At 41.4% G+C, this 127,397-nt stretch overlaps 3 protein-coding genes across 5 annotated transcripts; all 3 read right to left on the bottom strand.

The window, feature by feature from the left end:
* Nucleotides 1-38,203: 38,203 nt before the first annotated feature.
* Nucleotides 38,204-70,507, bottom strand: LOC311493229 (dual specificity testis-specific protein kinase 1). Of its 2 annotated transcripts, XM_084551789.1 has the most exons (10): nucleotides 69,425-70,507; nucleotides 68,376-68,449; nucleotides 55,984-56,177; nucleotides 55,144-55,265; nucleotides 51,318-51,366; nucleotides 48,396-48,545; nucleotides 41,322-41,495; nucleotides 40,908-40,991; nucleotides 40,689-40,775; nucleotides 38,204-39,577 (listed from the first exon to the last, which is right to left on the bottom strand). In XM_084551789.1, exons 2-10 carry the CDS (start codon nucleotides 68,404-68,406, stop codon nucleotides 39,473-39,475), a joined length of 996 nt encoding a protein of 331 aa, XP_084407915.1. In that variant the 5' UTR covers nucleotides 68,407-68,449; nucleotides 69,425-70,507; the 3' UTR covers nucleotides 38,204-39,472. The 2 variants fall into 2 exon arrangements, with proteins under 2 accessions (XP_084407915.1, XP_084407916.1); XM_084551790.1 differs by lacking the exon at nucleotides 68,376-68,449.
* A 424-nt stretch (nucleotides 70,508-70,931) lies between these two features.
* On the bottom strand, nucleotides 70,932-75,733 carry b3galt8 (beta-1,3-galactosyltransferase 8). The gene has a single exon (XM_084551561.1). It carries the CDS (start codon nucleotides 75,482-75,484, stop codon nucleotides 74,534-74,536), a length of 951 nt encoding a protein of 316 aa, XP_084407687.1. The 5' UTR covers nucleotides 75,485-75,733; the 3' UTR covers nucleotides 70,932-74,533.
* A 684-nt stretch (nucleotides 75,734-76,417) lies between these two features.
* On the bottom strand, nucleotides 76,418-120,101 carry tncb (tenascin Cb). Of its 2 annotated transcripts, XM_084551559.1 has the most exons (23): nucleotides 119,889-120,101; nucleotides 108,633-109,206; nucleotides 107,066-108,286; nucleotides 105,165-105,428; nucleotides 104,963-105,078; nucleotides 104,335-104,488; nucleotides 98,973-99,242; nucleotides 97,388-97,573; nucleotides 95,704-95,793; nucleotides 94,704-94,967; nucleotides 90,061-90,336; nucleotides 86,245-86,517; nucleotides 85,084-85,206; nucleotides 83,831-83,974; nucleotides 82,727-82,846; nucleotides 81,983-82,126; nucleotides 81,639-81,769; nucleotides 81,396-81,528; nucleotides 80,339-80,490; nucleotides 79,984-80,080; nucleotides 79,633-79,794; nucleotides 78,850-79,013; nucleotides 76,418-77,953 (listed from the first exon to the last, which is right to left on the bottom strand). In XM_084551559.1, exons 2-23 carry the CDS (start codon nucleotides 109,117-109,119, stop codon nucleotides 77,843-77,845), a joined length of 5,082 nt encoding a protein of 1,693 aa, XP_084407685.1. In that variant the 5' UTR covers nucleotides 109,120-109,206; nucleotides 119,889-120,101; the 3' UTR covers nucleotides 76,418-77,842. The 2 variants fall into 2 exon arrangements, with proteins under 2 accessions (XP_084407685.1, XP_084407684.1); XM_084551558.1 differs by lacking the exon at nucleotides 86,245-86,517.
* Nucleotides 120,102-127,397: the final 7,296 nt, after the last annotated feature.

Genomic DNA, 127,397 nt, shown 5'->3' with positions numbered 1-127,397 from the left:
TTATCGGCTCAACCTGTATTTATTGAAGAGTAATTCTATTTTTTTAAAGCGAGCGACCACCCCAGTGTATTGTAGAGCCACAAATATTCACACTAACGTCAAATAGATAACTGCAGCATAAATACTTTTAACCAACGCTAGGTGATTGGGGGGGGGGGCTATTTTAAAACTGCTGGTGTTAGTGCTTAATAAGTGTTGCGTCAGATATGATGAGTGACATTTAAATTGCTTCAGCTCGTGCTTTTGCTGAGGTGGCCATGTGCCCCCCCCCCCCCCCCCCCCCACCCCCCCACCCCTGCAGATATGCAGCTTCACACCTAACATCCTCAGAAATATGACTGAGCGAAGAAAAAGTAAATGCTTTGTTTGCTACTTGCTTCTCCAGTGTTACTTAGACAGAAGTTTGTGAAACGATTTCTCTATAGTATAGTAACACACATCCATATATGCTTCCTATGTATCCAGGCTTCCCTGAGCATGTTAACGTGTTTTGTGTTGCGACCACGGATGACTGCGTCCTTTCACTGTTATTTGTACATTTACGCCATGTCGTGTGTTGTTGCTGCTGCTTCCTGATCAGTGCAGGTCAAGTGAGCTGGAAGAAGCGTGGAGTGTTTTCAGTAGCTCTTAGCTTGCAGCGCACAGATGAGGATTCAGATGCTGACATTTTTCATCTTAATGTGTCCATGAGGTCATACGTGCTCCGTAAGGAGAGCCACGGCAGAAAGTGGGACATGGAGGCACCTGACATGTGTCCTCATTGCTAGTTAGACATGTAAAACATTAAATATCAGTGAGGTAACTTTTTTAGAGTGTAACTGCTTTTTAACCAGGGCAATAATCACTGCTACCACAGGGAGTGTGTCAAAAGAGAGGTTACGCTGTTTTATCTGAACAGGTCTATGGATGGAGCCATTTAAGTGCATGAAAAACAAATGAGCTATGTTTGCTCTTCCTCATTAGTTATCGTTTGCATTATCTGCTTCTAGTCATGAGAACTGGCTGATTGTTCTTGTTTTTACATGATTTCTGAACAGAAGTGCACTGCATTCATTCATATAAGAAAAATATATTGGCTCATAATGATGACTAACTATGTGATCATTACCAGGTTGTGAGAGAAGGTTAAGATGTCATCAGTATCTCACTACCACTACCTCAGTTAGTCAGCTTTTATCTCGTCTTTGGTTTGCAAAATGTGACATTAAACTAGTCTTCACATGTATGAATAACCAGAAGTAAACTTTAATGTTTAACAATCTAGAAATATATAAACTAATTTACTGTTAGTGCTGTTTTGTCTTATTTGACTTTATTTGCAACTGACAGACATTTTTTACACTAAAACTTACTTCCTGTTTTTAGGACACCTACTTGCACCTAACCCTTTGGATGTATGTAGTATCTTTATCTTTGTTCTTCTGCTTCTTCTTACAGTTTAAAAACCTCTAAAAAGTAGCATTTTTAAGATAAAAGACTATACTAATGGTACAAAGGGAACTAATAAAGAAAATGAAGTTGTCCATGACACTTTTTTTTTGTTTTTTACATGGCACTGTATCTTGTAAGTATGGATCTCTCACGGGATCTCATAATTAGGAAGCAATGAGTCATAATTAAGAGTTGTCACAGATGAGATAAGGTCTCACAGATATTTTTTTCTATGCTGGATGCATTCCTCTTCTCCATTTACTGTGACTGTTGTGTGTGCTTATGTTGTCACCTGTGCTTGATCATACACATTGCTGTATAGTTATGCCACAAAGTAGCATAGGTCAGTAGGTCAGAGATAATTTGATGTAACCACTGTAACAAGGCCTTGCTATTGTAATGCTCCCACTAGTTTACCAATCACTAACAGGTCCCAAAATGAGCATACGTTAAATTCTCAAAACGTTTCCGGGTCCTTGAATTACCTCAACTGCAGGGAGAGCCAGGATTTTATTTGTAACAGATTTTTACAACAAACACTATCTTTGGTCCCATTTTCTCAACTGCTTGCAGTTTAATTTTAAAGCTTTGCTGTTTGTCATTAATGTAATCTCAAACCTGCTGTTAATCATATTATACATTTTCATTTCCCGTCCTGTTTTTGGAAGGCTTTTAATTTGCAACATCTGCAGAAAGTGATAAGTTGAACTGGTAACAACTTGACATTGCTAAAAAAATGGTACTGGAGTGAGTTAATAATGAGGAAATGTATGCTGTGCTGGTAGTTATCTTGCCTTTCTGTCAGAAAGACTTTATGATGTCAGGTGGGGTAGTAAAAAGAGCAACAAACTGTTTGAGTGAACACAAACAAGACCTCCACCTAGGAGAATGGGATTTGAGTCCTGCGTGAAACCAAGAGTCACTTTTCTTGTTTAGAAAGAGATCATGGTTTGGATTAGAAGTGATCCTTTCACAGCGTTAACCACTCAAAAAAAGCCCTGAAGGCGAACAACTCCCATGTGCCTATGCTGAATTTACCGTGTGATCTGGAACAGGTACTTCCATTCTTCCACAATTTTTCACCCAACATGTAACTGTCTATGCTGCCCATACCCCCTACTATAAGTTTCGATTATTTGAATGTTGAAGTGTTTTATATTAGCTGGGTGCAATCTGTTTAGTTCATTAACAGTTTAGTTCATTGACAGCATTGATGCCGACCTCAAAGTTAACGTAACATCTGTTCAGACAGAACTTTTAGAAGTTCCTTTTCCTTTTGGTCGTGCTTTCTCTGCTGAGTGCTGTTGGATTTATCATGTGAGCTTGTCACTGTCTTTTGTGCTCTGTGATCTCTTTGCTTGAAGGTAAGACCTGACCTTAATGAGTGTTGTACATTTTTTGACTTTCTTTAAACACCATATACTTTCCAAATATTTATTCTGTAGCAATATACTGTGTGAGAAACGTTCTGTATGGTTTGTATGTACACTATAGAGACCTGTCCAAGATATTGTATTAGTCTGTAATACATTTGGATTGTAATGAGTATTGCTTGACAGTGCTGATGGACAGACACTGCAGAGAGCAGTGTGCTCACCGATTGGCTCCTTTGTATTCTGCTGCAGTGTAGTGTAGCGCTACTCATGCAAGGCTCTTCTGCTTTCTCCTCTGCTGTGTGTTGAGGCCAAACCACAGAGCCTAATCGCACGCCTGCACAATTCTTGTAGATGCATCTTAAGACAGTATATTCAATCTTGTTGCTGTGTCGGGTTTAATTGCAAGTGGAGTCATGCTCAAAACTGGCTCGAGCTTGATGGATTTCTAATGAGTTTTCTGATCACAACGAAAACAAAGACCTTCCTTACTGTACTGGAGATCCATTATCTACCGTCAAGCACAGCAGATTCTCCCTGAGGTTGTCTGATGAGTTACTTACCTGTCAAGCAGGAACACAAAGCATCACTAGCAACATGATGGAAGAGCTCACACAGTGGAAAACTACTTGTAAGCTGTGTAATTAGTAGCTGTGTTTTACATTGGAAAAATCTGATTTTTTATTTTTTATTTTTTTGGACAGGTCTATTCCGCGTTTGCACTCAGTTCAATACAGGTTGTAGTCAGCTCAGATACCATCTTAAGAAAAAAAGACCAGAAAGAGAGAATCACTCCAGGAACAAATCCCTTTTACACTTTCTGTTTAGTTTGTAAACCTGATAAAGTTTGGGCACTTAGGCACTTTAATCTCAAGTTTTGCTTTAAAAGCAGATAAACCATTTCAGTTGAAGTATTGGTAGTTTCTCTCCTCTACCAGCTACGAACAAATGACGACACTGCTTAAAAACAGTGAATGAAATAGCAGCCCAGCATGTATCAAATAGTGGACACTTCACACTGCTTGCACAGTATTAAAGACATTTTGAAACCATTCTCTCATCCATTGACCTTAAAATGTGGCACAGCATTAAACAGCAATCAAACCTGGTTTTAATGACAGTAGTGTGAACTATGAACTACAGTGTACCAATTACAAGTGTAAAAATTACTTTAGGCCTGCTTAAGTGCTCCGAACTAACTACTTTGTGAATTGGAATTCTGATTTACTGCTGGTCCTTTAAAGCATTCAATGCAGTCTTAACAGCCAGCCTGCTACGCTTAACATGAAGGATAGGTAATGTTATGGAAAACTAAAAGAGCAATCTTAGACTTTGTAAAATGAGAGTGGTAGCTTACATCTTTGGAGCTCTGTTTCTATTTCAATGCTTTCATGTTTAGCCTCGGTTCAGCATCAGCATAGCATCAGTTCAGTGGTTCTTCAAGTTGTGAATATAAATCTGGAGGCAGAGCACTATAAGTCATCTTGGGGATTCTCCTAAAGATGAAAAAATCTTCTATCAGATACCTCAGACAAGAGGTGTTATGAAGCAAAAGGAAATATGTTCTTTGTGATCATTAACTCGAAACGAAATCCAAGGTATATATTCCTATCATCACCTCAAATTAGATATATTGATATTTCAATATAATGATATTTCTCCTTTATCAGATGTAATGTGATGAACTACGCTGCAAGCTAACTCTGGGTAGATGGTCTAAGATGGTAAAAGCTGCACTGATCAATGTTTTTTTTGCAACCCAACAAACTTAAGACCGATACTCTTCCTCTTTTTAACTCTGCTTTGGTCTTCACCAACTCTTGAGGTCTATATTAAACTGGTTAATGTGTAAATTAATACGCCATACTAGCTGGTTGTCACATTTGTCGTAACATATCCGAAACGCCAAAACTAAAAGCTGAGGGGCGGCTGCAGTGTCATGTGATCATTCTCTGTGGGTTTGTTGTTTAGATTTAGTGCAGTTTTAAGGTAAAAAATAAAATAAAAAAAATAAGCACTGCTGTTCGTATGAGCACTGGAGGAAGCAGGAGATCTCAACCTTAGCTAACGTTTGTTTAAAGGAGTCAAGTGGAGAGTCATGCTCTGACAGCTTTGGCAATCTCTTTTTTTTTTTGCGCGAGGGCAACTTTGAGACAAAACACAAATGCTGGCACAAAAAGATAACTCAAATGTCAACAGGCTCTTTAATGAGCTGAGTGATGGATTAATATTAATGCAAAAACTTTCCGGTGGAGCTGGTCGAGCAAACGCCACACACACAGTTTGAATTGTGCTGGTTCATTGCTATTTCCATTTCCTGAGAACATAATTACACGAATCAAGAGACTGATCTTTGACTCCCCTCTCCCGTTATTTTCCAAATGAAACAGTGTGTCCCATTGTGACCAGAAGACAGTTCAAATTATTAATAAGCATTGTTGTGCCCTCCCTGCTGATTCCTCTTCTTTTCTTTTTTCTCTTTTTTTTTTTTGTTGAAGATTGCCAGGGCTCAGTTGGGAGCGTGATTGAGCTTGATGAGGGTGATGGATTGATGCTGCTTTGATTGCCCTGACACCCTCCAGTTGGGCCGTGATTGTATTTTGGGAAGGGTGGAAAATAATGTGTTTGTGTAATGTCTGTTTCACTTTGCATCATCTTCTAGGTCATCTAACTGAGCATTACATTTTTGAAATAGATTTTATAGGCGGTAGAGACTATAGGGGTGATAGATGTTAAAGTAAGGCTCGAAAACAGATTCATCACGTGTCTTGATAGAGAAAAATGTGTGTATTATGAAAGGTATAATGGCAAATAACATTACTGTATATCTGGTGATTTTGATACTAGTAAAAGTTAAAACTAGGTCTGGGTAGCTTCCCTAAGCTTTTGGGTTCTTCCTTAGAATAGGCATTATAGATGGAGCTTTAATCCAAGGTGGCAAATTGTTGTATCTGAACTAATAGCAAAGAAATGTTGTTGCATTGCACAATGTTCGTAATAACCTGTGAGAAAAAAAACATTGTTTATAAAGCATTTTTTTTCCCAGTAAACCATAGTTCTACACAAAATGCTTCATCGTCTGGTCTTTGATTGAGTCATGTCATTAATACAATGGGGAAAAAATAGGGCTCCACTCTGGGTGGATTTAAAGTTAAAAAGCACTGATTCCACTTCTGCTATAAAAGTATGAGCTTGTGATGGTGCAGTGCACTTAGGGGGAAAGTTTCCAATAAATCATCCAACTTATTAATCTTTGCTTTGTGTGCAAAGCGCATATAATTTCCCCCTGACCATTCATGCAAGGATTATTTTAAATAATACTTCTCTGGTCCCAGCGGAGAATGCAGATCATTGCAGCAATATAATTGAAGAATGTATTTAAGTGTTACTTATGATTATGCAAATTTGGCCATTTCGTCCACATTTGAGTGCCGAAAAAAAGTATGAAAATCCCAAACCTTTCATGATATTTTTGTTCATTCCAATTAAGAGAGGCACCTTAAGCCCATATTCATTAAGTGACTGTCACTTGAATGTATTTTAATAAGCAGCTAAAGTAACTTTAGTGTTAAAAACATATAAGGGTTCAGTATCCAGGCCGACAATAACAATAGAGTTGCTTTGTAGGTGCTCTAAACACAATTTCAGAGTATGTCATTTCCTGGAACATGATTTTTAAAATGCTGATTACTCATATACTCTGGGTTGTATATTATCTAATTATGAAAATTATACAATTTTCCGTCCATTGAATGTCCCTGCTTCCTATTGTGTATCTCCTTCACTGCAGCGCTGCCAGCTTTGGCTCTTGTATAAATGTGGATGGGCAGAGCTCAGGGCATTACAAATAACAGGTAAATATACGGAAACAAATAACGGAAGTCCGGCCCTTTGGTCCCATTGAAATGTCAGAGTTATTGGATGAACTGGCAGGGAATTATGTCAGACTTTATGGTTCACATGGGATGGATCCTAAATGCCAAACTATGATGATCCTCTAACCCAGGGGTGTCCAAGCTTTTTTCATTGAGGGCCACATACAGAAAAATATACAAAAGGCTGGGCCACTCACTAGAGGTGAGGTACATCATGTCATATGCTTAAAGAAAAAAACAGCCTACATCACAACTTTCCAATAATGGGTTTTCATTTATTTTATTACACAAAGGGTTGGCAGCTCATTCTCAAAATAGCAGCCTCAGATTACTTCTTAGTCAGGATGATGATCCCCTTTCACAGTCTTGTATAAAGGGGGGAAAATAAGGGGACAAGGGGATGGGTATTTTTAAGCTAGTTATGCAAGTATTGGGGTTGTTGTCTTTTTAACTCACCTATAATGGGAACAGCGTTGCTCTTAGTGGGAACAGTGATGCTGCGCTTTGGACTGAAGAATGGCAGGAAGGTCAGGACCAAGTCATCATGGCTGTCGGTCAAATTATTGTCAACTCCCCGCAAAAACATTAACAGCTGTGCAGTGTCTGTGGCATCTGTGCTCTCATCACATGCTATCGAGTAAAAATCAAGAGCACAAGCTTTATGTGACACCTGATGTTGTAAGTCTTACATTCACCACACAACTGTGGACATGCTCACATTGTTGAATTCCTGATTCTTTTCCGGGCACGTTATTCCTGCGACTTTAGCGAGACGCTGTTTTATGAAGTCACCATCTGAGAAAGGTTTCCCGTGTCGCGCTGTAAGTTCAGCTACCTCGTAGCTGGCTATTGTGGCATTTTCTTGTGTTTTGGTAGCGCAGAAAAAATACGGTTGTTGAGCTAGCAGGCTAGCTGCCATTCGCTTGACTTTCTCCTCTTGCTCAGCACCAGTGTAGGACGTGTAGTAGGTCTGATGTTTGGTTTCATAGTGTCGTCGTACATTATACTCTTTCATCATTGCAACAGCTTCATTGCAAATCAAACAGACACACTTGCTCTAACTTCTCACATTTTCACATTTTCACATTTTCTCTTGATTGTTTTCATTTCTGACAATGGTCTGATACGTTTTGGATGGATTCCAGCAATATCTAGTCCAGACACTAATGGTCCCAGAGGTCAAAGTTCATTCAGCTACTAGAAGAGCAGGAGTGATTTGAGGACGCTGCATCTTTTAAAGGCCAAAATGTCGTCATGTAGTAGGTGTTTGGCTTCATCTGTGTAATAGAACACCTTATGACACCTGATTGAAAATACTCCTTGTCAAGATGCAAATCCATTATTTTGAAAAATCTTAAAAAGTCTATGCCTTTCAACTGTATGCTGCATATCCAGATTTTGGACACAGTTTTCTCACAGTTCTCAAGAATCAGTGACAGACAGACATGGCATAAGGCAGACGTTTTAGCACTACATAATACACACATGCCCTGGAGTGCAAATATGAAGCTCCAGCGTGAGTAACAAATGTAATTATTAGCTCAGCAGATGGACATCGCATATGTGCAGACGCTGCAGATGTGCATTGTAAGCTGGAGCTGCAAAGCTGTCCAGATGGACGGGTCAGTAGATCACACTGAAACTCAGGTACTGAGGTACAGGCAATCAGATGCACTTGACCAAGCAATTCCCTTGTGGCTCAATAAAGCCTACGTAAGTCTAAGTCTAAGTAGAAGCGTATTATGAATTCAGTGCATATATCTTTGCAGCACACATCACACAGACATACAGGGACACTGTGGCCCACACATGCCGGCAGGCTTACAGTAGCCGGCAACTGATAAATATCAAAAGTGAGGATGGAGATAACAGACAGTGGAAGAACAGAGTAAATGCTTCACACTCCTGGGGACAAACTACAGGCAAAGGGGGACTGAGGGGTGAGCAAGGGCCATAGACAGAGAGAGTTTGTTTATAGTCCCAAAGTTTCACTCCTTCATATGTGCAGACACACAAAATGTTGATGTTTTTATAAATTTCCATACTGCAGAAAACTCAAAATCTGAAAAAAAAAAATGGTTGATTTGATGGTCGTATGCTCAACACACACTGTTAAAGGATAAAATGATATCTAGTTCAGGAGTTATTGTTTTGGGTTGGTGTAGCAAGCAAACTAATAAGAAATCGACACGCTTGTGTGTTAAATGAAAGAAATTGTTGGTGCTCGCTTTATTTCTGGTTTATTGCTCTTGATCATGAAAGCTGACAGTTTCTTGGAAGCTACATATTTCTGGAGTCCTCAGCGTCTGCGTGGGTGCCAGGGTGATGTGCCTCCTGAAAACTCATCCACTGGAATATACATAAAGGTGATTTCACACCTAGGTTGTCAAAACCTGGAGCGTTTATCCTCAGGTTGGTTCATTTGGGCTGGTGTGAACATTGCCATTACACTCCTTTCCAGGACAAAAGAGAGGGTGGTGATTGCAATCGCTCCCCGGTGTGGATTCATTTGCAGTGTGAACACAAGTTCACCTGATGCGTCTTTGAAAAAGTATGCACACGACAGAGGTGCAGTGCGCCTTCTCATCATATGTGCGTACAGATGTTGTTTTCTACTCATAGCCTAGATGCATAATATAATCAAACTGAACATGTTGTTCATATACAGAACACTAGTACATGAACCTCCAGCCCCCCCAAATGAATGAATGAATAGTACGTGAACCACTGTCAGAACTTTGCCCCGATTGCTTTGTCTCAAATGCCCTGTGAACAGGAACCAAACCAAGGTTAAATGCAGTTGTAACATTATATTAATTGCAGGAAATACAATTGCGACTGCACCCTAAAAAACACCTCAGGCTCACCTGTGGAAAAATTTGAACTATCTGAGAGCGCCAGCTGGCAATTCTCTCTTGCCGTTTCTTGCCAACAGCAAGCCGTCTGAACCATCTGGATGCCGAATTTACTGGTAAGTACACAAACTTGATTTCCTCTTTTTCAGAGTTAGCTTTTAAAACTCACATTTAACCTACTGAAAATACTACAGTGGTTCAGAACCACTTATTCAATAGTTTGAATAATTTATCAGTCAAGATGTGCCTCTGTAAACGTTGTCTTCTGTTCATTGCAGATGAGAGTCCCGTAGGCAAACACCTTTTTTTATAGCCTGAAATAACAAAAAACTTTTGAACAAGCATGACAGGCATAAGTATTTAATATGAAAAGAAACATTTTTTTTATTTGGCTCATGTCCCGTTAACTAACATGGGTAGTGGTAGGTAGATCGATACTGCAGCCAGCTACCAGGGAACAGTTGATTGATTTATGCAGCGTAGTCTATCGTCTAGCTGATGTTGCCTCTTGAACTCCTCATTATGTCCCAGCAGGTACAATTTTCATTAACCTTTTTAATGTCATATCTTCCACAAGGCGTCCTAGACGTTGACCAGTAGCAGTCCAAAGCTAAAACGCTAAACGATCCATAGACGAGTCCACTCCTTTCAAAGGATAACTTGATATTGAATAAAACTAAAGGCTAACCTCCTTCCTCTGGATTGGTAAAGCTGACACCCTGCCACAGATTGGTGTCAAGTGCTGTTGTAAAACACCACAGATTTTACAACAGCTCCCCACCCCATCTCTCCTGGAAGCTGGTCACAGAGCAGATTTTATGGATTCTATAAAGTCCCCTACAATAACACAAGCATTAAATCTTGCTGCTGTTTGCCCTACAGTGCTCCGCTAATAGGATTCCCACCATCTGGTTGAGGCAGTGGTGCATCAATAGTTCTCATGAATGCAGTCTTCAGAATAGCTTCACTGTGTTTGTGAAAGTGTTGGTTGTTTACAATAGACTTTGATGCAAGACTGAACATAGATCCTCATGTTGTAATGAGCAATAAGTTGTGTATCAGAAGCCACTACCGTGCCATGAAATCCTACAGTGCAGTATTTGAAAATGAGTCCAAAGCGATCAGTAATCAGCCTGCAAACTTGAGGTTTTCTGCTATAAATCTGGATTTGGAAGGAGAAATAAAAATCAATGTAATGAAAGATTTCCATCATGAATCGTGTCTAGAGGCCAGGCATTGTTTTGACTGAAGGACAAACAAATACTGTCAATATCACATTGGACGTATTTGGCGTAAAAATGTTTGTGCTTTAAGGACCCGGGACAGGTTGTTCTTGTTTCGTTGAAGCAAGCATGGGTTTCACAAGAATTTTAAATATAAAGTTTTCAACATTATTCAAACCCCGTTTTTACCTCGCATCTCTTTCAGATTCAAGGATAATGCACAGCACCCATATAAAATAACAATAAGATTAGTTATATCAGACGGACTGCTGATTGTTTCACTCTCAGTCACATACTATGCATTCCTCTTTACTTTCAGCTTGAGCAGCTTTAATAAATGAAGGGCTCAACAGTTTTAGAAATAGGCTTATTTCTTTCCAAGAGTGAAATGAGAAGCTTGATCCCACCATTACCATTATCCATGTGACCAGTACTTCTGGCCAACACTGCCACGTATGGTTGAGAGGTGATCTGTAAATGATTGTTTATGCACAACTTTATAAAATTAAGCCAATGGAACTGACATCATGCCATACTTTCCTAAAGGCACTGACACACCAAGCTGATTGTTGGCTGATGTTGGTCAGTTCAGCATCGGTGGGCCTAGGCTTTGTGCTGATTCCTGCACCGTTGGAACTAGTGTATGTGAAGAGAAAGTGCAGAGGTGAACATCCAGATACACCACAGCATGATCATCTGGAAGGAGTAAATTGTAGAACAGCTGATTAGCATGATTCAGGAGAAGTCAACTCTGTATGACGCGATTAGGGTTGCCAACTCCCTGAAAAATAAATAAGGAACACCTCATTGGCAGGGCTGGCCGACCCGACTGCCTTCACCCTTCCTGGCGTGGTGAATTTTGTGTGTGAAACGATTTTCTAATTATTTGACTCGAACCTCAACTGAATTAGATGCATATTTTTGAGTGATATGAACACATGTAAAACAATTATTCAACAACTTATTTTTTAAAATAAAATAACTATCTTTCTCAAACAGAAACCTGTCGTGCTAAACTTAAAACTGTACAAATCAATATAAAACAATAGAAAGCAGAACATTCCTCTTGTAAGTGCAATAAGAAAAGGGCAAACATTTTATGTATATCTGAACACAACAAGCTTGAATAATTATTCAATTATGACTCAGTTATCTTGTTATTTGGGAAATTTATAGTATGACATTCTAGTCTGGGAGCTTGACCAACTTGGGAAATTTGGTCTGCAGTCTCTCCATTGGGACGTGATTATGCTCAGGCAAAGATCTGCTGAGCCAATCAAATTGTTTGTTTATGTGGTGACAGTGTAAGAGCAACTCTTCTGTGTGCCATGGAGTAGTATTTGTTTACAACAAAATGGCTCTGATTAGTCGTTCAACCAATCAGAGCCATGACCTCAGCAGAATGTGACATCATGAGGTCATGACCTCAGCAGAATGTGACATCATGAGGTTTCCCTCAACAGGCTGCCTATCACAGGACTAACATTAAGAGATCAAAATCCATTCACACACGCACACATACTGTCAATTTTAGAATCTGCAATGAACCTGATGTGCATGTTTTTGGACAGTGGGAGGGTTCCGGAGCACCCAGAGAAAACCCAGGCAGGCACAAGAACCTGCCTATTATTATAGCATAACAATACTATAAGGGCCACTAATGGCCTTCCACTGGATTGGCTGAGGGCTACACCGTTAGCATTAGCTTGGTGGCTTGAGGAGGCTGAGACCTCCACCTGCAGCCACAGTGGGCTGATCATCTGGCTGTTGGGTTTGACAGTTCCAGAGTCAGCAGAGGAGGTTGGACCTTCCAGCCCAACCTCCAAACTATTAGTGAGTGTTAGAAATGACTCCTATTTAAAAACTCCTACTGGTAACGTGATGATGTCATCATGACATCATCAAGAACAAGTGGCCGGTGACCACGCCCCCTTACTGGCGTCGCCAGATGTCACTAGTATGTTTGCATTAGTCAGTGGATAAACTCAAATATATTTGATCCGTTACACTACATTTTTGATTTTAGAGGTTCATTTTAAACCAGCCAAAGTTATCTGAACTGGACACAGCATTATGAGGTCATGACCTCAGCGGAATGCGTGACACTATGGGATCATGAGATCCAAGTTTTTTAGGAGTTTCTAGAGGTAGTGAAACGTGCTTGATGCCCTTGATTTTAAAGTTAAACAATATATATACATATGTACACACAGCTGGATAGTAGCGGTTAGAGACTCGGGCTACCATAAGGGAGGTCAGTGACTAGTCGACATGATGCTTAAAGCATCATGACACAGCAGTGAAGTCAACAAACCGATTTGTCGACTAGTCTGTACAACCCCTATAGTACATGCCAGCTGGCCCCTGGCCGCTGGCTGCAGCCTTTGCAGCTTTTTTTTGTCCAGACACAGGTGACATGTGGTAGCATCACAGTCAGCCTTTGTTGCCGGTAGTTTACAGTTTGGTGTATTTGTACCTTTTGTTGCACACACCGCAATCAAAAGAGGAGTGAGAAATAAGAGGTGATGATCATCTTTCATTTGACCTTTAAAGCTTTTTCACATTAAAACCGTTTTTGAAATGTAACTAGTCATTTCTATTCCTGCAGAAACTCTGAGCATAATTTCAGCTGTTTAAATAATTCAATGTTCCAGTCTCAATCTGAGCTGGCCTCCAGCCAGGTCTGACCGTAACAAAAAGAAGTGGAGTTACAAAAGCTGGCAGTGTGATTAACCTTTACCTTGTTTGTTGTCCTCACCCAGTGTGTCTGCTTTTTGGCCCCAGCCCTGTCAGCCGTCCATCTCTCTGTAGCTCTCTGTCAGGTCTCTGCACTCTCTTCATCCCTTTTTCCTCAACACGCACTCAGACTCGCACACTCCTCCTGACACTCCACCCTTTGTTCGAAGGTTAATTGGGATGAACCCTGAGTATAGATCATGGCTTTAAGATCAATCAGAAATGTGTGTGATCTTGTTTTTATTAAGTTGTGGGGGCCAGATACTTGTGGAATACTGTAGTCCTTGTGAGGCCATTTTTTCTCGGACCCACAACTTTTACAGGGTTAGAACCTGTTAAGGTGTAGGGTAAGGTTTAGTATTATGCCATGGTTAAAGTTAGGATTAGGCACTTAGTTGAGAAGATTAGGGTTTGAGGGTAGGGAATGCATTATGTCAATGAAGAGTCCTTTCAAAGATAGAAACATGTGTTATAGTGTGTGCGTGTGTGTGTGTTAAAGAGAGTGAGGAAATGAACAGTGCTCCAGCGTGGTTTTGTGCGCACTGACTCCGCAGCACCATCAGCACTTCGCTCCTCTCAGTCAGTAACATCTGTGCCCGTTGTCAGCATCACCATGGTGCTCATTTTCAGCATCAGCGTCATCATCGGCATCATGGCTCCCCTGTCAGCGCAACCCAAATTTATCGCTGACCTCAGTCCGACCTCCCAAGCTGCATCAGGAACCATCAGCACACCCTTGCTCCCACTGACAGCAAAAGTGTATCTTTAATATAAACTCATGATGAGATGAGATCAATTGTTAAAATCCAATTTAATTAATTTAAATGCTTTGCTTTTGCCGTTAAGTAAATGTAAAAAGGTTGTTTTCGGGCAACATCCTTGGTAACCACCTGCACTGCATAAAAGAAGTGGGTGTAGCCACCCTTTTTTCATTTCACTGGAGCCAGAAGTGACGATCTTTGGATGACGGAGAGAGAAAGGAGGGGAACATCTGACTGGGCTGTCCAAGGACACTCTGCATGCCCATATGGTAACCATTTGTCTATCTCAAGGTAGCCATGCCTGTAAATATCGTCTATTGGACTCTAAATTCATGTAATGCATGTATAATGTAAAAACTTCAAACTGTGAAATGTAGGGTCATTTCTCATAGACCAACCAGGGTAGTTAGAAAGAATGCAGGTTAAGTACACGTCAGCACTGGCTTCAAGAAAATAGAAGAAAATAATCCCTTTTGCTGCTGAGAAATGCATGTGGCAGTATTACAATGTTTTAGCTATGTGAGGAAAGTTCCAACACTAAGCTATCTTTTTTAAAAATATAATAAAAAAGGGAAAATTACATAAAGCAACGAAATGTTTAAAGAGTTAAATAAACTTCAGCGTATTGTTTGTCTCTCATTGAATAAAACGATTCCAGTCCTTTTGCACTGTTAAACACATCGTTTAGGGATAATATTATGACCACTGACAGGTGAAGTGAATAATATGGACCATACAATACAATGTTCTGCTGGGAAACGTTTGGACCTGGCATTCATGTTTACTTGGACATGTAGCACCCACCTAGACCAGACCAGGCACCCCCAACCCATAGCAATGACACTCCTTGATGGCAGCAGCCGTCCCCAGCAGGATGCAGCCTGCTGGGAAACGCTTTAGGAACAACTCAAAAAACATGAAGAACAGCACAAGGTGTTGACCTGGCCTCCAAATTCACTAGATCCCAAACTGATCAAGTATCTGTGGGATGATCCACAGAGGCCCCTCCCCTCAACCCACAGGAGGCACAAGGGACTTATTAGGAAGGTAGTCATAATGTTATGCCTGATCAGTCTATATTGACTTCTTAGATCTTAGATCTTTCAATCAGCATTCTTGGACAACAGAACATTTAAGAGCTGGAATCCATGCAGAAGCATCCACTCACTACTGACATTGTAATAGAACTGTTTATAGTTCAATAGTAATGCAATTAACTGACTTTTAGGCCCAGCCTAACAGCAGCAACAATCCCTGGAGTCAACAGGCAGCCATCAGTAGGATCCACAGGTGAACACGTCTTTTGTCTATGCTACGTACGGTAAATGAATCTGATGAGCCATGTTGACCTGATTGGCCTCAATTATGTACCTCGCTGTAATCTTCTGTCATCATTTTCCTTCTATTGTTTTTTTGGAGACTCACAGTGTGTGTTCATCCATCTTGATTAGACTGGACAGGATTGGGTACGGTGATAAATAATCAGGCACACAAGCATCTGCAGTTATTTGTAGAGTAAAGGATGAATATTGCATGTCTTTATGGTATTATAAAGGCTGTATTTTTATGAGGCGGCACTAAGGGTGCCATAAAACCACTATAAATGTGAGTGTGCATTATGATGCTTCCATAGCCTCTATATCACGAATGTCCTACTTTGGAAGAGATTTGCTGCTCTGAATGATTCTCCTCTTTGAAGTCATATGGGCCTGCCTCTTAAAATATGCTGGTACTTCAACTTTCTGGACAGGCAGATAATGATGTGCCTCTGTGTGAGTTCTTCAGGCTTTCAGAGTAAGAGTCCCAGTATTTTCCTGGAAAGGAACTGATATGTAGCTATAAGAGAGATACATTCTGGGAAAGGATTCAAGACGGATTATGTAATGTGGTGCCTATTTTCAAAATATTTCATTAGAAATTATTTTTTAATAAACTCAGATAAATGAGACCAGAGTTTCAATAACAAGAACAAAAGGGACCTATGTAGCTTTAGTTGAGACATCAACCATAAGCAAGGTCTCAATTTGAATTCAGCCGTGGTTTTGTTTGTGTAGATAAACATGGAGTTTATCTACACATGGAGCTTACAATTAATTTTTTTTCCATTAATCTTATTAAATTGTTCCCGATAGCCTTTTCTTTTCATTGTATGGCTTGTCTGTCTCTCAGCTTCGGTGATTGCTGTAATGTGACTTTGCATTAGAGCTTTTATCCAATCATATTTCAGCCGTCACGTGTTGCAGATGGCTGAAGCTTGAAATACATTGTAATGGTGCTGTTCCTTTAACCAATCACATTTCAAGCTACCTAAACAGCACCTCCAACCTCAGTGGGCCCAGCAGGTAATATATGACACATTTGGCTGATTGCATGTTTGTGTACTCTGCTTTTTGTGGCTCCAGCAGAGGAGAGCCCTAAACAGGACTAACATACAAACTCAGTGTTCATTTGTATGTTTAGGCCATACCCTAGATGCAAGTGATTAATCATATGACTTCATTCAACAGCACACAAGAGGCTCTGTCACCAAGAGTCATCTTGGTTAAGCCTGCACTAAGCCTGCTTCGACCAATGACACCACCAGCAACCATGTGGACACAGACCTTCCAACAGTCACCTTAGGTGAGAACAATTCATATTCATTTGTTTTTCAAATTGTCGAGATGTTCCACATTGTTGTTGTTTTTAATTCTGAGCATGAACATTGTCTCAGTTTAGTACATGGGAAAATAAACTGATTGAAACACATCAGTGTCTCAGTAAAAGTCTGCCTCCTGTTGTTTTCAAGGCGTCTTAAAAATTTACTCAACTTATAAAATGTAACAATCAGTTTTATGCACTGGGAATTTTTCTAGTAAAACCACACATAGTTAAAAATTACTATTTAAAACTATTAGCAGGTGGAAAGATGATGCATGCTTCAGCTCCTTTGCACTGTCAGCTCTCCACCTGCATCAGTAGCACTCTACTATGCGTCACTCTGCCCTGGGGACCACAGAAGGAAGACAGACAGAGAGATGGTGGAAAGTGAGAATCTGAAATTGTGCACCTGCTGGTCTGTTATGCCTTTGCTGACTATATGGTTATTGTGGTTTGCTGTTCTTGTGAAAGATGAAATGTTTTATACCTCATCTTCCTTTCCCTGACGCAACTTGTCCTTCCTGTAAGCTGGTCACTTATAGTAGAACATTTTTATTTCATTTGCAGCTTGTCAATTTTGTGTGGGAAGTGATCCAAGCCTTGCCTATAGCACATGAGGTCAAGACAATATTATGAAGAAAAAGCCCACGATTCTCCCTTGAGCGAGCAGCTGGTGACTGTATAAGGGAAAAAAGGAAGGGACCTCAGACTCAGCGAGACTCAGGGTGGGCAGCTATCTGCCTTGACCGGTTGGTCCACCCTGAGGTGAAGAGAGAGCAAAAGAGAGAAAACTTATGCATATGAAGAACTACTAACAAACACATAAGAACCATGGAGGAAGGTACAGGGCGAAAGGATGGATGAGAACTAAGAGCTGTTGATGATTAAAAATATGCAGTAGTAATATTACGAGGTCTATAATAATTAGGCAGGTGTTTAAAACAGCACTAAAGAAGTTTTCCTCTTCCGTCCCCCTACTGGTTGGAAGTGTAATTGTCCATTACTTCCGTCGTAAATAAGTTAGCCTACTGCATCCTACTGTCGCAGGCACGTTATTTGTTTATGCAGAACCGGCTTTGGAAACAATCAACGATTTGAAGGATGTCCAGAGACAAGGTAGAGTATGTTGCATGATTTTACGAAAGTATGATGTATTGCAACATTAGAATGAAGTAAAACAAAATAATGACATTGCTTGCTATTTTTATTTCTGTGTGAAACTGTAAATTTGAAACGGCAGATTAGCAATAGCCAGATAGGTTTACATAAGGATGAAAAATAAAGAAACGTATTGCCTAACAGTTTAGCATGTAATAGCCATTTGCATTGTCTGTGAAAATCTTGTGAATGTTGTTGAAAAAAGTTTCAGAGACCGTTGTGAACTAAGAATCAACAACTTTGGGAACGATCAAACATTTGGGGTTATTTTGGCAGTTATTGTCTTAGCTTGCAGTGATAGTTACAGCGATATTTAGCTTAGCGATAGTTACATACAATAGCGAACACCTTAGCTAACATGAGCCATAGCGATAGTTACATATATATTAGCACAATAGCTAACGCCTTAGCTGAGCCGATAAAATAATTGACAATGTATTGAACACCGATGCACACTGTTTGAAAAAAAGATTACCGGTATTACTTACAAGTCCAGCAGCAGCAAAGCCAAGTCACCATCCGTCTTGCATTTTGTTGCCTCCTTCAGCTCCTTCAGCTCTCGCCAACGAGTATGAGCCGCGGTCCGATATTCACTCTCGTTTTAGCTCTTTCTTTATCATGCTCTCGTTTTCTTTTCTTCGCCTCATCGGACAGTAGGCTACACTCCTCCTTTTCTTTGCAGGCTCTGTCATGAAGCTGGTATCTTCCACACACCTGCTGAGTGTTCTCTCACTGATCTGATTCACTCTCTCACTGATTTGAGCCTCAACCTACCGGCTTTTGTAGCCGCGTTGCCGTAAAGCAGGTCAAATTTGTAGTCTTTTTAGAACTACAAAAACGCTACCCGACGAAGCAAAGTTACATAGTGCGGTTACAGCCAATAGAGGGCCGCAAAGCGAATACAGAATTGGCTTTCACCCGGTTTTGAGGTGATAAATCACTGAAACTATTTTTGAAACATTATTTTAAGGTACTAAAAACTCTTTAGTGTTGCTTTAAGTAAATTTGGTTACAGCATTACATTTACAGTAAGAACAGGTTCAAATGCTGTGTAGTCCATTGCCCCACGGTTATTAAGAGGTCTAACAAGAGGAATTTTACACATAAAGTTTTTATGCCATGTCAGAACGAGATTGATTGATTGAATGGATTTATTTACGTCTTGAGAGAAGCTGACCGTGTTGAATAATAAATTAAATGCCGTGCTGTGGCTGTCATCGTCAACTCTACGTAAGTGTTAAAGCTGGAGTACAGGATTTTAATGGATTAGGGTTAACCCTAACCTAACCCTGTTCATTCTTTGTTGCACTTTCAATTAGAAAGATGCATCACCTGTGAATATATTTTTTAGACATTTAGTACTAAATAACAATGCAAGCTGGAAAGTACAAAAGTATCTTCTAACCACTGACTGTAGCAACAAAATGGACAAACTCTCTGTGACGCCACCCATTCGTGAAGAGCGGTTTTGAAGCTCAGTGCGGTATCTCTGGCCACCGCCATTTTGGCAGTGCATGACTCTGCAAAAATTAGGAGACAGCTAACAGCCTGTGTGGGCCTTCACACCTGTACAGTTGTCATGACTGATACAATTAACCCTAGAGATCAAAACTGGACAGCAAAGATGTTTATTTCTGCCCTAAAGTTGGGCATTTCAACAGGAGCATGAGAACTGACTTGTCACTGGAGCCAGCTTCAGGTTATTTATCAGCACCAAGAGTCCGTACTTGGTTCTAATGTCTCCTTTTATTCAAACTTCAATCACATTGCAAATCAAAGGAAGCTACATTTTTAATAATACATTAAGATGTTTTATATGTTTTTAACACAGACAACAAAATTCAGAAATTTGAAGCCCATACACAATTTAAATCTGGGTACTATAACAAATTCATAAGTATGCAAGTTCCTAATATCCTCAACTATATGTAGCACAGGTTTACAGCGTGTGCACAAAAATAAAGCCCTCCTTAGGAGGTATAATTGAAGTAACCTCTCCAGCTTCTCTTCCAGCTGAGTCCAGTCGCTAATTGGCACTCTTGATTGCACCGCTCATTTGCCTAATCAGGGTGCTTTTAATTTTGGCAGGGCAGGCGGGATGAGGGTGAAGCATGGGAGGAGGTTGGTGTGGGTGACAGGAAGGCTTCCTGGGGCCCTGCTGATTCAAGTTAACAGCAGAGGATCAGGCGGGGAGCTTTCTCACGCCCAAAGTACTGACAATGCCCGTGAAGAGGACTGAAAGCTTTTCATGCCCTCAGAGGCAAGCTGGCCCTTGATCTGAGCCGCAGCATCTTACAAAACAATAATAAACAAAAGTTTCATTCCAACCAAACAACACATCATGCTGAAAATGTGGTAAGAGTCAGTTTTAGGTTTGATTCAGTGTGTCCCTGAACGTTACAAATGCAAGACACAGGAGGAGGACAGAACAGGAACTTTAAACTAACTAAAACACAGCAATAATGCACTGCAGTCATGAGCAGGGAATTCCAAAAGGCACCTGCTTATATATCCACTGGAAGGGCGGGAAAAGTAGGCACGCCCCTTGGGTTGGCTACGTACATGCTAAATTTCAGTGGGCCATCGTGTGTACGCGATTGGAGGAGGGTTATGCTCATAGAGTCCAGTAGAGGGCGAAGCTTGTGTGAGATATAACAGGAATCTTAAACTAACTAAAACATAGCAATAATGCACTGCAGTCATGAGCAGGGAATTCCAAAAACAATAAATAAACTCTAGCAGACACATCCAGAGAACATGAGCAGGGAACAGCAATCAGACACGGGCACCCAAGGAAGAACGCAGACGAACTGACAAGTGACAAAAGGAGAGACAGGACTTTACATATGCATGCAGAACTAGTTAGGAAACAAGACACAGGAGAAACTAATCAAGGGGGAGCACGTAGTCATAAGACACAGGACAAGTTATAAGTATCAGAAGGATGGAGAAAAGGATGGGAAGTAAAATGAACTTAAATGCAAAGACTATACCGATTACAAAATAAAACAGGAAATCGAACTGAATAACAGAATTTTATAAGGTGTAGCAAGGAGGTACGACCCAAACGCAGGACACGCACAAAAAAACAAGGCCTGGACGAAATAATCATTTTTAGTTTAATGAAGACTCATGATTTAAGGTAACAAAAAGAGCTGCAGAGTAATCCAATAGACCAAAAGCAAGACAAAACTCAGAAAAAAGGTACCACAAGGAGCTGAACTGAAAGACCAGGAAACAAAAGGTAACTCCAGGGTAAGAGAACAAATGAATGAACACAACAAGCAGGAAACTCAACAGACTACTTGACAAAGGTCAAAGGGAATGGCGGGACTATATATACACACTGAGACGACTGAGGAAGGAGCACACATGGAGAAACCAATCACATAATCACCAAGAAGGGAAAACACAGGAAGTAAAGCAAGACACAAAACTTCAAGGGAGACTCTTTTGGAACAGAAACAGTAAATGCGAAGAAATCCAAACAGGATTATAGAAAATGTTTAAAATTCAATACCATGATACAAAAGGTACCAAACTCAACACCATGATAGACTAAGACTCAATACCACGACACTGAGCTCCTCTGACTAGTGCTGGAAAAGACGATGTGGAACTCGTTCTTAGGTCTGTGGCTCAGATGCTAGAGTGAGCTGTCTACTAATTGCAGGGTCGGCAGGTTCATCCTCTGATCTTGTATGTCGTGTGTGTGTTGCCCAACAGTCACATTTTGACTTTTTTTTTTTTTTTTTATTTACAGTATTATCATGCGATAATAGCAGAACTTGCACTTGATCCAGTCCTCTCGCCACAAGTGTGAGCACATCTGTCACAGAAACGACTCACTGGTATCTGAGTTTGGCAGTAGTTTGTTCTGCTATGTAACAGGCGCCAGGGGTGGGTTTTTTGACAGGTGGAGGGTTGTTTCTTGCAGCGAGCTGACCTGGCAGACCTCAGCTCCACACGCTGGTACCACAGGTGGTTTACACAGTAGCTTCGGTTTCCTTTATTTACAGGCTTACAGTGGAGGCACTCAGACAAGTCTCAGACAGACAGGCTATATAATGATATTTTCAGAATGCATTGGGCAAATCGGAAATGTTTTTGACTGGCATCTTTGGCGTATTGTAAGTGACCTTAGAGCTCCTTTTCAGCCCGTTTTTGATTGCATTTTGGCAAATTTGCACCATGCTGAGTTAGCTTTTAGTAGTCTAACTTGGCAATATTACTGGTGTACTTTGATACTGAAGAAAACTTCTAAGTTGAACCTTTTTTTCTATATATAGCTGGCAAGTCATGCTGAACGCAGAAGCAAGTGTACCGGGTCTCTGTGTTCAGACTGGGCTGGGTTGTATCTCTGAGGTGAAGTACCATTTTTAATGCAAATTACTTTGCGCTCTGCGTGCTGACGAATAAAATGACCTCTAACTGCGACAGTGGTGCAGGCTTTGAGACGGTCGTGACTGCTGGGAAGTAAGCAACAGGAGGGTAAGGACACTTCACAGCTCCCTCATCAGCCACACATGCATTTTTTTTTTTTTTTGATCGCCGTCTGAGTTCACTGTCTGCCTCGCACGTACTTGACATAGATAGAGTTCTTGTGTTTATGAAATGTCTCATTTTGAGAATTACCAGGAAGCAGTCAAAGCAAGAAAATTCATCTGTAAAGGCCTCGTGTGTCTGTCTTATTACTGGAGACTCTGATATTCTGGTAAGTAATTCATTTTCAAACTCTGTCTTCTTTCTTTGAGTTAAGTGAGGTTATGACACAGAAACAGTGATCAAAGTTTTCATTTGTAGCATTCACAGTCATACGGAGTTGTGAGCTCATTGCTCACTTCATGTATAAATATTTTTATATCAACAAATAGAACCACAGTTATATGTGACTGGAGTTTCTTAACCTACAGAGATTTATACAGTCCTCCCTAGCTTTATGTAGTATTTAGTGTCTTTCAACCCTTTTTTTGAGAGTGAAAAATGCACCAAAAACACTGTACACCTCCTTCCCATTTCCAAACAGTAGGCATATGGATTTAGCAACTAGCTGGAGAACATAGAGGAGGATTTGGCAGGTAAAGACGCAGATATTTCACTTGGAGTTGGTAAAGAGCAAAAATAGAGCTTAATGGAGAGTGAAGACTTAAATTTGTTATGCGGTCTGAAACATGATTGCAAATGAATAACGTTCCTCCATCACTGCTGGATGTGTAAATTAACTGATCGGTGCTGTGGATAAAACAGACATTTCCAAAGAGACACTGTAAAGTGAGCCGGCCTTATTTGAAGGCCTCAGAAACTTAACACATTTCTGGATGGAAGATTTAAGTATGCAGCACAATAATGTAAAAATTAACAAAAAAACACACCACACGCACACACAAAAAAATGCAACTGCAGAGCTCATTTAAGTAGTTCAATATTTATAAGGCCAATTAGGACTTGACATTCAGTGTACAACCGATAAGAGGATAGGTTCATTTGACAGTATCTGGACCCTCACCCCTAACCTTCTACAAATAAACGTTAATTAGTTTAGTTCAAGATAAGATAGGACTTTATTTATCCCCGTTTGGAAATGAGTTATTATTAAAAGCAGTCCAGGAAAGTGAAACTGTGTGCGTGAGTATAAATAAATATTTAAAATCTGCCTCCTGTCTTGTATGCTGGCCTTGTGCCATGTTTTAGCCTTACTGATAACTTATGTGTCAAAACCTGACATTTATTTGTTAGAAACTCTTTTCAGCGTCTGATTGACTGAGGCCAGAAAAATATTGGATTTCTAAAATAAAATTGTTGTGTGGGTGAGCCCCAAAGTCATCCTGCTCCCTTTGCTGCATGTTATCCCTTCTCATACGTCTTGTCTGTATACACTGATAACTATCCCATGAGGGCCACCAAAAGGGAGAAAAAGGAAAGAAATAAAATTGTATGTGTAGCGTCACTAAATGTGAGGGATCACAGACGATTCTTGCAAGATGTATGAATTCTTCCAGCTTTCATTTGGGTTTCCTTGAACAGTATCGGGTGGTAAAACCTTTACAGAGTTGCCAGCCTCTTCTAAACATCCATCCTTTGCACTGATGTACGCAGAACAGGATGAAAAACATTTAAATAAGTGACAAAATGAATTCAAATTCACTCAGGGAGAGAGAGCACTTGTAAAGACACTTACTTATTTATCTGCTTGTTGGCCTCCAGCGCCCTATTCTTCTGCAACAAAAGAAGAGGCCGTTTGCTCGGCCGAGGACACAATTAATATTTCAAGAGGGTTACATAACATAATTTTATGAGAAGAGCATCTGACCTTTTAGTCACACTGACAATCAATCCACCATGGAGACTCCACTGCTCAGTGTGAGGTGCATACAGTAATTATAAGGAACAGGTCAGGCTAAATCAGTGGGGTTGTATTCTGAAATGTTTTGTATCATGCTGTATGTTAAATTCCATTCAGCTGTTGTTGCTCAGTATGGAGCACTAGTCAGATGTTAAATTTCAGACCAAGAAGATGGAGGTTTTCCAGGAGACAGGATTATGAGAGCTGGTTTGCCAGTGTGGAATTTGGCCTGGGGAACTTCTTCTTTTAGCAACTGGCAGTTTAGAAAACTGCCCACTCATCAGTCCTCATCATCATTAGCACCCTCAGGTACATTTACACTGAACACCACGTTAACAATGGTTCATGTTAAGTATTCCTTATTGCTTGTGCATCGCAAGTTGCTCTAAAGACTATTGTAAATGAACAATGGACTAAGTGGACGGCATTTATCTTCAAACCATGAATGTCCTGTTGCTCTTGTGAACACATACAGGTAAGCTTTATGAGACAGGATGGTTTAGCTTTTTGCATTTTGACACAGTCCATGGAGCAGTCCACAAAACTAGATTCTTGACATTTTCAGTATGTCAGTTCTCAACATTGTCGGTAGAAATAATAGAGAATGTGTTCAAAATTGAACAAAAGAGATAGAGTCAGGTTCTGATTTTTCCCATTGTCTTCCCATTTTCACCATTGGTGCACGGCAGCAGACATTAATGATTTTGACGGTCTCTGTGAGCTGATCGTGTTAGAGCAGTTTAAAAACTCTATCCCTCAACGTATTGCAACTTACGTGAGTGAGCAGAAGCCCTCCAGCGCCCTTTAAGCAGCTGAGTTAGCTGATGACTGTGTGTTGACACATAGGTTTCCACAGATGCGTTCGGGTGGAGACTGGAAAAGTGGGGATGAAAGCTATAATAATTCCTGTGGTGGTACAAAATTTTCAATGCCAGGATCCTCACATAAGCCTGTATTTACAAGGCGACCTGAGGGTGCCAAGGTATGCAGTTATTGCTGTGGGGAGGCGCATTGGAAGGACCAGTGTCCATCCATCCAAGCATTAATTGTCACTGAATGCTTCAGTTTTGCTGTGCTCTATGGCTTCAGGAAAAAGACCAGCATGTGTGGAACCAAGTGTATTTTGATGCTTTTGTGACCTTGGTTGGACAAATGTGTCCCGATTAGGTTGTTGCATGACACAGGTGCTAAACATTCATTTATTGCAGAGTCGATACTGCCTTTTTCGCCCAAAACCAAAACAGATTTTGTGTTAATGCAGGGTATGGAGCTCGGTTTGATTCCTGTGCCACTCCACAATATTGTATTAGATTGTGAGCTGGGACGGGGTACTGTTCCTGTTGGGGTGCGATCTGGCTGGTAGGGCTGCGTGGGCCTCTGTTTCCAAGCCACTTGGAGGTAAAGGGAGTGCGAGTGGGCAGGGAGTACCTGAGGTTTTTCCAGCCTGTGCCGTGACCAGGGCACAGAGCCACATTATGTCTGATTCTGACCCTTTTGAGTTGGAAAAAGGTCAAGCTATGATGCTTGCTGATCATACGGTTTCGTTGCCTGATCTGCCTCCATCTGTTAACAGGAATGAGTGGGTGGAAAGCCAAAAGGCCAACTCAACCCTGTCTGGTTTGTGGGATGCAGTTTTGCGTTTGGACAAGATTAGGGATGTTGCACATGGCTACTTTGTTCAGGAGGACCTGCTTGTATGTACGTACAATGGCAACTTTGTGGGGGAAGCAGGTTTTCAGGTGGTGGTGCCGAGTACATTCCGTGTTGCGGTGTTGCAGACAGCGCATGACAGTTGTGGACACTTGGGGATAAAGAAAACGTATGACCATGTAATGCGTTATTTCTTTTGGCCTCAGTTAAAGCGTGACGTCAGTGGTTTTAATGTTGTGGCTGATTGGATTTATCGATCAGTCACAACATTAACATATGTCATGAGTATATGTGTGGGTATAGTGACTGTTCATACTGCATATACAAATATATATATACTATTATTGTAAAATAATTACGTATCCGATACAATAGTCATATCTTGTTGGTTAGATGCTAAACTGACTTTTGTGTATGTATCTGTACTATATGTATACAATGTAATATAATGACAATAAAGTTGAATCTAATCTAAGATAACCCTTTAATTTATCCCGCAGTGGGATAGACAAACTAAGCAAATCTGATTATAGTTTTTAAGCATTTAAATGTTTTTTAAAATTTAATTCATATTTTTACATAAACTTTTATTTTTTATTTCATTTAATATTTATTTTCCACAAGAATATGAATATAGTTCTTATCTTTTCAGGTAGCTGCCTGCGTGGAGGCTATCGTGCCTGCATAGTCACACATTTGTGCACATCCTTATGTGTTTGTGTGCGTCAGTGTGTGTGTATGGGGGGAATTAAACGGGTCACGGAGGACAAGATGCATGTGCACACTCTCATGTGTTTACTGGAAGTGTGTTTGTGAGTCACGTGTGTGATTAGCACAACCCAGCCGGGCAAATGCACGTGCATGGGCACTCAGACGTATTCTACGCTCCCCGGCCAGGAAGAACTAAAAAAAAAAACAGCTGTTTATCCAATATACTAAATATGTAGTATATGTAATAACTGTTGTTTTATTTGATTTCCTATTTTACGTAGATTTATTTTGTTGGTATATCATCATTTGTGACCCTTTTCAACTGCCAGTAATCCATGTGTGTGTGTGTGTGTAAGTGCACCCAGGAGACTGATCTACTTTCATGTCCTCTTCCTGACATTCCTTTGAGCCGGCCTGACACATTTTCTCAAAGCTGTAGTAATTAATGTTTTTTTCTTCTCTTCCGACTACCACTACCAAGATTAGATTTGTCCTCCATTAATTACAGTAAAACATTTTGACTACATATAATAAAAGCTAAATAGACAGCGTCATGCTTGGAACCTACAATAAAGGTGTCAGAGGGCTATTTTATGATCAACTGAGATTGAAGAGATGAGTTTTGGCACCGTAAAAGCGAACATTTCTTTGTTGGGGCATTAAAGACCAGTCCGTCCCAAACACCATTATAACTGGTATGCACGAGAGAGGAGATTTTGATGATGCGGGAAATTTTTCACTGTAATGTAGGGCAAGGTAGGTATTACTCCATCACAGGAAACCTCGAAGGCTGCAACCAACCAACACTTTCATTAGCAACACATCTGGCGAGTATTTTATTAACCAAAAGATTGCTCAGTGTGTAAAGTATTGAAATATATTGAAAATAACCTTCATAATTGTAGATACCTTACTTGAAATATATATACGTATATGTAATCTGTGTCTGGGGAGCTACCTCACTGTTCCCCATGCTGTCATTGACTGTCTGTGGATCAGAGCCATGATTTATGTTATTGCTGCAGTTTTCTTGGGCTGTCCAGTTAAAACAGCGACATGTTCAAACCCAAGGTAAATCTGTACTGCATCACATAATGCCCATGAAGAAAAATTCCACCTGATAGTCAGCCTTCCCTTTGCTAATACCTAAATGCTTGCATAAACAACCATCAAACTGAATGGACAACCTAAACAAGAACAAGAGTTCAAGAACACTTTCCATTGATCACACCACCTGTCCATCCACCTGCCCCTGCAGCCACTTTAAACTCCTTCTCACTTGCACTTCATCACTGTTTATTCACATTTCCTACGCTGGAGTCCTCGTGCTGGCATCGAGCCAGCTTTGGCTAGCGGTCAGTGGATAACAAACGGCTCTGTCAGCGAGGCCCAACAACAATCTGCTGCCGCTCTGCCAGCCCTGATCTATCTTCAATCGTCCGCTGTTGGCGCACCAGTAAATCAGCAAGCACACTACAATTACAGAAAACCACCGTAACATACAACCCTGTTAACACCAACTGAAAGTGAAAGGATAGCTTTCCCAGAATACTGATGAAGCTCTTGTGGTGGGGGAAGTTTAAGGGGCGTGGGAGTCATTGACACGGTATGACCTCGAGGACTGGACAGATTCCCTCTTTGCCCTCCCTCCATCATGGTATTGTGTGCTTTATAGATATCTCCTTCCAACTATCCATTAACGGCACACCTTCGCAGTCAGGCACGTTTGCTCTGCCTTCTAGCACTCTCAGCACTTTAAGGGTCAGTCATTTGGAGACAAATGAATAGTGTTGGCTCTCACTGGGCCCCTGAGCCATTAGTTGAATGGTTGGTGTGCTCAGGGGCTCCATACCAATGATTCTCTGTTGGCTAGCTCCTGGAAAAACTTAGTTTAAGGCCCTCATGCTGTTCATGGACTCATGACTGACCTGAAAACTACTGATACCAGGCGTGTATACTGAGAAGTGAATGAACTAAATTTATGTTTATGTGGAGGCGATTGCGTAAGTCTGTTATTTTGACACAGAAGGGAATACCTTGAATTGGCTCTGATGTTTTCCACCCTGGTGAACTCCATTGTTGATTAAAATGCATCCTGTTTACCTTTTTAAAAAAGTTGCCAAGTGCAAAGCTCTCAAGGTAGAGCATTACTCTTAACATTTTCCAGTCTCACCTCTATTCTCTGGGACCTTTATTCCATTCCACTTGCCTGTCCTTGGTAAAGCCTCATTCTTTGTAACTCCATGCAGACTCTCACAGGGCTTTTTCATGTCATCAGCTGGACACAGCTTCTTCAAAATTCTAAATGAACAGCTGGGTTCGTAGCGTCTGTGCTCTCACCACATGCAAACTTGCTTGCCCTGACACTTGCTGGAACACACGGTTCCAGTGGCAATCCTAGGTTCTGAAGCAATTGCTTGGCTTCCCTGTTCCTGCCGATGCACCCCCGCAGATTACTGTTTGGAAACAGTGCTGATGTTGAATTCTTGTGTTTTATGTGGGTGCTATATCACAGCAGCTTCTGTATCAGTTGTCCATCACCGTTCTTCTTTCTTTTTCTTGTTTTCTTCCTTCTCTCTTTTGTTTTGTACCTCCCTTTTCCAGTACTGGGGAAGGGAGATGGAAAGAGAGACACAGCAAATAAAATGCTAAATTGTAGTAGCACATGGATGTACGGATAGCAGGAGAGAAGAAATTAGAGGAAAAGTGCTCAGTGCATTATGTCCCCAAGCCACCTAGACCCATAGCAGCATAACGAGCCAGCCCTAACTATAAGCTTAATAAAGGAAAGTTCTGAGCAAACCTTTAAAGGTAGATAGGGAACCCAAACCCTGAACCCAAACAGAAGCTTTTTCTACAGGAGAGGTGCCTGGTACCTGAAGGCTCTACCTCCCATTCTGCTTTTTCAAACTCCAGAAACCATAAGTAAGCCTGCACATTGGGAGTGAAGCAATCTGTCAGTTTGATATGGTTCTTTGAGCTCGCTGAGACCTTGCAAGCATATTCCATTTTCTTTTTAAAAAAATTCATGCTGGACCACTTATAAACAAGCAATAGTTTGCAGCTGGCCTGCAGGCCATAGTTTGGTCATGGAGGATTTATGACAGGACACAGTATTTAAAGCCAATGGTGGTATTTTTTGGAGAAATTCCAGTCAGGTCTGGACACTTTGTGACCACCTTCCTCTGTGCTTGGCACCACTTTAGATGGAGTTTTTCCCCACAGTGCACTGGCTTCTCGTCTAGCGGGGTCTAGTATTTCTCAAAAAGGCTCACACTGCTGGCTGGTAAGCAGCCTCAGCCTGACACAAATGTCCTTCCAACGATCCCTCCTTCAAAATCAATTTGTTTCTTTATTCTACAATATTAGGTCACCTTTGTTGGTCTCCTCTCTGCAGACCAGAGAGTCTCCTCCTGCCCTACTTTAGTCACACACACTCACACACACAATCACAATTCATGGCTCTAGACTTTGACCTGAAAATGAAAACCTTCTGGTACAAAACCAACTCTGCTCGCTTCCAAATCTCTCTGGGCTGTTTAGCAGCCAGGAAAAGAAACATGAAATTGTCCTGTCCATGCTTTGCTGAAGAACATTAGGAGCATTCATGGGCACACAAGTCGACATCACAAGACGTCCTAATCAGCCTCACGCATCAATAACCCCCACATAACCCACTTTATTACCTCAAACTATTGATCTAAAGAGCCACCTTCATGCACTACTTCACCGACACTCCATCTGATTGAATGATGCGAGCCATTCATTGGGATTCTGCAGGGAACGGATCTGATGCGGTGCCAAATTCTGCTGTATCCCTGTGGCCAGTTTTTTCCATGCCTGGAGTGTGACATTTCCAGGCTGTTCATCGATCAAAGGCTCTGTGTGTTGGCTGGAATGTTCAAAGAGTCAGACATACGCTGGTAGAGGTGCAAGGACAATGGAAACAGGTAAGCGGAGGTATTTATTTTTGTCATCAGAGAGTAAAGACTGCAAACTGTGTTAATGTTGGATTTTATCCACTGATGGGAAAGCTGGAAGCTTCCTTTCAGGTGTCGCCAACAGCGATCAACCAAAGCTATGAACTGTGATCAGAGAAAGTTAATTTTGTGGATGTGTCATTACATTACAAATGAACTTTTAAAGGAGCAGAAGTTACTACAGAGTTATTCAGCAGAACTGCATGAAAAAGAAAATATATGCGAAATTACATTAAGTAAGATACTACTTTGAGCAAAGGTGTGTCCGCAGCATCTGCGTATCTGTTATTAACATACTGTAGGAAGTTGATTTTCAACAACTTAACTGAAGTATAAAAATTTTGCTTCTGGTGTGTGTGATTTTTTTTTTCCTTTCCAAGAAAATGTATGCATGTACAGAGTGTTTGAGCACCTTTCATCTCACTGTGCTGGTTTTCATGCAACTTTGCTGGTTTGTTTTCAGTCTTGCTGCTCTCATCTCAAACTAACAGACTAACCCTAATGGGAATTGACTCACCTCAACTTAAAATGCATGAAAGTTTTAAACCGAAGCCACTACACATACTTGCACAGACAGAGAGAAAAAGAGATATTATAGAATTACAACACAGTGTAAATACCCCAGCCATGGTAAATGGTACTGTAAGGAGAAATTGGATTACAGTTGATGACTGGCCAGCAGTGTGTAAACCAAATCTTGTTTCCAGGTCATTTCAGTACATGTTAAATCATTCCCTGATTTCCTGCCTTAACCTAATTTCTGCCAGTAAACTGGTTTCTTGTGCATCATTGACTCTTCACAGAACTTCTCCACAACCTTAATAGCAGAAAAGTCTTTCCCAGAGTTCAGTAGTTAATCAAGAGTGTGGGTCTTTGACTTTTTTTACAATTTGATTTTTTTTTTTTACATTCTTGCCACATGCAAACTACCTGCAGCGTGTAAGCTGAAGGTCAGTCGTACCTCTCCTCATCATCTGCTCCTCCACCAGACTCCCATTATCACCTCCATTCTGCACACAACATTAAACTGGAAGACGTTCTGTCTGGTCTGCAGTGATTACCGCACAGATAATATCCCAGAGCAGGAGGACTCATAAAAAACTTTAACAGTGCCTTTTATATGGCAATCTAACTTCAGTTCCAGGTTCATTCACACACACACACACACACACACACTCTTTCAGACCTTTGCATTGTGAGCACACCCTTTTGAATCACTCCTCTGCCTTTATGGCAATTTACATGTGAGACAAAAGACAGATTAATCTTTATTGTCTCGCCCACAAGTCCAGAAACTCATTATCTCACCAGGTGTGGGCTCATAACATTAGAATTCAAGTGTCAGGGAGGTGGCGCATCTTTATTTACACACGACACGCGAATATGCTTTGGAAACTTAACCCACCTTAAAACGCCCAGTGAAGAGCAGACTCTCTCATGTAGGTAATAAACTAGGACAGACATGATGGCAGGTACACTGAGCATTACTTATGTACTGCTCAGTGAAAGTAGAGCGAGAGAAGCACACACACAGTAAACATGGACAACCATTCCCCCTGGGAGAGACTGGTTGTCAATATAAGCAAACAAGTGAGAAGGTGGCTGTAAGCCAGTGATGTGAAGGTAATCACTGATGCATCAAATATAAACATATACAGTGGACCTAGGAAAGTAAAAGCAATTCATTTTTTTATGTTGTAGCAGATTCAGAGTAATATTAAGATGTTACCTTGCAGTTGCTTTTGCTGTAATGTTTGCACAAGTGCAGGGTTGAACCAGCTTTGTACAAACTCTCATACAGATCCTCAGATATGGGATAGATTTGGGAACAGGATCCAGTAGATTGCCACTAACAGAATGTGGTGTAACCGTACGTTTAATGACACACGATTTAAGTGACATCTGTTTGTTGGCGGAAGGTATCAATTATTTCTAAAGTCAAAAGAGTCAGTCCAAGTGAAGGCTCAAATCACTGCTGTTAAAGTCTAAAATCATCACATTGTTTGACTCCAGTCCAAATCATGTGACTTGAGTCCACACACCTATGGTTTTAACCATGACTGTTGAGCTTAACCAAATACTATTCCAGGAGACACTCGTATTCAGAATGTAAACATGAATTACCCCCCCAGGTTGAAGATAGGGCGGCCGACTAGAGAGACACAGGAGGAGAAGAGAGCAGCAGGAGGAATAAGATAAGCATACATCTCTGATTCATAGATACATATATAGATCTGACTAAAGCATACATGTAGAATCTAATCATTCAATTTCAATTCAATTCAACTTATAGCATCAATAACAATACAAATCGTCTCAAGACGCTTTACAAAACCCGGCCTGAAACCCCCTGAGCAAGCCTGAAGGCAACGGTGGTAAGGAAAAACTCCCTTTTAACAGGAAGAAACCTCGAGCAGAACCCAGCTCATATGGAGGGACCCATCTGCCTAAGGCTGGCTGGGTAGAGACAGAAAAGAGAGAAGAAGAGAACAGCAGGAGAAACGAGATAAACTTACATCTGTCATAGATACAGATCTGACTAAAGCGTACATGTGGAATCTTATACAAACTGATGATGTTACATGACAGTTTGAAAATGTAAGAGGAATCATAGGCAGGTTGGAGAATTGTTCATTCGATCAATCTTGTTATAAGCAAGAGTACAAGATATAGCTGATGTATGTTACATGAGAGACTGATAATGAGTAAACAACAGTACAGGTCCATAAAACTGTTTGTGACGACAGTAGTTCTATTACATGTAAGTTAGCTGATATCATGAGAATTATGTAAAGAGTAGATAACTAGGCTATGAAGACTGGGCTAAGAGATAGGGTGAGGAGCTCAGAGTAGAGCCGCTGCTCCTTGACATTAAAAGAGGCCAGTTGAGACGGTCCGGGCATCTGGTGAGGAATTAGCATCTGGTGAAGATGCCTGCAGAATTAACTTGAGGGATAATACACTAATACACCTGGCCAAAATAAAAAAAAGTCACCACCTGGATTTGACTAAGCAAATAGGTACAAGCCCCCTGTTGGATAATTACTGCATGGGTGATTATCTTTCAGCTGGCAACAAGTTATTTAACCCCAACTGATGAAATGAGTAGCTTCTCATTTCTTAAACAGCCATGTCTAAAGACACATCCCGTGGTCGTGGAAGAGATGTTAGTCTGTTTAAGAAGGGTCAAATCATTGGCATGCATCAAGCAGAGAAAACATCTAAGGAGATTGTAGAAACTACTAAAACTGGGGAACCATTGTCTTTGAGGAAGAAATGTGGTTGGAGAAAAATCCTGATTGATCATGTTGAGCGATCACTTAAAGGTTTGGTGAAATCAAAGCAAAGAAAAACAACAGTAGAACTCAGGGCTATGTTTAATAGTGAAAGGAAGACCATTTCCACACGTATGGCATGTGCTTGAGAAGGCTTTGTGCAGTGGTCAGACTCTCCCATCAACATACACATTAGTGCAGATTTAATGTTCTTTTTTGATTTTTTTTAGTTTTTATGAGCTTTATGTTTTGTTTTCTTCTCTCCTTTCTACTTTCTGGCCACAGAAACTGCCACTCTATCAACATGTAGGCAAACATATGTCCAGTATATTATTACACTAATTGAGAGACGTGTTTGATTGGTAAAGACATGTCAGGTTTAGTGGGACACTGCTGTTTTAGGGCCAGAGGAGCATCTGTTTTATGGCTCAGAACAAATAGCCCTACTAGATACTCTTGGAAGCTTCTAAACTGTCTCTCTGCATGAATATCCTCTTCATCAACATGTCATATGTGCCAGGTAGAATGAGGCTGTTTCTTCACTGGCATCTTGACCGTGTCTTTATTGGTTCACACACTGACCATGCAGCTATGTCACTTTAACAATGACAGCTGTTAAAGTGAGATAGCCGTTGTAAATCATTATTATGAGCTTAATGCAGCTCCGGACTCTGAAGTCCATCTTAGCCTGATCATTTACAGCGTATGTTTTCAGAGAAATAATACTGTCACTGACGTTCGTGCCACTTCTGCCTCCGTCCACGTCAGTGCATGCCGTGTAATGGAAAGCATTGGTTGAGGAAACACTTCCACTCAGTGGACACTCTGAGCAATGTCTGATAATAGCACACATATATTTACTAGGTTTAGAGTAGTACAGGAGCTGACTCTGAACTAAAGCATCTATACATTATTTTACCCCAAATAACATTTGCCATTAAGCCCACACAATACATAAAAATGCAAATACTAAACTCTGCTTTTTCACAGAATGCCACAAAACGTAAAAAACAATTTCCTTTTGTCAAGACTGATGGTTAAAGAAGCAGCTTTGAGACCATGAGGTCACTGGTCCTCCATCACCTCTATGTCCATGGCTGAGGTGCTTTGAGTAAGCAGTCAAAAACAGGAGTGTCATTGCTATGAGGTGGGGGTGCCTGGTCTGGTCTCGGTGGGTGCTACATGTCTAAGTAGCATCCACATGAATGAATGCCAGGTCCAAGAGTTTTCCAGCAGAACACTGAACTATCACAAGATGCTCAATGTTATTTACTTTTCCTGTCAGTGGTCATAATGTAATGCCTGATCAGTCAATAATGAGTCTTACATAGTTTTTTTTCTCTTACGTCATTCTATTTTTTATCTCCCTTGTGTTTTTGTACTGTCTTTCCCCGCTGCTATAACAACTACATTTCCTCTCGGGGATCATTAAAGTATCTATCTTTTTGTCTGGTACTGAATTAATATGTACGTGATAATATTTATACACTTGTAGCAACAAGTAAGAAAACTACTTCCAGGTCTTAGATGAAGGCAGCTAAACATCAACATATTCTTTCTATAGGAGCCAATTTTTTTTTGTATCTCCGCAATGTCTGATGCTGCTTTTTTTGTTTTAGTGTCTGTAATGGGAGATAAATACAGGTGATGCTGTCTGGAGGGTGTGGATGCAGGAAGGAACATACAGTCTTTGACCTCACCCCCTCCAGGCCATGGCAGCATTGTTGCATTGTTTTGTATAATTCTTAGTTGATGACTGCCATCCTTACTTTAAATTAAAACATGAGCTTCTGTGTGTTTCAAATAAACAGTGCTTCATCCTATGGACATCTGCGTGCGGAGCATGGATTCGTCTGGATGTGGAGAGTGAGACATTTTTACTCGGCCACTATAGCTAATAAAGAAAAAAGTGAAAGCCTTGGGGTCAGTATTGACCAACAGACACAGCACCCGATCAATAATGTGTTATCTTCACCCAAAGCACCTAAGGCAAGGAGTTCATTGATGTAGTATTAGTATGTAAATGTTCTATTAATGATTATGTTCTAAAATGTGGCTCTTTATTTGTGAATGTTTACACTGTTGTACTTTTGGATTTCATATGGATAGAATTTTGTACTTAAGACAAAATATTGACTTACATATTTAAATCCTGGTCCAAAATAAGCATTAAACAACCCAAACTGCCAAATGCTACTCTGTCAAGTAGGTATTGCATCAATGCTGTATTGAACAATAATGGCTGACCACTTTAACCACTTTATTCCCTTAAACCGTTCTGACAGACAGTCATTGGAGGGGAAAATAAGATCTTGTGTTTGCCTCTCCACTGCTCCTGTGAGGTTTCTTTACAAGTCAAAGATTCAAAGTCTCTTTTAATATTCTAGCGTGTTTGGACTCTGGGATTTAGTTGTATCTTTAATTTGCACGCTATAATAAATTTTTTAAATTTTCCTAGATCATCAAGTTTCTGTTGTTGCCAATTTGGCTCGAAAACAAGAAGAGGAGGCCACCCACGAAGAATATCATGTTTGCCAACTCATTTATTTCTATTAATCAGACAACACAGTGAGGAATGGTAGTGCAGGGTATGTGTAATGTAAGGCGTGCATAGATGGGGTGGAAGTTTAGTGTAGTAATGCATGAAAAGGTGGAGGGTAACCTGACAGGCCCAACGAGGTCACTGTCCTGAGACAGAACTAGTGAACACAGAAAAGCTGGGTTTTATAACTTTAAGCACTCCCATCTCTCAGGTATAGCCACACCTGATGACCCGCCGCTGTTACACTATTCTGAAACTAGTAGACAGTGAGATTAGACCCATGGAACTCTGGTCAGTACTGGATATTATTGTCTTATAGAAATGTTTAGATTAAACCACCACACAGTTTACTCTCTGAAACCTTCATTTTGTCTTGTATGACCTTTCTCAGCCTCCTCATCAGATCAGACACACCCACAATGAGAGAGAAACAGATCAGCGTTGCATTATTCATCCTCATCATACCTATTATTTTATTCCGATCTTGTTGGGAGAGGTGCGGGGTGTTGTTTGAACCCTGAGGTGAGCCCTTGAATCTTTCATGATCTTTTGATGTGTTTGCACACGGTACTTTCATATCAGGTTAGCATAAAGAACAAGTGGAGGAGTGACTGTGCAGTCTTGAGAGGCAGAAGAAACCTGGATCACCTTGGTGTGTCACAGTGGCTCAAAGAGACGCCACGCTTTGGTCCATTAAGGGGAAATGTTTGCATTATGTATCAGTGCTGATTATGCCAAAAAGCATGCTTCAAAGACATGATCAGCAGCTCCCAGGGAGATGGTAAGTGCTCCAGAAACCTCACATGAAAGCAACAGATGTTTGTTAGATCTTTACAGAAGTTAATATGCTGGCTTGTTCATTACGTTATTGAAAGCTTTAAAACTGATTATTTATCATTTTAAGAACCAACTCCCAAAAAACAGTATTCCATTCCGTGCTTTTTCTGTGCTGACAGTGCTGGACATCCTGACTCTGAACGGTAAATCATAGATTAAGTTCTACTGTTAAACAACCAGGAGATTTTAAAAAATAAAAAAATGTATCTTTAAAAAAAAAAAAAACAGTTGAGGAGCCCCCTTATTGTAACTCCTGCAGTTTTTAAGAGTAGCTAAGTTTTCGAAGAAATTCATGTTGTGCAGTGGTGCAACAGTACAAATGCTTTCTGGTTGTGTTGGTGACCCAACAGCATAAATGCTCTTGCAACAGCAGATTTTGTAGAACTAGTCTGGACTGGTCTGAAACCGTGTGACATTTTGCTCAGAACATTATCAGATGCCATGTTGCCATTACACAAATGTATTCTAGATATACTGGCGACTGTCCAGAGTGTACCTCACCTCTCGCCTGATGACAGCTGGGATAGGCTCCAGCTGTGAGACTGTGAGAGTTGGGAAAAAAAATAAGTACAGTGTATAATCCAGCATTTCTTTGTAACTGATGCAGGTAGATGAGCGAATACTTTTGGCAGGATAGTGTATATGTTCGTGACCTATACTGACCAACCACCAGGGGGCGATCAAGATGATTTGGCTTCAGCTCTCCTCACAGTCATGGCTGCTTATAGATGGAGGTCTGTTTGAGCTCATGTAAATACAAAGCTAGATATACCAGTAAAAAAAAAAGAGAAAGTCTCAAAATACACAGGCATTTATACAAACTTTATTTTTCTTTTTATTCAAGCAGGACAAATGAAAAAATGTTTGCATTCGTTTTCCATGATGGAATGTGAAAAAATGAAACATGGAGTTCTGAATGCAGACTGATATATATATATTATACCCTTCAGTCTCCTGTATGGGGAAAAATAAAGTTATAGATTATTAAAAAAAAGAAAAAAAAGAAAAGCCAAATGCGTAAATTTATTATAACGAACACCGAATGCCTTTTGTAGTTTAGCTGCCTGAAAATGTTCTATGATACCACACACAAAACTAGAATGTAGTAAATTCATAAAAGTGGACCCTTTCAATCCCCACGAAACTGTGGCAGTTTTTTTTTAAAAAAGAATGAGCACAAATAGAAAAGCTTAAATATTTACAGGCACACGTTTAGCTCAAAGTAGCTCCAGAAAAATAACAACAAATAATATGACAAAGCAAAAACAGATGTGGACTAAACTATCACTATTCTGTGGTTTGACTGTCACGAAATGAGCATAATCCATTTAAGTCTTCATGGCTGCAAAGTCCGGATGCTAAATAAAATGAAAGTCCTAAATTATCTTATCTTTTAAAGTTTCCAGTATTATTAAATGAAAGAAAACGACGTTCCATGGAAGTAATGAATTGCTTAAACTTATAACGACATGAGAATTAATTCTTGACTATCAACCGTCGCCCTGAATCCAACTCTTCCAAGAAAGCCAAATGTAAAATGGCATGTCTGCGGCTGCTCTGCTTTCTGAAGTCGTTCACTTCCAATCTTGCAATCACTTTGTGGAAGCCTCAGTGGAGAGCAGAGTGTTCTTGCTGAGTCAAATAATGCTTTTTCCAGCCGGAGGAGACTATACGTCTGACAAATGAAGAAGGGATGCGGGGAGTGGATAGAAGATAACAATAACATCAACAGACCTGATGATCTGTGTCGTTGGTTACGACAAACCGCTCACAAAGAATAGAAAGAGCTGACCGGAGAGGCTGAGACCTTTTTAGTCACAAACAACCCTAAAAATGTAACTACTAATAATCTCCAGGAGAAGTCGGGAGAGTTTTCCACCACCCTCTGAAAATTTAGTACTGTACATCTGCAGCACCTCAGGAAAGACAAGTTTAGTCACGGGCGTGTATTGTGTGGAGGAGCAGAGGAGATTCCGCAGAAATGTCCAGGTGTGTGTTTGTGTTGTCCAGGTTCTCGTCCGGGCCTATAATAATCCCAGCGCTTTCGGTCCTGATTAGAGACGGAGCTTCCAGAAGCACCGCTCAGCTCGTGGTCAGGTCAGATTTTGCAGCCAGCTCCAGGATCTCTCCTACCTCTCCCAGTTCATCCAGTAGCTCTGTGAACGCTGGCCGTCGGAAGGACTCCAGCTTAGATTTGGAGACAGGAAAGGGAATCAGTCAGCGTGATTTACGTCTAGTACATGGAATTTACATGGAGTGCTCTAGACATGGCATACAGCAACATGACTTTATTAATATAGATACAGATTAATATAGATACACTAGGTGGTATATAACTCTTTTGTGCAATATTCATACATCCCATCTGTATGGCTGCAAAATTAAAAAATAACAAAAAAGTAATATATTCTAAGGTTTTTCTTTGTCCATACCTATAACACAAATGTGGGAAAAAAATTTAAAATTGTGTGAAAATTGCATCTTTTTTTCCGTAAAAAAACAAAAATTCAGGTTGTTCATGAAATGTTTTGTAAAAGGATAATTCATTATATTTTCATAATGTGCTTCTTTGCACTAAAACAAAGAGGAAAATTCGGGTTGCTGCAGGTGATTTGTAGGTGATTATGCTAGTATGTTACTGGTGCGGCCCTCTTGAGATCAAACTGAGCTGTATGTGGTAGGTGAACTAAAATGAGTTTGACACCCCAGATCTAAGGGATAGGCGGTAATAAATATTACTGTTATAATGTACGATATGTGCCATTAAATAAATAAAAATATAAATAAAATATATTTGCAGATAACTTAACATACATCATCTTTCAGATCTTGCAGGACACAACTGCTGTATTAGTGTTACTGCCTGCCTAACCATAAATCTGTTGCCTTATCAGCCGTAATGATCAGCTGATAATTTCATCTTGTAAATTGAGCACAAAAGAGTGTAGATTTAAATGATCAAAAGTGAACGTCATCACAATTTTTTTCAGAAAAAGTATAGAATATACACTTTAATAATATACTGCTTACTGGAAAATACTTTCTTCAAAAATGTGCTTGACAGGTAAATCCCATTCAAGAGGATCTTAAAATAAAGTTCCTTAGCTTCTGGTGTGACTTGAATCTTCACATAGTTGCACCTAATCTCTTTTTCAATGTGTTATTTCAAGAAAACTGACAAACCAGTGTTCGGTTATGTGAATGCGTACATGATTGTGTGTGTGAATGTGAATTACATAACTGACTTAAAGTATATAACTATCTAAAAAGCTGCCTTTTTAGTGAGAACGGGACCTACCATACAGCAGCTGGCTGCTAACTCGAGGAGGCGCTGAGGGCAGTCGTTTACCAGCTCTCTGAAAGCACTCACATCCAGCCCGTAGTCCTGAAATGCATTTACATCACGTCATGTTCAAACCTTTGTTAAACGCGCTAAAAAGTGAACATTTGTGTGGTTTGTCACAGCTTGGTGAGTGTCATCAGAACACGCTGCTGGGATGTCAATGACTGGATCTACCTGGGTTCTGGGGAGGATCTCTGGGTCAGCAGGGATCCTGGCTAGGATTTCACACAGCACGATACCAAAGGAGAAAACATCCACCTGGAAACAGTGGGACAGCAGGAAAAGCCCTTAGACATGCGCTCAGAAACAACAGATCATTAAAAAATGTTCTTTTAGAGAATAATATATGTAATTTTCATTCATATTCAGTCCTAGAGTCAATCTTTGTGACAATATTCAGCTTTACTTTGTCTTATTGAGACAGCGCCAGGTCCTCTTGTTTCAAAAACATAACCTCTAACTGATTTTTACAAGTATGTTATTTGCCAAAATATAGAAGTAGAAGTACATTTGACTTACTGCCTGACTGTTACTGTGGACGTGTATGCAACAAATAATGTCAACATAATATAACAGTTAAGACAATACCTTGCGGTCGTATGGCTCTCCTCTGAGCATCTCGGGGGCCATCCAGAAGGCAGAGCCCACCAGCGACAGCTTCCTGCCAGGGTCTTTCACTGGCTGCTCCACCACTTCCCTGGCCAGGCCAAAGTCCGTCACCAGGGCCTCCCGACCCCGAGACGTCACCCGGATCAGACAGTTCTGGAGAGACACCATTAGAATAAAGGGGCTGCAATGTAATAGTTCGCCAGCAGAGGGCAGTGTAAGGCTGCGAGGCTGTAATTTCAAGAAGCATCAACAGTCCCCCATTTTTTTTTTGTAAAGAAAGGTCTTTGTATGTGCTTCTGTTCTGTATGCACGTGTTTCCTGGAACAACTACCAGACAAACAGTCTCTGTACTCGTCAATAAACTCAATAGGATCTGCTGTCAGCACCTTTCCAGCACAATAAATAATTCACCTGGACCACATGTGAAGAGCCCAGTAGGCAACAAAGACTCAGTGTGACTGGCTGCCTGCCTGTAGGGTATGGAGTAGCCTCTGTCACAGTGAGCGGCAGGCCCAGAACTTACTTTTAATAAAGAAGAACCCAGGTTTGACCGAGTTAACAGAGCAAGTGGCGTGATGAGAGGCAGGAAGTGGGAGAGCTGCTCAGAGCTGTAGTTGCGTAACAACAGTGGGTAGCTCTAAGTGTCTGAAATGTATAGGTGTGATGTTGATGTATGTGTGTAAATCTATGTGCTTCTGTTCGTGTGTATGAATGCGAGTGTGGCTGTGTGTGTGTGTGTGTGTGTGTGTGGAAGTGACGTCTTAGCCATCTGTCTCTCATTGCACAAGCAGCCTTTTTTCCTTCCAGTAGCCTGTCATTACGAGGCTCTCCTGGGAGAAAACTCCAGTCCCAAACCCCAGCTCTAAATTTAGCTGCAACCCCTCACCTCTGTGCCAAGAAAAGCAACAGTTTGGAGAACAAAAAAGGATACAAGGAGGAAAAAAAAGAGGCTTTAATAGAAAAAGGGGCCCAAGCTTTTCCATGAGCTGTAACTTTGATTATCTTCCCGTCTTGTAACTTAACTAACTCCTGTCAAACCTTCTATTACAAAACTGCGTCACCACTTATATAACATGACAGCTTCTGGTACAAGGAATCCCGAAAATGACATAAAACGCCCAAACCCAGACATTTGGGAACTGTTCATCCGCCTAAAAATAATAAGTGAAACTGCCCAATGTAGCACAGCCGCTAAAAGAGAAGATCTGCCAGCTTTCCAACCTCACAACCTTTGCACCAATCACAATGAACTTTGATCGGCCCCCTCTCCATTAGTTAAAAGTTTACCACAGAGTAAAATTAACTCCACATTAAGGGACGTTACACTCACAGGACAAGCTTGGTGTTATCTGGTGTTATCTGGTGTTATCTGACGTGGCTAGTGTAAGTGAATGAGGGACTATTAAGCCACTGCTATGTTCACTGTTCAATGTGCGCGCATTATATTATATAAATATTATATTATACACTGCCTGTCCAAAAAAACTAAGAAAATAGATACGAGCCTCCTATTGGATAATTACTGCATGGGGGATTATCTTTCAGCTGACAACAAGTTCTTTAACCCCAACTGATGAAATGAATAGCTTCTCATTTCTTAAACAACCATGTCTAAAGACACATCCTGTGGTCGTGGAAAAGATGTTAGTCTGTTTGAGAAGGGTCAAATCATTGGCATGCATCAAGCAGAGAAAACATCTAAGGAGATTGAAGAAACTACTAAAATTGGGTTAAGAACTGTCCAACGCATTATTAAAAACTGGAACGATAGTGAGGAACCATCGTCTTTGACGAAGAAATGTGGTCAGAAAAAAATCCTGATTGATGGTGATCTGTGATCACTTAAACGTTTGGTGAAATCAAACAGAAGAAAAACAACAGTAGAACTCAGGGCTATGTTTAATACTGAAAGTAAGAGCATTTCCACATGTACAATGTGAAGGGGAACTCAAGGGATTGGGACTGAACAGTATAGCGTAGCCTTAAGAAAACAATTAAGAGTGATGGGGGCATCAGGGTAAGCAGAGAGGCAGATGAAGTGATGCACCCATCATGCCTAGTGCCTACTGTACAAGCCTGTAGAGGCAGTGCTATGATCTGGGGTTGCTGCAATTATTGCTCAGGTCTGGGTTCGGCAACATTATGTGCCCAAAGAATGAGGTCAGCTGACTATCTGAATATACTGAATGACCAGGTTATTCTATTAATGGATTGTTTCTTCCCTGATGGCATGGATTTCAGGATTCATGGGGCTCAAATTGTGAAAGAGTGGTTCAGGGAGCATGAGACATCATTTTTTACACATGGATTGGTCACCACAGAGTCCATACCTTAACCCCAATGAGAATCTTTGGGATGTGCTGGAGAAGGCTTTGCACAGTGGTCAGACTCTCCCACCATCAATACAAGATCTTGGTGAAAAATGAATGCAGCACTGGATGGAAAGAAATCTGGTGACATTGCAGAAGCTTAACGAAACAATGCCACAACGAATGCATGCTGCAATCAAAGCTAAAGGTGGTCCAACAAAATATATAAAAGTATAGTATATTAGCCAAACTAACGGTCACATGCAATCTTGTGTACCACTGCATGGCTCCATGTTTAAGTTATAATTGTTTGTTATGTAACTAAGCATGCAGCTCGCATGTAGCCATCAGTATGAATACGCTGCTCTTATTTTACAACCAGTAGAGGCCAATGCTACATTTTTTCATTGATACAGAACCGCCGAGTCACCAAAATAAGTGTACATCAAGTCAAACCGTGGTGGTGGAAGATCAGTGTTGTGGACTTAAGACATCACGCTTCAAGTATGTTAAGGTTATGTTTGAAGAAAAGTTAAATAGAGGAAGATCTGTTAATAATTTAGGGGTTGACCACTAAATGGTTGCTGTCCTACTCAACCACTAGCTTTGTAGGATTAACCGACTACTCCGAAAATAGTAGCTAGATTAATTGGGGGAAAAAAGGTCAGCTGAATTTCCAGCCTCACGACAATAAGACTGCACTCTGCCTCTTTTTTTATTTTGGCAATTACAGTCCTCCATAGATTATTGACTTGGGTTTTTATCTATAAAGTAATAAAAAAAAATTCCTGCAGGATATGGAGAGATGATCCTGTGAGTAACACAGCCTGCCTATTCATAAACTACACTGACTTCACAACACTAAATGTGACTGTGAAGTAAACTGAATAAAAGCCAGTCCTGTCCATTTACTTTGAATTTTTCAGACCTCTCTGCTCGCTCAGGTGTAACAACTAGTGTTCAGGACAAGCTTCCCTGATTGGGGAATCACTGCTATAAGCTCTGGAGGAGCCCAGCCCTGTGTTTATGTTTGACAATGAAAGCTAAAGGAAATATTGAACTGGTTTAGCTGTGTGATCCATTTTTGTGCATTATCTGTTAATAATATTGTAATCACTTCCAGAATTGACTACTGCAACAGCATCCTCTATGGCACACCATCCAAAACTTTAAATAAACTTCAGTACATCCAAAATTCTGCTGCACGTCTGCTCACCCACACCCGCTCCCGTGATCACATCACTCCTGTCCTCCAGAAACTCCACTGGCTCCCAGTTCCACAGCGTATTCAGTTCATAATCCTCCTCCTCACACACAAAGCCCTCCATAACCAGGCCCCTTCCTATTTCACTGACCTGCTCCGTCGCCACAATCCATCCCGCAGCCTCCGTTCATGTGACGCAAACCTCCTTACTCCACCACTCAAGACCAAGTATTGAACCTGAGGCGACAGAGCCTTCTCTGCAGCTGCCCCCTCCCTCTGGAACTCTCTCCCCAAACACATCCGCGACTGTACCGACCTTCCTACCTTCAAATCTCTGACAAAAACACACCTTTTTAAAATTGCTTTTAATGTTTAGCTCAGTTTATTGTGTTTTTGATGTTATATTTCACATTGTTTGCTAATTTGATGTTCTTTTTATGTAAAGTGTCTTTGAGTATCTTGAAAAGCGCTTTTAAATAAAATGTATTATTATTATTATTATTATTTAATCATTATGGATTAACATTATACTCGGATCAATTAGGAGCCAGAGCGTGACGTAAATCCACCACGGCATGCATGCGTGAACAAAGAGAACTGGGATGGAGCCAAATGAGTAGCTTCAGGGTGACGTGCAGTGGTCAGGAGCCCCTTTTCTCACACAACTCCAGCGTGCATGTGAGCACCAACAAGTTATGTGTGCAGCAACAGCACTTAGTTACCAGCACTCTATTTGCATGACAATAGTGGCTGTCATGTAGTCCCCTTTGCATTACTGAATGCTTCTTCTGGGAAACCTGGCAACCAGAGGAGAGACAACACCTAAACACACATCCAGACTTTAGTTTATAGATGAGGACCTTCAGGGCCTCAAGCCACAGGATTGTTACACAGAATAGATCTCTTGGCTGGTAAAATCAATGTGTAAATGACGCAGTAAGGATCTGGTAGTTTTGATAGAAATAAGTAAACATTAAAAAGTTTCAGCTGGGCTAAAAAGAGTTAAATACAGACTGATCAATAAAAAAGAATCGTGTTCTTTGATCGACTTCAGTTAGAGCATCGACTGCCATGCTCTTAAATATAATGTAGAGCATAATTACTTTGCTAACTGCATTATGGATCCCCTTGTACATTTTTAATAACTTGCCTATTGTTACAAAGTGGCATTTCAAAACAGTCAATACTGTGTTTGCTTTCAGCCAGACCCACTTAACTGATTAATGTAAATCATATATAATTGCATATATATGGCATATTTTCAGTGGCGGTGCTGTCCCAGGCCAAAGTCCAGTCCAGTAACTATTAAACTTACACAAGCATAGGTATGTCTGTATGCACTTCCAGTCAAAAACCATCAAGCGCTACGACAAAACTAGCTCACATGAGGACTGCCCCAGGAAAGGCCAAGAGTCACCTCTGCTGCTGAGGATAAGTTCATCTGAGTCACAAACCTCAGAAATCGCAAGTTAACAGCACCTCACATTAGAGCCCAGATCAATGCCACACAGAGTTCTAGTAGCAGATGCATCTCTACATCAACTGCTCAGAGGAGACTGCACCAATCAGGCCTTTATGGTCAAATAGCTGCTAGAAAACCACTAGTAAGGAAAAGCAACGAGCAGAAGAGATTTGTTTGGGCCAAGAAATGGACAAGGAATGGACATTAGATCAGTGGAAATCTGTGCTTTGGTCTAATGAGTCCAAATTTGAGATATTTGGTTCCAACTGCTGTGTCTTTGTGCAATGCAGAAAAGGTGAACGGATGGTCTCTACATGCATGGTTCCAACCGTGAAGCATGGAGGAGGAGGTGTGATGGTGTGGGGGTCCTTTGCTGGTGACACTGCTGGGGATTTATTCAGAATTGAAGGCACAGCATGGCTACCACAGCATCCTGCAGTGACATGCTTTCCCATCCGGTTTGTGTTTAGTTGCACCATCATTTATTTTTCAACAGGATAATGACCCCAATGGATGTGTAAGAGCTATTTGACCAAGAAGGAGAGTGATGGAGTGCTGCGCCAGATGACCTGGCCTCCACAGTCACCTGACCTAAACCCAATCGAGATAGTTTGGGATGAGATGGACCGCAGGGTGAAGGCACAAGGGCCAACAAGTGCTCAGCATCTCGGGGAAATCCTTCAAGACTGTTGAAAAACCATTTCAGGTGACTACCTCATGAAGCTCATTGAGAGAATGCCAAGACTGTGCAAAGCAGTAATCGAAGCAAAGGGTGGCTATTTAGAAGAATCTAAAATATGAATCATATTTAGAGTTATTTCACACTTTTTTTGTTTACTACATAATTCCTTATGTGTTGATTCATAGTTCTGATGCCTTCAGTGAGAATCTACAATGTAAAGAATCATGAAAATAAAGAAAAAACATTAACCCCTTGACGCCTAGTGTCGCGAATTCACGATGCACTGTTTCCGCTCAGACTGCAGCCGAAATAACGCATGTAATACTCCAATGTCGGTTTGTGCACATTCAAAAAATTCCTAAGAACCTTTTGCAAGCACTAGTTTCTCGTAGGACCGGTCGGAGTGGTAAGCAAAAACACAAATAATTCATTTCTTTATATAATTGAAAAATCAATTCAGGCGTTAAGGGGTTAAATGAGAGGGTGTGTCCAGACTTTTGACTGGTAGTGTATATATAAAATGATGCATTTTTTCTAAACCAATTAGTTGTAAATCAGGTTACGTCAACAGATCTCTTTCACAAAACTACGCACTACCGATTTTTATATATTTGTGTTGTTTTTGGGTGGATGACATTGCATTCATTCTTTTATGTTTGTGTGTGTATTATCGTTACAATTACCATCTCTTTGTACACACTATGCTGCTAAACTGCTGGCAATTAGTCAGTCTGTCACCCATACTTAGTCTGCTTATTAGTCGGCTTATGGCTCTCTGTTGTCGTGTGTAGAGTTTTTGTAAGCGCATTTGTCTTCCAAATAGTTTTGTACTGTCTGTATTGTACTGTTTGTCTCTGTACTGTCTGCACTGTTTGTACTGTCTGTGTAAGCTTGCACGCACACTTTAGGCTTAGTCCACTGTCTTGTTCTTAATCCTGCGTCTTCATGTAGCTTCATGGGGGAATGTCCTCTCAACTCACTATGTACTGTAGCTGCTATATATGGTTGAAATGACAATAAAAAAAACCTCTTGACCCTAAATTAAATGAACTTTTAACGGCAGTGTGCTTTCAAAAAATAGTAGATAGATCAATCAAATAAGGTTCAGGTTCTTTCCACATCCAATAATGATTACAAAATCCTTAAAAACATAGCAGATTCTTTTTGTTTGCTTTCTTATGCTAAACATTTTAATCCTTTTCTTAACTGCTTTTGAAATGTTTGTGGGCTGATGTCCTACAAAAGACAAATATCCACCATGATTTTTCATTCCTAAATCGTCCAGTTGTCCGGCAACAGCAGACGAATATAATCTAGAGTGCGTCTAGTGACAGCTGCTGATGAAGGACATGAAAATTGAATGCAGCCAAATATTGAGCCAGACCGATGGTCTCACCTTCGAGTTGAGGTCTCTGTGGTAAATGTTCTTGTAGTGCAGGTAGATCATTCCTCTGCTTATGTCGCAGGCCAGGTCCACCTTCTCTCTCCAGCACAGGGGAACCTCTTTTCTGGCCAGAAGTTCCTCCAGACAGCCACCATTTACGTACTGAAACATCCAGAAAATACCAGCTTATACACAGTAATAAAATAAAGCACTAATACTATAACATGAATAGTTGTTATATAATGTTATATATTAAGATGAAACAAGTTTCTTATGATAGCACAAAGAACAGTCGATTTCACAAGAAACTTTGGGTTAAATTACATAATCCCTGGTCCTTTTTCTACTTTGCTCAGTGTTTCACTATGGGTAATCACTTTGGGTGTGACCAACTACTGATTTGTGATACAGGGCCCCACCCTCTTGTACTTTCACAGTCAACAGACCCCTTCTTACTTATTCTTTGACTGTTTTTTTTCTGTGCCTATGTAGGAAGGGAAGTGCTGGTGAAACATCTCACCTCAAGAACCAGGGATTACATAATGTAGCCCAAAGTACTTTTTCTAACTTTGCTCTGTGTTTCACTATGGGCGATATAGCCTATTCCTGTATTGCATCAGCTCCCCACAACTGAGAACTGAACCAACCTGCAGTGAGACTATTAGACAGGGCTGCAAGCTCCTGCCTCCAAGACTGCATGAGACAACATGCAACATCCAGCCTGTCAAAGCGCACAAAAGTGTGAGGTGTGGCCCAACTCGCCTCAAATGCCCTGAACTGGCATTCCTCTGAACAAGGCCCACGATGAAGCCATGCCCCCTGTGGAATGGGCTCTCACTCCCAGAGGAGGTTGAGAGCCTTTATACCTATAAGCCAAAGATATGGCTTCCACAATCCAGTGCGACAGTCTCTGGCCCCTATGAGGAGCAGCCCAGGAAACAACTGACTCATCCTTCTGAATTCAGCCGTTCTCGCCATGTAATTCCCTAGCACCCACCCACAAACGCTGTATTAGATTGCAGGCATACTTTAGTGAGCAAACATGAAGGATGGATAGACAGAGCCTGTAAGTCACTCACCCGCTTGGCTGTGGTTAAAGGTCAAAAGCTATGCAGTCTTAATGCAGAGAAAGCTCATGTCCACTGCCTCAAGAGGCTCAGTAGGGTGGTGAGAAAGAGCATCCAACACCAATGATAAATCCCACAAGGGGACCAAGGCCTGGAAACTGGGAGCTTACAGTGAGCACCCCTCGTGAAATGACAAACGAGAAGGCGCTGGCCAACCGCTAGGTAGACCTTAAGTGTGCAAAAGGCACCAATGAACTCTGAAAAGCAACACTGTCTATCATTACACCACTCTTCAAAAATCTGCCACTTACTGCTGTAAACAGAGCAGGTGGAAGAGGCTCTGGCATTCTGAACGGTCTCAGTGACCTCTGGAAGCAGACCTGCAGCGTTCAAATTCCAGCTTTCACAGGCCCAGAGAGCCATGTTGTCAGGGTGTGGGTGGTAGATTTCTCCTTTCGCTTGGGATAGAAGGTCTCTACGAATGTAGAGAGCCTGGAGCCTATCCCAGCTTTCACTGGGCAAGAGGCAGGGTACACCCTGGACAGGCCTCCAGTCTATCGCAGGGCTAACACAGAGAGACAGACAACCATTCACACTTACATGCACACCTACAACCAATCTGAATCTTCGTTGGCCACACCGTTGAATTTTCATCGTTTCTGCAGTCTATATACCTGAGAAATTGTTGTCAACACTCAGGGATGGACTGCACATGTGCACCACCGTTTGCTTCAAACTGAGAGTGGACTCATGGTGTCGCACCAAAGTGACATCACCTCCTAAGCTCATAGAGAGTCGTCTCTGTTTGGTAACAGATCGATCTGAAAGTGTTTTCTCTTTTTTGTGTTTTTTGATATGGGAGAGCATTCTGACCTCGGCAAATTGTCTGGCTGCAGAAATGCAATTTTTAATTTTGTGTACCCCAATATAGAACATTGTGGCTGGTGACATTCTCCTTTACGGGGCGCCTGAGAACCGTTAAGTAGATGACCAAGCTAGCTTGGGCACTCTGAGAGAGCTTATTGTAGTTTCTCATGGGAAGCGAGAATGAATAAGGAGGGGTCTAGACTGTGATAGTACGAGGGGGTGGGGCCCCTATCACAGATCTGTAGTTGGTCACACCCAAGGCAATTTCCCGTAGTGAAACATCTTTAGAAAAAGAACTGTGTTTTTGATGTTGTTATACCATACACTCCCCTTGCCAGTCGTGACTTGCATTGTGAAAACTAATGCATTCTGATATAATAATCCTACACAAAATCCCAGCTTTAAGAAGGTTTCGGCATGACTGTTTTCATTTAGGAGGCTGTGGTTTTTCGAACTGTACTGTGTTGTACTGACAAGAAAAGGTCCTCTTTATTCATTTGTAAGTTAAAGAACTTTTTCTTCTCATTATGAGACCAAAGTATTCAGTTTACCACTTTGTCTCCTTTCTCATGGTGAGACAGCACGGGAGATTAGTATGTTTATAAAAAGACTCTTCCATATGGTGTTTAAACACATCACTGTCTAAAGAGACACTGTAGCCAAGATCACTCATAAAATTAAATAGAACATGATGTCTAGACATGTGGCAGGTTATTTAATTAAGACTGTGTGTTGATGGGATTTGATATCAGTGCGACTTGTCTTAAAGTGAGACTAGTGTGAAAAGGACATTTTTGATTAAATATATATATATATATAACATAGTGATCTGGTTACATAATACACACCTGACTCATCTCACTCCCCTTTCATTACCACTATCAATTCATATGACTGTAATCTGTTGTGTTTTCCATCCGCAGAACAGAGCCAGCGTGTGAGCATACATGGTATGACTCACAGGTGGCAAACAAAACAAAAATCAAAGGGTAGCACTCACCTCCAAGATGGGATAGAGTTTGTCTTCTTTCACACAGATTCCCAGATATCTAGAACAAGAGGAGTCTGCATTTGTCACTTGTTCATCTCTATTATAACTGAAGTAGGTGAAGCATTAAGTTATTTTTGGAAATCCCTCTGCGCCCTCTTTGGCGTCTTGGAGTCTTGGAAGGCGGTTTGTGGGCTTAACTGTCCTAATCAGCCACAATGAGGAGGTGTGGATAAAAGGGCATGGCTGAAAAGTCCTGAGAAAACACATGAAATAAACCCTTTATTTTTGGAACTCTCTCGTCTGCCTCCAAACGATGTCTCTCAAGCAGGGTTGTAACAATCTCCATAGGGTTTTGGGAGGGGTTTGGTCATTCTTTCAGAAATGTGTTTGTACCTGTACCTTGTACCTATCATCTTTTTTGATTCTGTGACACATGATAGATGGCCATCAATAAATAAACTTAATGTTAAAATGCTAATGAATTTATCCCAATTTAGTACAATTTAATGTGGCTGTACTTATGTATAAATGTAGTCTTACAACTTAGAGGTCATTCAATCAACTGGTTCCTACTGAGGACCTAAATCTTCACTTCTAACAAATATAAAAATTTCACATAAAAAACAGGCTCAGAGAGTCAGTAATTTCCTAAAGCAGCTGGTTAACATAGTTTTTACCAGAAGTTACTCAGGCTGGAAGAAATCATGTCTTTGTAAGGGACTATTTTCAGTAGTGAATGCATACACATTTGGTATTTGTAGCAGCACCCCAATGTACCAGGGACTGAGCCAAATTAAACTACATTGTGAATCCATGACAATGATCAGGAATACATTCAGCATTGGTTTTGGTGTGAATTTATTGACAAAAAAAAAAAAGAGTGGGTGTCTTCAGTTACAGGTTATATAATTTGAGTGATGTTATAAAATGCAAACTTTACTGTTGGATTTATCATCAGAAGACGCTGCAAGTGCATCAGAAAGTGTAGTAATTTTAAGAAAATCTACAGTGTATTTATACAAAGATGTCTGGAGATAGTTGGTGTTTTTTGCATGCTGCTCTTATTTATAGCCCAGTACCAATTTACATGTTTTTCTCTAATGCCATAGTTTTGTAGTGCCCTTCAGAACTGAGCTACAAGTGGCAGGTGTTGAAATATTTACCTAAGAAATCAGACACAACTCCTGTTACAACATGGTTAAGAGACTTATCAGATATTTATACCTGTACATTGCGAGCTAATAGAACAGTCCTGCCATTTGCTGTGATATTAACGGCCTGGTTTGCTTGTTTGCTCATGGGTTCCTGGATACATACATAATTACATAGTTACATAATTGTAACTCATTGTGTTTACTTGAGTCAAATGACTTGAACTTCAGACTTGAGTCACACATTTGATGTCTTTAGACTTGACAAAATCACAAAAGATTAGTCTTTTTGGACTTCAGCATCAGTGACTCATGACTTAAGTTGGGGGAACCTGCTTTCCTAGTTTTTCCGTACCACACGCTCTGTCTAAGCCATTATGATCTACTGAAAAAGGCAACTCCTCCTCAACTCATACTTTGATGTTCACCTAAAATAAGACCAAATTAGCGTAAAATCAAAAGGTAAAATAACGGTACTACTAAGACTGAGAATGAAGGATTTGCATTTTGGGATCTTGAAGAAGGTCTCCAGCACACCTGCGTCCAAGTGAGGAGTAAAACATTTCTGCACTGTAAATCAAACATTGAGTAGGCATTCTCAAAGCTGCCATCAGCAACAGCGTCAAACAAAAACAGCCCACGCTGAAATGGTTCCATTTTTATTGGCATGAGAGACCAATTACCGTATTCTCTTCAGAAGCTAATGGAGCTACAGCCTTGACCTGTTGGCTTGATTTTGTTCTGCTCTCTTCATTACATCAAATGACACTCTGGCTATTTATTCGAGACAGACAATACACTGCAAAAAAGTGTCCTCATCTATAACATCCTCTGCACTCAAAATAAAATGCCATTTTGGTGTTGGAAACATTGTTAGTTAATACAAGCAAGCAGTAGCTTTTGAGTATGGCTGCAACAGATGTTAGTGATACAACCAGTAAATCAAAACTGCCAAAATCCCAAAAGAAGAAAAAGTTGCACACTTACTACAATTGTAACCACTCTCAACTGAGCTGGTTGGTTGGTGGTTAGAGTCTGGGACTAGGCGGGAACTAGACAGAGACTTTCCATTAACGTTATGCTGTACTATAAAACTGGAAAGATTCTGAACTCATGTGAGGAATAGCATCATTGGGTAAAAGTTTGGAATGGGTTAATCATTCCAAACTATCATGTTAAACTATGTCACTATAATGTTTGAATAAAAGTTTATATGGGGAAGTTCTGTTTATTATGTATTGGTTAATCAGAGGATTAAGTAACAGTCGACAGATCAATCAATCGCTAAGTTACAAAGAATGATTCCGTGAGGTCTGATCATTACGAATGCTATAAAAGTTAAAGATTCTGGGGAAAATTACTGCAACAAATATCTTTTCCATGTGTATTCGGTATCAGCCTACACAGTGTGAGCAGGCTGGAGGCTGTTGTGTACCTGGTACTAACAGTATGAACTCCCACTGCTTTCGTCACCCCTGGCTGTACTGTAAGCAGATAAGCTGCACTCTGATAACCTCCATGCTGCGACCTTGCTAAATGGCTAAAATGAGATTGCTTAGACAAACATTATGTAGGCCTGGCTTCACACATTATGCAACTGCTGTAAGTGAAAGCGCCAATATCAAACGGCATCAAGGTCTGATTTCTTTTGTGTTGTCTGCAGCAGCACTGACCCTCAACTCTATCCTCCAGTCATGCGACCACACAACCAACTCTACTAAATGCACTCAGTGACATTGCACCTGCAGGTACAATGAGTTTTTCTGTAGCATTTTCGTTAAAATGTTCTGTTTGTGTTTTTGTTTTAATATAAACAGTGAATCAAATGACTACATGTCACTTTTTGTCTTCTGTTAGATTAGATCAGATACAACCATGATATTAAGTTACGCTTATGATACCCAGTTCTATGTCCAAAAATGGCAAGAGTAGTAGAAATTTTCAACTACGTAACAACAAATCAGAGGTTAGTATTTACTTTTGTATGGCCAGCAAACACGGCCTTTAACAACAAGTAACAGATGTTGTTCACTTCATTTATTTACAGCACGGGAACATTGACAAAATAAAAAATTTCCATTCTCCAGTAGAACATTATGCATGCTTTAATGCATGTTTCTTACGTATTTTGTTCTTATTTCCACAACTCCAGACTCTGCCTTACATCTATCACTTGTCTCCAATGCATCCCAAATGCTACAGCCATATAACAAAACTACAGTAAAAGAGACCAGATCACTTGTATATGCGCCTCACTATATTAGCTCTACTAGCTAGGTCAGAATTGATTTTAAGTTGTTTGTTAACAGGTTTCACTTCATTAGTACAATACTTGGTGTTGATGAGGAGAGGAGGGCAGCAACGCTTTGGTATTTTAAAGTAGCCTTTATTTTCAATATGTGGCCATTTTTGGAGAGACCATCTTTATCTGAAGGAGAAGGGTTTTATCTCAACAAATCCTTCTTTGCCGACTCTGATGTCAATAAACCTAACCCATAAATGCTGCTACCAAATTACAGACTGTTAAGCTGTGATGTGGAGAGAAAAGAGCGATGTGTGGGAGGGTGCAGAGTCTGTTGAGACAGAGAGAAGAGACTGCATGTGCTGGGAGGGGAATCCTCAAGCAGTCTTTAGGTAGTGTTTTTAGCCAAACCACAAGGCTTAAGTAAAAAGAGGGACATTACCTGACAATGTTGGGGTGGGAGAGTTTCTGCAGCAGGCTGATCTCTCGTACAATGCTGTCTTGGTCCACATCGTTTTTGTAGATCTTCACAACCATCACTTTCCGACTGGTGCTGTGAATCACCTGAAGGACAGAGGTGTCTGTTAGTGGAAGTATGGTAGTATGGATGGCTACAGCAGCTGACACAAAACAGAATAGAGCCATTATTCATTCATTCATTCATTCATCTTCTATACCTGCTTATTCCTGTTAAGGGTCGCGGGGGTCTGCTGGAGCCTATCCCAGCTGTCTCGAGTCATTATGATAAATTTAAAACCATAATATAACAGCGTCAAGGGCCAATGTGTCCAGAAAACTGACTCTATTTAGACAGTAATTAGCCACCATATGGTCAAACCAGATAAAGACTGTATAGCAGATAAACATTTGAATGTAATAAAGTGAGGAAGAGTTTTTTGAAGAAATAGATTGTACACAGGAACCCACAAGTTGATTAAACCAGAACAAAGGTCCAAAATCAGCAATCCCACTTAGCCCGGGCACAAAGCTTTGACTTCCCCAATCACTCACCCATCCTGTGGCCTCTTTCTAGCTCATTTCATCAGGGACAAAGCCTAAATGTATGAACATTTGCTCTTCCTAGCTCTGCTCCAGCACATTAGGAATTATGTAAGGTCTCAGCTGGGGGTGAGTATTGAGCCCCCACAGTCTCCAGAGCTGGTGGGCCAATCACGGAATTGTAAGAATGTTCCAATTAGTGGCTGTAACAAAGCAAGCTTTGACGGCAACTCACACGTAGGCCGGCACTGAGGCAAACTGTGGGGTGGAAACCATGAAATACCTTATAGACTTTGGAGAAGAAGCCGCTCCCGATTAGCTCAGCGGTGAAGTTTTCCCAGAACTCCAGTTTGCGGACAGCAGTGCGGAGCTTCTGCCAGCGGTCCACATGGTAGTATTTGTCTGAAGACTCACCATAAAGGGTAGGACTGGTGGGCTCTGAGGACACATCCATGTTACACATCTTGGAGATTTCCGCTGGAAAGACACAGACAAAGATTAGGGTGAAGCTGCCATAGCTTAATTCTTGTGCAGTTATATAATCACCAGTCAAGTTAGCATGCATGTCTTTGGACTGTGGGAGGAAGTCAGAGCACCCGGAGAAAACCCACAGAGGTGCAGGGAGAACATGCAGACTCTGCACAGAACCTTCTTGCTGTGGGCATCAGTGTTAACCACAACACCAGAGTGCTGTGTCCAACAAAAAGAAAAACATGCAGAGAAAAATCACTCAAGAAACCACAAGCAGAACTGAATGGCACCAGACCAAGCAGAGTCCTGTTGTATTGCTGTGGGTTTCCGGTCTGTATGTCAGTGGCTGCTTTTCTTCAATTGGAACTTAGTGAACCGCAACCTAGAACTTCTGAGAACTCTCTAATGTTTTTTTTTACAAAAAGAAAGGGATCAAAATGCAAGCCGTCGTAGAGAAGACCTACTTCGAACGTACATCATTAAGAAAGCGAGGGCAAGACAGCCGTTAAATTGCATTCTGTGTTGTCTCTATACTGCGGGCTGCCGGTCCACTGCTGTGAGCAATGGCCACCTTCTGCTTGAACTCCAAAGCAGGTAGAGGACAGTGGATAGCAGGAACTGAGATAACGCTTACAAGTTCAGCTTGTTGCATCACAATCATTGCAAAGAAGGAAAGTGACACTTTTTAAGTGCAATAATAATGATTAAAAAAATGTTGTCCTTTTGACCAACTAAATAACACATATCACTGGAGAGCTCTCTTCTTATGTCTTTTTAGTTCCAGCACATTTTGGATCAGATCCAAGTCTGCTCTGCCTTTTTTGACTTCTTTCTGAAATTATTTTGGACTGATTCAAAATCTTAGGTTGGGGAGATTCCTGTTGGGACGGGGTTGCCAAATGAAGAGAAATAGCTTAATTTTACTTTATAACATACATTGTGATTTGTAGTCTAATTCACTTGGGGAAAAAAAGGTTGTTTTTTTTAAATTTAGATGATAATGAGGTGAACATGTTTCAGATTTAATTCAGAACAAAACGTATTAATGTGACTGACTTTTATTCACTCCAGTTTAAGCTCTTGCTTCAAATAATCCAATGAATAAACTAAAGGCATTATAGTTTTGTCTAAATAATAAAGGCACTGGATCAGTGACAAGATGCACCATACTAAATTTACATATACTCAATATCTTCAGTAATATTTATGTGCACACTGGCCTAAAACATTTTAAAACACTTCCATTGTACACTGCTACCAAACTGATCACACCAACACAAAGGACTGTGTGACAACCAAAAGGCCAATTTATGCATTTAACTGTATGAAAGCGACCCTGGATGAAAGAGAAGCCCACAAAAGGTCCAATTTCACTCTCCCTCTTATTAGCTGCACAGATGAGGGAAAGTGTCTCCACTTTACACGGTGGAACAAAGACAATGAATAAGGCGAAGCTTAATATAGAGGCAGGGCCGATAACAGAGATGATCACTCAACACGAACACCGCCCAGAGCTGTCAAGGGAAATGTTTGTCTTCAAGAGAAGTAGGTGTATTTACTTTTTTTGACAGGAAATTACATGTTGTGATTAGGCGTAACTAAATAAAGTGGTAAATGCGCTGAAAGATTAATCCTCATGTTAAAAACTTGAGAAGTGTAAGTGGAATTTCTGATAAGGTCAGGATTCACTTAAATTTTCAGAAACGTTGGAAGTGAATGGTTAATGTATTGCAATCTGGTTGTATAGAGGATTCATTGTCGTTTTATAACATATATAAGGACAATACCGATATCCAATGGCCTCATCTTCACCTTCAGCCTTTTCATTTGCTATGTTAAGTTAGCTGGTCATTAGCATCTAGAAGCCACTGAGGTTAATAGTTAGCGAGCTAACAGTTGCCTAGCAGCAGCCTTTTCAGGACTTACGGTCAGTATTACCATTTGAACATCAAGCATTCTATGTTCGTGACCTCCCATGTCTGCAAGTGGCATGGGAGGTCATGTAACTGCAAGTTCACAAGTGTCACTTGAAGACCGCCTAAGTCCTTTATCAGGCTTCATCTGAACAGAACTTTTATATCTGCAGGATATTTAACTGAGCAAAAAAAATGAACTGAAACTTGAGACTGTCTGGTTCAGACACAATGATGGTTCACAATCAGCTGTGCACATTGTCTGAAATATACATACTTCACAGGCAAACGTCTCCACTGTCATATTTAGTATTAAGGGCTTAAATGATGTTGGTTCTTTGCAGACCACCAAAACAGCTCCAACAAGACCTGTGATGGTGCTATTTATGGCACCAAGATGTTAGCATTAGATTCATTTAGTACCGTGAGCTGCAAGTTGAAACAGAGTTGAAAAGATCCCTCAGACTCATTCTAAATGAATCCACCAATACCTTGTCACTGACTGATGATCTATTTCTCCCTGGACCTCTATTGGTAGGCATCACCAAAGCTGACTCAGCTGTCTAGCCTCAATGATCCCTTGGCAAAATCAATGGGAACTTTAAATCTGCCCACTTCTTTCAGATTTAACACACTGTGACACTACAGACTGATCTGTTATTGTCTAATGTCTAGGGAAATCACCAGCCTTTCACTTCCGATACATGTTGTTCCTTAATAAGAAAAGATAATCCTTTAATTTACCCTACATAGAGTGGGGTTTATAAACTTAGTGGACATCACAAGACACCACAGGATCCCAGTGAGGAGCAGCCCCCTCAAAAGACCTTCATTGATCCAGCTAAAAACTGCAGTAATTGCTTGTTTGTTTATTTTTTTGGCCACTTGGGACATTAGAAAAAACACATATCATCCTCTTTCAGTTTAATATGGTGAGCCATACTAATTGACAGTCCAGAGTGAGTATAATAATCGCTCAGATATGTTCACCGCCCACTTGCTAAATGTGTCTGCGTTATTTGGTGAGAGCAGGTACAATGACCTCGTCTCAGCTTTTTCACAGTTTCAGCTGGAACCGATGTAATATGAGGCGTGAGAGTGAACCCAAACCATAAATTATGGGCCAAAAAGCCGAAACTCGTTAGAAAGATCCATGAAGCGGGCAGGAGCTGCAGATTTAGGTGATGTAAAGTATTACGTTTAGTGAATACTTTCACTTTAGTTCTCATTGTTAGTTTTCTCGTTCTCTGTTAAATATTAGGTATAGTGTCTTTTGCCTTTGAAACGTCGCCAAACACAATACACTTCCCACAGAGAAGCTCATACTTTGTTCACAACTGGGGTACTCCTGACCTACTTTCAGCCACACAGGGATGCTGTGGAAACAGTGAAAGTCAGGTTTTGTTTTTTCCTACGACAGCAGCCCTGCTCGCCATCACAATGACGCCGGTGGAAAGCGCGCACTGACACGCTAACACAATTGGCAGGGTTCTGTCAATCAAGTCGGGGGAATCAACCCCAGCTATTCATGCTGCCTTTGTTCATTCGGCTTTGGACTAAACAATCAGTGCACTTTTCACTCTGAGGCTGTCAGACAGAAACGCTTACAGTGCTGTGCTTTCATCTAGCTGTCACTTTCTTTGTCTTCTTTTCTACTGCCTCCATCGGTCACATCTCCTTCTTTTCTGTCTTGATTGATTGCGTCTCAAACTTTCTTTACACCCTAATTTAGAAAGTAAACAACATCAGGCCATAAAACTTGCCAGCAAGTTTTTGGCTTTCGAATATGTGGAATAATTAATGGAATATGTAACATTTAACTTTTTTAGCATCATTGGGGAAACTAACTGAAATTTAACTGAAAGAACATAATGCTTATTTCAGTCTTCTATTTACTACTGTTAACTGTTTTACACACGGTCCAGTTCTGGCAAAAATAGTTAATAAGAGGCTAGATCTACAATTTTTTTGCTGGGGTAATTGTGATCCCAACAAGTTGACTCAGCTTGAGCAAACAGATCAGCGTACTTGGGCAAAAACCCCAATACCTTGTGGGACACAGCATGCATGCAAGTAACCTCCATTCAGATTTACCCTCAGCTAACTTTAGGATGTCAGTATGTGCAGACACACGAATGCTAAAAAAATAAACTTCTCTAAAAAAGACATTTTACTGATAAAGATGAACACATTCTGCAGTGCACTCTCTTCCTGTTTGTTTCTCTGTTCTTCATCCTGTTTCCCCCTTTGTCAGCTTTCTGTCTCTCCCTCTGTAGCTACCGTCAACATCTAAACCAGCACATTTGTTACGTCATTTATAGGTTTTGGAATATGTTCAAGCCTACACTTTGGGTTCACCACTAGTCATGGTCATTCATGTGCCAGAAAATCCACATTTAGACACTAGAATAACAACTGCTCAAATATAACAGTGCTCTAAACTATTCTCAAAACTGTATAGACCATCAGCAGCTATTTTGGCTGGTCTCTCTACTGCATGTGACTCAAGACGTGTTGTGTTTTTTTAACAAATGGCATGGGAAGGTTAGACAAGCAAAATCCAGGAAATGTGTTGTTTTAACATCCCTCTGCGAGTTTGACATACATTTGACCGCTCACACCGTCAACGGGAATATCAAGGCCGGCCATGACCAGACTGACGTCCTCCCAGCTGATAAGGAATGCAGCTCATAAAAGTTTCGCAGTGAAAACCGGTTCACACTGAAGCGAGATTTTTTTCCCCACGGCGCTGTCTCTCCACACAAGGATGCCCCTTGATGAGTGTCCAGTAGATCGGGAAAGCGGAGTTTCTGTGTGTTTATGCACTTAGGTTCAACGACTTCCGGACAGCCGTGAAGGACCGTGTCACCTCCCAAACAGGAAGATTTGATCCCTTTGGTGATGTCAGGGCAGTGACTCAGTGAGGTGTGTTGATAACACATTAACTTCACAGGGAACATGTACCGCCTGAGGCCCTGTTGTAACATGCAAGCACACAAGCGAATGACAATAAAGTAACACTGTAAATTCATTATTAACATTATGGGGGGAGGGTGGAAAATAAACACAGTGGTAGCTGTTAATTTAACTTCCATAGCCTGTAGAAGAGTCCACTTGATGAGCTTACAGCTTTGAGTTCTTTCTGTTGTTGTACAGCTTGAACATAACTTTGTACGGCACTGACGATATAACAGAAATGTAATTTATGTTCAGAATGTGAATTAAGGTGAAAGCTGAGTATCATTTATAACTGATACAGGATATTCAGCTATGGCGGCTACGTTGATGTATTGCTGCATGAAATGACAGCGACCAGTGAGATATCCAAGTGTTTATATGTGGCTATGGGAAAAGACATCTTCCTGCTTTTTAATGAATAGCCTAAATTGGCACAAAGCTGATAAAATGCAAGAAAGATCCTCTTGTGGATCCTGTTTTCGTGCTAAAATACAAGGACGTGGCTTCACATAGGAAGTTGCAGGATCCACAAGCTAGGACGGGTCAAGTAATATTAAACATAATAACGTATTAAAATAACACTACCTGAACTGCATCTCCTCTAGAGAAATAAATCCAGGACTAATGGGGCATCAGTGTAGAACTCAGATTCTAGCCAGGGTTTGGGTGGAGACCGGCTTCCTCATAGCCACAGTGACTTCAGGCCTAAAGAATGTTAGGCGATGCAGCCAACTACACCGCAGCGTAGCATCAATCTGCCCTTTCCAGCCCTCTAGTCATGACGCTTTTGGCTGCAGCATAATGCATTTAGGCCGATCACTTAAACTGGCCTGAGCCAAGCCACAGTAGTTGTTAATTGCTTCATGGATTTTCCAAAGCGAGGTGATGCTCGCCTCGGAGCCACAGCAGCCTCGAGCTGTGCTTTCGTCTGCAGGTTTTCAAAAGCAGAGACGGCAGACTGGGGGGCTAACTGATAGGTTTGATGGGCTGACATCAAATCAATGGTTGCAGCTAGACCACACATAGCTGTGGCTCCCCACTGGCGTCAACCACATTTGGCGGTGGACAAAGCAGCGATGCACAATTATATGGCAGAACATAAACACTAAACTGTTAAGGCCTAAAGAATACAAAGCATATTTTTATACTGATATGTCCCATTGAGGCATGTATAAAAAGGAAAATACAAATGCAAAACATATGCAAATCAACAAAGATAAGGAAACTCAATACAGGTTTAGCAATGATTACTTGACTTAAAATGATTGAACTAAAATGTTAATGCAATGTTTTCAGGCACCTGAACAATGCCATGAGCACAGTCGGTGCAAACTCAATGCCATGGTGTAATCCCATCGTGAAAAAGGATATACTGCTAAAAGTGGACACGTTTTTAATTACGTTATGTTTATAGGCTTTTTGGTGCTGGGCTGGTAGTACAGTGGGTTTATTACTGAAAATCCTGCTGTAGCTAGAAACACGACCTATGACAGCAATGAGACTGAACAAAAACAGTAAAGTTGCAGGCAACAAAAACATGTTCTGAATAAGGAAAACCTCTCTGTACAGCTGAGCCCAGTCATAATGTTTTGTGAGGTTTTTGATCAGAGCAACGCCTTTCATGTTAAACATAAGTCTGTAAAGCTTCTCAGTCATCCAGGTAATGGTACATCGAAAAAAAAACAAAAAAAAACAAAGCTAGAGCAAGGGCAACTGGACTTGTTGGGTTTCTTGAAGACATTTCACCACTCACCCATATAGCTTCTTCAGCTCTTCAGTGTTTGGATTTTAAACATACGCTTTTCATCCAGGCGAAATATAACTATATTGATATTTATAGAGCAGCGTAACATATGGAAATGAGTCAGCACACTAGTATTAATGCTGAAAAGAGTTAGAATGAGCCATCATCAAGGATTTTTTTTCCACTGCAACATATTGTTTAGTACCATAAAAAATTGTTTTAGAAATAGATTTCGAACAAGCACATTTACATAAAGATGTTGCAAAAATGTTTTTAGTGTTGAAGAGTTAAGAAGGTGCAAGGATTTTGATCATAGATTCAGTGCTTTTGGATGTTCTACTGACAATCCAAAAGGCTTTGAAATGTCTAAAATTTGATGAAATGTACTATGAAAATAAGAGTAAAGCTGGGCCCGCTGCCATAAATTAGCATCAGGGTGGAAGGTATGTGTACAGTACATTTACTCAAGTACTGCACAAAGTACAATTAGGACGTACTTGTACTTTACTTGAGAATATACTTCCACGCCATTTCAGGAAATATATATTTCTACTCCATTACATTTATTTATTTTCATTAGCTTAATGTACTAGGAAGACAATTTAAATGATTTACCATCTTTATTAACGATTTAACTATTTTTCAACGAAAGCAGCTCCACCAAAAATTTCCCTTTAAAGCTCCCACATTGTTAAATGAATATCACACAAAAAATAAAAACTCTCCATAAAATAGTTCAAACGAGCTCCACCTCCAGCAGATACAATGGTAACATGCTACTTATACGCTAATCCTTCATTATTATCAATAGTATTTCAGCCAAGCCTTTTCCTTGTGATGTTTCATCAGTATCTTTACATTGCTTTATTGGTACTTTTCTTTGAGGAATGAATCTGAATACTTCTTTCATCTCTGTCTTTCAAATAATATACTGCAATTAAAGTTCAAACAATTCCTTTGACATCAGTATCTTTAGTTCAGCACCATGTGTTCATATTGACTTTACAAAATGTTCAAATCAAAAAGCAACATGTGGCCAAAGTGAAGATTCATTACATTTCTTCTTAACCTTTTTTATGTTTATGTAAATACCGTATAAATAATTATCACTGCTTGATGCTGACAGCAGTGATTCAACCAGTGCATGAAAGAATCTCACCTCTAATGGAAGTATTTCCTTGGAACAATGCCTTGTCACTCAGGAAACGATACATTATACATTTCTTCTTATGTGTCTCTCCGCTCTGCTGACCTCACTTGAGGTCTTCAGTTACGGTGCTAAAGCTCGGGTTACGCTGTTTTGTTTCTTTTTCACCTGGAAAGTATTTCTGTGGTCAGCTCATTAGCCACACAAGTTAACTCACGCCATCTGTTTTTTCTTTCTAATGAAACACAATAGTGTTCAAATCATTTAGAGTGGGAATATTCCACAATGTTTTTAATTGCACAAGGGCTTTTAACCATCATGAGGTTGCGAGCACTCTCAGATACATTATGGCGGTCAAGGCTGCAATGTGCTCTGCCCTGCGGTACACCCCCTAATACCATGGTGAAGTGGTAATGTGGTTATTGTTGCAACCAGAGCTCCATGGAAGAAGACGTCACAGTTGTTGACACTGGCTTCAGAGTGCTCTCCTGGACTGTACAAAATTTATTGGATGGTAGAGGTGGTGGGGTCATGTATTCATCCCTCTTGCTGGAAAAGGTCATTAGATATTATAAAGGTGATTAGATATTAAGACTCAAGAAAGAGTGTGCTATACCTTGTCAACGTCCTATGCACATTTGCAATATTAGAGCTGGGGGAGAGTGTTGTAGTTTGTTTTTCTCAGTAAGGGGAATGTCCAAAAAAGTATTTTAAGTAGTGTAATGCTTGAAACACAAGGCCCAGCCAACTTCCCCACCCTAGTCATGTTTTTACAGCCCCCAAAAGGAAAGGTGAGATGGTCTATTCAAGGTATATGACCATTACTAGAGGGAAACGTAGACATGGTATGCTCTTAACTTTTTGCTGAGCTACCACACCAGCGCTGGAAATAACAACTTCACGAGGCGCACTGTATATTAATATGACATCTTAAAATAACAGTGCTTGACACGTGGTCAAAGACATGGTCTAACAACCACTGTCAACTTAAATGGCTGGCAATCACACCAGCTGAGAAATCAAATTAGTTTAAAGTTAAAAAGTATTTATTTAAAAATCAGTGAATAATTCAAACAGGATCAGATGCTCAAGCTGCCTCAAGCTTCTTGACTGATACATCTACTGAGCCCTTTCACTAGCACATGCAACACAAGAGGCCAGCTATGTAGTTTATGGTTACCATGCACGGAGAGGTGTAAAAGGATAGCACACATCCATACGCATTATCTAGTGTAAAAACTTCACTTTAAGTTCATGGTTGTAAACAACTTAAATAATTGAATTTGTCAGGTCCTCTGGGAAAGACCATATTAGCCATTGTCTTTCTCTGTGGTTGAATGCATGGTATTCAAACAGTGCAGATTTGATTCAACAACAGAGTGACGCCCTGACCCCTTGCTGGCAAATGGAGATGCTTTGCTCTCTCTATTTATTTATTTTTTTCTGCAAAGAAAAATCCTGCTCGAGAACAACATGCCACTTGTCCAAGACGGGTAAGTGGGTTGGAAGCAGTGTCGGAGGTCACAGAAAACATAGAAACAGCACAATGTATCTCTGTCCTCTTCTGCTTCCTCCCACTGCCACCGCCACAACACTACACTCATCCAGTGTTCGGGCCAAACTTCAATGTTTGTCAAGTGTAGAAAAAATGTGGACAAGCCTACTAAGACAACCTAAATTCAGAACAGCAAAACAAACACCCAGTCACAAGCAGTCTGACATCAGGAAACTACATTCCTGGGTAAGGTATCATTTTAAATGAATGAGAACGAAAGATGGTCAAACCAGCTGTCAAAGTTCTTTTCACTCAAAAATCAACAAGCAGCATCTAGGGTAGCCACAAATTCACCCCGAAGTACATTCATAGAGAATATATATTTGCTTTTTTTGTACAATTTGGGAACTAATGGGAGCCTTGTGCCATTTGCACTGATCCCATGTTTTGCATGCTGGAGTCCTGACCTGGACAAGGACTGTTGCCATCTTTTTTGGGGGAGACGACTACACCTGCCAACTAAAACCAATGACTGGTTCAAAATGTTCAGTCAGCAGATATATAAGAGCAAAACTGTTCAATTTAAAAAGCTAAGGCAACAGTGGAGCCAAGAGTAACAACTTGTGCAATCAGCCACTGGCCCACTGATGTTGTGTCTGTGGTGAGTTATTTTCACACGCCTACTAAAAAAAAAAAAAGAAGAAGAAGACAACACAGACGGTGCACAGTGAGAAATCACAAATACACCGAGACGTGAGGTTCACAGGATTCATCTGTGTCTGATGGTGAGATTTTTCCTCATCTGTGAGGTGGGGGCTTCGGGACAGGAAGTTGTTGATCATCAGTTGATGATCCTTGGCCAGAGGGAATCCCTGCATCCAAAGTGCTGAGAGGATTCGCAAGGATTCCCTCTCCATCCCTCCCTCCTTCCAGCCAATGCACAGACTCCCACCACAAGTCTGCTAATAAATCCAAAGCCCTGCTCTCGCTGATGCATGGAGACAGCCTACACAGATGGCTTGCAAATAACTTCTTTTTTCAAAGCCCTGCAGAAACATTCACAGACAGTGCAAATGTGAACCTTGTAGCTAAGCAGCCAGGCATCCCAGGCATGTAGCAGCATACGGTAAGTGTGAATGTAAATAAAAAAGGGTGGGAAATTGTGACCTTGAGCCAGTGTATCCATTACAGTGGAAACATGATATGCAGTATCTATATCCTTTGCATGCACAAGCAGTAAAAATACATTTTGTTTTAATTTATTGGATTTACATGTGGTTGTCTGCACGCAGGTTTTTGTTTTGATCTGAGATCAGCACAATCCGACACCTTTGGTAGCACTGCACTGTCTGTGCTTCTAAATTAAGCTGCAACAGAGACCGATCGCTGGAGCTTAGGAACACAGGAGGGTAAAAAGAAATATCTACGCAGCGTTCAACATTAAATAAATAAATATGTGGTTAAAATGAAGCAGTCATATGAATAGACTGAGTGTATTATAGGAGTAATTAGGTTAATTTTTCATAGTTTTTGACTTCTAATGACAGCTTGAGTTTTCTTTTTTAGCCAATTGCATGCTTTCTGCCTCTTAAAATAGCAAATTACAGATTTAGCCAGTTAGTATAAGTAATCCAGAGCAACAGCAACACTTCACTGCATCACTGAAGCTTGTACCCAGCTCAACACTTATTTGTAGCACGGGTTGGGCATCCTTCATGTGATTTTTGGCTTCTATTGAGAAATATAAATAGCTGAAACAGAAAAAGCTAGAAACCTAGAAGCCAAGCCAACTTCCCTAGCCAGCAAAACTTTTGCTGGTCTGGAGTCGCTCTGTTGCGAACTGATTAGGTCCCAGCAAAGTTCTGCCGGGCTGATTTGCTCTGATTGATTATAGGACGGTCTATAAATGCGGGGAAAAAAAATAAAAAATGATTTTAACCTCCATGAGAGGGTGGGTGTAGCCCAGCAAGAGAGCACCCATCTTGTTCATGTCTGAAATCTGTTGTACTTTGTGCTGATTCTAGACGTTCTAATAAAACAAATGTCCAAACCAAGTAACCGGAAATAATATTCCACAGATGAAAATGTATCTTAGAATATTTTACAGTATATTTCATTTGATAATATATGAATACTTATGGTATATCTTCCATGGATATGAAGAATATCTTATAATCAGGAAAGCTAAATTAACTAGAAGGTAAAGACAAAATTACATTTTTATTTATGCAAAATAACAGTTAAGGCTGTGGAATATAATGATAGTTATTAGTCAGCTAACTGGAATGTGTTGGGTGATCTTAAATGTATGCAGAGTTCAGTTTCTCCAGTGTTGAGTTGAGTGAATATTTGGAATTTGTAGCTCCAGTGATGCCAATCACACTGTACAACAACAAAAAACATTTTATATACTTGTAATTAGGGGTCAAAATATATTTATCCGTAGCAGCTGTTGAGCTTAATATTGAACACTTACACTTTATCTTTTTATTCTACAAGAAAACATTTGTAACGGGTTGAAAAAAAGACAAAAACCACACAGCCCTTCTCTCTGGGATGTGTTGAACATGGAGGCCAGGTAACAAGACACTTCTCTGACACACCGTCCCTGGACACGTTTAGACAAGCTAACTGCTGAGCAGAAGTCTTTCTATTTCAGAACAATGCAGAGCTAAACACATTTAGTTCATCCAAGACACAATGATTTAACACATACAGCAACTGCAGCACTCGATGTGACAAACTGCCGTCGAGCCATGCAGCACCGCACACACAGATCACAGCACACACACACACACAGCTCAAGACGAGTGACAAAGTTGTGGTTTCTCAGTTCAGTGTCAAATGTGGAGTTGTTGCATTCAAAATCAATCAAAGCAAGTCATTCTGTAGCAATTCAAACTCTATTAAGAAGGGTAGAAAAGAATTTGAACATTTTAGTACTTACTCCATTGATTTATTACGCTATTCATATGCATCTTGCGGGTGGTGGAACAAACCCAGAGGGTCTCTGTGCGGAAACTGAGGAGGAACCACATGCATGCAACAACAAATCAACAAAAAGACAGGCACGGGACTTTCCACAAAAACAACGCATACAGACAGACAAGAAAGCAACACTTAGGACTAACATGAAGGCTGACTGGCACACATGAATCTCACATTTCAACATTTTTGTTTGAGGCAACACACACAGAGATGTGCTTCATTTAACATTGTTTTTTTTCCCTGTGGCAGTGGTACCCAATCCTCCTGACGTCAGTCCTCATCACACATTATGGCCTTTACAAAAGATGCGTGACGTGCAAGTGTCATTTTTGGAAATTTACCAAAGCCTGAAGACATAAAGCTTCCAATGAGTTATCGACATAGTTTGATACTTTTGGTTTCACAACAAACAAAAAGTATTCTATATTTATATATATATATATATATATATATATATATATATATATTGAATTGTCATGTTTCAATGTTCTAACTCCTTAAGTTAGAACAGAAAGTGATGTGAAGAACTTGATAGCAGAGTTTCCCAAGTTTCCCGTTTACATGTCAAACAGACCACACCACCATTCATCCATGTTAGTTGACAAAACAACGAATTTAAAGAGGCCACAGATAAAAGGATAGGCTGAGACAAGAGTGAGACTCATTTTGGCTTTATAGCTTCAGGCAGCAAAATTTAAATTAACTACTGTTACATTGCTGATATTAAAATATTTACAAGTGCAGCTTTAATTCTGCGCACATGTCATAGAATACAAACAAAGCAGTAATTTGTCTGCTATTTTATTCCTTCAGTCAGAGGGGGACCTCTCGGATTTGTTTTAGGACTCCTTTAAATGTCCTCATCCCCAGGTTGGGAACCACTGCTCGCTATAAATATCATATTTTTAAATATTCTCTGCCACAGACAATAGTAAGTTTACACAGACTCTATTCTGTTCACTGTTTATTGCACCTTGTAACACAAACGATATCAAATAGTCTACTTACATAGATTGAGTCTCGGCGTGGTGTGCAGTTAAAAAAAAAAAAAAATAAATAAAAAAAGAAGAACAAGAAGAAGTAGCTCGGGTTTAAACTGTCAGTGGGGCACTTTGCATCATAAATCCGTTGTAGTTTGTGGCCTGTGCAGGAAGTCCCGTTTGTTTTCACACTTCGCAGCGTCTCTTGCAGCGGGCAGGCGGTGCATTCAGGAGCCCGCAGTTCACCTCGGCGCGCAAGGTACTCGCTAATGCAAATGCATGTTGTACGGGTTGTCTTAGGAACCAGCCTCACCAGCTCGTCGGTGGATGTAACTCCGCCCACGGGGAGAGGAGGAGGCCGGCCTGAGCTCAGCTGAGCAGCAGGCAGGCTGGAAAAGACTGTGATGATAACTAAGAGGACAGTGTGAAGCTGATACAGACTTTCACACACATTAGTGATTTTTAACACAAGATTTCTGGCATTATTCAGTTATTCATAGGATTACCTATCACCCTCAATTTAAACCGTATACCCTTAGTCTGCACTGAATTCATTCCCTTTTGTATAACACCCCATAAGGAGTACATTGAGTACAGTCACAGCTGTTTGTGTTGATCAGAAGCATCTAGATACAGCACTGCACAGAGGTGGGAGTGATCTGAACAATGCTGAGCGCTGGCCCAGAGCATAAACTCCCACTCAGTCAGTGTGGGAAATGAATAGACTGGAACAGAAAGCACACAAAAGACACACGGACACTCTGTGGATAATGGGGGAGAGCTTCGTGTGGTGAAATGACAAGAGGAACACAACAATGCTGGCTATTTCAACGTGCTGTCAATTTGAGTTCATTACCAACACATTTCTGCTCAGTAAATACTAACATTCATGCATAACATGAAATGTAACAGGAAAGTAACCAACTAAACCTGGTATAGATATTCTGTTTGCCTATTTATACAAAGAATAAACCTTTAGCTATGCAGCAGAACCTGTGGTTGGCACATTTGTACTTCAATTCCCCTACAATTCAGATGGAAACATAGACAAATGTTTACTTTACCACATGTATGTGACAGGGCTAGTTACACAGCCTGATCTTTTTCACATTAATACGACTGATAGGGCTGTGAAAATGACTAATAATCAACATAAGAGGCATAAAAGTAAAGTTTTACACAGTAAATATATTTACATTTTTAATCCTGTTTCTCTCTGTTGTTCTCAGCAAAGACAGAGTCAGTAAGGAAAAAAATAACTCAAAACATAATGAATACTGAACCTCCAACAGGTGGACAGGATTCAAATGAATGCTAATGCTGCTCTTTGTCTGCTGCGTATGGAAATATGCGACTAACTTATTTTCCATAACTACTTACATTAATGTGTTAAATTGAGTTTCAAAGTAAAAGAACCATCTTTTCAAAACCCTAGTTTGTGGACAGTCTGTACTAGTGTCAGTGTACTCACATTGAAGTTACAAACTGAACTTGAGACCACAAAGACTGGGGCATTGTGTGTCTTCAGAAGATTTGATCAGACTTTTGATGAAAGTCCAACACTGACACAACAAACACATACAGTATCAGTGTTCTTCTCCTTGTGAGTAAGACACGGTGAGCTGTTCGGGTCACTGCCAGCTCGGGAACAAGAAAGACACCTGCGCACCTCAGCCGTGCTTTGCTTCCTGTAGCCTGGTATATAGATTCGAGACTGCTGTAGGCGCTGCAGGTTTGCTGTGAGGTTACCGTCTCCCGATGCTCAGACACACTGGTGAATCATGAAGCCTTTCGTCTGTCTATTTCTGAGCCAACTTGCCGGCTCTGCTGCAGTTATCACCCAATGGGTCAGTCATTACGCAGCATCTATCGCTATTTATCTTTTCAACTCTCTGTTTAAACACTAGTCTGTCTGGTATTTTAACATAAAACAGACTTGACAAGAGGATATTAATCTATACAGCTCTATCAGTTTAGGTTCTGAAAGGCTCATGGTTTCAGTAGTGGAAGGTACAGGTACGTAAGTATCCAAGTACTATTCTGTTTCTGAGATACTTCAATACACAAGTTTATTATGTTGTTGATAGCACTGCAGCCTTGTTAAGTACACCTCTGAACAACATAGTTGCCTCTAGAAGCTAGAATACACAAAAGCGCTCTTTAAAGCAGAGAGCACAAAAGCTGGAAATAAAGAAGCCTGCTTAGCCTGGAAAGATCACATCATTCATCTTTAATAGATTAAAACCAGAACAACATCGCATCTCTTTACAGGACCGTGGCCAGGCTGACAAAGAGTCATAGCTCGGTTGAGCCATCGCTTCCTTTGGCTCTCAGTAGTAACGTCTTCTTTACTAAAACATTTGTAGTGAGTAGAGGAAGAATTCAAGAGTTCCTTCCCACAGCTGTCAAAAAACAAAATAAAACAATAAGTACAGTGGCATTAGAAAAATGTCCTCTACATTTGGAATGCTTCTCTGCAACGGATCTCTCTGTGCTAACTTCAACATTCACTGTATCTGAAAAGGCATGTCCTTAAAGCCCAAAGTGGTGTTTTCTTGATTAACACCGCCACATTAAACCAGATTCATTTAGTAACAGGCTATGTACCACAGTCTTTTAAGGTGGCTCTAATTAATATTTTACTTAAAAGAAGAATCTACTCCATTATTAGTTGATTTTCCATCTGGTATTGGTGCACATCACGGTACACAAACAGCTCCGGTTAAGGATTTCCTCATTGCTGTACTCGTCCTGCTAGATTTTAGTTCTGCGTTCCGAATATTTCACTACAAGAGACCGGAACGTGTCATTGAGCTTAAAGTAACCGCATCAGACTGGTTTGATTGTTATTTATCAAACAGATTCCAAGCTGTCAACGATGACTTTTCTACTCATGGAAAGGTTTGTCATGGAGTTGGTGGTCTCGACAGCTATGCTGGGATTAACCTTACATTATCTCAATATAGTCTCCAAACTTTAGTCTTAATCTATACAGTAACATTGTTCTTTTTTTTTCTTATCTCACTGCATATTACTGTATCTCATATTCTGTGTCCATATTTTCACTTCTTAGTGTGCTGAACTGTGTATTGCTTTTGGACCTTGTTTTTCTCTGTTTCTCTGTGTGACGCATGTTGACTCAGTTTACTGTTTTAAGTGGCTTTTAAAGACTCATTTAAATGGATAAGCCTTTTCTTACATTAATATGTTCATGTTGTTCCTGGTTCATTATGTTGGCCTGCCAATATATTTGCTCATGTTGTGGATTTATGGTACGTTTTATTGACTTACACCATTCTGCACACTTTACGAGAAGCGCTTTGTAAATAAAGTAAAAGCAAAGTTCAGTTTTCTCACCAAGGCTTTTATTTAATCCAGCATTTATTCCATCACAGCAATGCTCTCCATTAATACCAAGTGACTGAGAATCATTCCATTATTACACCAATGGCAAATAGCAAAAAGAAGCTTATTATAGTGAAACCAGCATTTTTATCGAGGTATAAATATTCCAGGCCTTTCAGTGTAGAGAACACTACAGAAAAAAAGGCACATACTGCCACCAGCAGGTTGTCATCTATAACTACAACATATAAATAGGCACAGTGTCAGGAAATTCCTTCTGTAAATAAAAAGGCACAGTGACCTGATGAGAAACAAACAGCTGCAAGTATATAAAGTCTGGATTATTATGCAAAGTAGCAGTGCAAACAGTTTTAACAAGTGGGCCCCATGCTTGAACCACTCGTATGATTAAAACCTGTACCTGAAAGCTGCAGTGATTAGAAATTATTTTAGGTTTGCTGATGATGCTAATGAACATGCTCATCATTCAACATCAAGCAACAATGATCAGCTTGGTCAATGTGATTTGGATCACATGTCAACTTCATAGAAAAATGTAAGAGAAGTACAGGATAAGAATTTAAAGATGTTCTTGCATGGGGCCCTAAGATGTGTTGGGTAATGCTTCTCCATATACCCACAAGTCATCACACAGTAACCAAAGAACACTTTAAAAGAGTATTTGGTGTAAAACAAAATATACATTCTTCGGATACAGCTACAACGTAGAAGAAGCTGAAGCACCTTGACTGGCTTACAGGAAATAAAGAGAGTCTTTAAGGTACTTAAGGTCTGTTGCTTTCTCTGCAGCCAGACTGGATCCAGTTGGACCAGCTAGCACATAGCATAGTCTGCAGTCTTTCATTGACAAACACCACAATAACTGGCAAAACTGGTTTGACTAAGGTTTCAAAAACAATAGATACTTTTGTTTTTAGGATTTCTAGACACACAACAAGACATAAAGAAAAGCAAACCAGTTTCCTACAACTCAAAAGATCCCGACATGTCTTGTTTTGAGTGACAAACAGTCCCAAACTAAGCAAAGTTTTTTCACATGCTCTCTGATTTTGCTCCTGTAAACTGAATAATCTGAACACTCTTTGGATTTGAGCTACTTTTTAGGCAGACATCAAACTGATGGTCACTTTTTCACTTGCAAAATGGACATGTAACAACTTCGATAATTAATTAATAGCTTATCAATAATAAATACAGGCCACTAAATAACTCCAGTGCATAGCTTTTTAAATACAATGACTTGCTTCTAATTCTGTCAATAACTACTTTTTTTTTTTTTTTTTTTTTTTTAGATTATTCACTTAAAAAAAAGAATATAATGGCTATTTGCAGGCCAAATTTAGTGTTCGTAATGTTCGAAGCAGTGTTTGAAATTATTAAAAAAAAGTCAATTGCAATTTTGAATGTGACATAAGCAACAGACTATTACTTTCATCATTGATTGATCTTAATTATTGTAATGCCCAAATGCAAGAAAACTGATTTCTGAAGCCTAATTGTCCCCCTGATAGTCTTACTTTGAAAAAACTTTCAGTAAGACATGTGTCCCTCTGGCACTGAGGGAAGTTTTTACTTTAAAAATGCCTGAATGATCCTGAAAATCTATTAATCAGAGAATGGACTAATAACTGCACCTCTGATTTTCAATAAACCAACTCTGTCCAGTCCTCTGAAGAGTTTCTTTTCCTGGCATCTTAAAGCTATGTGTATAATGGCTTTCTTTCCTTCACTGCACCACGGTTTTATTTAACTGAAAAAGCACTTAGTGGTGTCAGCAGCTTGCATGGCCTTTGGAAAAATCCTGCCAAGCATGCAGCAGCTCAGATGGCTTAAACCTGTTGACAATGACGAGTCTGGCAAAGGTGCACCGGTCATATGCCAGCTTTTGGACTTCGAACAGGTTCCTTAGGGGCAGCAGGCTGTAGGAGTACACAGGCCCAACGTCCAGCACACGCAGACACAAACCAACGTAGATGTCCTCCAGAGGAATCACCCGGACAAACCTGGACGCCCAGGAGATCCTGCCAGCAAGGTCAGCGGAGAAGACATACCCAGCTCCGGACACGTAGGGGGGGAAGCTGTTTTCAGGGTACAGCTCCTCTGATAGATACCATTTGCTTTTGGGGTCCCTCCTTGGCCTGCCGTCTCGGATCACCGACCCAGTGATGAAGCCGAGTCTGGGGGAGCTCTTCAGCCTTTTAATGAGGTAGAAGACATTGACGAAAATGTCTGAGTCCACCTTCATGCCGTATGAGGCCTTAGGACAGTGGGTTGCCAGCCACTTCATCATCATCATGGTTTTGATTGTCAGGTTCTGATAACTATCTACAAAGTTCATCTGGATGATATCAGCATGCTGTCTACTCTCCTCCTCAAGCTCCTGCTGTTGCTCCTGCCCAGCCCCTGCAAAGAACAGAGTGAGGGTGTCCGGACTTGATGTGCCCCATGTTTTTCTGATGGCCTCCCTTGCTGCAAACTGCTGCGGGGAGACCGGGACCATAAACACCAGGAAGGGGCTTCTGTCCCTGCACACATCAGGCTGGTTGAGGAGGTACTGATATGTGAGAGGGGATATGAGCCGGTACTCCTCCGCTGGAAGAGGCGTGGGCTTGGCCTTGTGTTTACTCAGCGTTACCGTAATCACTAAAAGCTGAGCGGACAGGACCAGGAGAGCTAAAACGCCGAGTAACTTTACTAACCTCCAGAAAAAAGTTGTCCGCATAGCCTCAGCTGAAGAGCTTCTTTCTCTATCCCTCCAGTGCGTCTCCGTGTGGTAGAGACTCCGCCATGTCTTTCCCCCCGGTCTGATATGTATCGAGACAATTCCAGGAAGTCCACTCCCAGCAGGGCAAGGCAGGAGAGAGACCAGGCCAAAGAAGGCGAGCGGAGAAACGTTCGCCTGAGGTAGGTACTGTATTACAAGCGGCAAATCATCGAACTGCGCTTGAGGCTGGCTCCAAGCTTTACAGCCAGAATAAACACGTTTGTTTACAGCTTGGTACAGAAACGATTTTCGTTTGCATAGTTTATTTTGCTTTTGTCTGTATTTTTTTTATATATAAAACTCAGCTGTTTACATTTTGTGATGGCTTGACGGTCTGCATAATTAGGAGGCGTGGTCACGTTCATTGACATGTCAGGTGTCTGTGGCGGTTTGGCTAGTCGTCCCCTGAACTAATGACAACCTCTGGGTTTGGTCCCTTTGGATTATTATTATTATTATTTTTTATTTTTTTTTATAAATTCTTGCCGCAGTTATGAACGTTTCATCCCAGGGATATGTGAATATTTTAGGTGTCTGTGCCCAACATAGCTGGCCAAGTAGCTGAAGTGGTTAACTAGCTAATAAGCCTGCTAACGAATTAGCTGAATTAGGTTAGCCTTCGAGCAAGGCTCCGGTTGTGTTAATGAGGCTGACAAGAGACTATCTTATGCACCGATGGCAAACACTTCAGGCTGTAAAGTGGAAGTCTGCCAGCTACAGGGTATCACAATACATTTGAATTAATGATATTTTATTAAGTATCCTGCTCTACGCAGGAGAGCCAATTCTCCAAGTCAGGACACAGCAGTTCACCTACTTCTGTCCTGAAGGATAAGGGACATAAAAATGAATCTACCCCACCAGTCTCCTAGAACAGGAGGAACTACTTGGGTTGTGATATTAACATACATGAAGATAAGATAAAAACTTTGAAAATCTTCCTTTTAAACAAACTGTTTTATTGTAATACAGTTTACAGAGACACACCTGTTGTTCACCCAGTTATAAACAAACAAAACAATAGAAACTTAATTTACACAGGCATTCTTTAGAGGGTCAGTGGTTTAGTATCCTGCCGCTGCAGGGGGAGGGTATGGGGGTAGAAACGGTAACTAGTTCTCTAGTTTTGGCCTGTTCAAACACTATTTTCATCAACATAAGCATAGAGACCTTACTATGACAACTGGAATTCAATTAGAGTTGGCCTTTTTTTTTTTTTTTACGTTTTGCATCACATAACATTCTCTTGTTCCACATATATGTACTGTATTCACATTTTGCAAAAAGATAGTTCACAAAATAAAATCACCGCATGTCATTATATACTGAATAATAGGTCCTGCCTCGGATTCATAAGAGAAACTAAACAAAAGAATTATTTTTTTTCTGTTCTTTAACTTTTTAAAACACAATACTGTGGCTGCAGCATGACGCCTTCGAGGGCTCACATGATGAATGGAAACATTGCCATCCAGGTGACTATACGAAGTGAAGGGTAAAATACTTTTTCATAGATTTTTCCTTTCCTATTTTCATTTTCATCTCTGTCCCTTCAGATGTTGGTGTGTGTGTGTGTTTGTGTGTGTGTGTGTGTGTGAGTGTTGAGGGCGCTGGGGAGGATAAAGTGACACTGAGACAAGTTAAATCGCACAAAGACAAACAAATGGCAAGTTAGATGGAGATATCTGACATCTGAGCAGTGCCATCTGAGGAGTATCTCTTTTCAAAGATTTAAATCAGATGTATACACGTACAGTGCTGTACAACAAATAGAATTTTCTCTGATAATCCAGCTCAATTATCGCTTTTAGCAAAGAGGCCCTGACTCTAAACAAGACCACACTGTACTATAAACAGCCTGTCTTTTCTGTAAAACCCCAAACATGGCATGGATGTGAAATAGAGAGCTGTATTAATGACTGTACACAACATAATGCCCGAGCTGCGCTCACGCCTCCCCACGGATGCTGCAAGATGGAGTTGCTCTCTTTGGTGCGCGGGTAGAATCTGTGTGGGCTTTGATATAAGTCCAGTTTGTAACATGCATGTCAATTTCCGCACTGGCAGCATTTGCTCAGCTGTATCACAAGTGTGTGTGTATATGTCTGTAGGAGAGGGATGGTCGCATGGAGTCAATCTTTGAGCGAAATGGAGAAGGGGAGGTGCGTTGGTTTTGCGTGGAGGCAGCAGGGCTCTTGGCAGTGGCTTTGGTCGCTGCAGGGTGGGTGTGGGAATTGTTTGTGGGGAGTCCAGACAGAACGGTAGCAGAGTTGTTGTTGTTATTGTTGGTGACGGTAGCGGAGCTCTCTGGATGTTTTATGATCGTTTCCTCCTTCCCTCCAGATTTCTGAAGTTGGACGGCCGGATCTTCATCTCGGCGAACTCGATCGAGTGCTCGTGGCCTTTCCAGTGGAACCAGTTCACACCCTGGAGAGGGAGAACAACACGTGGTGAAGAAAAAGTAAACTGGAGGTGCATAGTCAAACAGTTACAAATTTCAGAGTTGTGGAAACCTGTGATTATCTGATAATCTGTAGGCTATGTATATGTTAGCTGCAGTATGGGTAAAGTTAAGGGCTTAACATCAGACCCACTAGTGGGTTAGTGTTGGATTTCTGCCATTGCCATGACACAAGATGAGCATATTTTACATAATAAAACCATGTCATGCTTTAAGTAACTAATTGTGAGCACTCAGTGACGTGACTAATGTCAATTCTCATAGGCAGCATGCTGGATGAGGGAGAAATGTGTAACTTTCACTAGGGCCAGACTGACCAGACAAAAACACATGTGGCATCTCTTCCACACAGTAGGACACAGTTTATGGTCTATTGCTGCTCTGTGAACTTTGATATCCAGCATGAAAGCCCAAACATTGCTGTTTCATCATCCCCTTTCGACATGACTTTGAGCAACTTTGTGCGCTGGTTTCCCGAAGTGAAATAATAAATTCAAATAACAGTGAAATGAAAATGTTTTGTAGGGACACCAGTGGAACTCTTTCAGAGACTACCAGAACCCAGCGAAGGATCTTGAGGATATAATCCTCAAGGACTAACGGATGAAACAGCACAGAAAAACCCCTGACGGGCTCACCGGGCCTAATTAAGGGCCAATGAACTATGTTGGGCACCGGGGGAACCTCTTCAAACACAGCTGATCCCTCTTCAAGAATCCTGGAGTAGCTTCATCTCAAAGATTAATGGAAGTCTACTGAGGATCTCCAGTTGCCCATAAAATCCCTATTTTGACAATCACTGTTCATTTTAAGACATACAGTAAGTACCCTGTGGGCTGTGCTGGATTGAACCACACTGTACCTTGCTGTGACTGTTATCTCCATATCGTCCCATCAGGTTGACTCGGTGGCAGTTTTTATACCAGAACGCTCCCTTGTAGGACAGAGCACAGTTGGTGACAGCAATGTCATTGTCGTGGTCATAAGTGGAGAATGGACGCCCATGGTGGTAAGTCATAGAGTCACCTAAAAAAGACACACAGCAGAGAGTTGGAGTTTTCATAGGGAGCAGGTGAACCTTTACATTAATGTTGTGGATGAACCGTGCTGCAAGGCTGGCTGGCCTCTAGAGGAAATAAAATCTTTTGTGTTTCTAAATCCAACAAGAGGCAAACCACCTGAGGGAATATCCTGTTCCCCAGATATCATCTGAGAAAGATTAATAAAAGTACTTGGATTAAAATGATATTCTATACATATCTCTCAGGGTGGTGCCTGTGGTCAAAGTCAGACATATAATTTCCTTCTGTTAAACTGGGCTCCATTGTCTTCCAAAAGCTGTTAAAGTACATCAGTGAGTCCCACTGTTACACTGGCTGATGTTTCATTATCATTAACAGACACACTGTCCTGCAGCAATCACCAACAAGAGCATCAACAAAAATTGACTAATCCCCGGCTGAAAATAACCCATCTAATGCATTGAGGCCAACAGTAATGTTTGAGAGCAGATTTCAGAATTTTCATACACTATACAGTCTATTATTAGTGGCAACCAGTGGGCTTGTGGATGAGTTAGTGAAGCCACAAAGGCACAGGCTAAATCATCATACACAGTACATGCTGCAGACTACATCCACTCTACCTGCTGTCCCGCTGTATCCTCCTACGTGGACCTTGTAGCGGGTCCGGGGTTCAGAGACAGAGAATTTGTCGTACTGAGCAAATGCCGTCTCTCCCTTATCTCTCAGGTCGACTCGCAGCTCGTACTGACCTCCTGCCGTGATCTTATGCAGGTTGGACAGACCTGAACAAAGGAGGCGATAACTTAGCTGGATAAAAAGTATTGTCATTTTAAGTAGAATACGTAAAATTTTCCACAGTGTACAAGATTTCACACAGCATCGTTGACATGAAGGTGAAGTAATTCCTAGCTGAACAAGTTGATATATGACATGCCTAATGTGTTATGTATGTATTATTGTGTTGCACTCACCCAGCCAGAATTCATCGTTCATATCTCCAAAGCCGCCTGTGTAATTCTTCCAGTTGCGGAAAAACTCCAGTCTGCCACTCTGACGTCTGAGGAAAACCTGTAAAGAAAAAAAGAAAAAAAACATGAATAATACAAAACTTACATGTATGGCTTTTCTCGAACAAAACCAAAATGGTTCATACATGCACAGTCCAGTACAGAGAGAAATGTATCACCATCTCAATACTCTCTGAATTCATATATTCATATATTTCTATATTACAGTCGTGCACATTTTTTTTTCTGTTCACATTTATACAAAGGAACAAGCTACCAAGTTTTAAAGTTGAAAAATAAATGTTAGACAGGGACTTACGATCCAGCCGCCTCCGTCAGTGCTCATGTCGCAGTAGACCTGCAGGGGCTGGCTCTCGTCTCCACTCAGGTAGATGGTGTATTGGCCTGATGAGGTGTCGCCATTCAGCAGGGCCTGGGAGCAGTCCCTGGGATGTTTGTACAGCACGCCAGCTATGCACACACAAAATGATTAGAATTTCTTTCCATCGAGTTATAGGGTTCTGTGTAGTATCTTTTTTGTAACTTATTTTTTTATTCAAATTTTCTTTCAACAATTACAGTATCAGGGCACATCATACATATATAGTTAAACATTCATTCTTATATCAATGTCCTTATTGTTCAATGGCAATGATGGTGTCCTCTTCTCGTCTTCTGTAATCAGTCCATTTTTTACATTTATCCTCAAATTGTGTCTCTTGTAGTCTCAGTTTATGTGTGATTCTCTCCATTACAAAAATCTCTTCCACAGTGCATATCCACTGCTCCTCTGTCGGGGGGTCTACTTTGTACCACATTCTGGTAATTGTTTTTTTACTGGCTGACAACAATACTTTAACCAGATACTCATCCTCCTTTTGTATTGTATCTTGTGTTAGATTCCCCAAGTAGAGTATCTTACATATTTTTGGTATCTCATATCCTATTATTTTTTGTAAACCCCTCCATATTTTGTCCCAGTATCCTTTTAACTTTTGGCAGGACCAGAATATATGTGTATGGTCAGCCCTGTGTAGTATCTTTGTTCCAAGGACTGCACTCTTCTGGACAGAAACCTCAGATGTTGTACCTGGTATCTAGACCCTGGTACTTCTCGATCTTTTCATGATACTTCTTCCTGTTGTTGTATCTATGGCATTTGTCCTCTTTTGCTTGTTGTTCCCCATTATATAACATGTATCTGGTTTAGCAGCTGCTTGTTAGACTGAAACTCAATGTCCCACAGTATCTAAGCTATGCTGTTCTCAACCACTTCCAAGCCACAGATGTCCCTGTACACTATGGATTTTACCTAATTTTCCACGGATTGATCATCATAGGTGAAACCTGTCCAGTGTGTGGCTGAATCTACTCACTGGTGGTGAAGATAGTAGAGATGATTCTGCTCCTCTTGGGACCGGCGATGGCCTGCAGCTTGACTAAATACTCTGTGGAGGCACTGAGCTGAGCCATGTTGTAAGACACAGCAGTGGGACTCAGGACCACCTCCTAGAAAACATGTTCACACATTTTATTCCTGAACACACTCCACAACATTGAAATAACCTCAGCATCGGCGTTCAGAGGGCAGCATCAGTGCAGCGCTGGTGTCTACTGACCCGGATGGTGCTGTCTGCAGACTCATAGCTGAGGAGGTAGCCGGTGATGTCAGCGCGAGGAGGCTTCCAGGTGAGCATGCTGTTCTCTGTCTGGATGTTGCTGGCTGCCAGGTCCTGAGGGGCGTCCACATCTGAAAACACAAAAGCTCTTTAATCACTTCAACTCACCCAATTTTAGGTTTAGCTAGGGCCACTTCCAAACAAAAGTCTGTAGAAGTGCAAGCCCCAAAATGATAGACATTATACAGTGAAAGATGGACCGGACTTCTCTCGTTTGTACTCTGGCTATACTTGGCCAATTCTTATTTAGCTTTACTCGATCAAGCGAACAGTTCAGAACAGACCCGTGGTGAACTCAGTTGTAGTGGCTGCACTCTTGGCCAAGTCCCTCACGGCATAGACCTTCACAGTGTAGTGTGTCGCCGGCGTCAGAGAGCTCATCTCAAACTCCACCACGTTTCCTGACACACGCTCCATCACTGGAGCCACTGGGAGACAGAGACAGAGAGGTCTAAACTCAGCAAACAAGATAACCACGGTGGAGGAAGGATTCAGAGACATGCGTAAGTAAGAGTACCAACACCACATTGTGCAAATGTATTATCAGCTCACTGTACTTTTCAGACAAGATGTCCATATTACTGATTATAATCACAAACTAAATCCCAATTTTTCTTTAGTGCAGAGGTTTCCAACTTATAGGTGGGGGACCTACAAATGATCCCAAGATGAATCTGAGGGGGTCGCAAGATGATACATTAACAACACATGTAGCAGAGTAAAAAGTGCAAAAGTATAATTTCACTCTTTTTAAAGCAAAAGCAAAATTCCAGGCATGTTACTAATGTTCTTAAAGTTAGCATGTTCGTCATGTTGTCTCACTCAAATTCAGACTTCTTAGAGAGAAGATCTGAATGAATTCTTTACCGCAAAAAGAAGTTCACATTCATCTAAAAATCTGCTTTTCAGGGTTTGGATCATAGATGTTTACAACACTTCCTGCCTGTTTTATGATGTAAAGTATGTGTATTTAACCATAGAACCATGTGTACAGTGTGCCAGCTTGTGTACGTCATGTGTGTACATACCTGCGTCTGCGGTGTAGGTGATGACGTAGCCGTCTACAGTGGCAATGGCGGGCTGCCACAGCAGCAAAGCCTCGGTGTCAGTGATGTTGACTGCAGTCAGACCACGGGGCTTATCCAGAGCTGTAACACACACACAAATACTCAAGTCACTTTACACTGTTAAGTAAGGCCATGGTACGGCTACAATCCTGTCTTTGCGCAGCTAAAAACATTTATTCTACTCATAATCTCATACTTAGAGTTATCACATACAGCTGGTGTTTCATAGTTTTATATATCAATAACAAGATTCATTCATTATATAGTTAGGTTTTGTCAATAACAGTGTATTTTGGGGTGTTTTGTGTTATAATATGTTGTAGTAGATGTAGTTAAAGTAATAAAAGTAGTGTGGTAGTAGTTGCAGTAGTAGTAGTTATTGTGTCATATATGTAGGACAGTGGGACTAGGAGAAACAGTATTTTACACTTACGTACGTTTGCATTAACCTATTGTGGGAGTGACAATAAACATGACTTGAATGTTGAATCATAACAGTGTGAGCTGACTTCATGGCCTCACAAAGACACGGTGAAGGTGAGAAGAGAGAATCAGATGTTAGAGCTGTCAAATATACAGATCTAATATTTAGAACCTTAATTTGTGTCATGGCAAAACCTTAACCATTAACCATCCTTTATACTTGGAACAATGAAACGATGAAAATGAAGAATTAAGTAATTTGCATATATAATCACTATACATTATATGTATTGCTTAAAATGTACTGAACCACAACAAATCAAATAAAGAATCACCATTAAAATCAGAGGTTTCTACTTAACCCAGGCTAGTTAGGATACTCTATGTAGTGTTACTATCTTCAGTCATACTATCACTTTAGATATAAATGTGTGTGTTTGATGACTTCGAACACTTGAACCAAACATTTTTAGAGATTCATTTTCAGTTTGTCTCTCATATGTGTTATCTGCAAGGTTCCTATAGACTGCTGGGTTTGTGAACAGGAACATATTCTCATACTACAACAAAAACAAACTATTCTGATTAAATATAACTTATCTATTTTAAGACAATGAATGTGCGCATTAAAGTGTGAGTTACCTGTGGTGACGCTGTCAGATCCTGGCTCGCTCTCCCTCTGACCCTTGACAGCAACGACCGTGACCTCATAGGTGACCCCGGGTGTCAGGTTGGGCAGCACAGTCTGAGACTCAGAGCCGTCCACTGCCAGCGTCTTAGCGTTACCTGGGAGTTGACGCAATTTTGTTAATATAAGGAAGTCACTAGAAGCTTGGCTGGAGGAGTGAGGTGCTGTGTAGAATCTTAGTTCATGTAGAAAGCTGTCAAAGCTTTTTTGCACATTCATTACCACAGACTGAAACCGTATCAAGTGCTTCAGACATAATGCATTTTTCCATAGTTAAAAGTTGTTGTAAATAGGTAAAACTACCAGCCAATTCTGTTAGTGAGGTTCCTGGAACCTGCAGAACAAATAGCTGTAAATAGCTTACTGACGTCTTTTCTTCCTCTTTTTGGAGTTATATATAATAAGAAAAGACGTCAGTAAGCTATTTACAGCTAACTCCTTTGGAGTTATATATAATAGTTATATATAATATAACTCCAAAAGGAGAAAGAAAAGACGTCAGTAAGCTATTTACAGCTATTTGTTCTGCAGGTTCCAGGAACCTCACTAACAGAATCGGCTGAATGGTGGTGAGACTTTTTGGGCAGACTGATCTATTTGTGGGAACTATTACTGCCATGCACTTAATCCACTTAATCTTGCTCAATTAGGTTTGCAACTTATTCTAAATGCATTGATATCAGCACACTGTAATACATTTGGTGCCCATTTGAATGCTAAATATTGGCTTTAACAGATAGATTAAAGTGGTTTGCTTATATATGCACAGGATTATGACTTTAGCACGCTCAGACCTGTTCAGAAATATGAGGTCTGCAAAATTACAACTCATTTTAATTGATGCAGGGTGTGAACAATCTAAACAAAAAAGATTGTGCTATCCTGTGAGTAAACAGTAGGGGGCAGCATCTGTCTATCACTGGAGGAAATGAAATGCTTTGCAGTGGAGAATTGAACTGACTGAACAGCAATGATACTGTGATGAGGATATCCATACATGCAATAAAGTCATTAATAAACTGGAATGCAGCGCCCAAAATGAGAGATCTGTTTACCCGAACAGTTTCAAGCATTTACTTTTAACATCTTTTTTTTTTCTTGATGCAAATGTTGGTGAAGCGTAAAACAATCTGCTCATTTTCTTTCTGTTCAACATTGGATGATTCCCTTGAATCCAGTGGCTCTGCAGCAAGAAAAAGATACTAACCTCCGTGGGCAGGTATGTAGGTGACCCTATAGCTGTCCACCCGAGCTCTTGGAGTCACCCAGTGAACAGTGGCGGAGGTGTCGGTGACATCAGAGAAGCGGATGCCCTTGGGCGAGCCCAGGTCTGGCACAAACAAGGCAGAAACAGCAGGTGGGGGCAAAAACAGAAGATACTGTCAATATGTGTGTGGCAAAACACAGAGAATGTGCTTCGGTGAGTAAGTGCTCAGTATCGACAGCTCGGTATCATTCTAGTGATTATTTCCTGCTATAGCGTGAAGCAGCAGACAAGAGAAGAAAGATTCTGTTATAGTGGCCAGAGCAGATCCACTGCTGAAAGGCAAGAAAGAAAGAGTGCGTAGGAGAGAGTGAGGTAGGCAGACAAAGGGGGCCTGGGGAGGCCAGAGACCCTTCCCAGTTAACAGCGAGCCACAGTATCTTGCGTGACAGACCTGAGGAGATTAACTTGCCCCCATTTCATGGCAACACAAAAGTGAAACATGCGCCACGCAACCGAGGAGTAAAGCCTTACCCCCAGGGAGGACAAGGAACCCAGGCATAGACACCCGTTTTGTGTGACATGGACAAAACCCCCCCAAGCATCACCACCACCTCCTTTACAAAGAGAGACACTGACACATGGGGCCAGGCAGTAAAAAACAACATTTGGGAGGACGACCGGACAGAGACGACAAAACGCAATGAGTAAAGAGCCAAGTAAATGTCCTGAGTGGGGCTGAGTATATGGGATTTTACAGGCCTTTTTTCTGATACTTATGGCCATTCTAATATTAGTTTCTGTAGGTGATTGGTCGTAAGGTGCCATGTGGTCACTCTGAACCCGGACTGAGCTTTTTTTTTTCTTTTTTTTTTCGGATGAAGCTGTAAATCGGTTGTGATGAAAGTCCTTCTGCTGTTTGCTGGAACCACTCAGGAGCACTGATAGACACAAAACACCCAAACACAGACACTTTTTTTTTTTTTCACCAGGTTAGTAGACAAAAATATCTGCAATATCAAGGATCAACATCAGAACACCACGTTTTCATGCTGTTACCACAAAAGACAAAACTGATAGGCTCTGACACCATTCCACATTGACTACACTAAGACACATCGGTTCACAACCTGGACCTCCCGTTTTCACCCTTTCACCGTGTACCTGTTCTCACCCCCTCGGTCACAGACTTGGAGCGTCTTCCCAAAATGAGCCCAAAGACCTCAATTCTGTACTCGGTGTCCTCTGTGAGATCTGTCATTGCTACGCTTCTCTCGTCACCCCCCAGCACCAGCTCTCTTGGCTGGCCAGGGCCTTCAGCCTGGCTGACCATTATAACAAAGGTGTCGAAGGCGTCCTCTTCAGCCGTCCAGGCCAACGTAAAGCTGTCTGGGCTGATGTCGGAGACTAGGAGAGCCTGCACCACCGGTTCATCCTCTGAATGACAGTTAGGGGGGTAAAGTCAGTTTTCCTCCTCTGTGGAACTTAAGAGTGCTTTGACATTTGAGGCACTTTGCAGCAAAAGAGAGTGTATCAGTCTGAGTTTTAGTGCAGAAACACAGAAGGAAGAAATGTTCAGGGAATAGAGCTTTGGTTGTTCAGCCACACAGGCGCATCTAACTACACTGTTTTAGACTTGGCTGACTGATTTAACAATGTGGTGTCTGTTATTATGACCAGAATTCTGCTTTTGCAAAATGATACATTATCTAGGGCTGTTATATTGTATGACATTTAAACTACAATTCAAATGCAGGGGATATTGAAATGAGCAATCTGTTGAATAAAATGCTTTGTCTTCCAGCAAGTGTCTGTGTTTGTCTAAGCAGCTGCATACTCAGATGTTGTTCTCTTAGCTACTGCAAACCTTATATAGCTAGAGGACACAACACAAAACCACCTTTGAATGATGGATATGGGTGAAGTTGTTTCCTGAGCCGCTGTTTAAATGAATGCTTGTTCATCACATTAACGAGGCAGCAGAGCTGGGAAAGGAAACGTGCAAGTCCTGAGGCATCATTGCCATGCCACAAGTTTATGTAGCTAAAAGATAATCAATGTAGTGTGAAAGAACTACAGGCACGTTTCCATTTATGAATCCAAGTCCCCTTGAAAATAGGCGCTGAAACCATAAATGGACAATGGGAAGCACTTTATGAATGGTGACGCATAGAAATGAGCTCACAGAGCTAGTTGGTGAATAATTGTAACAGGAGAGGTAGCCACTAACCATCCAGACTAGCATTAGTCATTGACAATAGCTCGCCAAGCTTCTCTGTTTTCTCAGACCTGGTTGATTTAAGAATTTTGTTAAAAAAAAAAAAAATTCAAAGTTAATCAAACTGGGAAATCCTACTCTCTGCTAATCATTTGCAAGCTTTTTATGTTATTGTGTGGTTACTTAAAGGTGAGCATATCCGAGACATTGGTCAATGGGGCAAATTCAAACTTGTTTGACTGTGGATTTACTTTGTCTCTACAAACATATTCCCATTCCAGTGGAACTGTGTTATCCTGCCATTTTAAATTCAAATACCAATTCAATTTATGTATTAAATATTAACAAATTTTAAGACAGGCCATTGACCTTGGGTCAGTAACAAATTCTTAATTTGATCGAACTTGATTTGTTGAAAATAAATCTTGGGTAGGTAAACAAAATGACATCTGATTGCACTAAGTGCACGCAGTGCTCAAATACCATACAGTAAGACATCCAGATATGTGCATACAGATGGGAGTGTGTGCATGTGTTGCTGTTAAAGGCTGGTGGTTAAGCAGTCATTAGCAGCAGCTAATAATGGCAGTGATAGGAAGAGAGGCTGAGAGACAGCAGGAGTCTACAGCTGCTGGAGAAAAGGCTCTGTTCCTTCAGAGGATGAGTCCGTTGCAGCTAATTAGCCAGAGAAACTTCCGGTAGCGGCACAGATGGAAACATGGCCGGACAGAGCTTTTAAAGCAGTCTGGATAGAAGCAGATATAAGTGGGCTCAGGAAAGGCTCAATAAAGCCCAGCGCTGCTGCTCATTAAAACACTACACCAAATGTGAGGGTCTCAGGGGCCCTTGAACCAGCCTGAAACCCCCTTTTTCATTGTGAGGGAAAAGGCGTGAGGCATTTGTTGTGAGAAGAAGCAGTGGAAATGAGAAGCAGAGCAGACAAATCCCAGGGAGCTGTCACTCTTCATTAGCCGCCGGGCGGCTTTAGCTGGTCAGTGGAGGAGAGGGAGGGCCACATCCATCAGCTAACATGTGCTAGCTTGCTACTGATTTCACCCTCCCACCACCATCACCTCCTCTTCTACACTTCTACCCCCCTTAAGACCTGAGGGAAAACAAACCCCACACAAAAAGGAGCCTGTTATGGAGGAGGTATGCGCCGGCGCCAGCTAACCTGCTGAAAAGAAGGTCTGCGAGTAGAACCCCAGGGCTGGTTCCAGTCTCGCCTGATAACTTTACGAGAGCAGCGATTCGAATCTTAACTGAGCCGTGCTTGTTCTGGGCGCTGTCCACACCTCTTATTGGTTCCATCTATCATTTGTGCTATAAACCCCCCTCTCTGTTAATCAAAGTTTCCTCGCTCCCTTTTCAGTGGAGGACTTTATTTTCCATTCTCTGTCTTCCTCCTGCAGACTGACGATGGCCACCGTGCATAACATAATCAAATTAGTCAGTGCCTGCATTCACAAGCTGGAATGTTTTATGGATTAAGTGATGCTAATGAAAAATGTAAAGATGGTTTCACCGTACCATTAGCATGCAGACAATGGCCTGTGTTGAGCGCATGCCACATTCTGCATGGCCCCAGAAGCCCCTGGCACCCTAGCACCAGAGCCCAGGGGCAATGGCAGCATGAGAATGAAGAGCGGTCCAGGCTTGAGGGAACTGGGGTTGCATACAGAAGAGAGGCCTCACACAAAGTGACAAAAGCGCCTCAGGGTTTTTTTCCCCCTCTGTCAGTCCTCCCATCTTTCTTCCACTTGACTGATCCCCATCAGTGAAATACTAAGTGATAATGCTGGAACAGACGCAGACATAAAAATGGTCAACGATCCCAAAACTGGATATTTTTGACCTTCGTCCGGACATAAAGTTTCTGTAGGGTCGCAGTGATGATGTTTAATGTCGTGTTGTTAGGCTCTATTGGCAGTTGTTGGTTCCATTGTTTACAGCCCTCTTATTAGGCACACACTGTGATTTACAGCATTTTAATCACTGTTAATGACTGTGATTGGTGTAGAAGGAGGGGAAACCAATGCACCTGTTGTCTCCCAGTTAAAGAGCACACAGATTTTATGTTCACATAGCAAACCAGGTGCTGTTTCAGGCTGGACTCGCACTAACATGCAGACAAACAGCTTCAAGGTGGATCAAATGCAGATCTGTGGCTGGGGGATTTGTGTGGCTGCAGCATCTGAGCATTAGCCCATGATAGACAACGACTATTGAGATCATGGTTGTTTGCGGATTTCGGTTGTGTATGTTGTCGGACAGGCGAGGAGATTGTGTTTACCCTGAGAGGAATAACCTCCACCACAGAGGCTGATAGGTCTATATACACCTGTCTGAAATGAAACCGCTCTGAAAATGAGAGATGAGTTGACTTAAAACATGTAAATGTGGAACAAACAAAACAGGCTTCACCCCGACAGGTAAAGTTTCAGTCGGAGTGACCTGTCAAATTAAAGTCCTCGTAATCACACCAACTGCCAGGCTCCATTATTTATTGTGCTAACCCTGTTTGTGACATTTGAAGAATCACAGGAACAAGTGTTTCTGTAACGCCTATCAGAGTCAATTTACACTGAAGAGAGTGCTAAACAACCACACCTGAGCTCTGTGAATAGCCACTTGACAACGGCAAGTGTCTGTTGAACATGTTGAAAGTCCACAGGGAGAAGCACTGGTTAATGTACTGTGTGAAACAGAAGAAGGAGGAAGCAAAGGAGAGAGCGAGGCCCCAGCTTTGACGGAGTTGATACCTGTGATGGTGTCTGCAAAAACAGGGTCTAAAAGGACCCCCCTGTGCACCCCGTACAGATTGGCCCTGTACCAGGTGGCTGGGGAGAGGCCAGTGACAGGGAGGCTGCGAGCATCGGCGGGCACCGTGTGGTTTTGCCACTCAGCGCCTGTCTCTGCGTCTGTAACCTCGATCAAAAAGCCCTCGAACGCCCCGTCCTCAGCAGACCAGGAAAGGAGGAAGCTATCCCATGACACATCGCGGACAGTGACGTTGGTCACCACGGGCTTCTCCTCTTCTGGGTAATGACAAACACATCAATAACATACAGAGTGAACACAAAATGTTTCAAAGCCGATGTAGGACTTTGGATTGAAACTTGAGTGAGTAGACGTGGAATAGAGGGAAGAAAGTTTTTTAAGCCTCGAGTTGGCTCCACATGGCAGTCACACCTTGAAACACACAAACATACTCAAAGATTCTTGCAGACAACATGTGTTTTACAAAAGTGGATGAGTACTCTGGAAAAAAAAAAATGGCTCAACAACTTATTTGTATCTCAATCATTTTACTTTGCTGTCAGGATAAAAGAGAAAAGGCCTTCACCATGCCTGGAGTTGAAATATTCTTGCATTTCCACTACAAAAGGCTGGAGGGAGCAAACATCCTCATTAACAATGGCAGCCTACAGCCATCTCCTCTGTATTACCATATAAGTGGGAAGACGAAAAGATAGAAAGTGGCAGCCAGACATGCTGATGCAGCTTGTGTGCGTTAATGGCTGTGAATGATCCATTAACATTTGAAGGTGCAGCGTAGCCCAGCCAGTGCGGCAGAAGTACGCTGTCCACTTCAGACATATGGGGAGGCCTCGCAGAGCCACGTGCAGCAGCCCGTAATTGGAGTCCATTGTGTGCGCAAGCATTCAGAGAGCAGATTAGAAAGAGACAGAGATAGATGGCACAGGTAAACATCAAGGCTCCCATTATCCTCTTTTCACTGTGTGGCAGAGTGGAGGCTAAATGGGATGGTAGACAATAGCAGTGTGATGGGATGGTGGGGTGGTTGCCGGAATCAGCTGATCACGGCTTATGAGAACTCACATGGAAAGGAATAATGCGTTTACTGCATGATGTGTCTGATGAGTTTCTGGCACCACTGTGGTGTGGGTAGGACTTGAGTCAGTGCTGTAAACATAGCTACAAAATGTTGAAGTTTTGGAAATAAGCCACAACAACAGTTGACTACTACCACAGGAAAGGTAGTTCTAAGCAAATATGATATAATTCACTCTTTCTAATGCTTACTAGGTTAAACTATACACTGTAAATTAACAAACCTTTAATATTTTTACAGCTGCACACACTTAATAGTGTTTTATAAGCTCACTGACTAAAATCTAAATAGAATGACTTGAAATATGAACATAAATCAAACTAAAGTATCTGAGGAAAGTAAAGGGAAACTGGAGCTTCTTGTTAAGGAAGCTAGCAAAACTGCTTTTAGCTAATTAAGGATGTCATATTCCTATTAGCTTGCATCCAATTTAAGTATGAAATAGTAAGTCTAATTACGCAAATGGTGCGCACATCCTCTTTCCTCACATGTAGTCAAAGATTTATTTTACTCATGAAGCTGTCCAGAGGGCTGTACTTGCGTAACGGGTGTCAACTTGTGCCACGTATTCCTTTCAAATGTCTGTCACTTATGGGAAAACTGACTGAATGGCTTTGTATTTATGTATGCGCTCCATTGTTGATATTTCCTAACTGACCTAATTTTTTTTCTTTTCATTTTTTGTTCTCTAGCCATGCTGACAGGTTAAAGATTTATTAGAGAGCAGTAAAATCCACTACTGAGATTTCCACTCCATTATTAATGGAGCTGATGGAATTTCATTTGTGGTTTACGACATTAAATAAAGACTTTTGAGCCTCTCTTTCCAGAAACATTTTGCCAGAACAAACTGAAACTCACAAATCTGGAAACATATCCACATGACTAGATAAATCCCACTATAGCGGACTCTTTTTAGTTCAACTGAACCATTCCATGCAGCTGAAGACATGCGACTTGATCAAATGGTCCCCAGAGATATCGCCTTCTCATTCTGATATCTTCCATTTGATGCAGGCTCACTAATGTTGTAGCGGCGACAACATTACAAGTGTGTTCGTCTTCAGAATGACACTAAGTCTCAGGCAGCATCTGCACGTTTGTGCGCTGCAGCACAGATCATGTCGGTGCATGATCAATGGTCTCGCTTTATTCATGCGTTCTGTTCTCCCGGTTTCTGTGCGGGGAATTGACCGTTCATGCACTGCTGTTCATGCACATGCACATCATCAGATGAAGACAGATGACCCCATGTGGGGCCCAAAATGAAGGGAATAAATGGCTAAAATGACTGCAGTGTTTCATGTTGACATGGCCCTTTAAGGTGATACTGGAGTTGTGTGCAGTATTTTGGATAATGGGACAAAGTCGTCACTTATAAGAACAGATATAAACTGATATAAACTGACATCCAATGAGTTTATAATATGTGTACTGTATCACGCCTGTGTGTTCAGATTTGAGGGTTGAATTTTGGTCCTAAATGTCAGCTGCAGAATCCCAATATGATAATTTTGGTGATCAAACATACAACATTCAGTTGTACAAATATGGGTGCTGGGACCATGGCTCAAGTCTGTGTCATGGTTACCTGGGCCAAAGTCTTCCAGTCAGCTGATTACTTTAAAATATAATCATTCTGGCCAGAGTTTCCCAATTTTCTTGTTTTAATTATGTTTTGTTTCACATCTTTCTAAAAATATCTTGATTTTTTGGGGGTATATTTTGGCTCGGCATTGCTTCTCAGCAGGTCATCCCAGCAGCTCTTCTAAAACACTTTATGTCAAGTTTTTATTCTTAATCCTTTTCAATGATTGTCAGGTACAAGCAGAAACCCCAGCCTCTTGACCCCACCCCTTGTTTGCGCTGCGCGTCTGAGATGATAAAGGCTGCGGATCGGCCAGGCTGTGGATTAGAGGGCTGCTGATTTTGGAGACAATGTTTTAACAGGAGTCCCAGCATGTGGCCTTTTATCTGACAGACCCACAGTTCATCGTGGTCAAATCACACAAAACCAAGGGGAGCGTGGCTCACGCCAACAATTACCACATGAATGAACATTGTGCAGGGTGCACACATGTCCATGCTATCCCCCACCCTCACGCACTCACCAACACACACACGCACCCAAAGGTTCACTCTATCTCAGTCTTTTTAGTCACTCAGTCTCTCAATCATATGTGTCTCAATCACATGACCACACACACAAGTGGATATAACAATAGACGCATGCACACTCATCCGTCCTCATACACACAGAGAAGTCTATTTTTTTTACTTGACAGTGTGCAACCACAAAAAAATAAGTCAACAAAGGACAGTTTTTCCAAACTCACCAACATTTCCCTCTTGACATCGATTTTAGCCCGCGGCCATGCATTTAATTGCCGTTGCTTTCATAACTGGAAGATTCTACTTGTGAACTATTTGGCTTGGAACCACTCGGACCACAGCACAGAAAATATGCCACAATCACCTCGTTTGTCTTTCTTGTTTTAGTTAGAAAAACTGGGGGAAAAAGTAAAATAATCCCACATGATATATATGAGCCTTGATGGGACGGGGTGAGGGGGGTAGAGACAGAGTGACTTCCACTGAGACACTAACAATGAATTCAATTCACTGCCTTGGCTTGGCTGCAGGACTGAAGGATAAAAAACATGAACCTATGGTTAATGAGAACTTCTCTTATTCTGTAACCCTGCACTACCAGCTGGAACCCTTATGGAGGCAGTTAGCTACAGGCATGCCAAGCTAAAATCTCACATAGTTGTATATGAATGTCTGTAGTGTTGTTTTTAAATGCTCAGATTTATATATATTTATACAATATGTGGCGTAAAGACCTGCAATTAATTCTGGAAAAGCCTAAGCCAAAATAATCAACTCAGGGAGTATTAGGGTGGCTAACAGCTTTTGGCTAAAGTCTAAAGTTTATGGAGGAAAGATGCTGCATACTTTTCAAATATTATCGCTGTATAAAAGTAAAAGTGAGACCGAGCCAAAGTCTCATTAGGCACGAGTAGCCACTGGGCAGCCATCTTGGTAAAATACTTTTTTAGTCCTATGTTATGCACATGCAAAGTTTGAGGACTCTAGCTACGAGCTGACCAACAACTCTGTCTCTTCCCCCCAGAGTACTTTAATAAACTGAACAAATGCACGGCTAATTGACATGGACATGAACATCATAAGCCCTGGCATGGTGAGTCCACCTGCACTTGCTTCTAACACCACACAGCTGACCTGTTGTTAACCAGAACTGTGTGCTTGGTATGTGTCATGATTGGCTTTCTTTATAAAGCATTTTGTAGTACTGTAGTCGACTAAAAATTCTCTATACAAGGCCAAGATTGCTGGCCGGGATGTTGTTTCCACAACTACTCTCTGAACGGCTACATAGCACCAGAGTTACGTAAGTGACAAGTTGTTGTAGCTGTACAGGCTGCTCTAGAAACACACTCATTTAGACAGATAATCAGATTAATAGCGCCAAATAGTAACTATAAACCTTCCTCTTTCAGACCTTTCAGACACTTGAACACTGACCTGTGGGTGCTGAGATGGTGGCGGGTACGCTGGTTCTGCGTCCCCTCTCTGCGGTGAGGCTGATGGTGTACAGCATGCCAGGCGTCAGGCCCCTAAGAGTGTGAGATTCAAAGCTGCCCGGGACCTCGTCTTCGATCCTGTGGCCATCGGCGGAAACGTAGACCAGTCTGTAGGAGTCCAGCTTGGCCAGAGGCCGCTTCCACTCCAGCACCATCTTAGTCTCTGTCACCTCCACTACAGTCAGGTCCTTGGGAGCATCCAGGGCTGATGAATTAAAGCATGGCAGAGGTTTTGGATTAAAATATAGCAAATTATAAATCTCACACTAAAGCATCTATGAAGGTTCTCAGCCAGGTTATAGTATATAGCCAAAAAACAAAACTAAAAATAGGCAACCTGTTGTTAAGTTCTAAATGACAGGTGTAGAGTTAAGGTTTTTATTAGGAATGCCTTTAGATGGAGTACAGCTAAAACACACAAGGTGTGTTAGTGGCCAGATAATCACCTGTGATTGGAATTGTTGGTTTTGATTCTGTTTTTTCCCCCAAATGAATTGTAAACTATACCATTCTCATACTTACATTATAATCCAGACTAGTTCAGCGGTGGGGAAACAGGTTTGGTTAAGGGGTTTGAAGTAGTTTTCATAAATGGAAAGACCACTCAAGTCATCTAGACCCTATCATCACCAAAACAGATCTACTATCTACTATAATTCAGTCAGATTTCCACTACATTTGTAGGAAATACTTGCTGAGAGCTACCTTACAACAATTCAGCAGTGAAAGGGACTGACACAAGGACGGAACAGAACATGTATACATTACACTCACATTAAATTAAATAATTCTATTTACCTTATTGCCTTATTGTGTATGTGTGAATGTACACTACTAGTCAACAGCTCGGATAACCCATTGAAGGGTTATAGTAAGGGCATCGATGGTATATAGTATATAGGTATATAATCATGATATAATTTGGATTCATAAAATCTCACCAGTCACTGCATTGGTGGTTGTGGGCAGACTCTCCCGTTCATTTTTCACTGCTGTGACACCCATCCCGTACTCGGTGCCAGGTCTCAAGCCTATAGAACAGGGAGACACAGTGAAACAGAGATTTTAAAAAAAGCTACGTCATGTTTTGTTACCACAAATCCGCTGAGGTGAGAACAAATGAACGATGGAGAGCCTCTGTAGTCAAGTGGCCAGCTGTTTCAGCTAATGGCTCCAGTGCCTATGGCAAACACAAAAATGCCTTCTTGTGGCTTGATTGCACAATAGATTGCAGCCTAATTGCGTTTCATGGTAAGCCTGTGTTCGGTGTGGGACCTCAACGTTGTATTTGCATTGATGTAGCTATAGGGCTCTTGTCGCGGAGCAGAAACACTACTTGCTATGATACAGCAGCCTCCGGAGGCCCTTTGGTCTCTACAATTAAGCCCTCTCTCGGCCTGATCGCCTCTAATTCCTTTATTAACTCCCACAGAGGTCATTGCACAGTGAGTCTTGCAGCATGAAATTACACCTAAAGCCCAGGAAACTCATTATCAATAAAATCACGAGCGTGAAGGCAATTACAGATAATAAGTGTGTGAAAGAAGTGCTGAGGTGTGTGTGGAGCAGAGCTGAATGGACACAGTGCTTTATTTTCATGGGATGGGCCTCCCAAGGACAAAGAATTGGACCAGACAAAGACACTACTTGCCTGTTTTTGGGAGCTTTTTTGTTTCTCATGGCGTCTAATCCTGCCATGCTGAAGCACACAGTGCAGAAACACACAGAAAAAAAAAAAAAACACACACACACACACATCCGTCTCAAAGCATGGCTTTATAATGTCAGTGGCCTGGAAAGATGAAAACACACCCACTTTTCTTGTTAGAGTAAAAATCTTGAAGTGAAACAAGCAGCAGTGTTATCCAGTTTAATGTTTGAATGCCAAACCCCTCCTGGGTGGTTTTCTGACAAAGTGGGGCTTTTATAGTCGGGCAAACATTTCACAAAATAAAACAACGACAAGCCGTTTTGGAAAATGAGCGGGCCAGAAATAACAATGGCCTTTTAAGAGGGAGCACCACAAACACTTGCCCCAAGAATTAGCGGAATGAGCAGTTCACACTGTATTTTCTTTTCAACGGAGGCCTTTCAGCTGTGTCATCTGGGTGCAAAGTGGTAGTGAGCTGATGTGATCACGTAAGAATGAAAACAACTGAGTATGCATGCACTGAAACAAACGTTTCTCTTTGCTGAGCTGCTGAAATCCATATTAGACCTGATGAGAGGGTGCTTGGTCGCAAATTAATTAAACTGCAAACAAGTTAATAAAAAATCAGTCAACTTGAGCCTGGAAACACACTAGCATCACTTTTTTACAATGTGTGCAAGCTCTGTTACTTAGCATATGCGATAATAAGTAAGTAGTAATTGTTTTATTTATTTATTCTGTTAATAAGAACCCCATTCAGGTTGCCAAGCTGTGAGCAATCCCCAATGCCACGTTATAATACAGCAACTTTAATTAAACCTCAATAAGTAGTAACTTCTGGCAGTTTTAAGCCAAATTAAGAGTTTATAAACTGTGGCGAATGCTATTATAAAAGTGACGGCTGACATTTGATCAGTGACCATTTTGGATGGATGTTTGTGTATGTGCGTGTTTATGGCGCTGGTGTGTAGTACCAGTGATCTTAGCCTGGGTGGAGTCCTTGACTCCAGGGGGGAACAGCAGCTCTCCGTGCTCTCCCCCAGACAGAGGTCCATACTTGATGCGGTAGTTGTCCACCTTGGCCCGGCTGTTCTTCCACTCAAGAGTGATGCTCTCGTCTGTCAGCTCCACCGTCTGCAGGTCTTTGGGGGCGTCCAAGTCTGCAACACAAAAATTGTCTTTTTCTCACAGATGTCACATTATCCTAACCTGAATTAACATGACACGTGCGGCCAAAAATGTATGTCATCACACACAATTTTCTTTCATTTTGACTTTTCAGCAGTGGTGGAATGCCCATAAATATCAGCCTAATAATGTGTAATAAGATAGCAGTCACGTGGAGGGCTTTTCTGCTTTGAGTATGAACACATTTAGTAATTATTATTATACTTTTAACCTTTTCAGTGCAGGACCTTAACAGTGTAATATTACAACTTTTATGTAACCATCTCAATACTTTCTCATCCACTGTTCAGTCACGCACAATAATGGAAGAAAATAAAAAAAAGTTGTGGATGCCTCTGAGTCTATAAAAGGATTTAAAAAGATTTTAAAATGGTTTGATTATTTAGATTTACAATGGTTGTGGTTTGTACAGGACTGACTGCCCCAGCAAATTCAGCCCAAGAGTCAACAGATTGATGCAGAAATAAGTCTCAGGATCTGCGGGTAACTTGGATAACTGTTGGTTCTGAAGTGCATACATTCAAATTTAGGAAAACATTTGCAAGAGAAGCGTACCAGGAAAATGCATTTGCTGTCCAAATAGACTATTTGCAAAACTATAGTTTGCCAGTTAAAATATAGGAAAGGAATAATGATGGAATAATGGGCCCTGGGCAGACAAATCAAAGATAGAGTTGTTTGGCCACAGTAACAGTAGATATTGTTTGGTTCTTTAGGAGAAGAACCTCATACCAGCAGGGGAGCATGCTGCTGAAAGTGTTGTGGTTTGGGGTTGCTTTGCTGAGGCTGGCCAGCTTGCAACTATGAATTCTGCATTGTATCACAGAGCGCTTGAAAAAATGTGAGGCCATCTCCTCGAAAGCTGACACTGAAACAGAAGTGGGCCTTTCAGTAGGATAATGATACTAAGGAAGCACTATCAAATCCACCAAGCCTCAAAGAAAAGAAAGAGAGCTGTGGAAAGGACTAGACATGAAAGAAAATGCCCAGATTTATAACTAAATACAAGGTTACATATTGAAAAGATATGCTAAAGAGACGGGCAGGGCCACCAAAAGAAAAGCCAGCGTTAGACATTATGCTGAGCCAGGGTTAAAACATCAAACCAAATCATCACTCTATACTTCTGAGGACATTTTGTCCTCTGAGGAACATACGCATCCACGTCCACACATTAGCAGGATGCCCAACACCCTTGTAAACATCTAGCCTTAAGCAAAGCATGTGTGGTCCAACCCCATCCTCCCACCCCGCTGACACAAAGAACACAGCAGCGTGTTCCACCTGGCTGCAATAACCAGTTAATAGCTGACTGCTTTTCATTTAGGAAGAAGGGCTACGTCACGGCAGTACACATGGTCACAGTCTTACCTGTGAGGAAGGACTCGTAGATGGGAATACTGGCCCGTTCTCCCTTCCGAGCCGTCAGAGACACTTCGTACTGGGTGTCGGGGGTGAGGCCTCCCAGGTGGTACTGGGTGTCACTGGAGGACAGCTCCACCACGTTGCGATCGGCGGGGTTTGAGCTGGGCCCATAGGAGACGCTGACCCCGTCCACCTCGGCCACCGGCAGGAACCAGGTCACTAGCGCGGTGGTGTCGGTTACGTCACGCACGTCCACCTGGCTCGGGGCATCGATCACTGCAGGGGTAGAGGGGAGCGTAATGTAATTTAAAGCTGTATTATTTGATTCGACAAATGCTTTGTTTCAGTTCTCCGGCAACTCTTGAGAAAAATATGTGCCTCTTTAGGTACAATATGTTTCATTAAGTTCAGCTCCTTGTAGCTAACTGTCTATGTACAGTATTTTGATGCCAGACTGGTAGTGTCATGTGGAGTTTTATTGTTTTGTCATTTTCCCCACCAAAAAAACAGCCTGCAGGAAACAAGGAAACAAAAAAATTAAGTTGTGGGAAAAAAACAAAAGTCTTACAGATGCCAAAAACCTCCACGGAGCGGTTACTTTGTTTGTGACTTAGAGAAACATGTTTTCTATTACACTTTCTCAACTGTCCCATTGTTGATCTAAACATATTGAATGGTGCAGCTTTAAAGTATTTTATTTTTTACAGCATTTGCACTGAAATGTTTCTATTCAGCACATATTTAGAGGTTGTGGTGGTTAACCATTTAGTTTAGTCTTCTAAGTCAACCAACTTTATCGTTCATGTCATTAATAATCATGATGAGATTTGACTGATGCACATTTACATACAGTGGCAATCACTTAAAGTGTCTTAGTAAGGCGTTTGCAACCAGAGGAGGCAACATGAGCCTTGGTATTTAATCTACAAGTCTCTGGAACTCTTCTGGGGGTATGGAAAACTGTTACACATTTATTGAACTGAACATGACACTAACCATGGACCATGAAGATAGGAAATATATGATCGAGTCAGGAATGTTGGTGTGGGGCGGTGTGGCCATAGATATCAGTGTTATACAGTCGGCAACGGTGCTGAAATATGTGACAGCCCTCTTGCGTTTATGAGGTTATTCAAACTATTTACAGATCAAATCCCAGCTCCATGAAGGACGCCTTTTAACTAACGCTCAAATTGATTTGTCACAGGCAAGCAACTTTAGGAAAGTCAGCCCTCTGTGCAGAGCTGATAAAAAGAAGAATCTGCATTTGAGCTTAACACAGATTTGTCTTCAGCGGAGGCTGCATGAGTGTCTTTTGGGTGTCATGATACTATTCTCCTGGGAGGCCAGCGTCCCTCTGTGGCTGACTGCTTGACTGACTGATGCCTCCCACACATGGTGGGTTGGGTTGGAGGGGGGAGCGGAGAGACTCGCTTCACACAATTAACCTCTCAGTGTGGAAATCTCACAGTATGTGAGCCGCAAGCCGGTGTAACGGGAGATATTATGAGAGCCATGAGTGACACAAAGAACTCTGAACCTCGTAATCCAAGAAGCGCTGACACGACATGTATCCGTGTGTGAAAGCACAATATAAAAAAACATGATTCCACTGAGTTGTGATTGTGTTGTAAGGTTGTTCCATAAATATCCTTTAGGAACCATTGGTGTTCAGGAATTGTAGTCAGTAAAGCTCTTTCCATTTTTTAAGTTAAGCTAAGATCCCGGCTTCACCTTCATATTTAAAACATTATCATGGGAGTGGCTCATCTAACTCTCAGGCAAGAAACAAATAACTATATTTCCCAAACGATTTCATGACACATAGAGTCAGTTTTGTTCCGGGCATTTATGGTTGTTGGGAGAAACCTGGTTATGGCCAAAATCTGATCATTTCAGGCGTTTTGGTAAACTGAAAGGAGTTGATGCTGCATAAATGTGCCTGCAGTTGGAAGACCTGATCTAATTTCCAGATGGTGGTGGAGAAAGACAGGAAGTAATGGGGTGAAAGAGAGTGGATGACACAGAGCAAATGGTGCAGGCTGGAACAAAACCTGCCTCGGTTTACGGTGAGCCTTACCTCTGATATGTTCTTTGTACATACACACATTCAAAAAGCCAATTAAAAAACATTCAGTCTCTTACCCTGTTTATGGTTACATGGCTCACTGTTAACATTTAAGAAATCAGTGTACTTGTGAAACAAGGTTATTTCATGCAATGCAAAGTACCACAGACCGCTAAATTTTGTGATAATATGGGACAGACTATGTTAGACTGAGGCTATGTCCTTGTTTAAAAGAGAAACTGCATATTGCTGTATTGCTGCCCTAGAGTGACTTTTTTTTCTTCTCAAAAAGTACTTCCACTTTAATTTTATGTGTGTCATTTGAGTTATCTAATTGATATAATGGTAATGTACCGGGGGTACAATTTCTCTTGAGAATGTAGAACACCATAAGAATAAGAGATCCATCCATCAACACACAGTTAAACTACAGAACAGCCACTATATCACCGCACTTCATTTTCTCTGGTTGAGCCGTAGATATCTCTGACACATTTAAACAATAATCCGTAATGCGCTCTAAGCTTGCCATACAGAAAGAACACCAGTAATTTACCACCCGAGCTCTCACTCCTGTGAGAAGAAGATAAGGTTATGGTATGTCTCTAATGATACATCCTTGCAGACAACTGTCACACCATAAATAAGCACAGAAGAGCCCTGACCCGCCTGCTGCAGGACGGAGCTGCCAAACTTCGCACTAAATGTGGGCTTATCTCCGAAGGATAACAGCTAGAATAGTTGCGTTTAGGCCTGTGTTTCAGCCAAGGAGGCCATGCACAGAGCCTTACTTTTAAAGAAAATAAATGTTAACACCTTCTGCAGGAGTTGAAGCCACGTTTTGAAGGACACATACAATGTTGTAAAAGTCCAGCAGTTGACAGGCAGGTGATGTTACAAATCCAGCCGAGTTTGCCCTCATTATATTGATCCCCAGCTCCTTTGAGTGTAACAAGCCTTGGGGCTTCACAGCTTGATATGATGATACTGTATCTCATAACTTCCCTATAGGGATGAAAATCCATATCTCTTTTTATTACCCTTGCTAAATCACAACAATGCAGTGACATCTAATAAGCTAATCACTCAGGGGTGACAAGTCAGACTGTTTTCAATACCCGCGGGCTGCATGATGGATAACCCAGATAGAGAAAGCAGTGAACCTATGCAAGGTATAAAGATGACAACCAGTTTCTTCATTTTACTTTGACAGGTCTAAGTGACATTTTTTTTTTTTTTTTTCACAATAACCTGTATTTCTGGAAAATCACACTCTCAGTCTGCAGCATTAGGTCCAGAGTGCTGGTGCAATGCAGAGTTTAAGCTTATTCTCCCGAAAATGTCTTTTAGCACAGTGGTTAGGATTAATGGCAAGAGGTTGAGATTACCATTATTTGATATAGATCTTTTATTTTTAGCATAAGTGTTAAGCTTTTCTCAGCAAGGGCTGAAAATCCTGTGTTTATAAGTGTCACATGGGGCACAGTATGTCCATATATCCAGGATGTTAAGACATTTTATCTTTATCTCACCTCTTTTTCCTATAATGCCAATCTTAAGATTTCCATTACAAAATATTTTAGAAAACAGAAATGAACGACCTACTGCATATCATGCCCGCAGACAATGAAAAGTATTTTAGATCCTTGTTATGCAAGTTTTTATATCTGATAACCTGTTCCTGACAGGGCAAACCAGACACTCGAGTGCCTTTGCTTTTTGAGATGTAAACAACAATACAGGAAGCAGAATGGTAGAACTTATAATACGAGCTTGTACATGGATCTCCGATGAAGCAAAATTCTTTTTTAAAAAAAGTTGTCCAGAATGTGTCATTCAAGTGTAAGCTCAAAATACCTCACAAACTGTTCATTCTACCATGTCTGTATATTTCTGGGTTTAGTTCCAAATTGCCTGTTTCAGTGTCTGCAGCTGTCAATGCAAACGCCTCTTTCTACGTCTACTCTATTTCTGTATGTGCAGCACATTCGGGTGACTGCCCTGCAGACTACGTGAAGTTATTAAAACCTGAAAAAAGTTCAGGAACAAGACCACTCCCCATGCCATTCAATGTCCCGTGTTTACCTATAAAGGTGTGTCTTAACCTTAACCTTTCCCATCTTCCTCTTTTCTTCCACTTTCATCTTTCATTACAGTAACCAGGGGGACAAGGAGCTGAAGCTTCCTGAGACGGGCCCTCACCCTGAGTCTCACTCCCTGGCTTCCTCTGCCACCATCTACCCTCTAATCCCTTCCCCTCAACCCCTCTCATGCCTCCATTCATTTCCCTCACGTCCTGTCTTCCAATAAACTTCCTTGCATTAAGGCATGTTACATATTCCCATCCCTAGCTTAAAACTTGATGATAGCTTACAGCTTCTTTCTATTGCTTCCCAGAGGCCCGTAAATTAGTTATTGGAGGTTTAAACTGAAAATGATCCATATGAGCCATTTATGATAGCACAAACTGAAATTTTGTGAACAGCGTGGGAACCATGTCAACTTTTGAAAACCCTTCCACTAGTTATGTGACTACTGGGAGAAAACACCACCTTGTGGTACTAGGGTACTGCAAGAGGATGATGTTATTGAAAATGCAGCAGTCCTCAATCATGCGGAAAACAAAATGAGAATATATTAGTTTGAGGATGTTAACAGTTTCCTCATCACTCCATGCACAGCTCATGGTTTTGTCTTTTACCATTTTTAGTCTCTTCCATGTCACTAATAAATACATCATGTGTGAGGGGATTTGTCCTCTAATGCTAACATTTTATTCTAAGCTTCTTTTTTTCAGTTGAGTAGAGAACGAGTAGAGCAGCTGGATAGAGACAAAGCGCTGTACCCAGTGTAATTTGTTTCCGAGGTTTCCGCCTTTTCGGCTCAGAAAATCCAAAAATAACAATCAATCATTTGGGTGGGACTTATTCTTAGTATTAAAAAAAAAACAAAAAAAAAAACAATGCTTGAGTTTTTGTGGAAAAGAAAACTGTCCCAAATCTCCATTAATCTTTGTTTGTTCCTTTTTTTTTATTCTGATATTTTTGATGCATTTCCAATCAACTTGATGTACAATTAAAGATGTTTAATCATTCAGATTGGTTTGCATATTTTATTTATTTATTTATTATATAGTATTAGAAGATCCTAATTGTCCTAAAAATTAATAGGATGAGAATCCTGCAAAAATTACAGATCTGCAAACTGAGCACATGCTCCGTCACATGGAATAAAACCTTTCCAATGAGTCTAAGAGAAAAGAATAATCAGCCAGTTAGCACAGTAAATGTGCACACTCACTTGTGATGACGTTCTTGGAGGCTGGTGGTCCACGCTTGTTGTTCTTCACCACCTCCAGTTTGACCTCATACTCCTGGCCTGGACCCAGGCCAGACTGCTCAAAGGTGGTCTCTGGCTGGCCAAGGGAGTTCAGAATCTCACCATCGTCCTCTTTCTGCCATCACCAAAAAAACCACACCGGTCGTCAGCCACTACATTGACAAGGGCTGGCATGGTGCATAAAGTAAAGGGGGGAAACAACTGCAAAATCATACATAATAGCATTCTGGGTGGTGTTTGTATTTAAGTGTTGACAGGAAATTAGAATTTAGCTAGTGTGCTTCGCAATAGCACTGATTTCTATGAACACTCAAAAAGAAAAATAAAGTGTTAACACAGACGCTGTGTGCTGTACGGTCCTTGGAGCTGTCAGGACTTGCTAAACGATTTTCCAGAGGATACTCACCCTGATCCTCATGTATGCATATTAAGCCATTACTGAATCTGAAGTAGGGGGTCTGCAGTGGGTTGTATATAGTTTCCACGAGAGGAAAAATTTGGATAATGACCAAGGCTGGGGTAAGCTCTAGAGTTCAACCACTTCTTGGAACACAGAAGCTACATTAACATAATGGGTAGCAGAACTCACTGTGTTTCTGAAGATGAGGTTCCAGCCATCGAAGGGAATGTCCAGTGGGTCCCACTCCACTTCTACCGACGTCTCCCGCACTGCCTTGAACTTGAGACCCTCAGGCTCAGGAAGATCTGAAAAATTGAACAACTCTGACTACATCTCATCTTGATTTATGCGCTGTGCTTTTTTGTAACTTCCGCAGGGAGCAGTCACTTACGTGTTGCCACTCTAGCACTGACGGGAACACTCTTCTTGTTGTTGAGCACAGCATAGACACTGATTAGGTACTCAATGCCAGGCTCAAGTTCCCGAATAGTGGCCGTCTTCTGGTCGCCAGACACCCGCATGTCCAACTCCAGACCTCCAAGGGCGGTGGGCATATAGGTGATCAGGTACTCGGTCACACGCATCTCATTCTCCCAGGACACATCCACCGTCTCTGGGGTGACTTCCAACACTGTTAGGTCCTTGGGTGGGGAGACTGTGAAGAAACACTTACAATAATTGATCCATACCAACATTGCAAGCGATTTCATCTCCATGAAGGTTTAAAATATGTATATTCTTTGGGGATAATAGTGTGAGCTGAAATAGATCCATGGAAAATCTATCAAAACCTAATAAGCAAAGAGAGACCTGATTCAAGGGGCATAGGGAGGCCCGAGGCTAATTAGACCCAATCAAATATAGTCCACCCGAGAAGACACTAATAGAGAGAGATCACAGCACTAGATAGCTGATGGACAATCCTTGCACTCCTTTTCCTTTAACTTGTTCTTCATGTCAACAAAGTACATCTCAAGTTTCCCCTTTATTTCTAAAGAAACCCTTTTTACAGATTGTGACATACCATGTAATCACAGATTACATTCAGATCCATTAATGTATCCAAAATAATGAGTGTGGTCTACATTTATTTTCCTGCACTGCTCAATCTGAATCCCAAATCCCTGTGTTATACACAAATTGTTCCATACAAGCAATGGAGTAACCCAGCCTCTTTGGAACTTTCTGACTATTGCCCTGATGTACATTCACCCCTCCATCAAGGACTCTTTTCCAATCAGTGGTTTCCAAAACTACAGTTTATGATTTTTCCATGTGATCTATTGTAAAAAATAGCCAAGCTAATATAACCCAAGTCATCACTTCACTAGATAATAAGGTTGTAATAAGAAATCAAAACTCATCAGTTACAATACATATGAACATTCTTTATACATACATAGGTGGGTTGTAGTTCTAACAGCTAGAATTAATTGTAATAGTAAGTAAAAAGCCCAGAAGAAAGGCTCCAACTTAATGCTGATGTGGTGCTTGTGGTGCCTGTTTATGGTAAACAGGGACTATTATTTACAGATGTTCCGAACAAGTTTTTTTCCCTATCCAATACCGATCTTTTAATATTCAGTATCGGCCAATCTCTGTCCCAATCCGATCTTAAATAAATAAAATGTCCTCCCTTGCAGATTCATAAAGGCATTTCTTATCTTCCTTGTATTCTCCTATATCACATATAAAGGGTACCTCCTCTTGGCTCCAGAAGCTCCAACAGATGGTAAAAATGTGTGTTCTCTACTCCAGAAATGAGCTGGTTATCTAACACCATAGACTCCATGACCTTCTCTGTAATACTTTTCGCCTTGACACTGTCTCTAGATGTTTATTGTTGCCTCTGTGCCACCTTTGCCTGAGCAAAGTGTCGAGTGACAAACTCCTACTTGCAAAACAGCCACATTGCACTTCCTATTTCTGACTGACTTCATTATCCACAGTAAAGTACATCCACACAGCAGACAAGTTTAGTCATGTGATTTTGGGTCTTCTCCGATTTTTGGTAGCTTTGATGCTAGCCAACCACTACTAAAACATAAGAAGAAGCAGACGCTTTCACACTACAGGGATGTGGTTTTGGTTTATGACAGACCTAAAATAAATAACTACAATAGTTTGTGCTTGGCAGAAGCCTGATCTGATCATTTAAAAAAAATGCCTGGATTGTCCCTGATACTGATCTCCTGATACCAATCAGGACATCCCTACTATTTTCAAAATCCTGTAGACTTTGGTACCTAAAATTATACATTTAAATTTTGGTTATCTAGTAGCCTAGCTTACCGTCAGAGCAGTCCTCTCCAATGAAGCCCTCCTCGCAGATACACAGTCCATTCTCGCAGCGCCCCTGGTTCTGGCAATCTCCTGGACAGGTCAGTATGGAGCAGTCAGGCCCAGTGAAACCCTCATAACACACGCAGTTGCCATCAACGCAGTAACCTCGGTCTAAACAGTTACTGGGACACGTCTTCTCGCTGCAGTCCTCTCCAGTAAAACCTTTATGACAGACACATTGACCGTTGACACACTGGCCACGGTCCAGGCAGTCGTTGGGGCAGGTCAGCTCAGCACAGTCTTTCCCGGTAAAGCCGACAAAGCACACACACTTGCCATCCACACACTCTCCGCGTCCCATGCAATCTTTGGGGCAGGTCTTGATGCTGCAGTCCTCCCCTGTGTAGCCTTTTTCGCATATGCACTGTCCATCAACACAGCGGCCCCTGTCTTGGCAATTGTTGGGGCAGGAGAGCTCACTGCAGTCTTCACCTTGGTATCCTATGTCGCATACACATTCTCCGTTAATGCACTGGCCCCTGTTGCTGCAGTTGTCAGGGCACGAGAGGATGGAGCAGTCTTCACCTTCAAATCCTGGATCACAGATGCACTTCCCATTAAAGCAGTGGCCTCTCTCGTTGCAGTTCTTTGGGCAGGTGAGCTTTGAGCAGTCCTCTCCACTGTAGCCATTATGACACACGCACTGGCCATTCACACACATGCCACGGTTGTTGCAGTTGCCAGGACAAGTGAGTTCACCGCAGTCCTCCCCAGTGAAGCCGTCATCACAATAGCAGGTTCCATTGATGCAGCGTCCGCGATCGTAGCAGTCATTTGGACAGATGAGTTCGGAGCAGTCGAAGCCCGTCCATGGATGGTCGCAAACACACTCATCCTCCACACAGCGTCCACGGCCCAAGCAGTTGTTGAGGCAGTTGGTCTGGGAACAGTCCAAACCAATAAAGCCCTCCTCGCAAAGACAGGACCCTTCGACACAGTGGCCGTAGTCGCCACAATCCAGCAGGCAGAGCTCAATACTGCAGTCGTCCCCACCAAAGCCCTCAAAGCATTCACATTTGCCATCCACACAGCGGCCCTGGTCCTGGCAATCGTTGGGGCACTCAGGTTCGGTGCAGTTGGGGCCCTTCCATCCTTGTTCACATACACAGCTGCAGGTGTCAGTGCTCCAGTTCCCACGTCCATTACAATAGGGCTTTGTGGTCACTTCACCTGGGGGAAGGCAAGGAAAACACAGTGTGTTTAAAACTATTCCATTGCGACTACAAGTTGTTTGGAAAAGTAATGTGTGCCCATCAAACTCCAGCCTTATACCTCCATTAGACAAATTAACACAGGACACCTGAAGAACAATGGTTACAAATGGCGAGACTGAAATTTGAGTGAGAACCTTTTTTTAATACAAACTGAGTTTGTTTGTGGAAATATACTAAGTACTTCTGTAAATATGGTCAGCCTCACTATATTGTCAATAACATAATGGTCAGCACCTTATGAACTTGTGTTTTCTTTGGAAAACTGTGTACATGCGTGTATACAATAAAAGATGTAGACTGACCTGTAACCTGAGCTCCACAGCAGCCTGCTCCAGTGCTGCACTGCTCCCTCAGACTAGACAGCTCTGACTCCAGCATCTCCAGCCTGTTCAGGATGTCTTTGATGTCTGGCAGCTGGTTATCGCAGCCGCAAGCCTGCTTGGGGATATTGATGCGATGGGTGAAAACAATCTGGTTGTCGCCATCCACCGTGTGCTCCATGTGCTCGGTGTTCTGCATGTCCATCGGAGCGCTCTTGTGTTTGAGATCAGCTCCTCCGGGCGAGTCGAGGTCCACGGAGCAGAGGGACGTGGAGGGGACATTGATGTTGTAGACATGGTTGAACACCACTGGCTGGTCAGGGTTGGGCAGGGTAAGGTTCTCTTGTGTTTTCTTTGGCATCAGGGCCTCTCTGCGGTGGCGGATGACCTTCTTGACAAGGCCAGAGGTGGAGAACTGTAGGAGTAGGACTAGAACCAAGGAGCTCAAGAGGAAGCCTTTGATTTCCATGATGACACCCTGGTATTGCAGCTTCTGAGAAGGTGGCAGTTCACTGCAGATGACTCAGGTATCAAGTAAGTGTTCTTGCCTTGAGTGCTAGAGTAAATGAAAGTAAAAACAGACGGAAAAAATGATTCAGTTTGACAAAGCATTTAAGTTGCCACATAGGTTTTTGTTATGTAGAAAATACCCTCATGCAACCCAGCAATCAACTCAGAACTGTTTGGATGAATATTCTACTGTTTTCTAGTTATTCTGAATGGATTTAACTACATACTCTTATCACACACACAAACATGCATCCACAAAGGGAGAGTAGCTGGAGTGAAATATGACAGAATCCCTTAAAAAGCAATTAACCTTTTTCAGTTTTCCTGAACAACAACCACCTCTAATCGTGTTGTTGCCTCTGACACATCTTAGCCCCCTTAGCCCCCTGCTCTCAGCAGAGGACACACACTCTTAGTGGATGTCACTGAGGTATTCTTTTCACAATTCCTCGGAGGAATGAGAGCAGCAATTACTGCAAGGGCGGTGCGTGACCTTGGGGATCTGTGTGATGCGGTCTTTCTCTGACCACGTTCAGACAGGTTGCCTCAACAGGAACAGCACTGGTAACACCTGCATGGTGGGAAGCCTCCTCTTTTCTCTACAGCTCAGACCACAACCCGAGCTGACAGATTAATATTGGTGTATAGCAAAACCATCTGTGGGCTTCCTGTAAAAGAACAGAGGGTCTGCACTGACTTCCCTCCTATAACCGCAAATCGGCAGGTCAGCATTCCCGGACTGTTCTCCTGGCAACCGCCAGCTTTTCTTTTAGTCCTGTAACATGATCTTATTGCTTTCACCTTCTGAGACATGAGTCTTTTAAAAGGTCTGCTGAAAAAATGTGCTGAGGTTGTGGCATCGAAGCCAGCTATAAAACCTGATGGCTTTTTTTGCTGTTTGATTTGACGTTATACTAAACATAACAAGCTGGTTAAAGGTATTCCCTTGCTGCATGCTGTAAGTCTGTTACATTTGAAGCTATGAGGACTGATTCTTAAAGCATCCTGTTTTGTTTAATGCTACACATTTAGTGTATATACAGATGCAGAAATGTGATGAAAGACATACTGCACAAATCTGTCAGCGCTCAAAGAGGGGGAGCAAAATTATGAATGCAGATTCAGTGCAGAGCCACGTACTTGCTGTTTTTTTTAAAGTGTCTGGCAGAGGCAGAGTTTATATTAATGCACTCTTTACTCCACCTTGTCAGAGATGCTGACACTGATCATTTCCTACTTCTAATAAAACCGATGTGTAGCTTGGCTGCTCTAAAGGTTAAGTGCAGCTGTTAGCAGCCAGCATGAAAATGTCTGTATAAGCAGACGTGAAATGCATGATTGCAGATGTATGTAGCATATTCCTAACCTTTGGTGGAATATGTATGAAGGGTTTAATTTTTGCTCTGATGAGGGATTTGCTGGACATTTTCACACGCACAGGCTGACAGTCAGCAGGTAATGTTGTGGTACGATGTGCTTGGTCTCTTCATCACGGCCTGACGTGTGATTAGGCAAGCTGACAGATAAGCTCAGCTTGGTGGTATCCCACGGCTTCACCCCCGACTTGCCCCCACCTCCACGTCACCCTTCCAGCTCCCTGATTAGACAGGAAGGGATGAGCGCCTCTATGATGGGTAGACTGCAAAAGTGCTAATGTGACTTGCTGAAGGGAATGTTTAGGATCTTGGCCCTCAGGGGTCCAAAAGAGCCCCCCTCTCCTGTCTCACACTCACATATACATGCACATCCACACGCACACACACCAGTGTAGTCACACTGCTGTGCCCAAGCATCACAAACTAGGGATTAAATCAACAAAATAGCCAGAAAATTGCTTTGAGTTGCTGCTAAGGTTTTAGTTCTGGGCGGTTGGTTGGCTTTCTCACTTTGAAGGCTGGCTGCTCTCCACATGGACCTCTGAGTGAAACCTACCCTGAGAGACCAAAGCGGGCTTTGTGTAAGAATCTGTGGCTCTGGCAAAACTCTACTTTACTCAGAAATAGATGAAGACAGGAAACTTCCACAAAGTCTGAGAAATATTTTGATTAAAGCCTTTCTCCTCTTAGCTGCCACCTACTACTTTTTAATATGACGCAGGACAATAATAATGAGAGACTCTGAGTGTGACCCTGAGAAACACAGAGCTGATTTGCTCTCTTTGGGCTTTCCTTCATGGGCACCCTGTGGCCCTGGCACTATGCTAATGCAGCTGGTTGTTGGCACTGTAGACATGGACTTGATACAATCTGACTGCTGCTGCTTTGTTATTCCCTCACTTGGTTTTGCTCCATAGTTTGCTTCTTAAACAGCAACAAAGCTTGTTGCCCGCCTCGTGGTTGCATGTGAGGAGAATTTCACCAAGGGAAAACCTGCTAGCAAAGACACATATGGCGCAACTGATCTAAATTACCCTGTTGTGAATGAGTGCTAGGGAAACACTCAAAGTTTTAAACCTCACAGGGGAGCTGGGAAGGCTTTAGTCCGTGTCCATTTGAAAGGTGATTAGGTCTGCTGCTGTCAAAAAATGTTAATTCTCTGGTATTATTGTCTCAGGGTTAAAGTAAATTGGCAGAGCTATTTTCTAACCCCAACCCTACCAGTACCACTGAAAAACAACACATAACGGCCTGTGTTTCGGCCTAGCGCAATAACCATACATAAAAATCTAAGTCAGAGTTATGGAAAACAACCATGATTGCTGGTAGGAGAAGTAAGTCTGCTGTGATATGTTGTATGGCTGACCACTAAACAAGGGAAGAACACACTGGAGAACTGACTTCAGGAGGGAGGAAATGGAAACAAAAAGCAGATAAAAGAAACAGCCACAATTAGAGCAATCTCTCATTGCTGCCTCTAAAGATGCGTGGACTGACCATGCTGGAAATCATTCCTGGAGGATGGACTGTAAAAGTCAGCCATGGTAGAGAAGGCAAAGGAAGCAAGGGGAATGGATAGTATTGAAAATGTGCAACAACTCCAGGTAGACATGTTTTTTGTTACCCTTGGTTCTTTGGTCCATGGTGATGTGAAGCAGACAAGACTGACACTCAAAAGTAAGAAAGAGTTTACATTTTCAACCCACAGAAGCTTCTGTGTAATGCAAAAACCATTGCACCACCAACCAGATGAAGATCAGATCAGTAGCTCTCAACGTGTTTTCCAGCATGTCCCTCAATGTTGCATGTATTCCCTGTTTCCCTGCTGTCTAAATCTAGAATCATAATCCTTGTGTAAACCAGGAGAATGTATTTATTTCACACAAAGGAAGACCAGAAGGACCATAAATAACTCCTTGTTGGATGATGACATAGTCCTCCTACAGTGTTCTTCCTCCCATCACAAGTTCTACTTTGTGTAGGTTTAAAGCTTGATGTGCAGACTTTCCGTCTTCTTCCTGCAGACACCACACACAGAAGTCAGAAGGTTCAAACGCAGCCAGGCGCCCATGCTAAGTCGGACGAGAAAATGTTCGCTCTGCAAGCATTCAGTGGCGTTATCAGTGCAATCCTTCTGAGGAGAAAATGTAATTTGCTTTGGCACAAAATAAAAGCAAGCGTTATCAGCCCATGTCATGTGTGGTAGGTGTTTTAAAAAGGAGCCCAACATGGTAGCTCAGTCAATACTTTTTAGGGAAGGGAACTGACTGAGTGGATAAGGCAGGCGCATGAGCTGACAACACAGCCTCTGTCTGATAGCTCGACAACAAACAAAGTGAATAATGAGGCAGTGTGCCCCACTTGGTGTGTAAAAAAATTGTAAATATTCAATGACTACAACTACAACTCAAGTCCCAGGACTGCATGTTAAACAGGTCTGATAGGATGCACATGCTCTCTTTTCATTTCTGAGGAATTTATCAAGCCTGTCTAGCTTTGTAGGTCACCCATGACAAAAACTCAGCTTGTCTTTTCTGGTATAATTTCAAATCTGGGTCGCTGCTATAATGACTGAATGGGTGTTTTTTTGTCTGGGGCTCTTTTCACCTTGACATACTGTGACACTATAAGAGGGGAAATGACCAGGAAATGGACCAAAGTCACGGACGCCAACTGCCATGTCAGGCATGATCAAATAACCATTTCTTTTCTAATCCCACCTATAAAATGTGAAAGTGCCATTTCAAATCCAGAAGAGCCACCATCTGCTGATGAACATATTTTTCACAATAAACTTGACTTGAGCGTGAAAAAAAAAAAAAAAAAAAGTCTCCCACTGAGCCAGAGCAGGTGAATATTGATTTGACTCCTGTATATCCACCAAGGTCGTGGGCAGAGAGATAACAAGTTGCTGAGGACAGCACTACAGCCGTGAGTTATAATCATCAAACACAGAAATGAATTTCCGGGAAGAAGCATGCTGTGGCTTGAGTCGACTGCTCGATGCACGATCAATGGCTGTTGCTGCTTCTCAGAAAAGGTTTTTCAAATTTTATCACCTCACGCTCTGGAAGACACACGCTGTCTTTCTCTTTACGTCTTTTCATGACTGATGGTGCCAATGCTGTTGTGCTGAACTACACAAAACCCCAGAGGACAGAATAAAGAAATAAACTGCTTGCATAATGGCTGAAGAGATGTAGCGGCAGAAGACAAGACCGAAAAGCAATCAGTTTTGGCTCATTTCATTGTGCGTGTCTGGGATGAGGAGTTGGGAAGGGGAGGGCTGACATGAGGACACAGCTAATTGGCTAAAGACAGGCTTTCTCTCAGCCTGCTCCTTTGGAAAGACTTCCAGTTTCTGTCTTTGTCTGACAGATACATATTTCAGAGGGAAGTTAGGTTCAGAAGGTCAGCACACGCGTCACAGACCAACGTGAATGTCTATAGAAAATCTCAGCTTCCAAGTCTTTTCTGAGCAAATGGTACCAACTTCACAGATTATTTGACTGTCATGTTTTTATTTATAGAACTCCTGCAGTGAAGCTATGTCTGCAAATATGATATTTTTAGATTAACAATGGATATGTGTAATGTGAAGGAGATTGTTTGCACCCATGAAGAAATATCATTCAACTGTGGGGATCTACAGAGTTATACCATCTTTCAACACGTTGTTTCTACTTTACTGACAGACTTTACAGACAAAATACAGAAATAGAATTTAGCACCTGAAGGGAAGGATAGCTTGCTGATTCACTTGCTCAAAAACACGTTGGTCTGTCTCTGTAATCTGAATATGTTTGGACTGTTAGTTGGACAAAACAGAAGGAGTCATTCACTATTTTCTGATATGCTATGAAGTAACACGTATGAAGTAATTAAGCATGTTCTTTAAGTGTTATTTCCTCAGAACCAGAGGGGGAATGGGTTGAATCAGAATGACATTAACTGGATTTGAAAAGCCCTATTTTAAGAAAGTGACTTGATTTTGAATTTTTCAAAGTGCCTGCTCATACTTTTCTCTCTACTCACTTAAGAGTAAAATTATTCTGAGTGAGATCTTGATGACAGTCAATATACATCAGCCTCTGCCCAGCTCTTTCCCTCTGAGGAATAAAATCTTTCTGTTCCTTCTCTCAGCAAACAAATCTGACTGAAGACTCTGGCATGAAATCAATGAAGCATATCAATAATTCCATTACAAATCTAAACCATTACTTCTATATGGTAAAAAATAATACTAATAATAATAATTTGACATGCTAAACAGGAACGGAATGGGGAATGATGCTGTTTTTGATGGATGAAACGAGGACTCGTTTCATCAAACTGAGACTGCTGTCATTGGCTCTCCGCTGTGACCCCATTGGATCTGATGACACAGATAGCGGGGGAGTGGTGGGGGTTAGTGTGTTCCTAGCTGATAAGGTGGACGGGGGGAGGCTGGATCTGAGATACCAGCAGAAACACTTATCTGTGTACTCGGAGAGAGTGCTCCGCCAGCGCTGAACACTATCACGTTAGCACGAACTGCCAGAGTGAATTGGAACCATGGTGGACACATCCGACTGATACCGCCTCAAAAAAGTGTATTTCTTCGACCAAAACCAATTTCTGACTTTGACGCAAAGATACGGAACGAGGGCGTTCAGAGGGTCCGTTGCAAAGAATACTGTCAAATCCCAATCTCTCAAATCTTTTCTTTGTGACTTGACTCGTGGCTCGCCTCAAGGCCCATCAATATTCTTTATGGCTCTTCCCCCGCGGTGCCTCCGTCTTGCGCTGCTGTTCTCGCTGGTTCCAGATGGAGAGGTTGGATGCTAGTCATTGTTCATGAGCTTTTTAACATGCTGGTTGCTGCTGACCTACTGTTTATTAGCCTAACCCCTGTGTGGTGTGGAGGGTTGGCAGTCTCATGTGCAGCCTTTACAGCACATCCACCTGCTGTTTTCTCCAGACACATGTAATTGCGTAGCGCTCCGTTCTACCTACTTCCTCTCCTCAGCTTTCACACTGCACTGCAATTACTATAAAAATCTGACTTGTACCTGGCTGCAGCGTGCGTTGTAATGTTACACAGAGGTATTGATGTCAACTTCTGGGACTTGTCTAAACTTACCATGTAACTAACACCTCCCCTCTCAGATAATCAGCTGCAAGATGAGAGCTCGAGCTTCTGAGTCTTTGAACATAGTCTGAGGTCAGCAAATTATTACAATTAAGGGTCAGTTCTTAGCCTATTTCTTTAGAGGGGCAATGTTACAGTGTTACATTGGAAAACGGACAAGTTTTTTCATTTATTTTGATTAATTTAAGAATAAAACTGATGCATAGACTGATTGTCTAAGGACTGTATCTAAGAGCAGAATTTAACACAGTTAAAGTCATTACATCTTTGAAGAATATACTACCATAGATGCTTTTGCTGTGTCACGCTGGGATTTCGTGTAATCATGAAAGTGAAACTTCAGCTATGAAAAGGGAAAATGCTTTTTTTCTACCAGTGGTGTAGTCACTACCAGACAGTGCACTTGCTTGAGATGAGCAGCAGACATAACATAGAGGAGTATGGAAATTCATCAAGAATGAAACAGTTGACCTAGAGACTGCCTGACGCTACAGACAAACTTACTTAGTGACACAGATCTTGTTTTTTATGCACCAAAATGAATCATTTTTAATTTAGAGAACAGAAATCTTCTCTTTTTATGTGAAATATTGTGGATGATTCAGTTGCAGAGTGACTAGAATGTTAAATTTAGACATTGCTGAGTAAAGGCATTTTCAGGGCCTTTCAAAGGCTGCATGTTTTAGCACTTTGCACTGGAGGTTTATTGGTTACTTCCATTCAAATGCAATGGAAAGGATTTTTTTTCTCCACTAGAAATGGAAGCAAGCATGTTGGCTGTGATACCCGGACATCTGTTTGTCCTTGTCTGTGATGAAAGCCTTAAGCGTGTTGCGTGTCCAAATTGGGAGTGCCTTCCATTCATACACTTGTATGAGCCTAATGACCCCGGTCCCCGGGGTCGGCTCTTCATTGGCTTCCCCATTTTTTACCGTTTTCCCCAATTTAAATTGTCTGCCCCTCTCAAATGGGCCTCTATCTTGTTCCAAGAACATTATGGCTCATGCATTCCAATGTGCGAGGTCACTGGTGGAGGCAAAGTGTCAGAGCGCAGTGTCTACCACATGTGAGTGTCTATTGGCTGCTTCAAATGGAGGGCCAGGCAATACAAAGGCATCCCGGATCCCACAGCTCCAAGACTTCCACTCCTTTCCCATTGCACATTAGCATCGGAGGAACATTAAAAACCATCTGCGATGGTTAAAACACTGGATGGCTTTGAGGGGGGTCTTTGGTTCTTTGGTAATGACTAATCAGACTGGGCTAAAGAGGGAGACAGGAAAAGGCTGTGATGACTTTTGTGGGGACTTACTATAAATTCAAAACCTTACAAATATTTATTTGAACACCAAACCAACGGAATAGAAGGCAAATTGCTATTAAGTGAACTAACTCAGTCAAGGATTTTGGATTCGAAAATAGAATTCATCCTTTGGTCTTTGATAAGTTTGTCCTGAGATGATTTCTTAGTTCACAAGTTAAGTATATGTTACTAAAAACGTATCAAAAGAAGATAATCCATGCGTGTGGTAGCAAATGTGATACTTTCATAAAGGTCGAAGACTGAGTGCTAAAATTCTGATGTTAGCATGCTAATATTGCATTGGACAAATTAAAAAAAAAATGAGACCTGCCAATAAATAACCAAATGTCATGGGATCATCAAAGTCAAAAGCGTTCATCCTCTTGGAACCATGAATCCCTTTACAAAAACAACTTCAGCTTCACTGTATACTGCATTCACATATCGAGAACCATCTGGACCACAGGTGGCCAATGCTGCATATACTGGGCTGCACAGTCCAGGTGAACCTATTCAAAGATGCCAACCACAATTTCAAGCGCCAGCGTGACATTTCACTAGAAACCAGCACCAACACTTCTGAAGAAGAGAGACAAAGGGACGAGCAGGAGAAGAGGCAGCGAAGAAAAAGCCTGGACCAGCCTGAATTAATGATGATGTTAGTCTAACCAAAACATCTCTCCTGAGTCCTACCCAGCGTGGGTCATCATGAATACCCACGATTATTGTTTGCTCTCAATCACCAGTGGAGGAGCTAAGTGGGGTTAAAGACAGTCACCCTCTCATAGAGGTTTGTATGGCTTGGAGCGTTGGGAGCTAACAGCTGTCTAAACAAAGGCCTGTTTCCCACTCATCTTTATGCCAAGTGTCACCATTAGCGGCTACTTATATGCACAGCCAAAGCATCATGAAACATTAATGCACGAACCCATGCTGCCACCTACGGACAGATAGACTCTTGTTAGTCAGAGATAGTCAGTGTATGAGCAGACTACATCAAAATTAAACCAAAACAGAGATAATTCCAAGGGATGTGGAAGACTGCAGTGAAACTGAAGTCACAGCAAGTGAAACGCAGCTGGGCTCCTTCACTGCGTCTGCATCTCCTCATCATACACAATTACCATCCAGCAGGCGCTGCCCTGGTATCCTGTGGGTCTCCTCCATCACAGCCCACCCTCACTTTACACACACCCACTTCCCTCTCCCGTTACCCCGTTCACCATCTCTCTAAGACACACATAGGAGTTCTAAGCCACCATAAGAACATAATTTTCCTCAAACAGCTTCAGGGGTATACAGTGTAAATCTGTGAAACCTGCAAAAAACCTTTCCTTGCCTAAAAGCTCCACCTTAAAGAAAGTCATCAGCTTTCAGTGCAGACAGCCACTGTGGTCTAAATACAGTTTTGGGTGCTAAAAACCTTGATGGAATGCAAATATTCCACATTTATTCTCTTAAAAAATAAATATGCACACAGTTTTGCTGCTGCAGTCTTACTTGGTTTGGTATGCCCATTGATTAAAGTCACTTATATTGACATTGCTTTGCAACTGATTCTCTTGCTGACTCAGTAATTAGTGACTTGTCTCTACTTATGCTACTGTTATACTATGTTTTAGCATTTGCAGCTGACAGCTGTGACCACAGAGCCCAGTGTTTAGCAAAAATGACACAAGGCTAGAATTAGGTCTTACATTTCTTTCTAGCAAAACTCAGCAAACAATAAAAATCCCGATTGGCATCAATCCAGAAATGGCATATCTGCTGTCAACACCCGTATCAATGAATGGTAGTTTATTTAAAGACTCTAACCCTGCAGATTGTCTGTTTATGTTTCTGCACTCTGCCCATGGGACACACATGACAAATAAATGAAGCAGACCTGGAGATAAGAGACGGGGAAGCACATGGAGATGAACAGTCAAAGATTGTGTGTGTGTGTGTGTCAGTGTGGCTGCCACTTTACAGCCAGCAGTGTGTATGCTTGAGATCTGGGAGAAGAACCAACCAGCAGCATCTAATGCAGAGCAGCTGTCTGTCTCCTGGGTTACACAAGCCTACTGTCTGCTGGCAGCCATAAAATGTACAGCTGGACCTACTCTGGCAAGCAGCGCTCACACACACACACGTATGCACACATTCGGACACACACATACTAACCCTACCCATCTCTACTCTGCTGTGCCATCAGACCACATCTCAGCCTAATGCAAGCAGAATAATTTAGCAGATCATCAAAGCCTTCCCTCTCTGAAGACATCACTCTTTTTACCTGTTCTGTGCTAATAAACCGAAAATCACCAGCAAAAGGGAAAAAACTTTTTTTTCACAATAAAACGTAATTGGCACCCAGGTGCTTGCAGTAAAGAGCAAAATTACGCCAGCCTCCGCAGTCTGGGGTTATAAAACATGTGGATAAAATATAGTGGCTGCTTGATGAATGGAAATTACCTTTTTATGGCTAACATTTTTCACAGAAGGTGAGAATATAACAATCAGCCTGGCCAGTAATCACCATAAAAAAACTGTCAGAGAAAATTAACTGAGCGCAAATGAAATTATTTGAGAAAGACTGATATGTGAGTTGATTTGAGCATTTCAGATATGAGAATTTTATAGCATTGTTCACATCAATACTCATCAGTAATCAACATAAAAGCTCCCAATTTAAATATTCATTAGTTACAGCTCTAAGGTGCTATTCATAAAATCTCTAAAACAGAAATAATTCCTCCTGAAAGTTTTAATATTGACTCATAAAGTGGGGACAAGCTGGGAGAAGGTGGCTGAAGTTATAAAGTTGTCAAGTTCTCCACTTTCATTTTCTAAATTGCCTCAATTAGATAAAGCAATCAGCCCATTCTCTGCTCCCATTCAAACACACCGGCTCCACGCAGGTAAGGAAGCTGACTTACCTTGCACACAATGCTCACAGCCTCTCCACTGATGAGAAAATCTAAGTAGAAGCAGTGTTGAAGGGAGCCTTATCAGGCAGCCCTGACAAATGTTCTCGCCGGTCTGTTCTCTCAGAGCACTGACAGCTCTGTCATCTTCCCTCTTCTCTCTGCTCTCTTTGAGTGTTTACTCGAGTCTACCTAGAGAGCTGGCTGATGTTGTGCAGCCAGTGAGGAGAGGGAGAGAGAGAGAGAGAGAGAGAGAGAGAGAGAGAGAGAGAGAGAGAGAGGGAGCGAGTGAGTGAAAGAGAGAATTCCCTTTCTCTTAAACAGTAGACCCTCTGCGGTCAGACTCCACTCCCACCTACTGCTCTCTTAAACGCCCCCACCACCACCACCACCCCACCCATTCACCCTCTCCACAGCATTGTGACTGAAAGCGGAGGAGCTGAAACGGGACGCCTCAAGGCTGGAAGGAGAGAGAGAGAGAGGAGTGTAAGAGAGGAAAATGGGGGGGTTGGGGGTGGATGAAGGGGGTGGGATGGTGGTGGTTGGACCATTAGCAGCAAATTGCAGCGGGCAAGCCAATGAAAAGCAAGATATGAGAGAACGCAGGGCCTGCATTAACATAGCGTTCAAGAACTTGAAAGCAGGGTGTGAACAAGGGGCACCGAAGGCTCCATCTGGGAGACCGATGGGGACCCAGACCCCAGCAAACACTGGATACACTAAAATGAAGTACTGGAGCAATACTGATAATGCAATATTGAAACAATATAAAAAGTTCAGAAATCTTTGATATGCTCAGTGGTGTAATTGTTAGGTTGTTTATGAGGTTCAAGGTGTATTTGCTCACTCCCAACCATGCAAATAAGTAGTAATTTGAACAACTGAAAAAAAGCCATGAATAGTATGAAAAACAAGGTAAATGTCTCGAGGAATTGAATGAGAGTACAAAAGTCTGATTATGAAATGCACTGACTCTCAGTGGAGATGTAATGTAACGCAGTTATAACAAGAGATTAAAAAATGGTTTTACTATAAGTGGCTATGCAATAAACTGCAATACTCTATACAGGTTTGCTATTTACAGGGACTGACATATAAGGTTAAGAATGGCATCATCAATGCAGCAAGCATCACAGAATCAGGTGTAAAGTGCACAGATGTATTTGTCCTTGTAATGTTGTGCTGTATTCAAGAATAAAGCTTGAATACAGCAGAAAATGACACAGTAAACTCACCAAACTTCAGGAAATATGTGGTTCTTGAAGCAGTGACTGCGTGCAGGGCTAGTCGGTTTATGCGGTGGATGGGAAGTTTGGGAAACTCGCGCCAATATTATGCACATGAGACATTGTCTAAAATGAAGTTATGCTGATGTTACAAATAACTAGACGAGAAGATTTTTCGGTGTCATAAATTGGGGTATTCTTCAGGTTCGAGGTAACTGAAATGTAGCATCACACTTTCCCTGCAGCAGATTATTTGTTGGAAGTGACCTTTTTGGGTTGGACCAAAATAACATTGTAATAGTTCCCTCCGCTACAAGACGATATGCAGCAAGATTATGTGTTACAAGATTACGGGGTGCTAAAGATGAGGCACAGCAAAATGATGCGCTGTAAGATGAGGTGCTACCTGATTACGTGCTAAAAGATGAGGCACTTTAAATCTGGCATCTGGCAAGTTGTGGAATGCTTTAGGTCTGGCATGGAAATGTCTTATCTCTGACATGATTCAAGTGTAGCATCATACTTTCCTTGCCACAGGTAATAAGAACAAAATACCATGATGATAGTTCCCTCCACTACAAGATGATTGCGATTTGTGAGATAAAATTACACCATAAATGACTGAAATACAATAAAAATTGAATTTGAAAATTTCACCCGAGTATCTTTGAGTTTGAGTTATATGCTAGACATTGCATGCTGGTTTGGTTGTCACTGACTTCTTTGTCATTGACTCATCCATTTTACTCCTCGGGTGACGGATGGAAACCCGACATGTTGGATCAAACAGTCTTCTAGGTAACCATCTCTTGATTTGAGTTTGTTGGCTGCAATTACCAGCCGTTCTGCACTCGGGAATTTCATGTAAACAGGCAGAACTCCCTCAAATAAACACAGGAACAAAGAGCTCAGGGTGATCGTGCACCACACAGCTCCGATCCAGCCCTTTTCTGTGCTGAGGGCTGGAAAGGAGCTTCAAACCAGAGAGAAAGGCACATCAAACGATCTTCCATGAGAGTCAGTGGGGAGGATGGTGTGGCATTCATTAAGTCAGAATATGACCCCTCAGACGGATCATACGTGCCTTTGCTGGTGGTGATGGGTTAGGGTTAGGGGTTCTTTTTTTGCTTGATGTGTCATAGAACAGCTTCTCAGTAAAAGTGGATTTTCTTGAAAAAACTCCGAAAGGCATTAATGATGCGAGTCCAGGGACACAAGTCATTTTGAAGCTGAATAAATATATCCTTCTCTAAGTTATGTGAAGCAGCCTTTGGGGAAATATGTTTTTTAAACCTCAAATGCCCCACATGTTGATAAAGATTGGTGATATGTGAGTGAAGATCCATACCAAACATCGGAGGGGAGTGTGTACTGAGTGAAGCTTTTCTCAGCAGGGGAAATGATCCTCATCTTGTTGCTGAGAGCCGGTAGCCAGTCAGGCAGAAAAGATCCTCTCTAATCCTATATACAGCACAATGGCACATGTGTAGCACAGCTATCGGGTGATAAAAAGCAAATTCAATGACTTGAGGGGCCCTAAATTCATTTTCATCCCTGCTCCCCAGGGAGATGGAGGAAATCTATACAGTCCGGGGGAAAAGATCTTTTTTTAATGACTTCTGGCTGTAATGATATCATTTAGATGAGATGATAGGTTGAAAGCTTGGCTATGTATAGCACCTGTTTTAAATGACTGTAAATGTAGAATCCCTGCGTCTCTCCATCTGTTCCTGTTCTCACCTTCCTGTCGCACTCTCTCTTTCTCTCTCCTTCCTGCGTAGCCTCGCCAGGCTTCGCAGAGAATTGCTGTGGGAGTTCTCCACCTCCCTGTTTGCGAAGGCGTACCTGTTCACCGACTTTCGGAGCAAGTGAACTGAGCGGGTTTGATTTCCCAGATGACACCCCGTACGTGCATCCTCGCCTGTCATCCAATTTCTGCCGCTCCGGAACCAGACGTCTGCTTGAGGGAGCCCATTTTATTTCCATTAGAGCACAACGATGTTCAGTTTTATCGACTGTCATTTAACATATACGCAGATGAAAAAAAAAACGCTACAATAACATGCCAAGGAAAAGAGAGAAAACAGCAAACTGCGCTGATTGTTACAGCGCTGGTTCTGCACAAGGCTGGAGACATCAGCGGGGACTGAAAAGAGACAGGCTATTTACAAAAACTGGTTCCTGCTACATAACGGATTTAAAATGAAATTTGTGAGCTTCAAAGTGCAACAAAATCAATTATGAAACCAAACACAGCAAATTAGTTGTGGAGGTGGTATTCAGTGCATCTCACTGCTAGAAAAGTGAGGCAAAGGTTGCCTAGAGCACTTATAATAAGGTCTTCTTGCCACTGCATAATTGGTGGTGTCTAAGTTGAAGGAAGGGAAAGGGACTCTGTGGGAAGTGAGACACATTCTGTCAATGACAGTGAGACCTAATTATATTATGCAGCCCCTGCAGCCATGGTGGATGTCAAAGCGGGCAGCAATAAGGTAGTCGATGGGGAAGACACGCCACTCGCCATGGGTGTGTGAGAGCTTTCCAGGTGACCTGGAAAGACCTGTTTACCTCATTAAAAATAAATCACAAGGTAATAAGGACCCCGCTCCCAATCCTCCCTCCCAATGTCTGTCCTTCATCCATTATGCAGCATTGGAGGTGGGACGGTGTGGGTTAAGTCCTCAGGGAGGGTCACTTGGACGGAGACCCAGTCTTCCTCCTCCTCCTCAAGCTACTGAAACCCCTCTGTAACACAATAATGAGGCAATAACACAGTGATGGGGAGTATAATGTTGGTGATGATCACTGAGGTAGGGAGTCCAACTAGAGGCAGCCATCCGCCATAAGCCTGTGGCCACTATAAGTTAAACAAGGGAGAAACTGCCTATTAGCAGTGATACATAATTCATAACCCGGGGAGTAGATGCGCCCCGATAGCTTTCATGAGACATGGAGATGCAGAGAAACCGAGTGTTTGTGTTTTGCGTTTCTGTCGCTGTTTGTAGAGCCAGCTGCTATATTTGTAATAGAAATTGCCCAGTCTGAGAGGGATTGTAGGTTCGAGGAAAACAGCGGAAAAGTGGATATCTGAAGGTCACCGTGTCTGACTGGAAAAAACGCTATTGGAATGAGATGTTCAATAATTAAGGGAATGCTATTTGATAGCTTTTTTAAGAGCGTGATCAGTGAGATTCCAGGCGGTTCCAAGGGTTAGCGATCCCTGGAACATGCCACATGCTGAAGTGTGTTTGAGCAAGACACTGAACCCCCAGTTGCTCCCTGTGTGTGGCACTGGAATGTGAATGTGTGTGTGCTTGTGTGAGCGAATGGGTAGATGTGTCACTGTGACTGGAAAGTGCTTTGAGTACCAATAGATAGAAAAGCGCTATATAAAAACAAGACCCTCCACCATCCAGTATTTCTAGATTAACACTGCAAAGAATAAATTAGTTGTGTGTGAAAATGTAACTTGTATTGAACCCTCAGCTTTACAAAGCTCCTAATTATATTTGCCCCTGTCTCACTGCTCCTCGCATTAATACAAGTGATTTTTTTTTATGTCCTCTTGCTCTGCAATAGTTTAATGGAACCTGATGGAACTAGAGAATTAGCAGCATCTGTTTATCCGGTTGTTCAGAAAACAAAGTGAGTCCTGTTTTTTGTTAATATCTATGCTACATTTGGAATTGAAACCTAGCTATAGTATTAAACTTAAATTGAATGCTACTGATGCCATGTGTAAGGTAAATGTATGAACATGTTTGCCTCAGAGAGTTTAAAATTAGATGATCTGTCAGTTACAACTGCATACCACTACCTGCAAAAGAACGTCAGAACAATAGTTTAGCTAAGAGAAATATATATAATAAGTGTCCTGAAGTCTTCTTACTGTAGCTCTCACATTTTCCCTTAAAGTTTCTAAACAAATACTGTGTCAGTATGCCTTCAAAAGGTTGGCAGACATTTTATCTATTCAGTTTTAACAAAGCAGTTTTTACTATTCCTTCAGTCCTCATGCTAATCTAGGCTAACCAAGAACTGTTTAGCCTAGAATGCAATTCTGTATTAAACACACAGACCTAAGTGCGGTATCATTTTTTCCCCAAACAGCAGGAGAGACTGAGTGTGTGAGAAGTTTGACTCAAGTTATTTCTCTGCTGAAGGAAACTCTGCGACGCTAAGCTAGAGGCTGTCGTAGACCACACACAGGCACAACGGCTGCACCCATCTTTATAAATGGCCAGTAAATGTCCTCAACACTGTGTCAGGACCTTGTATCTGTGCTGTGGTCTCTGACCTCTGACCCTATAACTGTTCTCCACCCAGCTTTTGTGTTGCTACAGTTGGTACCCTGTCGCCTTTGCGTCGGACAACTGCTTCAGTGGCACATTTGATACTTTAATCTCTGGATCTGTTTCACCCACAAGGCAACGGATGGTGCAAGAATATAAGTCACCCTTTCAAACCTCACTCTGTATTACAGGCCATATGTTACTCAACTGATGTCAACCCCTTAATTATTAAGGGGTTGACCAACTCTTGTGCTGTTATTTGTAATGGGTTTTTATAATAAATGTCCAGTTTTAGCCACGGAACACCACAATCCGTCTTCTTTAAACAAACCGAAGTCTAACAGAACATGTCAAGAAAAGCAAACCATTTTCTCTTGACTGGCTATCCACCAAAGACTCAAGGTTTTGGAATAAGTGAGAATTATTCTACCAGGGACCTAATGAAGCCACAGAAAGTCAACGTCAAATGCTACGCTATGCTATGCACTTTGAATCCAAGGAGAAATGATGATCTGTGCTGGCAGGTTGTAATAACTGAGGGTTTGGAAAGTAGAACTGGCAGCTACTTTAAGCATGTGAACATAGTTGCACCGTCCATTCCCAGACAACGAAAGAGTGGAATGTATCTATTAAGAGCTGAGGGACCCTCCTCTGTGAAATGCCCAGGAGTGATGGGGGAGAAAACAATCCCACAGAGACCCACTGGGACACCCAAGAGATCCCAGGTTACAAGGGTCTCATCTTACTACTCCTCTGTCCTCATGCAGGGTTATGTAAAGCCAAAAATACCACAAAATACAATAAAAAGTCTTTAAATCATTACAATAGCAGTTTATGGATTTTTAGTGATCAATGGAGTGCACTGGTAGTATAGCACCTATTGGGCTTGCCTGTTACCCTTTATGAGAACAATTTGAAACTAGTTTAGACAAGACTACTGCAAATGATAAAGTAGTCACTCCATAAATATATATATATATTTTAAAAAGAAATTCATGTTTAAAATACATGATATACAATACATCTCAATACAATAAATTAAAGGTGATGGCAATTGAAATTGTCAGGGAAAATAACATACGTTAATAATAAAGGATGAAATATGATAAATATAGATCCACAAGATTAAAATCTTCTGCTGATGCAACTGCCTGTACCCAAGAGAATAGAGCTGACAAGTTGCTGGTGACAGATCATATAATGTCAGTAATCCATGCCCCAGAATTAACATTTTGCCATAATGCTGCTATAGACGTCATCGTGACATTGTTTTCAAGGTATAAGGGAACACTGTGTCACAGAGTGAAAAAGCAAATATCCGTCGCAGTAGGCTAACACAACAATTCATTAATCTGTTGGATACTTTTAAGTTTTTCCTGTTTAAATTCACTATCATATTCTAATCTGAATGAATTAGAAATAGATAAAGTTTGAAGTGTCATTGCGGGTTAATAGTGTGTAGCTCATCATAAGGGGTCAGTATGCTTGCCAGTTTCTAATAATCTGCAACAGGCCATCTATGCAGAGAAGAGAAATTAAAAACACAGACTACAAGCAGAAAAGTACCTCTCAAACATCTCCTGGCCTTTAGCAGCATGAATTAGAGCACTTTGATGTTTGTTTCCCAAAGTTGTATCAACCGAGGAGATGGAAAAAGTCCTCATCTCATGTCATATTTACTGTACAGTCTGTCAACTGAGAAGAATTTCCCTCTCCCAGAGGTAAATGCAGTGAAGTGTGAAGATTTTTCTGCTGGCCTAAATATAGTGTCTCCCTGGAATAATCCTGAACGTTGAAGGCAGGTCTTGCACACCGGTGCAGTCAGATCTTGCTGGAGAAATCACGCAATGTGGGGAAATGAGCAATTTTATTGTGTACGATGAGCATTTACTAGCCAATTAAACTCAACATTATTATTATTTCAGTCAGACGTTTGTTATTTCCTTGGAAGATGTTGAGCCACTTGTTATGCCTGACTGCACTGGGATTTATTTCACATTGCT

This window comes from Chelon labrosus (genome assembly GCF_963514085.1).
Source record: "Chelon labrosus genome assembly, chromosome: 9".
In the NCBI taxonomy this organism is placed as follows: domain Eukaryota; kingdom Metazoa; phylum Chordata; class Actinopteri; order Mugiliformes; family Mugilidae; genus Chelon; species Chelon labrosus.
This window is presented reverse-complemented; position numbering and strand designations above follow the sequence as displayed.

Excerpts from the sequence above, each read along its gene's own strand:
- LOC311493229 (XM_084551789.1), bottom strand. The coding sequence starts at position 68,406 with ATGCATATGAATAGCGTAATAAATCAATGGA. Across the intron at positions 56,178-68,375 it reads TAGCGTAATAAATCAATGGA|CGGAAATCTCCAAGATGTGT; the intron begins GTAAGTACTAAA and ends GTGTCTTTCCAG. Across the intron at positions 39,578-40,688 it reads TAGCAGCCAGCTGCTGTATG|CTGGAGTCCTTCCGACGGCC; the intron begins GTAGGTCCCGTT and ends TCCAAATCTAAG.
- b3galt8 (XM_084551561.1), bottom strand. The coding sequence starts at position 75,484 with ATGCGGACAACTTTTTTCTGGAGGTTAGTAAAGTTACTCGGCGTTTTA.
- tncb (XM_084551559.1), bottom strand. The coding sequence starts at position 109,119 with ATGGAAATCAAAGGCTTCCTCTTGAGCTCCTTGGTTCTAGTCCTACTC. Across the intron at positions 104,489-104,962 it reads ACCTCATCTTCAGAAACACA|AAAGAGGACGATGGTGAGAT; the intron begins GTGAGTTCTGCT and ends TGGTGATGGCAG. Across the intron at positions 81,529-81,638 it reads CTGCAGACAGCACCATCCGG|GAGGTGGTCCTGAGTCCCAC; the intron begins GTCAGTAGACAC and ends CATGTTTTCTAG.